Source organism: Xiphophorus maculatus, chromosome 22, assembly GCF_002775205.1.
Source record: "Xiphophorus maculatus strain JP 163 A chromosome 22, X_maculatus-5.0-male, whole genome shotgun sequence".
Lineage (NCBI taxonomy): Eukaryota > Metazoa > Chordata > Actinopteri > Cyprinodontiformes > Poeciliidae > Xiphophorus > Xiphophorus maculatus.
The window spans coordinates 21,281,486-21,425,664 of record NC_036464.1 but is presented as its reverse complement, the minus strand read 5'-3'; the positions used below and the strand labels follow the sequence as shown (position 1 = coordinate 21,425,664).

General features: G+C 39.3%; 3 protein-coding genes across 26 annotated transcripts; 2 read left to right on the top strand and 1 right to left on the bottom strand.

Moving 5' to 3' along the window:
• The first annotated feature begins 821 nt into the window (after positions 1-821).
• LOC102219759 (calcium/calmodulin-dependent protein kinase type II subunit gamma-like) lies at positions 822-58,269 on the top strand. Of its 16 annotated transcripts, none has more exons than XM_023328079.1 (21): positions 822-945; positions 1,939-2,033; positions 24,705-24,764; positions 27,479-27,533; positions 28,521-28,586; positions 30,781-30,853; positions 35,302-35,404; positions 36,612-36,695; positions 37,180-37,274; positions 39,630-39,752; positions 40,517-40,600; positions 40,699-40,741; positions 42,425-42,484; positions 45,521-45,561; positions 47,835-47,912; positions 49,652-49,696; positions 51,515-51,560; positions 54,814-54,889; positions 54,987-55,081; positions 55,327-55,578; positions 56,487-58,269. In XM_023328079.1, the coding sequence occupies exons 1-20, from the start codon at positions 881-883 to the stop codon at positions 55,557-55,559; spliced, it is 1,620 nt and encodes a 539-aa protein (XP_023183847.1). In that variant the 5' UTR covers positions 822-880; the 3' UTR covers positions 55,560-55,578; positions 56,487-58,269. The 16 variants fall into 16 exon arrangements, 14 of the variants coding, with proteins under 14 accessions (XP_023183847.1, XP_023183846.1, XP_005807905.1 ...); XM_023328078.1 differs by having other exon boundaries at positions 51,515-51,569; XM_005807848.2 differs by lacking the exon at positions 42,425-42,484.
• A 6,310-nt stretch (positions 58,270-64,579) lies between these two features.
• Positions 64,580-127,332, bottom strand: ccdc88a (coiled-coil domain containing 88A). Of its 9 annotated transcripts, XM_023327174.1 has the most exons (39): positions 126,624-127,331; positions 126,409-126,509; positions 114,964-115,072; positions 103,557-103,626; positions 96,022-96,080; positions 95,530-95,613; positions 95,274-95,414; positions 94,580-94,752; positions 91,131-91,212; positions 90,487-90,645; positions 89,827-89,973; positions 89,589-89,733; positions 88,318-88,496; positions 87,432-87,569; positions 86,473-86,656; positions 86,266-86,396; positions 85,448-85,741; positions 84,252-84,434; positions 83,897-84,175; positions 83,595-83,719; positions 83,209-83,347; positions 82,824-83,000; positions 82,551-82,712; positions 80,785-81,062; positions 80,532-80,675; positions 79,756-79,942; positions 79,514-79,659; positions 79,199-79,291; positions 78,838-79,040; positions 78,653-78,700; positions 74,591-74,668; positions 72,834-73,064; positions 72,148-72,201; positions 71,296-71,379; positions 70,212-70,298; positions 69,574-69,851; positions 68,305-68,764; positions 66,611-66,702; positions 64,580-65,567 (listed from the first exon to the last, which is right to left on the bottom strand). In XM_023327174.1, exons 1-38 carry the CDS (start codon positions 126,684-126,686, stop codon positions 66,647-66,649), a joined length of 5,751 nt encoding a protein of 1,916 aa, XP_023182942.1. In that variant the 5' UTR covers positions 126,687-127,331; the 3' UTR covers positions 64,580-65,567; positions 66,611-66,646. The 9 variants fall into 9 exon arrangements, 8 of the variants coding, with proteins under 8 accessions (XP_023182942.1, XP_023182943.1, XP_023182941.1 ...); XM_023327175.1 differs by having other exon boundaries at positions 64,580-66,702; positions 68,428-68,764; positions 126,624-127,332; XM_023327173.1 differs by having other exon boundaries at positions 64,580-66,702.
• A 6,887-nt stretch (positions 127,333-134,219) lies between these two features.
• Positions 134,220-143,978, top strand: pnpt1 (polyribonucleotide nucleotidyltransferase 1). The gene is made up of 28 exons (XM_005807853.3): positions 134,220-134,451; positions 134,584-134,644; positions 135,239-135,313; positions 135,476-135,581; positions 135,666-135,715; positions 135,822-135,885; positions 135,985-136,032; positions 136,160-136,273; positions 137,182-137,368; positions 137,462-137,513; positions 137,620-137,677; positions 137,756-137,852; positions 137,945-138,047; positions 138,430-138,500; positions 139,099-139,135; positions 139,239-139,305; positions 139,820-139,909; positions 140,006-140,059; positions 140,433-140,542; positions 140,644-140,715; positions 140,956-141,019; positions 141,106-141,189; positions 141,285-141,368; positions 141,874-141,980; positions 142,132-142,187; positions 143,042-143,120; positions 143,197-143,244; positions 143,324-143,978. The coding sequence occupies exons 1-28, from the start codon at positions 134,333-134,335 to the stop codon at positions 143,477-143,479; spliced, it is 2,313 nt and encodes a 770-aa protein (XP_005807910.3). The 5' UTR covers positions 134,220-134,332; the 3' UTR covers positions 143,480-143,978.
• Positions 143,979-144,179: the final 201 nt, after the last annotated feature.

Here is a 144,179-nt window from a genome sequence, read left to right as displayed (position 1 = left end):
CCTCTGCTATTGAGAAAGATTGCTTGCTCACCTCCAGCAAGTCCACACCTTGCTGGAGATGTGGACTTAAATTTTACCCAACCTAATGTTTTGGTAATCCACCAGTTCACCTCTATGAAGCTTACTGGAAATTACCTGCGCTGTAAACAACCATGCCCCACTGCAAAGCAAGAAGTGCCAAACCGAACGAGATTAATGCTAATGTTAATTCAATATTTGGAAGCGTGGCCAACACGGACTGAATGGCTTCGTTCACTTCCAATGCTGCCATTGCTAAAACTACAGGCGGACTACAATTCTAAAACAGGGCAGAACATCGGCACAGCTTCTCCTACTGTTCACTGATTGGCCCGATTGAAAATCAGTCGGAGAAATCCATTTCAATGGGAGAAAAGCCTGCATAGCACACTGAAGGGATTTGAATAAAGTGGGATTGTGAAGGAAGGCGAGGCTCTGGACAGGTGTTTGCTAATTGCTACTGCCGCTAGTCTGAAGGAGCTGAAGGCGCAGTGGAGGGTGCGTTTGCCTGCCGATTAAGGCACTGAATATGTAAGGACAATGTTGGGCATTTTTATTTTTTTGTTTGGATTAAATGACTTAACAAATAAATCATTCCTGTAAAAACGGCAAAGCTTTGTTAAAAAAATAACAACAAACAAAAAACGGTTGCTCTATTTCGGGAAATTATTTTAAATGAATAAAAACAACAACAACAAAAATTTCCTCTCCAGAGTGACACCTCTTGTTAACAGAAGATCTGTGTTACTACAGCTCCCACTGTGACTGCTCCCTCCCCTCTCCTCTCTTCCCCTCCCACTCCACGCTCCTCGCTCTGAGATCAAGCCTCTCTTCCCCTCTCCGAGCCTTCACTTCAGTCAACATGGCCACACTTGTAACCTCCACCAGGTTCACAGACGAGTATCAGCTGTACGAGGAACTCGGAAAGTAAGCGACCGACAACGCTGCCGCTGCTTTTTCTTGTTGCGTTCACTCTCTCTGTGCGTGTGCCTGCGTGTGTCTGCGTGTTTACACGTTTTCCTCCTCTGTGCTGCTGCCGCTGCCGCCGCCGCTGCTGCCATTGTGTGTGCGCTTTACTTCAAGTGTTGACAGGGGCTGGATTGGGTCTGTCAAAAAATGTAACAGGGGAAGGCTGCGGGCGATCTGCCGTGCAACAGTAAGCTGTCAGCGGGCTCTCGTAAGCGCTGCAGAGGCTTGTGTTTAATCCCGAGTGTGCGCTTTTTCTTTTTTTTTTTTTAAAGGCGCAAGGCGCCATTGTGGCTCTTTATTAAAAATGAGGAACACCTTGTGTGATTTATCTGCAGGTAGCACGCCTCGATACTTGGTTTGCATTTGCCCCGTTGTCTTGTGGCATCTCCGCTCAGCTCTGCTTATTCCCAAAGCAGCCTGCACAAGAGTCACAATTATTGTTATCATTATTGTTATTATTATTATTATTATTACATGTATATATATATTTTTGCTGCAGTAAGATTTTGGTGTTTGCAAATAGACATGCTTAGAAACATGAAAAGCGCCACTTTAGTTGCAGCGTATTGTGCAGGCAGGGGCTACAAAGCCACTTTGTAACATCTTATCTCTAATAGAGCTGCTCCACCTACCAGCACAGACAACAGCGCGACTTTAAAGGAGGCGTCCGTGCTAAAAAAAACAAACCAAAAAAAAAAATGTGGTCAGGTTGCATAGATAACTGTGACTTCTACCTTTCACTGCAGCCCCTCTAACATTTCCTTCAGCTTTTCCGGTTATGCACTAACAGACCTAAACCCAATAGGTACAGCAGACTGTGTTTAATATGAATGCCCTCCCTCTGTAGGTGAAAATTAAGCATGCCTGGCTTTTCAGTGTGTGTGTAAGTTCAGCAGTTGTTCATGTCTGAAGTGGTCCTCCTCACTGCTCTCTCAATCTCTCCGTCTCCAGGGGGGCCTTCTCCGTCGTCCGCCGCTGCGTCAAGAAGTCCACGGGACAGGAGTATGCTGCTAAAATCATCAACACCAAAAAGCTCTCCGCCAGAGGTTAGTAGAAGCAGTGTGAAGATTCTGCATGCTGACGAGGTTTGTTTCTTGGTGAGCAGCGAGCCGGGTGCAGACGTCCTCCACTTGAGAGAGGAGATTCCCTGACGGCCCTCTGAGGTGTGGCGCTTTAAGCCTTCACAGAAAAAAATCGGTGGATTTTGGGCTCTTGTCTGCAACCAGTTTTGGGGGGATTGTTGTGGTTGGTGTGCAGCAAGTGAGTGCTTGACCCCGAGCTTTAAATATCCTCAACTACCGTTTTTTGCAACTTGTGACTAGTTGTGCAATCTGCTGCTGATCAGAAATGTTTTAAGAATAAAGACTGACTTCCTGGTTTTACGCATGTTCCGTAAGTCTTCTGCCATCTCATTTAAAAAAAACAAACCACAATGACGTTGATAAAATATTAGTTCTTGACAGCAACAGATAAAACATCTAAAGTAAGTTTCAAGAGTCTCTTAACTATCTTTGTGGTTTGTCATACTGATTTTTGGTGATTTTTAGTTTAAGTCCTGTTGATCCCGACTGAATCCAAGTTTGTTTGTTTTTGTTTAGAGTATTAAGGCCAATTTGTTTTATCTTTTTTTTTTTTTTTAAACTGCAGCTTATCATACATTGTCTGACATAAATCCGTGGCTGGGAAAAATTGGAGCGTCTTCAGTTGTTGATCCACATTTATATGACACAAGTGGCTAAAACAGAATGGAAACTGGACCCATTTAGTTATGGGGGGGGGAGGAAAAAGTACAAATGTTTATTTCTTTTTAAAGAGTTATTCCAACTTCTGTGGGGGGGAATAAAGTGAGGTGCGTTCACTGGTGTAGGAAAAGTATACGAATTGGGTGCGCTGCTAGTGACAAAGGTAGAAAAGGCAAAGGCTTGTTGAGCTTTATCCCATCCTGTTTGTGCTCACAAGGCAGAATCAGCAGTTGCAGGAAGTCAGTGACGTCGGCCAATTTAGATTAAATATGGCCGCAGTGCATTGAGAAAGTTCCAGTAGTTCCACATCAAACCTGTCACAAGTAAATGCGTTATAAATCTCTATTCATGAGAATGTTCAGCGTCTGTTTAAGTGCGTCGAATTCAGAGAATGCTTTGTGGTCGGCATGCATTGCTATGTGGTTAAGGGACTACAGTTGCTAAAGCTAAAGTCCAAGAATACTTGAGACCCCACGTAAAAACAGCTATGACCTTCTACTTTCATAGTTCACACACCAAACATGTCCTAATGTAATTAATAAGCAGAGTGAAAAGTGTCTTAGCACTTACCAGAGAAACATTTACAGCCTTTCTTTTTTTCCACTCTTGGCGGTACAGCCAATCCGTGCCAAGGAAGATAAATGGTGCTGCTGGATTGGCCGATTTGAAAACAGCAGCCAATAGCGTGTCAGGTAGCTTTGCGTCTAGGTAGCACAGCTTGCAAAGCTGCAGCCTTCCCTTGCATCTAACCTGATTCCAAGTCCCAGCTGGCCAAATCTTAAATGTTTACTAGAACTGCACCAATAAACCAGCGAGAGATCAGAATCATCCAATTTCCCCTTGATCTGCTCCGACTGGTGATCGTAGGGTCAAATACTGATGTTTTAAAAAAAACTTACTAAATGCCTCAAGACTAGCAACACACACAAGTTGCATTAACCAGCTGCCTGTACTTTGATGCGATTTTTGATAGAGATGGGCCTCTCCAATATTAATATCTGTATCAATCCCAATACCGAAAAAAAAATAGATCGGGTATCGTTGACATTGTGCCCAATCTATAAGCGCAGATCTATTTAGTGTATTGCTTTACTTTGTTCTCATGCTTTATTATTTATTTTACATTATATTCAGATTTCCTAATTGTGCTTTCTGAACCATTTAAAAGGTTGGCTGCAGTTTAATTTTTGCACGTTTGACCAAAGAAGTCAGCGTGTTGTTTCAGTTTGAGTTAGTTTCTTTATTATTTATTTTTGCGTTGCGCTGACTGAGCAAATGAAAGCTGTGTTGTTTTTACATGTCTGACCAAGTTTGTGAAGCTAGTGGTGTGTCTAAATGTGCTGTACTGCTAGAGAGTTCTCAAATCCATTTTTAATTCAGTGATTTTTTGTCTGTTTAAAAAAAAAAAAGTCACGTTTTAAGTCCATTCATCACTGTTTGTCTGTGTCGGGTCGGTATCGCCCGATGCTAAACCTCGGATATCACTATCGATATCAGAAGTGAAAAAAGTGTATTGGTGCACCCCTAGTTGTTTTGCATATATATATATATATATAAAATCAGATCAAGATTGGAGACAAGCACTTCGATGGATCAATAGGGATAATCATTTACGTCCTCAGCTTGCTGATTAGAAAACTATTGAGTCTATCTGAGAACCTGCAGCACTTTGTTTTTCCTTCCTATAGTATTGAGGAAACCTCGCAGAAATACTGAAGATCAGTTTTGACTTGGAAAATCCTCTTCGGAGCATCTCTGAAAATTACCCTTCCGTTCTGTTCATTTTTGGATCATAGCCATAGGAATCCACGTTTTTACACGTCTTTGCAGGCATTAGAGCGCCCGGTGATGGGAATACATCCCTCCATACAGTCGTGTAGCTGCGCAGTTGGCCTCGGACTTGGTCGCGATGCTACTGTGTTACTTGTTACGTCAGGGAGTTTGATACACAACCCAGACTGTGTGTGTGTTTATGCCATGCGGTGTGCGTGCGTGCGTGTTTTTCCACCAGCAGCAGTGGCAGCGGAGAAACGCATATTCAAATACCACCTCCTGTGTTTTGGTATTTGCAGCAGATTTGTTGTCGCCGTCTGCCCGTTAAGCTGTGCGTGTGTCATAGAGTCTCATCTGCCATGTAGCCAAATCCAAGCATATTTAATCCGTCGGTTGTTTTGGTCACCATACGCATTTGTGTTTGCACATGTATCTCACTGCTCTTCCTCAAGTCTTGAAAGTTTGCATGTTCATGCTACATATTGTGTGTGTGTGTTTGTTTGCAGCCTGTCTGGCCCAGTAAACAACAGAGCAGCCCACCAAAGGCTTGACGGATGATGTGAGCTGCAGATTAGGGCCAGTTCTGAACTGATTGGGCTGCCGTGGTCTCCGGGGAGCCAGGCTCTCTCCACGCCCAGGCGATTTTCTTTTTCCCTTTTAAAGCGTTTTTCTCCCGTCCCTCTGCGCTCGTGTGTCTGTAAACAGATGATTGACTGGAGCAGGGATCTTTAAAAATCCCCTTTCACCATCCCATTTGATGGCGTCTGCATGCTGACGCTTGTCCGGAGCTTGCAACCCAGCAACGGCGGAGGTGAAACTCTTGGCTCAATTGGGTGTCTGGACAGAGAAACTCATATCTTTGTGGTTCAATGCGTCAGTTTTTGTTGTTTTTTTTTTTTGTGGTCACAGAGCTCATAAGAAAAACAAACAAAAAAACAAAACGTACTGACAGATGGCAACTTTTTACTCTTACACGCCGCATTTTTTGTTTCTCACATCACTTTGCTATTTAACCAAGCAAAGTGCCTATGTGAGTATAGTTAGTCATACTGTCCCTCAGTGCACAGGGCTCTTAATCAGAGCTGAAATGTGTTTTCTTCCAACATGCAGGTCAGCTTCATTCACACTGCAGTGATCTGAAAGTGACATAGAAACATTCATGCCTAAACATGCAACGGAAGGAAAACATGCTTTTCCTTCCGTTGTAGCAATTTCTGTTTCCATCCTAGAGTCCGTCCTGCCGATTCCGATCTTATTATATATTTTTCTTTCTGAAGTGTATAACACATAAAACTGACAAATGGGTTACAGGTTTTTTTTATGAACATATTATTTTAGAATCCAGCCGAAAATTTAATAATTGCTGAATAAAATAACACTTTAGTTGTGTGATAAAGCACTTGAAATCGGATAGTGACTTTGTAACCTATAAATGTGGCCATTTCTGAGTTGTGATGCATTCAATGAAAGCAAATCCGTGATTATTTTGGATCTATTGAGGATTTATTTATTTTTAACTTTTACATATTGTCCTAAATTATCTGATATAAGGGTGTTTGAAATTGACAAAAACAAATACGGTTATAGAGAGCTGAGCAATAAATCGATAGCAATATATGTTGTGAAGGAGGAGATTGCGCTCATGTCTTCTTCTGAGGTTTTTGTTTCCTTCAGTGGTTCTTGGTGCAGCGCCACCACAGGTGAAGGGCGTGTAACAGGTTTGTCAATGAGTTTGGGTTGCTTGAATCAATGCAGCGTTAAAGTGAGTGGCAGCAGCTGAAACCATCACAAATGTTGCAATTTTGGTCCCCAGTCAAACCGAGTTTACCGGACTATCAGGTGTGTGATTAGATGTGTCCCTGGTTCACATAAATCAAATGGCAGAGTTACTTCCTCAGTATGCAGTCGAGGTCTGCTAATGAACTGGCTATCTGACTCAGGTGTGTTGAAGCAGTGACGCATCTAAAAGTTGCAGGACATCGGCCCTCGAGGCCTTGATTGGAAAACAACAACTCTCCTGTGGGGAGGAAAATGTTCACCAACTTAGCTGAGTTAGCCAAACCCTGCACAGGGAAAATGCCTCAGCAGTGAGATGGACAAATGAGTCATTAAGACATGAATCGCTGCCTCTGCTCAAGATGAATCTAGTTTTAATCTTGTTGCATCCTGCCTCCTCGATTTAGTAAAGACACAAAGTGTTGAATGTTTGCATAAGACTTTACCTTGGAGAAGTTCATTTGATTTGGTGGGGGGGGGGGTTCTGTTTAGGTAAACCAGATTTGCAATGATGTTTTTTTACAGCTTGATCCAAATTTAGAGCAACTGGTCATCCATCATGCTAGCAACAGAAGCAGGAGGTTCACCATGTCGCCTGTAAATAAATACACGCGCTAGCTGCCCGTGAGCTCCTTGTCACTGTTTGCAAACACTGAACATACTCTATATTAGCTCTGATAGCTTGATGTCTGGGCAACTTCACGAGGCCGTCTGTGCCTAAGAGGGTTGTGTGCGTGGGCGGGATTAAGGCCTCATTCTCCGTGGCTCAGGGAGGGCCCGATGACGGCGAGGTCGCCGATTATGGCTGGGTCATGCAGCGTCACGAGCGTGTGCGCAGTTGCTGCAGCAAACAAAATTTGCTGCAGCGCGTTTCCGGTTGGATTTTGCGGTGCTGACTGGTGGGATTTAACAGTGTTTATTTCTGAAACGGGGCCCAGGCTAACCGTTGCTTCATTTGAATGCTTTCTGGATTTTGACTCCATTTAGCTGTACCCCTCACCCTGCCAAGTTGTAATAACGTTTTCACATTTAAACCTCACAGCAGGGGAACACACACACAGCTGCTCCGTGTTCGCGTCAAACACCTCTGTGTTTTTTAACCTGCAGGTCTGTGGAGGGGAAAGGTTAGCAAACCTTTCATTACAAGTTTATTTCTAATGCTTTTCTTGTTCTGTACGAAAGTCTTGCATCACTGTCAAATATTTTTTTTAGCCTATAATGACAAGTGATCTCAAATTTAAAGAAAATCTGCCTGGTTCTGAAGCCAGATAATCTAGCATTTCACAAAAAAATAGTATTTAGACATGTCTGTGTTTAGGTCGCAAACGCAAATCACACAAAAGCTTCCACAGCTACTCACTATGTAAAAAGTTTAACTGATTCTATGTTTCACACAGTGATGACTTTAGCGCCGTCTTCCAGCAGTATGATGATTATTCTCACCTGGAGGCAACAGTGGCACTGACAAAAATCCTAAAGTAGAGCTGGGATTAGAGCTGCTTGTTGATTTAGTGGCTGATGTCTTTTGTTGCTCTTATTAAAAATGGCTACAAATAAAAAGAATATTGTTTTCTCACCTTGTCTTTGTGATGACCCATGATTTTTGGTGGCAAAAGTGTAGAAACAAAGTAGATTAAGACGAAATGCCAGAGATCATTAGTGTGTACATGCCAGATTCATGGTTAAGATCTTAATCTTCATATCTTTTATAGAAATTGAGTATAAGCAGGAAGTACACATTCTTCTGGGTTGTGTTAAAAAAAATGCAGTTATATTGTCCTTACTTTGGTACTTTCAAGAATAAAACTATAAACTATAGAGGAAAAACTGTTAATGTCCATATCTATATGTGCTTATAACATATGCAGAAATTGAACAGTGAAACACTATTTTGCCGTAATTCAACGGAGACAAGGAATTAAAACAAATGTTACATTTATAGTTCAACTTGTGACAATCCACCAGTTTATTTGCAGATTCAAAGGAACAGCACACTGAGGCAACCCTGAGAGAACTGCAAGTTGTTCACAAGCTCCATTCTTCCTGAATCGATCCATCAATAACCGAGCTGCAGTTTGTCACACTACATATTACACAATAAATGTGTCACAGTTGCTCTCGTCAGCTGTGTGACCATGGGAAAACTCCTATTGTTCTGATGTATTGCACTGGTGAAGAAATTGTCACTTTTTTTTTTTTTTGTCTGTTTGTTGAGCTTCAGCTCTATATTTGATTTGGCCAAGTTTGTTTTCTTTCCACTCCTGAAACCGTGTCTGAGATTCAATAGACCTTTGGGCTAAAAAACAAAACAAAACTGGTTTCAAGAAAAACATCCAATAAGACTGGAGACGTGCTGCTACAGGTAGGAGCGTTGGAAGGTTGGCTTGATCATCACGTCAATGAAAACACTTAACGCCACTCGGCGAAGCCGGAACAGGTTCGTAGGGCTGGAAATTCATTATGGTGGATGATATGGTTCCCTCTGTCCCAGTATGTGTGGAAGAAATTCAATAAACCACAACATGTACTGCACATATGACTTTTTTTCACTTGTTAATCTAAACCTTTGGACCTGAGCTTTGTTATGATGAGTAAATAGGTCATGTGATGTCATCTGCTGCTTCCTCTTTTGTGGAGTAAACGTCTCATTGGAAACTCACAAAAAGGTGAATCCAGCCTTAACCAGAGATGGCGCTAAAGCAATCATAAACCACAACATGTTAGCAATTCAGCAGCCTCGCTACTTTGCCCTTTTTGACTTATGACACCTTCAGGCACAGAAATAAATGTAGGTCACCAGCACTTGCAGTGTAGAATGGATAGAAACCTAAGGAAATGGATGCAAATCTGCTCCGTATGTATTGCTGGCTGATCTTTGCTGTCAGACAGAGCTTTTATTTTATTGTAGGCAAGAAAACTCGAAATCTGCACCACATATTGTTCCAGGTTGCGACGTGGTTTTAGATGCAGCCTTCTGATGTGAAGATAAGAAACCGGGATAGGCTGGCGGCACTCATCCTACTGCTGAATTATTGAAATACACGCTGCTTTCCTCTTACTGCACATGGGCAAGAGTTTAAGATTGGTCCCTCACGTTGCTTTTTTCTCTTTCTTACTACTTTTTTTTTTTACTTCCATTCCTCAAGCAGTTTTCCTTCATGTCTCGTTTCATCCTCAGCCTTCTCTCCTTCTCTCTCCCTTTCTGTTTTGTCTCGTTCTCCTCCCTTTGTCTCGTAATCTCCTGCCCTCTCCTTCTTCTTCCCGAGCCGCAGCATCACAGGCCACACAGGCGAGCATGCCGTGTGTGTGTGCGCATTGTTTTTTTTTTAGTATTCAGCCTTTTGGTGCACTCTCTCTCGCTGTAGGCTCATTGGCGAGGGGGCAGATAAACGTGGCTGTGCCGCGCCGTCAATGTTTAATGGGACAACAGTGAATATTTAATGAGGGAGAGAATGGGAGAGTTGGATATGGAAATGGAAAGATGTAGGTCTGGAGACGGTCAGGGTGGTACAGCAGTCAGTGGTGGTTCTCGTCTTCCCACAGGGTGGAAACATTCCTCCTTCATCGGGGCGTTTGATAAAAACAAAATCGCTGGGCTTTGCAATACTCTCCTAAGGCGAAATGACCTCAAGAAAAAAAAGGCAACATAAATGGAATGTTAATTTTCTGTTTAGTTTTGTCACATTCCTGGAAATGATTGGGTGATGCAGATCTTAGGATCTTGCATGGAAAGGTTTTGGATGTCACTTCTTGTCATGTCCAAAATAGAAATTTTTAAATTTCAAAGTAGGACATTTTCTCAACATCGGCAGCACTAAGTGTCGATCATACACACACATAAATGAAAAATCACAAATTTCACCAGCTCTGCAATGTATTGTATCAGAGTTAATATCTGCATCTCTAATCGTGCAATTAATGAACATCTTGGTTGCGATATTTGTATCGCAAGTGCAAATGTATGCAAATTCTGCATGTCAGGAATATATCTGACCTGTTGGAAGGACTTTTACTGCCCTTGATGTCAATGCCTGATGTGGGTTTTTAGAAGCTCGTCACAATGGTAAGGACACTGCGACGAGGGAAGAGAGTCATAATTATAATCTACATCATTTTTTCAATATTCAGTATTGGTACACTTCCTGCATCCTGATTCTGAAGTTTACTCACACAAATTTACCAACGATTAAATTTGAGATTTTAAATCTTTAACATATAATACTGACAGCATAGGATAAATTGATGAAGGCTCGATATTTCCTATCTGAATCTGCAGGACAACCACTACCACAGCCTGATGCTGAAGTTAGCATGTAATTTGTAGCTTTTGAATGTGGACATTTAAAGGGTTATTTCACTTTTAACGCATCTTTACAGAATCTGAGTAATCTTTTAATCAAAAGCATATCTCTCTTAACGGGAAATGACTAAAATATATTTTAAAAACTGCTAAAATAGTCCACATGCACATAATGAAACCTTGTCTTAAACCTTTAAAATGTCATGATTGCTTTAGATGGTTGATTACACAAAAAAAATTCATTTTCACAAATATAACAAAGGACTCAATTACCTGACATTCTGACCACTGTACAAAACAGGGTCATTTATCAGGGATTATTTGTTTACCATGTATGACATCTTAAGTCTTTGAAACTAAGTATATTTCTCATTATGGAGATCACGAAAGTGATCAGATTTGAATGTAGAAAAGTCCTGACATCATTAGTAAACATCTCTATGTGATACAAATAATTATGAAGTGGTGGAAGATTTTAGAATGGTTTTCTGAGTACTGTCAGCCTGTTCCAAGAGATATCCCTATTGGTCAACCATGTCAACACAACAGGGCAACTCTAGAACTACTTCCTTCAAAATCAGAATCTTAAACTTGCTTCCATATCCAGGACATACAGTACAGACCAAAAGTTTGGACACACCTTCTAATTCAATGGGTTTTCTTTATTTTCATGACTATTTATAAGGCAGGAAATCCCACTTATTAACCTGACAGGGCAACACCTATGAAGTGAAAACCATTTCAGGTGACGACCTCTTGAAGCTCATCAAGAAAATGCAGAGTGTGTGCAAAGCAGTAATCACAGCAAAAGGTTGCTACTTTGAAGAAACTAGAATATAAGGGCTATTTTCAGTTGTTTTACACTTTTTTGTTTAGTGCATATTTCCACATGTGTTATTCATAGTTTTGATGCCATCAGTGTGAATCTACAATGTCAATAGTCATGAAACTAAAGGAAACTCATTGAATTAAAAAGTGTGTCCAAACTTTTGGTCTGTACTGTATAATAATTGCGTATAATGTCGTCAGACAGCCCTACATTTCTATCCACCAGCAGCTTTGATTAGACGCAACCATGAGTAGCAACACTCCATTTGACAATAGTTATGTTAAATGGAAGAATTTGAAATTCTGTTTGAATGTTTCAGTGCCAAAGGTGGTCACAGTCACTGTATATGCGTGTTTGGTGGTGTGTTCAAACTTTATAGGTGTGTCGGATACCATCCGTAGCATAATGCTGTTTCCCAAAGGAAGACATGTTTTCATAAAGATTATTTATTGCAATAGTCGCAAGAATGAAATGGCAATAAAAACAAGCTTTGCTCACAGGAGAGGCATCCAGCAATGATGTGACAGTCAGGGTTTGAGTCGCTCCGTGTTCGGCGGTTTAATCGCTTTATGCCGAGCGTGGGCTCACATTGAGACGCTTTGAATTTTGTATTTCTTCATTGTTTGTTTTTTTGATTTTACTGCCATGCCTCACAAAGGTTTACTTTTAGTTTTATATGGTCCTTTCCTCTGAGGTGGTGTGTCTGATGCATTCATTTAGTTAATAAGTATAATAATTATTAGCATTTTTACGACGGCGACAGCAATAAAAACAACAATACTAAAAGCGACAATAAAAACAATAGACTTTTAATGTGCTAAAATTTATTTGGTGGTCATATACATGCAGAAGCCAAAATAATTTGGTCTGTAAATGAAAGTGTTGAGGCTATAAATAAACATAAACAGCTATTTCCTAATTATGAGTAGTTTTCCCTGGGTTATTCTTCTGGTGCTTTTCTTTAACTATATATCAGGTTACATACTCTTCAAATTTGGTTATGTAAAGTAGAGTCAGCAGGTCTAGATTAAAATTCTTAGAATTACTGAGATCTGGAGCACATTTACAAATACATCAGGAGTGTGGACTAATAAGAGCTTGCAAAATATTTATTTAACTTGCCTTTTTTTTCTATTTTGACACATTACAAACACAAAATGTAATGTATTTTAGTGGGATTTTATGCAATAGATCCACACAACGGAGGGTATCCATTTCTCTAACAGCTGCTGGTGCTGTTATGCAACGCTGGTGGAGACATGCACAAGTAGAGACTGACTTTGTTTTTTTTTTTTTCTTCCATTTTTCTGTGCAAAGCAGTTCAAGCTCAGTCAGGTTAGGTGGAAAGCAGCTGTGAACAGCAGCATTCAAGTTTTGCCACAGATTCTCCATTGGATTTAGCTCTGCTCTCTGAATGGGTTTGTCTAATATAAACTTCGGCTTGTATGTTCAAGGTTGATGCCCTACGGGAAGGTAAACCTCCACCCCAATGTAATATGTTTTTGGACTGTGGGAGGAAGCCAGAGTACCCGGAGAGTACCCAGGGAGAAAAGGCTCTAGGCTGGGATTTGAACCCAGAACCTTCTGGCTGCAAGTTTTTTTGTTACACATTTATTTATATATATATATATATATATATATATATATATATATATATATATATATATATATATATATATATATATATATATATATATATATATATATCCATCCATCCATTTTCTAACACCCTTGTCCCTAGTGAGGTCAGGAGGTGCTGGTGCCTATCTCCAGCTAACGTTCCGGGCGAGAGGCGGGGTTCACCCTGGACAGGTCGCCAGTCTGTCACATATACAGTGTATATTTATATACTTGTGCCTTTTGTTGTTTGTTTTTCCCAGCTCCTAGCCAAGCAGTGCATTTTCATGGTAACTGCTAATTTACATTTCATGTAACAGAAAGCCAAAATTACATAACATGGTCATGATATTCCCAGTATGTCATCCTGCACGTACTGAAGGATTTAATGCAGTCAGATTAACCTCGTCTTTTCAGAATACCTCTCATAGTTGGTAATGTCAACATAAATGCTTTTCATCTCCAGCATCTTTCATTAGATTATCCAAAAGAAGACGATTGCTATTTGCAAACAGAGGGATCTGTTGGCTTATTATGTCAGATTCGCAGATTCTTGCCAAAATTGATAATAAAAAACAAAACAAAATGCTTTTTACTATAAAGCAAAATGTGCATTCCTACACAGTTGAAAAAAGTCTGGAAATTGATTTTAGTCCTTTCTTGATCTGAAGAGTTATGAATTATTTATATTTTTAGACTCTTCTACCTTTTTATTGTCTTATTTTCCATCCATCGATCCAAATGTCCATGGAGAAGACATTAGATGCATGCAGTGACATTAAGTGCTTGTTTGTTTCAGTCTTTTTGACTGAAAATAAAAAATGGATGCAGAGTTACGTTGAAAACCTCACGTGAAATCACCATCAAGGTTGGAGAAATCTCTGACAAGATGAAGTCAGATGTGGAGAAGCTTTTTTTATTATAATTTTTTATAAGAAAAAAAGATAAGATAAATCTTTATTGTCATTGTCACAAGGACAACGAAATTCAAAGAGTGCCATCAGTTGGTGCACATGCCCAAAAACAAAAAAATAACTGTCTCACAATTCACACACAACGCAAGAATCAACAAACAACTGGCAAAAAAAAAAAAGAGAAAAGACTAAATGAAAAATATAGTAAACTTTGTCCAGTTATAGTAACCTCCATCTTTGCCAAGTTTTTTTTTTTTCCTTTTTTCAGAAATTTGTTCAATATACGAGGGCTACTTTGAAAACCAGATTATCTTGTTGCTGTGGCATTTTTTTTCTAACAATACATTTAAAAGTCGGGGTAAAGTACAGACAAACCCATTAAAAAATGGAATTACAAGACCCAACCCACACAGAAACGCAACCCATCGATCTGTTTCAATATTTGCTCACCTTTTGTTGTCATTCGCAGTAACAGTTGGTGCTCTGCAGAGAGCAAAGCTGTTTTCCCAAGAGGAGGATGTTTAACCAGCAACACACACACACACACGCCCGCCCACAGATCATCGCCACTTCACACACATTGTGCTTTTCTGTTTACTGGTCTCTCTGTGATGTCTGTTTAATAAGAACAAATGACACCTTCCCTCGCCTCCACTTAGATCTGCTCTGCAGCTCCAACAGCTGATAATGAATATGCTCAGCGGAGTCGAGTGTGTGGCGGCCGCATTATTTGGTTGAAGTGTTCACTCCTGCAAACTGGCACAACCATCAGCTCGGTTGGTGCTTTTGTGTCCGCTTCCAGGGTTACAATCTGAACAGCCTGTCATATTAGGAGTCTCTCATTCAGGTCTCACTGCTTTTACGCACTTCTGTGCCAAAGGTTTTTATGAAAGCTGTTTTGAATGAAGAACAGGCTCCATCTGCTCACTGATAAATAACAGTTAAAACGATCTGAGGCAATTTTCCAAGGCAGCCAGATGTCTGGTGTTTGCAGTCGTGCAAACCCCAGCTGCAAGATTGTTGGGGATTAAAATGCATTTCATTTTTACAGCTTTTTTGGCTGCATTTGTTAAATTCTTACATTTATATTTAAGTTGGTATGTAGCAGCTTTTAACCTGTAGGCCATGTTTTGTCAGCTGCAAGTCATTTCGTCTCGGTTCAAGTTTGTAAAAGGAACGTCAAGGTTGAGTTTGTCCTAAGTTGAGTCTCAAGTCTTTAAGGAACAAGTCCAACTCAAGACTTTGAAAAATACTTTTAATAAAATACTTTTAAATACAAGTTTTTCTCGGTTTCTATCAAGATTCAAGTCTTTTATCCCAAGTACAATTCAAATCTCAACTCTTTAAGGTGAAAGTCTAAGTCAGGTTTCAAGTCTTTTGCCCCAAGTCAGAGTCTAGTCTCAATTTTTTTAACAGAAAATGTCAAGTAATGTATTTTTTCTATCAGTTCATATCATGTCTCACATATATTTGACCCTCAGTCCAAGTCAACTCTAACTCACAATCAAGGATCAAGTATTTTAGAAACAGCTGCACGCTAAATCTTTGTTGTTGTTTTTTTCTTTACATAAACTCAAATCTTAAAGCTGCAGTATACAGCCTTTTTATAAAAAAAAAACAGGGAAAGGTCTCAGTGTTGTCAATCAATCTCGTGTACAGACTGTGTTAGTGACAGAGAAACGACTCGCCATTACAGGAGAACTGTTTATCCACAGTCATGGGTGTCTATGCTAACTAGCCTAAGCATTCATGCCAGACTCCGCTGTGTAAAAAGTGTAGCGCAGCAGCAGAGAGTAAAGCAGTGCAAATAGTGAGCAGCACATACATGAGCCTGTTTGACAGCACTGAGACCCTCCTCCTGGCTCTGATTGGTTGTTACCGACTGAGAGACATGCATTTCTTCAGATGGCTGTAGTACCACCCTGTATTTTTTCACTGACATTTTTTAATTTTATTTCTTTGCAAATGCTCTCCAAGTTATAATTACCGTAGTCTGGAACAACATGGATGTTGAGTAGAATTTTACATCAGCACAATATGTTGCAGAATTATTAGAACTTAAAAAATATACAGATTTTTATAGATGAATCATGTATTCTCTTTCATGACATTGCAAGTTTTCACAACCTGATTAAGTTATTTTAGGAATTCAACCTAAAAAACTTCTTCTCGCGCCTCACTTCGCCCAAAACGCTGCCAAGCTTAGAAATGTATTTTACCTTCAGAGTACTGATGAATCTAATTTCCCTTTAATCTCTTGTTGTGCGCGGAATGGTGAGCATCTGCCGTCATGTGGACTCACCGGCACTTTCCTGGATGAGCCGATGTCTGTGTTTTCACTTCGACAACTCAGAGGGCTGTCAACATTTTACATGCAGCCGTTGCTCCTGCTCTCATCCACGATTTGAAACGAGCGGTGGAAGTAAGAACATTAGTTTGGGTTGATCGGACAAAAATGATGAGATGATGATGCAGCACTAATGCCAGAGATTTTCTCACTTTAAATTAGATGAAAAATGCAGGCTTAAAAAGGGATTCCGTCCCGACCCCTGATGTAACAAACACCCCTGTTTTTCTGAGATTTTTGCAGCTCTTTTGGTTTCTAAAGCATTTTTGTACACATTCCATTCCTGCTGATGCAAGTTGCTGGAAGAGACCATCATCATCAAGTCATGTCATGTCTTACGACGTATAGTTAGGAAACAATGTCATAGTTTTGTGAAGATTTGCATTAATGAAGTGTCGGGCGTGTTTTTGGGGATTTTTTTCTTTCTTTTTTTCAAAAAAGAAAGAAGCTGCTTTTATGAGCTTTTTTAAATGTTGTAATGTTATTCCCTCATAAGACATACCTAGAGTGTTTTTTTTCTTTTTTAATGCATGTTTGTTCCTTAAACATGTATTCATGGATGTCTAAACATTTGCTCTTTTACCCAACGCTCTGAATTACAGAACACCACTACCCCACCATTCCCCACTCAGCCCCTCCAGACTAGCGGCAGCAGCAATTAGAAAAGACATGGTGGAACTGCGAGCCTTGTGAGCTCATCATACAAACTACTTCTCCAAGAAACAGTTGTAAGCCGCATAATGAGAAGCATTTTTGTGACGAAGTGCTGAAGACGGAGATCGTCAAAGGAGGACCTATTCAAAGGCCCTATTTCAAAGCATTCATTTGCAAAGTTTAATTTATACAGCAGGTAACAGCTAACGGCGCTGTATACCTGGAAAATACTTACACGTTACTGTTTTTCTACTTGTTTGTTTTCTCTTAAATTATTTTCATTTTCTATTTTAAAGTAATTTTGAAATTACTTTACCACAGCAACTGATAAAACTAATATTCAATAAGACTGAAGTCCTTATCAGAAAACGACATTGGCATTGTTCAGATCTTCTTTGTTCTTTATCTGCTTGGATGAGTGGTTTTCGTTTCTTTGGTCAGTCTCAAGGGTCCAGTAGAGCAGAACTGAGGGCTGGCTCGCTAATTGGCTTGCTAGACGGATGATGTCACTGGTTAAGGGTGAAGAAAGCCAGGCCAGACATCGGAAAGCACCTAATACTTACTAAGGATTTATTGGCTAATATTTATATTTTCTTCGTAACAGACATTTTTCCCCCCCACATGCTCTAGCTTCCCTCCTGTGCTGCAGTGTTGTTGAACTCTGTGGCGATCATGACGGCGCTCTGACACAACAAAGCTCTCCAACGGCTATTAGTGAAGTCACTTGTCTTGGATCTAAGAAAATCTGCGTGAGAATGTGGCCTCTCCTTTCGCCAGTCTGTCACTTTCTGTGTTTGCTGATGCAGGCCGGCCCGGGTCACCGTGATCCCGGGCTGTAAGCTGGAGGAGGAGGAGGATTGGCATACTCTATTTATAGTCCCATCTGCTGACCTAAAGTCAGTGTCTTCTGCTCTTTCTTTTTTGCTTGTTTGGCTTTTGGCTCTCTGCCATTATTTACCTCATTATAAGTTCATCCTTGGTTTTATCCTGAGAATAGGAGGAAATCTCTCTGTCATTGCAACTGTGAGCAATATGATGTTCATACCCAGTCATCCTATGATGTCAGTTTTTTTTATATCCCTGACTGAGAAGAATTTGATGTATGGTCATCTACGTTTACCTAGTGCCTCACAACATTATCGTTACCTAAATATCACTGCATTTTGCAAAGATGTGGATTAAAATAAATGCTGGCTGACTATTTAAGCACCAGGCTCTATATTTGTGTGTACAGTATTTGATGACACTTGTTGTTTAATGTAGCATGAAGACGTTTTAGAAGGTAAAGAGGTGATAAGGTGGTCTAAAAACGACAACCAAGTTGTTTATGGCGCGATATACTAGATGTCTACCACAAGCTACTTTTTCAATAGAACCATATGATTGAGATGAAATAATTTTTTTTCCATTAGCCGGATAGAGTCCCAATCTGGGATCTGTGTTTGCAATGGACACAAAGCAAAAAGACATTAACGTGTACGAGCACAGGACAGGAAGGAGTTCCTCTGCGCTCCCCGAGTCGTTTTAGCTTTCTGCTCCATGTTCTGTCAGGTCTCCTGGCTTTGTTTCTCTCAACTGGAAAGATCATCAACTTTGGGTCACTATCTGGCTGAAAGACTCGAGAAGATTACGGTCAATAAAAACAGCACAACCCAATTTGATCTGGGCTTGGTTTATCCAATCGAGCACAACGTCTTTGTTCTGTCTATCGGCTGGTCAGTCCATCAGTGGCTCTCTGGCTCGCTCCAACACAGAAGACAAAGCGTTTTTAACGATTCCTGCTTAGCCTTACTACAAACTTGAAGGACATGTGTATTGAAATGCATTTTTAAATAAAGAAAATGTTATCAACATTTTGACATAACAACTTCTTCGCCTTTTGCATTGGGATCTTCTCAAGAGCGCCATCTATGGAGTTAAAATATAATTTAGTTCAATGTAACATCATGACAAAGGCCTTTTGCACAACCTAGGTCAACATGGTGAAATATTAATATCTGCGCATAAATTTGTCATTTCTTGTATCCATCTTTTTTTTTTTTTTACACAACACTCTACCCAAGTAATACACAGAAAGTTCAATATTACCACCACTGAAGGCAACATCAGACACTTCTTAGCTACTTTTGAAAAAACAAACAAACCAAAAAAAACCCATTGCTCTCACTGCTGGCAGAAAGAGGTAGGACGTTGTATAAATGTGTTGATGAATGTTTAAGAACACTGCAGAAATATGTGTAAAAATATAATAAAATTGTGTTTGGTCATTATTTCTTTATTATAACAATGCTTCTTAGTATTTAATCTGATATTATTGATATTGTGTACTTTGAATTAAGCAGTAGAGTTTGTGGATTTCTGACATTAAAACTGGACAAATCCACTCTTCCAATATCAAAAAGCTCATTCTGCTTGAGATCCTTGTTTGGGTTTCATTTATTGGATAGAATGATTGAGGTTTGAAGGAATAACAAACATTGGCAACGGAGGAATGTGTAATAAGCCTGGTGGCCCGCCAGGCTTATTACATGGTACTATGGTAAACCCTGGTTTAGATTTATTGTCATGATACCAATTAATGCTTAAAATCTACCAAAACAGTCCACAATGTCAAGATTAATTGTGCAATTTTCTCCACAGTTTTCTTTTAAAGGAATTATCAATAAATATTAAGAAATCTGAAAATATGTGATCAGTTCAGTGATGAACATCACACTGCTATATGTGACTGTTGTCCTGAAGAAGCGTATTATATATGGGAATGTTTTTTTAAGAGGAATATTTGTTTTGTTTTCATGCAGTTGGAGCCATACAGTCATCTAAAAAAATGAAGAAATAAATAGTTCTTAATGTCACTTTTATTGTTATTAAAATAATAGGACCGCTAAAACTTTAGACCCATGTCACCCATCACTGGTTGATCAGGATACGAGCGTGAGACCTCGACGAAGCTGCAAACTGACAATCTGAATGTTTACCAGCTGGTAGTGACGGACATGATGGGGATATATCAAAACCTTGTCCACTGATACTGGAAATGAATCCAGAGCCTGAATAGTTCCTTCTACAGCGGGTTTAGTGTTTGCTCTGGGAATTGCTCATGAATTTACCTCTGCCTCCCTGTAGGCAGAGGTAAATTCATGTACACGAGGGAGGGGCAGAGGTCATTTTTCAGAAAGGCGAGGCAGGCTCAGAGACGGCATCTATTCATCTACCTTGTTCTGTTTTCTGTGTGGAGCGTCTAGATGAGATAAGCGGCGGGCCGGGCGGGTAAATGAAGACCATCATTTACCACGCCTTTGATCATTACTAAGGCCTCCTGGGCTAAATGCTGTGGACCATTTACCCCTCTGTCCATGAAAAAAGAAGACTTGTATCTACATAGATATTGATGTTGGGTGTGAATGTGTTGGTTTGTGTTTTTAGGATTTTTCTTTAGAGGGTTCAGACTGTTTCTAGATCTAAACTTGGTCTGCACCCTTTGAATGTCACTTCTGTTAGAAATGTTCTAATAAATTTTCCTTCATTTAGCTTAGGTTGTCTGCTGCTTTTATGCTGAGCTGCAGGCTCGGGCATTTTTAGTTAACTCCTAAGTGATTCTTCTGGTTTCTAATTACTCTCTGTTGGTTATTTTGATCCACAAATAGCACTTATTTGGCTTCCGTCACAGGTTGCCTCCTTTTTTTCCTCCTCCTCTCTCTCTTTCTATAGAATTGGTTCCTTTAAAGACGGTTTGTGTTCTCTAACTAAAATATCTGTAGTGTTTCTGCACAGCCAGCTGCCAGGAATGTTTGCCATCACACGCAGAATAAAGCTGTCATCTTAGGCCGGTGATAAAGAATAGTCCTATTTTTACAGGCACATCTGATTTCTAAGAATACGAGCAACCAAAATAGTCCTTTATTGGTTCTGAGAAAAGGGTTGTGAAATGTCTGCAAAGAGCTTTGATTGCTCATCCTCTGAGCACACTGGTCTAATCAAAACTTGCTTCCATGTGTGAGGTCTGAACAAAGGCGTGCGTACGGTGGCAAATAGAGCAGGTTTACGTGTGCACGTCTCAGGAAGTTATGCAGCTTATCGGTCTAGCAGTTGCTTCTGGGGGTACTCTGTTGTTTCTCTTCCTGATTTTGTTTGGCTGAAACTTGCAGTTGGTTTTGGCATCCGAGTTCACAAGAAATGCATCAATGTGCTAAACACATTTAACGTCTGGTTTAGTTTTTATGTATTCAGTTACATGCGAAGTCTCAAACCTTTTGTTTTTTAACACGTGCCAACTCAGAGAATACGTTTTGGAAGCATCTCCATACTGACACGTTTTGAGTCAAAAACAGAATTTGGGATGCTTTTTTTTTTCTTTTTCTTTAGTTTGTTGCTTTGTCATAACCAGTTTATTGTTACATTTTAACTCAGAAGTCTTGAGTTCCAGGTGAGAAGTGAAAACCCAGACTGAAACATTCTCCAATGGCTGCTGGCTGGCTACATCCTGATTTTTTTTTTGTTTTGTTTTGCTTGTTTTTCATTTGCTTAGACGTGACTTTTAACCAAAGAAAATGTTCATTGGTTTTGATGAACTTGTATACTGGAACCAAAATCTGTAACTAAGTTTTATACTTGGAATTGTTTAGATTACTGTGGTAACTTTTAGAGCCTCCCATTAATTTAAGAGATTCATTTTCATCTAAGTTGTAGGAGATTTTTAGTTACTGTTTTGTCTATGTTTTTTGCTAGAAATAAACTACATATATTTTTCAACCAATCCAGTTCGAAGTGCTTTCAAGAAAGCGAGTTCCAAGAAGCGAATGTGTCTGGATCTATAGAAAATGAGTGCAAAAATAATTCCAGGTGGTTCCCATATTGTAGCTTTTACAATATGGGTTGGTCTTGGAAAGTCCTTTTCCAGGAAAATGTTGATATGTTGCAAAAGTCCAACTCTGAATGCCTTAAGAATTTTAAAGCTGGATTTTGAGTTGGAGATAATCAAATGCAATCTATGATCTAACCCTTTAGTTTTGTGAAGAATTAGAAGCTGCAAATCAAACGCCAACTTCAGGGTCATTAGGCAGCTTTGGTTCATGACAGTGTTAAGCCTGGACACAACCTTTCAACTGCACATGTAAAAGGACAGTAGAGCGTGTATGAGGTGCAACTGACAGTAGTTTTTATTGTTCAGTAAATTTATTTTAATCGCTCTTCGAATTGCTTGTGTGCCACCTGTTTGAATGACGCCCTGGAAGATGAGCCATATGGGTAACACACGTCGCTCCCAGATGTTTCACATAATTTAAGGCCAAATAATAATTCAAGGTGTGATATTTGGGGTGAAACGTTTATTTTTGTCATTTCTGTACTTTCAGGTGTTTACATGGCTGTGCATCTTCTCTGCCTCATGAGAGGAGAGAGTCCGACTCGTTCGTAGCCTTCAAACACTGTAACCAGTGTGCAGAAATCAGAAGTACATGAATAATTTGATTTTGATGCAGGATAACTCACGCTGGTGTGGGCATTTTTTAAATTATCATTTCTTTATTCAAATGCTGTCGAAATATTCCACAGATGTGTCAACATGATTTAAATGTGATCAAGCCAATAAATCACAGCGATACATTTAATTAGATGTTTAGAGCAGAAATGTACGGTGGCCGACAGGTGCAAATGCGCAGCAAAAGAGAAAACATGCAAACAAAAAAGAAGACACCCCCGAATGAAATGCAGCAAACAAAAAGAGAGACGCAAACACCCCCGAATGAAATGCAGCAAATAAAAAGAGAGACGCAAACACCCCCGAATGAAATGCAGCAAACAAAAAGAGAGACGCAAACACCCCCGAATGAAATGCAGCAAACAAAAAGTGTTGAAAACGGAAGTGCTCCAGACCACTAGGGGGAGTCAAAGAAAATAGTATTCATTTCTATGGGACCAGATGCAAGATTCTTCTTCTTCTTCTTCTTGGTATTTATTGGTGGTTGGCAACAAACTTACAGTAGCATTACCGCCACTTACCAGTATGGAGTGTGGTTCGAGATGGTCTATAAACTTTCACTTTCTACCTTTTCCCTCCATTAACTCCTGATTAAACATACCCCCACACATACACACCTGCTTATATTATCCAACTTGCTTATAACTTTATATACCCCTCTTTGATATTCTTTACACATTCACACCCAACTTGCTCTACTCATATCCTATGAAATAGCTTTGTTTTTTTAAGATACCGAATAATTATTTGAATATGTCTACTCCCGAAATCTCCTCAAAAATTTTATTAAATTAAACCTTTCTTTAATACCTACACACTCTCTCAGCATGCATCTTCTCTCTTCTTCATACTTACAACACTCTAAAATAACATGCTCTATTGTTTCAGACTTCTCACAATAATCACACTTTCCAGATGCAAGATTCAGAGAGATACCTTTACTTTCTTTCAAATTTCTTTCTCTGAATCTTGCATCTGGTCCCATAGAAATGAATACTATTTTCTCTGACTCCCCCTAGTGGTCTGGAGCACTTCCGTTTTCAACACTTTTTGTTTGCTGCATTTCATTCGGGGGTGTTTGCGTCTCTCTTTTTGTTTGCTGCATTTCATTCGGGGGTGTTTGCGTCTCTCTTTTTATTTGCTGCATTTCATTCGGGGGTGTTTGCGTCTCTCTTTTTATTTGCTGCATTTCATTCGGGGGTGTTTGCGTCTCTCTTTTTATTTGCTGCATTTCATTCGGGGGTGTTTGCGTCTCTCTTTTTGTTTGCTGCATTTCATTCGGGGGTGTCTTCTTTTTTGTTTGCATGTTTTCTCTTTTGCTGCGCATTTGCACCTGTCGGCCACCATAGAAATGTCTATTTCTTATTCTTTTTTCTTTTTTTTTTTAGATTTTATACATAATGGCCCAAAAGCTTTGTGTGGGATGGGTCGGGGGGATTAGGGTTGTTCAGGCATGTGAGTTCATGTGCCGTCTGCGTTGGAGAGCAGCAGCTGCTTCCTGACAAGACGGGCATGACGAACTTGACCTCTGACGGTCGGCCAGGCCATCCATCCACTGTCTGCTTTAAAACCAATCTGTCTGCGCACATGGACTTTCTCATGTCATTAGAGTCATTAAATGGATAGTGATTAGATTAGATCAGGGCCCACCGGACCCATTTCACTAAGTGCATAAAGCGTGCGCTCGTATCGTGTGTGTTTTGAGTGACCCCTATACGTTACGTGTCGCCGTCTGTTCGTGACAAAGCTGCCTCTTCTGCTTTTTTGTGCTGCGTTGGTCCTTTCATGCGAAGCCATCTGATTTGTTTGTGATGCTCAAATGACAAGTTTAATGGGAGATGTTACGAGTCGAGGACAGACGGGGAATAAGTGGAACTTCAGAGACGGTTCGCTCTTGATTTCTACATATTAAGAATGCTTTCAATTTAGCCTCTAACAAAACAAATAGAGGAACAAATGTTCACATATAAGCTAATTTGTTTATTTGCGAGCAATATGGGTGAAGAAATGAGTGAAAAGTGATACGAGAGAAGACTGTTTTCAATTTATTGTACAGTGAGTGTGAGATGCTGCTGTGTTTACTTTAACTTATTGCGTTGTGCTGTTTAAGGCTGACGCATTCAGAGACTTTCCGAGAAGTGATGTTTTTTCTTTGTTGGGATTCTGGCCATCTATAACCGGAGTGAAAAAAAAAGAACGAGTGTAACTTAATAGCTGCTGATCCTGGAACTGACTGGATCTAATTTTTTCTCTACTCTTATTTTCTGTTTTCCTTTTTGACCACAGATCATCAGAAACTGGAGCGAGAGGCCAGGATCTGTCGAATGCTCAAACATCCAAACATAGGTAGGTCCCTTCTGACGAGCTACAGATGTGCAGCATAACGATGCTGACTGACCAATTTTCCAGATTTAAGTCAAGTTTTTTGTAGACCAACAAATTCACAATCCTTGAAAGTTTTGGCTCAGCTCTTTCATCGTTTGAGTTTTTCTATTTGATTTGACCTTTTCTTTTGTCTCCTGTGTGTACAAGGCGAAAACAGAATTTAAAGTAATAATAAAGAACATCAGATAAAGAACTTAATTTTGCCTGTAAAAATCTGAAACCGTAGAGTCTGTGTGGGAGTTTTGGTCTGACATGTTTTACTGCAAAACTCTTCTGACAAAAATGTTTTAAGTTAAAATTGAGTACTTTGCAAAGATATTCATACTTTTTCAACTTTCTCCCATTTGGTTCTGCCTTTTACTTCAGTGTTAGGTCTTGAGATTCTTTTAGTAGGTCAAAATAAATCACTGTCTGGGGGAAAACAATCTAACAGTTTTGAAGAATTTTTACAAATAAATATCTAAAGTGTGGTGTGCCTTTTTTTTTTATTAGCTGCTTGCTGTTTTCCCTTCGTGGTTTGTGGCAAACTTCTTGAAGCTTTCTCTTTCTGATTATTTCTGCCTTTTTATTTTTGGATAAAATCAGATTTTATTTAGGGATCTTTAGGGAGTAAAGGTTGAATACATTTGTAGGCCACACTTTTTCAGATTTTTCCAACGATGTGCCACTTATTGTTTAAATAAAATCCTATAAAAAAAATGTTGTGATTGCAATGAAACAGAAGGCAAAAAAGGCAAGTGTGAGGTATATGAATACTGTTAATCTTTAAAACCCCCAAACTCTTTAACCTTTTTTTTTTTTGCCTTTTGTAGAGGACCAGCTGTAGAACGGCCGCGACTAGATCCGATCCAAATCAATGCAATAGTTCAGAACTGGACCGAGTAGGTCAAGACTGAGATTATTAGGCATCATCATTCATCATTAAAGTATTTCATTAATCTACCTCATGTCTTCACCCACCGCTAAAGACAAGCATAGTGGAACCCGTGAACAGATACAGCTCAGTTCTGTGTTGGTCCGACGTGGATGTGAAAACCCTCAGTTTCTCGTTTCGCCTGGAACCCCTGCGGTTGTCGTTTCACATCCCAAACAGTGCGCGGGACAACAGAGCAGAAACAAAAAGCATTGTTGAGTTCAGCTCTGGAGCTAACTGGGTGATAGTCAAACCAGCCGCTTCCCTGCTGGGTTTCTCTTTGGGATATTTGCATGCGACAGGCTGGCCAGCAGCCGCTTCCCGTTCAGACGACTCCAATAAGCTGCAGAGTTTCTAAACGGCGCTGACATCGTGTGCCTTGTGTCTAAACCTTAATCTCGCTAATCTCATTACTAGCACACTTTATATCTTCCAGTGTCCTTTACGTTGCACAGCTTCGAAAACGTAGAAAGCAGGGGTCACCTGCGGAAGCGCAAAGTGCCAGGATACTCTTGTCGTCAAACCCCGGGATATGCGCTACCTATTGCCTGGGAATCGCCTCAAAAGGTCATCAGACCTTTTTCCTCTGTTGCTGTGGGAAATGCAAACAAAAGGCAGGGGTCGTTTGGAGAGAGGAAGGAAATGAGCGTTTGTTTGACATGGCATGTAGTTCTTATCATACCATGTAGCGTCGTGCAAACAAGACTTGTTAGAGGCTGGGTTTCATTGGTCTCGCTTCATCAGCTTAGAGTACATTACATTTTTGAACCAGCACAGTGCATTGAATTAAAGGTTTTATGGACTGATAGTGAAATTTAGTTTTACTTGTAAAGCTATGACACTCTGGAAATCTCCCTTCTCACTCGTCTTGTTTCCCTAGAAATACTGAAATCTGAAACAGAACGGATGAGTTTCAGTCTGACTTGAGATTTAATGTCACTATCTTCACCTCTAAAACCAGCACAGTTCCACTGCTAAACATGTTGGGACTATTCCTAACACGATTTCAGCCCATCCCAGCTGGCCTTCCTTTAAGAACACGTTCAGTAAATCCTACATAACCACATTGTGCTTTTGGGATCCCACTAAACTCTGCCTTTGCGTTTTTATTCTTCTGGTGCCCTTCACCTGGGTTGCTTTATTTAATCTTTTTTACTAAAAGATTTCCCAGTTGGGTGTTTTTCCAGGGCCTGGCTTTTGACAACCGCCTTCGTCTCCTCAGTCTCTGATTGTGACAACCTTGCCATGGCAATAACAGCAACAGCCTGTTGTTGTTTCGATTGAGACTTGACTGAAGTCGTTCTCTGTCATTAAAGGCGCTTTATCCAGCTATAGACTGAACAGATTAATGCCAGAATGGGCATTGCTTATGAAGCGTGAAAGGTGGATCGTCAGTATTGTGGTGTGATTTTAAACTAGCTGCACCTAAACCGTTGGCGTCACTATTGAAACTTTTTATATAGTAGAAAAGACTCCAAAGGAGATACTCTAGTCCAGATACCCAAATGTAATTTAGAGCTTAATGTCAAATTTGTGGCAGTTTTTTTTTTTCTCAATAAATGTTATTAATGCCACACTGCTCCTTCTTATGTGCACAAGAAATCTCGTAGTCATAACCTCTGACCCGGCTGTCTGTCTGAAGCTTTCGGTTCATCGATGGCACATTGAGGTTTGCTTTATAGAAGCTAATTAGCGTTGGCGGTGCTTTCTGATCCAGCTAACTGGCTCTTATTTAAAGACTCTCTCTCTTTCTGCCTCTTAGTACGACTCCATGAGAGCATTGCAGAGGAAGGCTTCCATTACCTCGTCTTTGACCTGTAAGTAAACCTAACTAAAGATTAGGGTGATGGTAAAGAGGCTTTCCAGCTTCAAGATTCATCATCTAAATACTAGTAAAGCACTCAAAAAGCTGGTTAGAGATTGGGATAAAAGCTTCCTTTGCTGAAATGCTAATGAGAACTTTTCCATTCATTATCCAGAAGGATAGCAATCATTTTTGATTTTTTTTTAAAATAGCATGTAACAAATGTAATATGTTGAGAAACAAGCTGCTTGACTGGATGAGAATACTTTTAAATTTAAATCTGTTAGGGGTATGAATAATTTTGACCTTAACTACTGCATGCAATATCTTATATAACTCAGCCAGGTGTAACATTATTAATTTAAAGTGGAAGTAAATTTGAAGCGCTTTTTTCAAATTGAATAAAATAGGATCATCAGTATTGGATTTTAGATCATTTTTAAAGCAGAATTGTTTGGTTTTATATATATATATATATATACAGTATGTATATACATATATATATGTGTGTGTGTGTGTGTGTGTGTGTATATATATTTCTCATTTAAAAGATTTGTGCAATTGTATTTATTGCTGTACCTCTGGAAATTTGTTTTACAGGTTCCAGACTCTCCAAAAATCGGTCTTTCTGTTGCGTTTACTTGCAAAATTTTGCATAAAGAATAAGTGTGCTGCTCCTAATGTGGGCAGGCAGGTACGGATTCAGCTGCATTGATGTCGCACACGCTGCTCCGTCGAACAGACTGGGACGAATGAATTAAGCATTAGATTATATTTTAGAACACATAGAAACTTGAAAAAGCTGCCGGTAACGTGCTAAGTGGCTTCTTGAAGCACAAATCGAGCTTCACCAGACCCTCAGACGTGTCATCACAAGCGTACATCACCAGAAGACATCTTGCATGAGCCCCTTTAAAAGGCACTTTATTTAAACAGAGAAAACAAGAAGTTTGCTAGTATAAACATGTCGACTAACTTATTGTTGCATCCGTGTCTGCAGCGTAACCGGAGGGGAGCTGTTTGAGGACATCGTTGCGAGAGAGTACTACAGCGAGGCGGACGCCAGGTAAATCATGACGGTTTTCTCCAAGTCGCGGATCAGATACTCCATAATAATTTTTGTATTTATTTTATTGCTTGGAAGAAATTCATGTGATACCAGAAGAGGCATCGTGCTGACTGAAAATGTACCTCAGTGTAATGCAGAAGTGATGGATATATATATATATATGTATATACTGGATATATATATATATATATATATATATATATATATATATATATATATATATATAAACTGTTTGTGGCTCATTTGTCATGTCTTACTTGTTGATGTTTTTTAAGACACTGTTAAACGAATCTAAAGTTTGAAACTTTGAACTCCCCGCAGGTTTTAGTGGAGGCTTTTTTGTCAACGCAGAGAAGTTATGAAAGCACAAAATGTTGGTTAATGTAGTTTGTGCTTTGGGAGAAGAAACTGCTTACGGTTTCAACTGTGCTACTAATCTGCTGGTTGAGTTTTACTTCTGACCGAGTGACTCAGACCTTTTAAATTTAATTTGATGAATAAATCGTGACAAAGTTGTTCTCCTATTTTTAGGTTTTTATCGGATGTTACAGTAGGCTTTTGTGGTATTTAGCACTTTACCTCTAAATTCTTAACTAGATTTTAGGAATAATAACATAAACTTAAAATAACAATAATTTCAGTACAAAAATATGTGTAGACAATCAGTAATATGCAACATACAGTTATGTAGAGAAGTCCTTTTACAGGCCCCTCTGTGGTCATAATGTAGCTGGTAATCAAGATGGTCATCAAAAGGTTTGAGATTTGCTTTCATGTTTCAGTCATGATCATAACTCGTGGATATTGGTGAGGGTTGGAGTGGACATGAATTGAAAAATCAAGAATTTCACTGGCTGGTGCATTGTTCTAAGCTCTACTAGTTTATAAACTACAGACTACTCTAAACATGGGGAACCAATATGTAGTTATAGACTTTTTTCCCCCTTTTGCTCTTTCCTTTGGTTTGTTGTTTTGTTTGTATTTCTTTCTAATTCATGTAAAGCACTTTGAACTGCCTCGTTGCTGAACATGTGCTATATAAATAAAATGATCTTACCTTAAATTTGTTGTATATATCGTATTAAACTCTGAATAGATGTTTTTAAGTAGTTTTGGAAAGTTATCAAAGTGACTCCCTCCTCCGAGCATCTTAACCAAATGCTAATCATAAAAGTATCCAATTATTTGGTCGTTTCTGAATGAAAACATTCCCTTTAAGGTGAGATTTAGTTTTTTTTTTTTTTGGTAGGTTGAGTTTAACACGGTGCCATCCAGCACAACCAAATAAATGGTGGTGCTTGAACATAAACAGTTTTACTCTTTATTGCAGCTTATTACAAGATAGTTTTTTTTTTTTTATCCTAAAGATTCTTCCCTCCTCAGTTTAAGATTTTACTTTGAAATTCACACAGGACTGCAGGCCGTTATGTCTGAGGTAGGAACCATTTAGATCATACAACTATATTGACTCCAAATGCAAAGGTTAATAAATTAAACTCTAAGGGAGCAAAGCTGAAGTTATTCTCTGTAGAATAAGGCAAATGTTTGGTTTTGTGCTGGAAGCACAAAGAATCAGCTGCTTTAGCTCCAACAGCTTCTGAAATCAAGTCCACATCATCTTTTATGCTCTCGTCTCACCAGACGCCCCGTTACACAGTAACTTAAATTAACGTAACACAAATTGTTGCTCTTTATTTTGTTGGCTTTCAGACATTTAACTCCAGCTGAAACGAATGTCCTCTGCTCAGCCTTTCAGCACTCGATGATTTCTTCCTGCAGCCCATTAGAGTTCGCATATCTGCGTGAGAGCGCTTTCTGCTCGATATGGTTTACATGACTCGACTCATCACGGGCTATTAAGACAGAAGCCGGAGCTGAATTGATGCTCTCAGTTTGCTGAGTATGGATGTTTGTCACCAATTTGCTGCCCATGTGCCGGACTGTCTCCCCAGGGAGAGGCTGATTTGTTATTTTTCAAATCAGACCGTGCGTTATTATGAAAGCCCGAAAAGAAAGATTATTTTTATTTGTTCTTAGGATTTTCTATATACCCTTAAAATCTAGCCTGTATAGTCATTTTAAAGTTGCTTGGTGTGTGTGTGGGTTTTTTTTTTCTTTCTTCTTTTTCTTTAATATCGGTCGTCGTGGCGCCGCGGTTTGACCGGCGTGTCTTGCCTGCTGTCTCTTTCAGCCACTGCATCAATCAGATCCTGGAGAGCATCAGTCACATCCACCAGCACGATATCGTCCACAGAGACCTCAAGGTGAGCTACCAGACACTGATGAATATTAGAAGAGCTTTTATTGCATCCGGCAAAGTAAATGCCCCGCACACCCAGGGCGCGCGAGTGCGGTCGAAAGGTGCGCCGGGCGGACAGATGCATAACAGGTCTCGGCCTGCGCCGCACGGACATCACGCGGTGACGTCAAGAACAACTTCTGGGATGCGCGTCATCGCTCGCCTCAGCAGCTTTTTCTTCTCTGCTCTCCAACTCTCATGGCATCTCAGCATCTACATCCTTCTTCCTTTTTTTTCATCCCCCCCCCTCTACCCCACCTTCCCTCCTCTCCACCCTTTCTACTCTGTCCCCCTCCTCTCCTCCCTACTGCACTGCCGAGGAGTGACGAAAGCAGACCAGCTGCTATTAATAGCGTGTGTGTGTGTGTGTGATGACGGCCAGTTACTGGTTACCGCATGGAAAAACCTGCACACCTTTCAGAAGCAGATTCTTCTCCCTCTCCCCCACAGCGGCAGGGGTTTTAATTTGAAAACACGACGAGGTTGATTTAAAGCCCCCAGTTTTACCTGAGACTGAAAAACCCTGATACCTGCGCCCGCTCGTTGTTTCGTCAAACTTTAGTTCAGCCTCCAACTTTTAGCTTTAAATAATTCAGTTCTCTTTGAATAAGTAATTCAGCATGCTTCTGTTGCTCTTTTTGTGATGGTGTAAAAATGTGTCTTCTGAAAAGTGAGCTCAGCTAATGCAGATTTTTCTCTTTTTTTTTCTTTCTTTCTTTGTACGTTTGCTCATGAATACAAATATCACAAGATGGCAGAACAGAAATGATAAAAGGTGACTGTGGAGAAATGTTCTTAATACACACCTGCCTCTCCATGCATTTGTGCTGCGCCACTACTGCATTCAGTTCATTTTTAAAAGAAATTACAAGTACTTGCAAAACTAAACAAAAATAAAACAACCTAGTTCTTGTGCGGACTAAATGCCTTCATTTAGTCTAAATTAATTTTCAAGACTGTTTCTTTAAACGAGTAGGTTAAAGCACCACATAGAAAAAAAAAGTGTTTAATTTTATCATTCTTGACATATGCATGTGTGCTTGTGTCAACTTTGCCGTAGGCAGTTTGCAACAAGTGCATATGCAGATGTAAAACTGTAACTCTGAGGTAAAATTTCAACCACGAGTGCAAATGAACACCAACAGCTGTAAATATTAGCTGTATGGCTGTAAGAGGCGTAGCAATGCATGCAGCTCATGAGATGTGACGATATTTGACTGACTGAGAATATTTTTGCAATATTCTTGGTAAAATCTTTTCCTGTTTTATATTCACAAATAGACTAAATGTTGGACAAACTTTATACGGTTCTAGAAATCTGGTATCAGTGCTGAATAATCCAGTCTGTTAGCCTATTGCCTTTTTATGCTTGATATTTTTCAGGTGGTGTCAATGCCAAAAACAATTTTCTTACTTTTTGTGTTTTCACTAACAGACAAAAAGGTTTAATGGATGTTAAAATGCAGCATTTATCAAAAACAAACTTTTTAAAAGATGATTGCATTTATTGTAAAAGCTGTCCAAATCAACAACATGAATTGCCTTTTCATCTTGATCCGATTGAACTCTGAACTTGGCCACGCCAAAGTCTGTACTTTGATTATTTTTGTGCTTCAGATGTTATTCTGGATTCTTCTGGGACCTTTCGAATGACTCGTCAGCGAGCTCTTGGAGTAATTTTGCTTTTCCTAACTTGTAGATAAATTCACTGTGGTTTGCTGGAGTCCCAAACAGCTTTGTAAGCCTTTTCCGAAGTGATAGACGTCAGTGATTCGTTGTTCATCTAACCAACATCCTACTGATGTTTCCTTAGTCATGTAACCACATTCCTTTTCAGTAGACTCTGTGAAGAGTATTGGAAATTACTCCGGGGGGGGGGGAGCAGGGGCAGAAATACCAGTTAATGTTGTATCAAGGCAGCACATTTTCAGGTTTTTGTTGGAACAATTCTCAAAACATAAGAAAAGAGAAAAAAAAAACACGGTATTTTTCCAAGAACACAGAGGAAAGTAAGCAGCTTCTGCGTTTAGAATCAGAAAAACTGAACCGGTGCGAACAAATTGAGCCGTACTGAAACGTAACCTCCTGCGCACGTTTCATATTTTCTGCCTTCTTGCCATCTTGGGAGGGCCGCACACTTAGAGGAGAGGCGGCGGCGGTGTTGGGGAATTAGAGAGAAAAGAGTTGAATGCTGGTGGCAGGCGGGGTTGCCATGGTAACAGAGGGGGTGAGGTCACCCGGCTGCTGCTGCGCCGGTGTAGGGACTCATTATGCCACCTCCCATCTATCTATCTCTGCATGTCTGGTTCTGTTGCTTCAGAAAAGCTCTCTGGTTCCTCCGCTCCCCCCTTTTCTTTATTTCCTATTGTCGGATCAGGGCCTCGTGGGCTTGATGGGCGGGCGGTGGAGGAGGCTGTAGGAAAAATGAAGGATGTGCGGCTAGATGACGAGGGCTGACATGTGAAAAGAAGCAGACCGAGGAGAGTTGGTGCTGCTGTACAAGCGTAGCAGATACTATATAAAAAGATCAACTGGTTTGCACTTTGGTTGTGGAAGAAAACATCCATGCGTAGAAGGTGGTTACCAAAGTGCTATGTGCGGTTATGTTGGTAGAGTTTTAATATTAATTGTCAAGTAGTCTTCAGGTGAAAGGTCATGTGACAACAGAGACAGAGATGGAGATTGTGGTATGGCAGATACCACAATATCTGCCATAAATAATTGGGGTCGTACAGGGAAACTAACCTCCTAACATTCTTTATGTGTTTTCCAGGCACATAGAATCATTTTATAGCATAATCACGTAAAAACTGTTAACTTCAGTTGTTATAAAAATACAATATATATCAAATATGACTACAAAGAAAATTTATTTTGTAATTTAACGCCTTGAAATTGGGCCTCTGTCTTTTTAAAAACTCCACCGACAGGAAGTCAAAACAACATCAACTCCTCTATTAATTCTTTAGCAAAGTTTATTTTTGTTGTTTTGGTTTGTTGTTTTTTTTTTTTTTTTTTTTTTACCAGCGTTGCACTAAGAAGTAGTTCCTATGTGCAGTTCCATCAGATGGTTGCTAACTGCTGCTGGCTAGTCTGAAGGAGCTGAGCAGGGGATTTGGGGAGGAGGGCTGCTCTGTGAGGCAGCTTCAAGGAGGAGCTGCGTCTGGAAGGCGGTGCTAAGTCCAGCCAGGCGTTTTGCACAGCTGAACGGTTGCCATGGGAGATTATAGGATTTCTCAAACATGCATGAAAGAGTCAAGGCAACACTCCAGGCATGTTTTTGATGAGGGGAAAACATAAGATGTGTCAGTGGCCTCCACAGTCACCGCATCTTGACGAAAGGAACGGTGTTCTGAAAAACTGTGTATGTCGGTACCTGAGTTAGTGAAATAAAGACGTTGTCATGTTTTCGCAAAAAAATATTGCGAGAAAGCCAAGAGTCAGAAAACCTCAAATATCAAATTGAAACAATAACCGAGTTGTTAAAGATCACATGAAGCGCTGTTTGTTTGTAGGTCACAGAATTGTGTTTAGCAGAGTTGACTCTGGTGCTCCATTTTTTGGAGTCGTTTCACAAAATGGAGAAAAACTTAAAAAATTAAACACGAAGTCTGTTAGACCTGAGGGTTGGTCTGTGTCCGGAAAAAATATTCAAGTTTTGTAGGAGTGGAGAAAAAAGCTAGATGTTAGGAATTCTTGCACTGGGGATATTATTGGTAAATATTGCGATCACCGTATCAGTTGTGACACATGCTTATTTTCTTCTCTCTTTGTTCTCACCTGTCCTTCCACCACTCTGACATTTGGAATTTTATGATTATATCGTCATCATTGCAATGACGATGTAATCATAAAATATTGTGCAGCCCTTTATTAATGTACATCTAAAACTGTAAAAAGTGGTCATCTTCTCTCCTGTTTGTGTTTTTCTGACGTGATGTAAGACATTTTAACCTTTTCCAAAGCCCGGCTTTCGCTCGATGATGTGACAAAACAAGACACGGTCAAAGTGCTGGGGTAAATACCATGGCATGTAGATGAAAAGGTTCTTCCTCTCAGGCAGTCCTCAGTAACCAACTCAACCTCATCATGCTTCAGTACAGATGCAGATGTCATCGCACTCCTAAAGCTCTCTCAAGTGACGAGACATTTCTGGAAGGAGGATCCGTGCTTATTGCCACTAATTACACACATCTACTTGTTGCTCATCATTTAGCCAAGGTCTGTTTTGCGGTATTTAATGTTTTTTTTTTTTATAAGTAAGATAAATGGCTTTTCTTAAGTTTTACAGTTGAAGCGGTGTTCCTGTATTTGAGTTTCTGACATTTCAAAGTAAAACCAAGCGAGAGAGAGGAGCTTGCAGCTTCACTTTGCGTTCGGTCCTCTCAAATGATCCGCCTGCGTGTGTTGCAGCCAGAAAACCTTCTCCTCGCCAGTAAGATGAAGGGAGCAGCTGTGAAGCTCGCGGATTTCGGACTTGCCATCGAGGTGCAGGGGGACCAGCAGGCGTGGTTCGGTAAGAAACGGCCGCTTTCTGCTTCCTTCCGCAGCGTTGGCGCTCCACAGCAGCATTTCCTTCAGTGAGTTCGTCAGGGCACGGGAAGGGATCCAAGTTTTTTAAAAGTCCGTGTGCAGCTACACCTAATGCCACACTTGACGACCACAGCAACCTCGAAATGATTCAACTTCTTCTTGACAATCATGTTTAGTACTTAGCGGTTAATGTTGAGTGTACGGACCCCAAGAGTAGATGCGGGCGACTGCAGTTAATGGGGGTCCAGATAAAAGAAAGTGAAGCCTTTTTATGATACGATGTTCATCAAACCTGATTTATACGTGGACGCCAGCTTCTGGCAGCACTCCTGGTTACTTTTAGTCCAATTCCTGATGGGTACAGCCGTTCAGCTTTGGGTTTGTGTGCCCAGAGGTTTTCTTCATTGGAAATGTTGAAGGATTATTTCCTCCCACTTGCTGGCACTTGAATTTATTTGCCCACCTTCATCTGAAATCTGATGGCTGTCCTTGATGGTGTCCTCTGTTTGCAGCTATGATACACAGACACTTTCCTGTTAACGTTAAAGTTGTGGATTTTACTTTTAGCTGCTCTTCATGGAACATTTTATTTGTTTGTGTAAGTCAAGGATTTATTTTTTTTTCTGAACGTTTTTGAAATCTTTTTGAAAAACATACATTAAAATCGTACACACCGTGCGTTCATTTATTTGAGGGGCTCTGCTTTAAGCACACCTGTTGGAATCAGTGCAGGTTTTGTTTAGTTGAGTCAAATGTGTTTGAGACTACACCTGATTTTCAAATCTATTCTCCGGAAAACAATCATTTAGGTTGAAGAGTAACTTCAAGAACGTCGCCGTCTCTTACAATAGGATTTAGTTTTCAATTTGGCTGAAATCCACGTAGTATTAATAGTCAAACACCTAATTTATGGGCTTAAACAAAAAGTAAATTTGCAGTGGGGATAAGATTATTATAAACTCAACTGTGCATTGTCAATCCTCGCTGAAAATTTCTATCCAGGTTATAGTACAAAATTAAGATTAGATTACACAGCAGTTCCCACTTTTTGCATAGGAAAAATGTGAAATGTGCATTTTATCAAAAAGACGTTTGACCCCACCGGCATGCTGATTTCCCCCCAGCTTTATTAGCTTCTTTGTTAGCTTTCTTGGAAACGGTTTCCACAGAGATGGCTTTGTTTTTGACAGGTTTCGCTGGAACTCCAGGATATTTGTCGCCCGAGGTGTTGAGAAAGGACCCGTACGGCAAGCCGGTGGACATCTGGGCATGTGGTCAGAAAATTACTATTATTATTTTCAGATTACAAACACAACCCATTAATCTCAGACTGAATGCATAATTTTTTCTTCATCTGTGCTCATTTTTGACGGCATGTTCCCATGAATTTCATGTCGGTTTGTTTTATTTATTTATGCTCTGTCTTTTCCTTCCATCTGATGAAACTTAACAAGGAATCCTCCGCTTTTCAAGTGAAACTCATTCATTTCATCTTCCAGCTTTTAGGTTGTTGAATTTTTTAAATGTGAAAGTATTTTTTTTTAATTCTGTATAAATTCAAAGAGGAATCATTTATCATTTGATAGTCTTACATTTAACAGTCCATTGGACTTAGTCCAATGGTTTCAAAAACTGATAGCCACATGTTTTTTTTTCCATTTCCAACTTTTGATGTTTGCTGTTCAGGGTCATTAAGAAATACTATATTTCACTTGCTTTTTTAATATAAGTATACTTATTTTTTGTGACTTTTTCCAGGTGTGATCCTCTACATCTTGCTAGTGGGATACCCTCCATTTTGGGATGAGGACCAACACAAATTGTATCAACAGATCAAAGCTGGCGCCTATGATGTGAGTGTCTCCTTGTCATATTCTTGTATTGTTTTAACCTCTATCCCTCACCTTTTTTCTGCTGTGTACAATTGCAAGATTATTCACCTTTTTGCAGAACATTTGCTGTAATATTTGCAGTGAATTTGTGATTTAAGGTGCTGTAGTTTCTTTATTTAGCAGGTAACACTTACAGCCTGTCTGCTATCAAAATTAACTCCATAAATGTGTTATGAACTTTAGTATGTTATATTAAAAAGTAAAAAGAAAGGACCGGGAACTCTGGACAGCTGAAAAATCTGGAATTTGTACATGAAAACTGTAGAAATGCTGAGGATGGCGTGAAAAAAGTTGCTCATCACTTTTGGAGCTCCTGGTCAAAGACGGGTCAGAACCTGAGGCTGTTGAAGGCGGACCTCCACGTTTATAGCATTTTTCTGTCTCAAATGTGTAATTTGTAAGTTGTACTAATTTAAAATTAGCTGGTATGTTGATTTTCAGCGCCTCCACCATATTTACCTGGCGTTTCTGTTTGCAACACCTGTCTTAGCCGGGCTACCCTCTTTAGCGGTGCTCGTCGATGAGCAGCCTTAGGTATTGTTTAATCCTTCAGTGATTAATATTTTTGCCCATTTAACCATAACAAATGGAACTTTCAATATCTAGCAAGTTATTTTAGCAATTTACCGTCTATTAAAAGGGCGCCCCTCAGATTAATTTTACTCCCTGCTTCGAAGGGGGCGAGATTACCGTAATAACCCGATTTTTGGCTGGAAAGCGCAACGTCTCCCATTTCAGGAACCGTTGGACTTTTTCTGATAGCGCAACGTGTGGCGGAATTACGGTACGGCACATTTGGCTGGATCGTCGCCGCTCGGTTCGGTCTGCACTGTTTAACGATTACACATTTACGACATCAACAACCCCCTGAAATAAATGGGTGGAAAAGTATTTTTTTGAAAGTGTAGATTAGCTCATCGTTAATGGACGAAATTCAATGGATGCATTAAACCTGAAAAACGATGGGTGTACATTTTATCCCCAGAAGGGCGGCTGCTTTTCACAGCTGCTGCTCCGATGCACTCACGTCTTTAACGTGACACAAATCAATGCAACATCCCTGGTATGAATTCCTCTGCAAAGCGCTGTAGTGAAGACCTGAACACTAAAGCAATTTCTCAGTTGGTATAAAGTTGGTTCCAGGAGTTAGAAACAGCCCACCAGCTCCACTTTGGGTTCACAACGTTATCTTGAGTTGCACTATTTGCTCAGTAATGCCTAGTGAAAAATGTTGATCTAAAGCATTAATTTCACATCTGTGAACTCCGTCATGACTTCCTGGCGCTTCCTTCTTTGAAATTCAAATGTAAGCATCAAAAGTTGCGTCAACAAAAGCCCATGAAGTCTGTCTCTGTTAAACTTATGCGCTTGAAACCTGAAAACCGCCAAAACGTTTAACGTCATTTCATATTTGTGTCTTAATGATCCGAGTGGTGTCAAACAATCAAGCCCGCAGGACAAGACCAGTCTACTGAAAAGCTCGGATTTAAGTCTTTGGAGTGATGTGGAAATGTAAATTTAGGTTTTAATTACTCACTGCTTGTTACTGCAGGATTTCCAAGCTGTTGTAGGAGGAAGAAACGCTCCATCACAGAGCAATGAGCATATTTATTAGATCATATAATCCTCTGGGAGAGGAGAATTTGTTGCCTGTGTTAATTTTCAGAGTTTGAAGCAACCACATCTAATGATTGTGCATAAAAAGAGATAAAGTGGCTGAGGCAAGCGCCCAGTAATTTACACTCCTTGAATACCATTTCTGTCAACAAGATACTTTTAATTTATTTTTCTTTCTTTTTTTGCCAGTGACTAGCAGCTAAAATGAATGTTGTCTTTTGTGGTAATCATAAACATTTACTGGCAACTCTAATGTTAGGATGAGGTTGTTTTTCTTTTTTTTTTTACTTACATTTTTTTTATCTGTGTAATTTTTTAAAACTTTTATATTTCATTTTTGTATGTTTTTGTTTATTTTTACCACATTTTATGTATAGTATAAAACCTTTTCCAAAAGGCTGTTTATGAAAAATCGTTTCCAATAATTTCTCTTCCTCTCCGTTTGTGTCATCATTTCCAGATTTAAGACTATTATCAGGCTGTCATAATTCACTAATGCCAAAATGGTGATTTAAATTTTAAAAAATAAAAAATATCTAGGATTTCACTGTTTATTTCTTCATGGATTCTAAAGACCAAACTTTACAAGGTCACAAGTAAAAGCCTGATTTTAAAAGGATACATTAATGCACTTGCATCCATTTTTATTGACGATGGAGGTTTTATTTAACACTGCCTTCGTCCTCATTTTCCTTTCAGTTTCCGTCCCCAGAGTGGGACACGGTGACCCCCGAGGCCAAGAATCTGATCAATCAGATGTTGACCATTAACCCTGCCAAAAGAATCACTGCTGAACAGGCGCTCAAGCATCCCTGGGTCTGCGTAAGTCACACTCTTACATCAGAGAAAAAACCTCTGGGAGCTTTAGCTCTCTCTTTTTTTCCCCTTTATTTTATGAGTGATTAGGAAAAACAGGCAATTTATTTCTCTATAATAAGAAAGAAATCTGTTTGATGATTTTTTTTTTCAGCCACACCACAATACAGAGAGGAGATTGACAAAGACTTTAAATGGCAGGGGTCTTATCAGTGATGCATCTAAAACTTCTTTTATTTGCTTTACTGGATACCAGTGACTGATTCAATGCTCTTGATTGATTATAAAATACTGATTGGGGCCTGGAAAATTGTGAAGGATTGTATTGCAGATAAGGACTATTTTGAGTCATTCAGAGATTATAAATCTGAGCAAATAAAAATCACATGTGGAGCTCTTCAGGGTCCTATTCTCGTGCCACTAGCTCAGAACATCGCTTACATGTAACTCTGCGGACGGCACTCAACTTTATGTTTTTCACCTAATGCTTGTTACTAAAACAAGCATTTCCCAGTATCAGTGGGTGACCGTTTCCTCAGATGTGTTGGTGAAAAGCTAAAAATGGGAGCAAAAATCTCGAATGCCATTTGTGATGATTCATTTACGCAATGTAGCCACAATAGTTGTGCGTTTATTTGGCCAGATTATTTTCCTTTTCTTTTTTTTTTTTTATTTCCATGAAGTCACAGGAGTTGCCGTTTGTCTGTATTTAAGGGATGTTTTTCATGAAGGTGAATGAGTCTGTAATAACGCGTCTTTTCTACGCGCAGCAACGCTCCACTGTTGCCTCCATGATGCATCGTCAAGAAACTGTTGAATGTCTGCGCAAGTTCAACGCCAGGAGAAAACTGAAGGTGAGTGTTGAGACGATTCGAGGTCCTCAGATGTTAAAAAAAAACACCCACAAGGTATGACGTTTTATTTTTGATTTTTCTGATTGTCTTAAATACAGGGAGCTATTCTCACAACAATGCTGGTATCCAGGAACTTTTCAGGTGAGCTCGGCAAATTCATTTTAAAGCTGTGCCCACATTAAAACAGCCGCAAAAACCTCGTATTGATTGTACACGGCAAATAGACGTCAGTGTTGCTCTGCTTCCGCTGTCTTCCTCCTCTTGACGGCACAGTTTCCGCTTCACACTTTGGGACGGTAGGCTTAGGTTTCGTCACGGTAAGCAGTTCGATCACTGAGAGCTCAGGTTGCTTGTGTTTGCGGGCCGAATGATGGCCTGGCAGGCCGACGCGCTAATGCTACCGACTGTGTTTACATGCTTTCACGCGAGCAACGCGGCTCCAGCGGATTACTGTCGGCCACGAGACGAGACGGAAGACAACAGACTCGATGCGTTTCCGCATCACTTAAAGTTTTTTTTTTTTTCCCCCACATAAGGGAATAATCAGATTATGCAATTAAACTCTGTGAGTGTTTTGTTCCATTTGCTGCTTCACTTCCAATTAAAGAAAGTGGAGTAGTGCAGTGAAACTTGGAAAATGTTGAAATTCAATAATCGCTCTGTGCGATGAAATGCATTATGGTAGAAAGTTAAGCGGTGCTCAGAAGTTTACATAGAGAAACTGCCCATACACCCCTGATCAAGAGTTTGCCTCATACACACATGGGAGGGATGTGACCAGTAACGTGATTGGTTTACTTTCTAGCTTCCAGCCAGACGCTTGCATGTTTTATTATCAAAGAATCAGCGGGACAATGTAGTTAAAATTGATCTAAAAAATAAAAAAGGTAATAACTGCAATTTATTGGCATTGATAATTCCTGTGATATCTGTTTCCCCAACTCTTACATTTGACATGTAAAAAAAACCTCACTTGTAACTTGGGGGATAAAAAGCAGTGGGACTTTTAAGATGCACAATAAGTAGAGACTTAACGAAAGTAAGAAAGAAAGAAACCTGAACGTCTGGCAGACGGCACATGCACACCTAAAAATGTCTGAATCAACGTTGCTTGGAGTGATGAACTTTGTTGAACTCAGGAGTCCAAAATAAGGCGTTCCACCATGACAGACTGGGCCTGAAAAATCTTAACCCACCCGTGTCCAAGCCCGGTTTGACCCAAAATGGTCAACTTTAATTATACGCCTGAGCTCGACAAAATGTGTTATTTTAATTAAGATTTTACCGCTTTTGTTTTTAGACCACCATTTAAGTAAGCGTTGTAACCTCTCCTGTTTTTAGCTTTCGTTTAACGTCTTCCAGCTCCGACTTGCCGCTTGTTGCAACCGCAGCGTGAATCAAGGGCAAATATTGTAGGATTCTTAAAATGTGCCGCAGCAGCCCTGGCCATCAAGCAAGTCAGTTTTTCCCCCGACCTGAACTTTGGGTCACGCTATCTCTGTCTCCTTAACTCAGCGTTAGGAACATTTTAAATAATAACTGGAGGCTTTTTGCCTTGGACGCCAGGTTTTACCACGCGACGGAGTGACGTACGTGGAAGGTTTCAAGCTGACATTGATGGAATCAGAGTCGTCAGGGTTGTTTCTGTAAACAGCTCCACTAAACAACTAATCATGAGCGAAAGAAAACTTTTTTTAATTTAAATGTATCATTCACATTCTCTGAAAAAAATGTGGCGAAAATGAGACGTTTTGCCAGGGTTGTGTAAACTTTTGAGCACAACGGTGACTGGAGGAATCCCCCCCCCCCCTCTCTGTCCAATAGTGGGACGGCAGCACACCAGCCCTGCTGCCACCACCAGCACGGCAGCAATGGCTCAGGAAGGTACGTCTGCTGGAAGCGGGTGTGCAATCCGTATTCGGACTGCCGGCATGTGGCTGCTTGACGCCCCCCCCCCCCCCGTGCCCCTTGCCTCTGCCTGCTGCCTGCACGCTGCTGCACCGTGGTCATCAAAGCACAGAGGCGTCTCACACACACTCAGAACACGAGCTCATAAATGGAAAAGCGCAGGTTGAAGTTTGACCCTTGACCTTTCGGGTCTCCTGCTGCTGCTGTTCTTGACGCTCTAATGAATGCGCCTCCTTTCCTGGTCAGGATGTTTTCATTTCCTGCGCAGAATGCGGCGGTGGTTTACCTGCAGCCCCCCCTCTCCTCTCCCTCTCCCTCTCCTTCCCGCCCTCAGCATGACCCTCTGACCTCCTTCCAGCTGCCGCCTATCGAAGCTGCAGCTCTGCATTAACACAACGGATTGCTGCTGCTCTCTTTCACCCTAAAGCCTTTTATATTTTAAACATAAATACAAATATGAGCGGTTTTGACTCGTTTGAGAACCGACGCCTGCCTGCTTGCTGCCACCTTCCCGCAGCATGGCTCTGGCAGCCAAGCATGTTTCCCAACTTGAAGACTTTCAGTTTGGCATCCTGCATGGAAAACTGGATGAACAGAATGCAAAGTGTTTTTCCTGTCGGCTGTTTTTCTTTCGTCGTCTCTGCTCTTCTGCCTGCTTTCCTGTTTGCGTTTGATGGACTGAGCTACAACGGAGCCTCGCGGCGTCTGTGTGCTTCGAGCAAAGCGCTTCTGTCGTCATCAGAAGAAAAAAAAAAAAAAGCAGGCGGGAGAGTTGTGTAAAACAGCACAAACAATGCATAAGTGTGCAGTAGAAGAGAATTAATACATGGTTTTTAGATAATTTTTATTTTTAAATGAAAAAATCTGAAAAGTGTGGCGTGCTTTTTGTGTTCAGCCCCCTTTGTGGAACCACGATACAGTCACAGAGACACAGAAATTCTTACCCTGTACCTTTGCAAAATAACTCAATAAAGTAAAATAAAAGCTAATTTCATCATAGATTCTCAATTAAATTTCTGTTTGGACTTTGACTGGGACAGTTTAATATGCTTTCTATGGTAGCTCTTCCTGTGTTTTTAAGGTTGATCCATATTGTTTCCAGTTTTTTGCAGCTTCTAACAGGTTTTCTGCCAGGATTCTTATCGAAATTCCCAAACCTTGCAAATAAAAGCACCACCGTACCATGATACTGCCACCACCAAGCTTAACCACGGTGGCAGTGGGCTCAGGTTGAGGTGCAGTGTTAAATTTCCACCATGTTTTATTTATTTATTTATTTTCAGAGGTAGTACAGCACTTTTAGTTTGTTGTGTAACAGTTCCTTTTTAACACTTCTCCTAAAAGATTTGTGGAGAGAACGTAACAGATTCCCCAACCGGAGCGTCGAATCTCTGACTCCATCCGGCGTTATCAGGGGCCTCTTGGCTGCTTCTCTGCATAACGCTGTTCCTGCCTAGCCTGTCACTTCAGGTCGACAGCTGAAGTTTTTTTTTTCTTTTTTCTTTTTGCAGATGACGATTCGTACAGTGTTCAGTGAGAAACCCATAACCTGCTGGGGTATTAATAACCAGACCTGACACGAAATCACCCACAGGTGCAGTCTTTTTTTTTTTTTTTTGCCCATAAGCCGAATATATGCACTCCACACTTTTCTGATAATAGGAGGCATCCCCCCATTAGCTCTGATGAATCATATATAAAAGATGAGATCAATCACTGTTTTTGAATCCAGGCCAGATTCGTGTCGAAACTAAAGGCGCTCCGGAGGTTTCGTCCCTCCGCAGCGTTTTGGTGTGAAGACTTTGAAGTGGATGCTACTGCATGCTGCGCTGCATGAGCCAACCACTCGAGTGAAAAGGAGGCTTTTGACTTGAAGCGAAAGCCTGACTCTTGTTTTGAGTTCAGATCTTAAGATGCAGATATTACTGTTTTTTTTTGTTGTTTTTCTTCTCTGCTCTCCGTACTTGTTTGCAAACGGAAGGTAAGGGTGCTCCCCCCCCTCCCCGGGACGGGACTAACACAAATATGGTTTTATGTTTCACTTTTATTTAAGAGCCCTGCATTTTTGCATGTTTAATTTGCATGTCGGGACCATTGGAAATTGACGTAAAGAAACATGAGCACCTCTGGTTGAGTTTGAAACCATTTTTAAAATTTTTTTTGCTTCTTTCAAGGACATGGCAAATTGAACCAGAAATGGGTTTATTTAGGGGTTTTCTTTCCAAATGTACATGTTTCTTTGAGTCTATGATGGATTGAAAGATGACGCCTAGAGGTAGAATAAATGTGGCATGAAAACAAAGGCTCAACAAATAGACCTCTAATGATCACTGCTGTATTTTCAGGGTTTCTGCTGAGCAACAAAGAAAGCATTTTCAAAATATTTTAATCTGGTGTAAATCATGGCCACTAATAATTGGAAACAGTTGGAATTTATAAACCGTGAGTTATAATTACAAAAAAAATTTTTTTAAATAAAATGAAATCTTTAATTAGGAAATGTTGTTGCTGTAACACAATTTCATTACATACATTTTAAGATGCGGAATCGACAAATGCAAATTTACTAAATGAGTTAAAAACCTTGTGAAATCATGTCACAGCTTTACTGATTAACTTTTCATTTTCACATAAGAGTTAAAAAGAAGGGGGAAAAAAGGCAGATTGATTAAAAAATGGGCTGAAAGTACATTTAGTGAGGCTGTTGCTGCCTCCTGTAAGAAAACATAAAAATGTATATTTAAAGATTCTCAAAGTGATTTAATTTCTTAATTGAGGCACAGGAACCTTTTCGTTCTCGTTTTTTTTTGCTTCGTTGTCGTCTACCTGTCGTGATCCTCCTTCAAAGCGTCTTTAGTTAGGCTGACTGTCCCCTGCGGCGCAGCTGTTGTGCCGTTTGTTGCAGTTATCCTTCCCGCGGCGTTCTTGCTGATGCAAAGGTGAACCTGACGTGAACTTTTCTTGTCTTGCTGTCTCACACTGTCCTCGTCTCCTTGTCTCACTTTCTTTCAGCGTGCAAAACCTTACTAAACAAAAAGTCGGACGGCGTGAAGGTAAGTTTTCTGAGCGATTTACTCCTCTGATTTAAATCTGTATTTATCAGAAATGCGTTTTTATATTGTGTATTTTTAGGGCTTGGTTCTTTGTGTAGAGTTAGTTGCTCAGGGTTTTGTTTTTGTTGTGTTTAGGTGTAGAATTGAACCAGAATTTACAAAATCTCTCGTGTCGACTGAGAGTGAGAGTCAGTGCATGCGGTGAAGCGCCATGATCAACAGGGCCGGAATAAAACTCCCGTTTCACGCAGCGATTTAAACATTAGACACCCACCTCTCCCCTTCTGGACCCTCCCTACATCTACAGCTGTCTGCTCTCTAATATTAGCTCCCTGTATTTTTTTTTTCTTTTAGCTGATTATCTTTTGTTTGTTTTTTTTCCTCTACAGCTTTAGTATTTCTTTCTCACGTTTTCTCCTCTGTAAGCTTGTGCAGCTGTTTTGTTTTTCCTCTCTTCCCGGGATCAACCTGGCAGCTTCACTTTTTGTAACTGCTTCTGATACGTTCCTTGTTTCCCGATGACTTCTTGTTTTTTTTTTTTTTTCCCCTCCTCCTCCTTTCCATTGCCGTCTGTCAGAAAAGGAAGTCCAGCTCAAGTGTTTGTTTGATGGTGAGATCGCCTCTGTTGTTTTTTTTTGTTGGGCCTTTTTTTTCTTTCTCTCTCTTCTTTTCGAATTTACTTCTGTCTGGTTGTCCTGCTTACTTTTTTTTATTTATTTCCTTTTGGGGAAAGATGTTTCCGGTGTCTTTTTTTTCCTTTCTTCTTCTTTTTCTTTTCTTTTCCTGTTGGATTTCCTACATCCAGCATCTGTACGTCTCCCCCTTCCTCCCTCTCTTCCACCATACTGGCCCCATGATGCCGTTTAAGCTGCAGACAAACGGCACATGCCCAGATTGCTCCTGTGATTCTCCTGCTGACCCCTAAAACTTAAATCCAAAAGCATCACAGATGTGAAACTTTTTTTTCCCCTGCTGCAAATGTTCTACACCTTTACAGCCACGTCCCCCTTTGTCCCAGTATTTACATTTTGATTGTATCATTATTGCGTTTTGTCTGAGAATTCATCTTTTTTTTAATTTATTTTTTGTCCTGTGAAAACAGCTGTCTTTACTGCGCAAAATAGTTGGAAAATATTATACTCTTTTAGATTTAATTGAGCTTTTCAGGGCTTGTTCAGTGCATCTCTCCAGTAAATGATAACTTTCAGTGCTTTTAACATACTGAAACACTCTAAATACAATAATTCAAAACTTGACAAGCAGAATGTGTTGTAATTTCCTAATTTTCAGATGATTTATTATAGCAAACCTATTCTAAGTAAAATTTGGGGGTCATGGTACTTAAAATGACATGGTGCTTAATGTCATTTTAAACATTCAAGATATTTAAAATAACAACGAAAAGCATACCTAAAGAATGTCTTGAATTGCATTCAGAGGCCACAAAATGATCCAAAAGGGCCACAAATGGCCCGTGTGCCACACTTTGGACATCCCTGGTTTAAAATAATCTGAATGAGTCTTAGGAGGAAGTGTTGGAAAAAAGCATGGATGGTCCCTTTGTGAATGTTAGGAGCACCGCCTATTACAATTTGTTCTTTTAGCCTAGTAATAATTAATGTTGCATTTCCTTTTCATAAATGAAAGCCATTAGATCATGTGTGTTTTATTTTCCTTTTTGCATTTTGGTAAAAAAAATAAGTGAAACCATGATATTTTTCAGTCAGGGTCATCTTTCGTACCGAGCTTCTCTGCGATTAAAGGGCCTTCACCAAGGCCTTTCACTGCATGCACAGACCTGTTCTGGTTTATTATTAGCACCTTTATTTCAGGTTGTAGAGATGAACTCAACTTGTTTGAGTATTTATCTCTTTCTTTTTTTTCTGTCATCCATCTAGCAGACGCTAAACTCTTTTTTTTTTTTTTTCTTCTGTTGGCAAAATAAAAATGTCTCAGTTTTAAAATATTTGTGCTAAGTTACTATTCTGGACTTTTTGCTCAACCTTTTAGTAGTACTTTTCATTGTTTACAAATGACTGTTCAGTATAAGCTGTTGATAATCAAAATAAGTCAGCTGTAGATTCATAGCAGTGAGCAGCAGAGAAATGTACGGAGCATCTCTTAACGCCCCTCCTGTAACACATGCAGGATTAATGTATCGAGTGTGTAGCTTAGCCGCGTTGTAGCTCTGTTCCTGTTTTCCTCCTGTGGCTCCTGTTTAAGGCCGAACGCCTTTGGCTGGAGTCATTCTGTGTTGTGTTTCTCTGACCCAGTCACAGGGGAACAGTAAAAACAGTGTAGTAAGCAGCAGCAGCACCAAAGACAGCAGCATGTCATCCTCCGTGCCAATGGTACCACATCTGTTTACGTTCACTTGCGTTGCTTTCTGTGAACTCATTTCATATTTTCCTTCTTTTTTAGCGTTTAGTTGCTCTGTGTCGCCCCCTGTGTTGAGTGAAGCCTACTCTGTCTGTGTCCTCTCTGCCTCTCTTCCCTCTTCCTAAAAAAAAAAAAAAAAACTTGTGGTGTTGGTGGAGAATTGGACAGCTTCAACACTTGAACAGCCGCTCTGTGACTCTGAGTGTCTATCCTGCTCATGTTTTACCCAAACCTCTTGCAGTCACACACATGCACATTTACACGCCTACAGACAAGTTACTTTAATTTTAAGGTTACAACAGATACTTTAAGTTTTCTCCAGCTCACCTGGGTGACTGTATTGTATGCCCAACCTGTGTGTTGTTACCAGTTTTGGCAAAATGTTTTTTTTTGTTGTTGTTTTTTTTTGCATGAAAACAAATTCTTAAGGAGGATTTCTGGGTACAACAGGAGCTTGATAGGCCGAGTGATGGATTAACTGCAGGAGGATGCAGCCCCTGTGTTTTATAGATGAGATTTTAACAACAAAATAAAATTCGGTATCATTGATACCGAAAATGATCACTTTGAATCTTTCTTCACTGACTACTTCGTTAAAGAACATGACTTCGTATGATGAGTGCACTCATTAAAAGAGCCGATCCAAAGTCAGGATTAAAAACATTATTTTAATAAAATTTTAAGCAGTTTGAATACAATTCTAGTCAGCAGCGTTACATGTGTAGTAAACCTCTAGAGGGTTACTTCTTTTTACAACATTACTCGCTCTACAGGTGTCCTTTCCCCATTTTTTTGTCCAAGCCTACGTTTCTTTAATCCCACGTTAGTGAAGGGGCTGCATGTTCCCAGGTTGAGTCCGGAGCTAAATTGAACCACACATGTGCCACCACTCTAGAATATTGTGTGTTGTGTGTTTCTTGACTCTCGGGGCGCTTGAACGTCTTTGTGCCAAATGTTTCTGTGACAGAGGACTGAGGAGGAGGAGTCGTCACACAAACAACGTGGGCATCGAACGGACGTGCAGATTTCTGATGCATCCTCACAGTTCAAGCAGGCTCACTTTTCAGACCAATAACTTTAGGAGGGCTGGTGCAAGATGCTGAATTTTTATTATTTCACACTTTGCTGCCAGGAGGAAAAAGCAGACATTTCAGTTAAGTTGAATGATGAACAAGGAGCTCGGTAAAGTGGTGATTCTTGTCAATGAGCTTGAAGCTCTGCTGAGTGGCGATCTAGCCCTGCTCTGGAGGATAACCCTTCAAAATAAAACGACTTGTAAAGGAAGGGAGATTTATCCGCATGTAGTTGGTGCTTTACCTGCTTCTTCTGATCGTGAGCTTTCCAGTCGAAATTTTACCTTTGATATCGACAGAAGCGCACACGGTCCTAACAACTTTCAGGTTATGAGTATGCCTTATGAAATCTGCACTGCATGCATGTCTTAGAGAATCCTTCTCCTCAGTCATGACCTCGTTGGTGAATGCGTGTAGTTTTTGTTCATTTCTGTGCGTTGTGGAGACTCTATTGGCCACAATGCAGGGGAAACAAACTCTGCGCCTCGACAATCTACTGTAAACGGTCTCTGTGCTTTAGCTCTTGTGCCCTGCTGTGTTTGTACTTGGGATTGTTTTGTATGTCTGTGTTTTCGTGGAAAATGCTGGCATCGTCCATCCCCTCCCTGCATGGTAAAGTGTCTCCTGCCTCCCCCCAGGAAGCCCAGACAACTGTTGTACACAACCCAGCAGACGGCACCAAGGTAAGCCGCTCCTTCTCCAACCTAAAGCCACCAGCCTATACCACTAATCAGAGTACGCATTGACAAAGAAAACATCTCAAACGCCAAAACATGCAGATTTAATTATGGTTTTGTAAAGCAAAATATATTTCTGCCTCTTTTAGATTAACTTAAATTGTTTCACGCTTTATTAAATTAATAATACGTTGTTAAAGATCTTTTTTTTTTTTTTTACAATCCAGTCTGCTTCGTTAAAGTTGCAGTTTTCCTTTAGAAAGAAGTTGTGTAGGGTAGGTATTGATAGTTCATATCATACATGTATAAGATGGAGCTTAAATTTTAGAGCAGAGCCTATCGAGAGTAAATTTCTAAACTTTTCCCAGAGTCTAATATTTGCGCACCTCATTAATTATACTAGACATTTGGTTACATGTGGGCCCTGATTGTTTTGCCCCTCGCTGTTATACTTTTTCTAGTTTTTAGGACTTTGGTATCTGACTTTTTCAAATATGAGAACAACAAACTATTGAGATTAACTTAGAAAGTATTTTTAAGGAGACCCATCTCCTTGACTTTTGATGTTTGTTTCACTCTACAATTTGAATTTCTAACTCATTTGAACTGCTCTGTAAATGATCTACGCAAAGAGCAAAGAGAATTTAAGATTTGACTTGGATCATGGAAACTGTCCTGTGCTTGGTAGCAGTTAGCTTGGCTGCACTACTTAAATTTTAAGTGAATTTTGGATCTTTAGATTATATCAAGTGTTCATAAATGCCCCCCACAAGTTGGTATCTGACTTTTTTAGACCTTGGACATGCTCTCTTCAATTAGCCCTGCTCTTAGTAGCTGTTAGTTTGACTTTGACGGTTAACTTTATGCCACCAGTTGAATTTCTAATTTATTTTTCACACTGAGATTGCAGTAAATTTCCAAATGCCCATAAATATTCCACACAAGAATTCAAAATTTGTCTTTAATAGATGTTATAAATTCTTTTTTTTAGTGAGCCCTCTGCTTAGTAACTGCTAGCTTATCTTTACCTAAACCTTGTTAGCTCGACTTAACCTTTCAAATTTCAAACCTTTCAAACTCTTCGTCCCGAGATTATTCTGAAAATCCAGCTATTCACAAGTCTTCCATGCAACAGAATAGGAGTTTTTATTTTCCCACTAACCAGAAACATAGTTAGGCGAATATGAGAGTCCAAATAAATGCATTTGAGATTCATCAACCGAGTAAAATAGAAAAAATATAAGGATCCTTGTAGACGCTACTTGACGAACCTTTAAAGAAAATACAAATGTCAGATTTACATAACATAAAGCATTCTGTAAAAGTCATCTTTTAACAACATCAGACTTTACTAAAACAGAAACAGTCTTCTTCTCAGATTAGTTCACAAGCTCGCAAAGTCTTACTCTTAACATGATATTCTTTTTACTGACTCTATTCTCACGTTGTCACCCGACATGCTTCTTCTTGAAGAGCGGTGACACGGCCAGCATGCGGCCAGACATTAATTGCAATTTAAATGAATGATTAAAAATGAATCTGTCACACTGCTGCCTTGGTGTGCGCGGGCGGCTCTGTGCATGTCCCCTCGGCTGCCGTCTCGGCTGGTTTGTGCTCCTGGGAGGGAGACATCCACCCCTCCATCTGTCCGTCAGGTTGACTGTGTCCTCACAGGCACTGTGTCCAGAGCTGTCAATCATGTCCCGGTCATAAAACTCAACATCAAAGAAAAAACTTGCTTTTTTGTTCTCTCCCTCCTTTCTCCCACTCTCCTCTTGTCTTTTCTCCGTGTGTCTTTTTGTGTGAACCCTTTGTGTTCGACAGGGCTCCACAGAGAGCTGTAATAACGCCGAAGAGGAGGAGATGAAAGGTAGGAAAGGTACTTGTCCAACTTCCACGTTCTCCGCATGCCTCTTTCAGCTCACTTTATGGCATTTTCAGATCAGAGAGATGGAGAAAACAAAATGACAATTTGTTTCCTTCCTTTGTATTGAGGTAATGCATGACTGCAGGGTTGGTGTCTTAAGGCATCTGTCAACTCTTATTCCACCACAAAGAGCTTGGGTGAGGGCTGGGAGTCTGGAGGATTTTGTAGTGTGATGAGCATCACGGGAAAGATAAGTGTTGCATGTAAATGGTTTGCTTTTCTCTAAAAAAAAAATAAAGTGGGGAGGGGGAAGACCTCGTTACCAAACCACACAACGCTTCTACTCTTTATTTTATTTATTTTTGTGATAATTGCATGTTGTTATGTCAGACACTGAACAATGCCAATGAAAGTTGAAAGTTCTTATTAGTAAATGTTATAGATGGGTCCAAGTTTTTCATATTGCGGTTACTTTAAGTGTTGGCACGTGGCTTGAGAGTTTGCTATAAATTAATGCCACATGAAGAGTGTTTGTGACGTAAGCAGAATCAATGGAAAAATGTATTGAACGCAAATTCCTGAGCCTTGTCACCGAGTCTTCTTCAGGTGCGTTGAAGGATGATAAATATGTTCTCCCATATTTTATCTATTTTTAAGGAACCTCTTCTCCGTGAAAACATGCTCCAAAGTGAATCAGGTTCCATAGAAACGCACAAATACATCTTAAATGGTCCAAATTACCGGCAGAGTTTCACATCGTTGCATCCTTAAAGCTTAACTGCTTTCCAAAAATTGGTCTGATGTCTTCTTGCGAGAGCTAAACTTGACATACATCATATAATGTTAGATATGATATGGATAACTACTTAATTACAAAGGCTGGCTGGTTCATAAATGATAGTAAAAAATGTAGAATGCATCTCAAACTTTTTCTTCTTCTTTTTTTTTTTTACATTCTGTCACCTTTCAAAGACAAACTGTAACGTGATTTACTGGTACATTTTGTGACAGACCAAGACACAATAGTGCTTAATTGTGAATGGGAGCTAAATGATACATAGATGTTGAACAGAAAATAATTGGGAAATTGTGGTGTGTGTTTGTATTGAGCCTTATTTGAAACTAAAACTCTTATATGCACATCTTCACAAAATTTCCAGTTGTTGATTCTCTACATTTCCAGACGATTGTTTTTTAAAATCTCGTCCTTAAAATGTCTCCACAACATTATCAAGAATCTTCACAATGTTCAGTAATGCTCTCCAGCGAACCTCTGAGGCCTTCACAGTTACTACTGTGTTTATAAGGAGTTTAAATTGCACATAGTTGGACTCTATTTACCAATTCTGAAGGGCAAGTGATGGGCTGGGCTGGAGTTTGCTTTGGGGTATCGATGTAAAGGGGACTGAATAGAAACACAGCACACTTTTCCTTGATTTTCTTTAAAGAAATAGACAATTTTACTGACAATTTACAATTCTACACTACTTTGTATGTCTGTTACACAAAATTTTAGTAAATACATTAAAGTTTGTGATTGTGACAAAATGTGAAAAGGTTCAAAGGAGGTGAATGCATTTGTAAAGCAGCTCAGTATTATTTAGTATTATGTAATTTCCATTTCTTTACATTTGAAAAACAAATCCTGATCCTTGCGGCTCACTACCCGTCCTGTTTGAAATAAATGGGTCATTACCAGAATCTACAGATGTGCAGAAGGTAATTCAGAGGCAGGGAAACATCTTCATTGAAGGCCACTGTGAGTTAGCGGAGCCAAATGGGAATATCCCACCGCAATCATCGCCGTTTGTGTTTTGTAATGTGTTAATGTTGTGTTTTCATTTTGTTCCTGGTCCAGATGAGGCGGGTTTAGCGTTGCTGACGTTGTCAGCTTGCATGGTGCGTTGTGCTTGAAGTGTTGGTGGGATTTCGCAGTTTCCTTCTCATTGTGTCGTTTCAAATGACCAACTCGGATATTTATGTCCTGCGGGCTTGCTTATTGTCTTCAGCCTGGCTGTCGGCGGACATCTGTGTGTGTTTTGTGTGTTTGTCTTGACAAACAACAGTGGCTGCTGGTACAGAGACTTCAGGGACAGGGCAGAGCAGCAGACTGTGTCTCCTCACTGTCCACCTGTAAGTCAGCAGGTTATTTTCTGTTCCAGTCTTCCTTCAACAACCAACGTCGATTTTTCATCATTTACCCCGAATTCCCTTCTAAATGGTTCACCGTTTAAAAAGGAAGTGAAGGAGTCCTCCTTCCTTCTTCTTTTTATCTCAACAGAACTTGTTTCTGCTCCCTATCCTGTATTGCCATCTGCTGGCATGCTGATATATAACTGCAGTTCTTTGCTTCTCAATTTTCTTTTTAAATCCCTGTAAATATTGACTGTGTGCAATAAAGCTCAGAGGCCATCCATATAATTGGACCAAATGCACTTGATATGCGGTTGGTTCCCTGTAGGAAGCTGGAAGCGGGCCCAAGCCAGTGTCCAATCAGTCAGACTTCAAGCTGCAGGCGAGCAAGTGACAGGATGACCGTTAGACAGCAGGCTGGAAATGGTTTGTTAGAGATTTATCTCTATTTTGCCTATGCCTGATGGAAGACTTTATGGATAAACGTACATGCGGATATTAAGGTTTTTTTGCACCAAAAGGTTTTTTTTAGTTCGCTTTGCTCGTTTACTCCTTTGTAACAGCTCAGGGTGTTCGTGTGTCCTTAAAAAGTCTTAAATTCATTTATATAATATTAAGGTCTTAAATTTTATGTTTTAATTTAATGATAGTTTTCAAATTTTGTCTTGATAGGACGTTTTCATATATTGAATGTTTTTTTGTCCCCCCCCCCCCCCGTAATTTTTCTGTCAAACAAAAGTTGAAGTTGCACTCTAGACATTTTCTGAGTCGGTTGAGGCTACTGCTAACTAGCTGCTAGCATACCTTTCTTTTCTAGCCAGCTAGATATTTTTGAGTCCATCATGGGTAAGTGCAAATTTATAACCAGATGGCTGGATGAAGTTTATCCATTTCTGTAGAGATATAGATATTACATTTCTCAACAGGGTAACCATGTTTGGGTATTTTACGACCTCATTTACTCAGTTCCTGGTAGCTGAGTGTGCCTTCCCAAACTGAAGTGGTGTGTTTTGAAGTGGTTTTTAAAGTCGAGGTGGAGCGTGTGGTTTAACCTCCAGATGATTCTTGACTTTCTGTAACATTTCCTGGTTGTGTGCCCCTCCTCCTCCTGTTTCTGCTTCAGCTCGGAAACAAGAGATAATAAAGATGACAGAGCAGCTAATCGAAGCCATCAACAATGGGGATTTTGACGCTTACACGTACGTTTTTCTTGATTTGTCATTGCCTGGGCAACATGTGGAATAGATTTAGTTTTGGTTGGCTCTGTAGGTCAGTAATTGATTTGTCTTCCTGCAGGAGAATCTGTGATCCTGGACTGACTTCTTTTGAGCCAGAAGCTCTTGGAAACCTGGTGGAGGGCATGGACTTTCACAAATTCTACTTTGAGAATCGTAAGTTCCTCAAACTCTTTACCATTTAGTCGCTATCCTTGGTATATATACAAAATCCTATGTGAGGGGGAAAAAGCATGCATTTTTTTTCCTTTGGTTGGTTCATGTCCCGTAAATATGAGTCGATTTTAACATGTTACTTTCATCTTCCAATTATTTCAACAAGCCAACGCGCACCTTTTCCAAAACTCCCCGTTTTTCCAAAGACCACCTTCAGCAGGATTGCTCCTTTTGTGTTGTTGCAGTTCTGAGTAAAAACAGCAAACCGGTCCACACCACCATCCTCAACCCCCACGTGCATCTGATCGGCGAGGACGCCGCCTGCATCGCCTACATCCGCCTGACGCAGTACATGGACAGCCAGGGGCGGCCTCGATCCTGCCAATCGGAAGAGACCCGCGTGTGGCATCGGCGCGACGCCAAGTGGCTCAACGTTCACTTCCACTGTTCAGGAGCACCGGCTGCACCGCTGCAGTGAACGGACAACCCAGGCCCAGGTGAGGCAGCAGCGGCACAGAGCGGCTCAACACCTGGTTTATTTCGAGTTTGAATATAATGAGCAGGGAACCTAGAATCACTAAGCCTCTGCAGGTATGTTGAGGCCTCCTGTCACATTGCCCTTTGCTATTGTGCCAGCACACTAATTACCTGTGAATCCTGGTAAAGTTTCATTTATTCACTCTGAATTTTAGCTAGCACTGATGGTCATTTATTTATTTATTTATTTTTTTCAATTAATCAAATTTTTTGTTTTTGAGAGCTTAATTTTTGGAAAATCTGAATTCTTTTTTTAAAGATGCACTCCTGGGGTTTTCGGAGTTCAGAGCGATGTCAGCACGCAGGGCGGCCATCTTGTTTGAGAAGCACGATTCACCAGCTTTTGCTTATTTAGACTTTGAAGTCAACTCTACAACAGAGTTGGCTTCTGGCTAGGCTATGAGTTTTATTTCCTAATTATGAAAAAAAAAAGTTATAATATTACCAGAACATTATGAGAATTAAATAGTAATTTTTAGGAGAACTCCAACATGAAAAATAAAGAATAAAATGTGGAATGTTGAGCATCTTGTTGAAGATATATTTTATCGGTTTTACAGATAAGGAAATACTTCATTGCTTAACACATCATCAAATTATTACCAGTAGCAGTACCAAAAAAAACCCCCCAAAAATATTAAGATCAGAAATTAGATCTGGTATAAAAAAAAAAGAGAAATTTTATGTTCAAGCCGTGTGACAGAAAACTTCCACAAAATCTGCCACATCTACTCAAAAATACATCCACACACATTCGCAAAATGTTTGCCTTTCACTCCATTCTACTTTTCACTATGTAGTTTGACAAGCGTGCTGTGAGCTAGCTGCGCAGAGACTAAAATTTTTTCATTTACTTTTTCCTCTCTAGGTTTGCCTGAACTCAAAAGCTACTTTTCTCTCCGAGGTCGGAGTGGAGCCTGGATCCTGGCTGGGACGAGGCTCCACGGGATTCTCAAAAGTGGGGAAAATATTACAATCTTTGAAAAGGAAAAAAAAGCAGCAACAACAACAACAAAAAAACACACATTAAAAAAAAAGTTTCAAAAGCTTGAATGACCAACACCAATCCAGTCCATCCCCTTGCTAGATGATGATGACGATGAGGGGCTCAGCTGTTGGGGGCCCTGCCTTGCAGACGGTGCATGCTACTGATGGTTACACAGGGGTGATGCTGCCCTGGTCCTTGTTCTCCCACGGCCTTTTTCTCCCCTCCCCCTGTCTCGGATTTGAGTGTTAGAAATATAAATATTCATCACCACTTCGACAGATTTCCTGGGGCAGCGGGAATATTTGGAATGATATGATCACTTTGGGCCGAAGCAGAGCAGCTAAGTGCTTAATGCAAGTATTGTTTGTGTTTGAGTTAACTGGTATATGGATGTGCTGGTAAGGTTCAATAGGAGCCGGCAGTGTTTTAACTCCTTGTGTTACCGAAGGGACTGTTTAGGTTTGTTTGGGTTTTTTTTTTAAATATATGCTGAGAGCTTTGTGTTACTTCCTAGTTGAGGGTTCATTATTTTAAAGCATTCTGGGTTGACTTTTTTTTTTAAGAAACATGGGTTTTATTTAATAGAACTGTCTATAAAGAGATATTTATATTGAGGAATCTAGGGGAAATTATTTGCTTTGTGGATGTAGGAAGGGAACTTATGCGGGTGATTTTTTTTTATTTCATTTTATTTTAAATTCAAGCTGTAAATACAAAGATATCGTCACACAACATGCATGCACACACGCTCACAGTCCTCCCCCCCCTGCTCTTTTAAGGTCAAGCTTTTCAGATGCGCCGTCCGAGGGCCGGCTCCTCCTGAAGTTGCAGGAGGACTCCCCCCCCAATCTGTTTGGTTGTCAATGATTCAATCCAAACACAAGGTGGCGGCGTTGGCAAGAATCTGAACCTTGCCTTAAAATGTCCAAATCTGAACGTCAAGTAGGCGTCGTGGACGCTCTCTTGGTTTCATGTTTGTGTGTTTTTAAAGGTCAAGCATGATTTCTCCAACTAGCCATTGGCCTGTACTGTTTTTCTTTTTGTTTGTTTGCACACTTAAAGACTCGATGCTGTTGCTCTTCCGAAGGAGTGAGCCTTTCTGCAACTCCAGGTTACGCTTGCCAAAAAAAAATAAAAAATCTGACCGCCTCACTCTACCTCTGCCCTCTCTTCTCCCATCGTTGACCTTCACCAAGCAGTCCAGTTGTCGTAACGCCGCGTGACGGAGACGAACCCGTCTCTTGTTTTTTTTGTTTGTTTTTTTGGTCGTGTTCTAAACTGTGTGTCGTCGGTCTTGGCTCGCTGTACTTCGGTGTGAAGTCCTGCTAATGTAAAACAGGTTGCAGCAGAGGGATTTGATGGGAAGAGGGCTACAACCAGGACCTTCACTGACACTAATCAGTGGGATCTGGAACTTTATTTTTTTTACTCTTATTTTTTTTTTAAATCAGTCTCTGTTCTAAATGTTGTGGTCATAAATGTTTCAATGTTTGCATTTCAATGTTTCTAGGTTGAAAATAAAAGGAGCGGGTGACTTTTTTTAAACGATTCGGAAAAGTTGTTATATGAACTGTTGTCTCCAGTCTGAATCACAGCATGACAGAAGCACACGAGATCAAAGATTCCCTCTTTCGGGGGAAATAAAAAAAGGACAACAACGCACGTGTGTGTGTGTGTGTGTGTCTGTGTTTGTTCCACGGTGTCGTCCGAACTCTGTGTTACTCTGTACCAGCAAATGAGCAAGGCTTGTTGAGTGTCTGTCCTGCGCCAGGCTGCTCCATGGTAACTCACGCTATAAATCGGCTGACGCTTCTGACCACGACGTCGTGTGTGTGTGTGTGTGGTCGGGCAAACTTTTAAGAAAAGAAAACCATCTGTGAGCCTCATCTTGTTGTACAAACTGCCTGTGGTTCTGTTCGATCGGCGTGTCTGAGACGCCATGAAAACTTGTGTCCACTCCTCCACCACGCTTTGTAAATCTGAATCTGTGATGTTCTTATGCTTCTGAGTAACTAGTTTGTGCTGTGGGCACCGGCCTGGTTGTGTGTTGATGCCACCAATCTAAAAATGTATTTTTTTTTTATTTTGATAATCGTATGTGGGTGAATTCCCATGCACCAATGGGAAGATTGAAATGAGGGGGTGGGAGGTAATAATAAAAAAACTAGAAAATTTCGGAAGAAATTTAGCCGGGGCCTGCCAAGGCGCGCCCGTCGGGCATGGGCCCGGCGTCGTCGCGCCACAAATCGGCGTCGACGCCAAAGGACGCCGCGACGTGATCAGTGGCACGCGGAGAACCGCAAGAACGTTAAGCGAGGCGGACGTGCACCGTTCGGTACAATTTAAAATGTTGTCAAGGCTTTTATTTTGGAAGTTTTGTTAACCTTCATTTCAAAGGGCCAAACTAATCCCATGCGTAATAGTCCTTGGGTTAAAATAGTTATATAATGCTCAAAACACAAGTAGCTGATGTAAAAATATTCAAGGCTTTTATTTTGAAATTTTCAGTATGCTTCATTTCAAAGGGCCAAACTAATACCACGTGTAACAGTGCTTTGGATGAAAAAGTCAAATAAAGCCAAAAAGAGCAATTACGTCATGTAAAATTATTCAAGGCTTTTATTTTGAAATTTTCAGAATGCTTCATTTCAAAGGGCCAAACTAATACCACGTGTAACAGTGCTTTGGATGAAAAAGTCAAATAAAGCCAAAAAGAGCAATTACCTGATGTAAAAATATTCAAGGCTTTTATTTTGAAATTATTATTATGCTCCATTTTAAAGTTCCAAACTAATCCCATGTGTAACAGTGCTTTGGATGAAAAAGTCATATAAAGCCAAAAACAGCAATTACCTGATGTAAAAATATTCAAGGCTTTTATTTTGAAATTATTATTATTCTCCATTTTAAAGTTCCAAAGTAATCCCATGTGTAACAGTGCTTTGGATGAAAACGTCAAATAAAGCCAAAAACAGCAATTACCTGATGTAAAAATATTCAAGGCTTTTATTTTGAAATTATTATTATGCTCCATTTTAAAGTTCCGAACTAATCCCATGTGTAACATTGCTTTGGATGAAAAAGTCATATACGGCCAAAAAGAGCAATTACTTCATGTAAAATATTCAAGGCTTTTATTTTGAAATTTTCAGTATGCTTCATTTTAAAGTTCTGAACTAATACCACGTGTAAGAGTGCTTTGGATGAAAAAGTCAAATAAAGCCAAAAAGAGCAATTACGTCATGTAAAAATATTCAAGGCTTTTATTTTGAAATTTGCAGGATGCTTCATTTCAAAGGGCCAAACTAATCCCATGCGTAATAGTCCTTCGGTTAAAATAGTTATATAATGCTCAAAACACAAGTAGCTGATGTAAAAATATTCAAGGCTTTTATTTTGAAATTTTTGTTAAGCTTCATTTTAAAGGGCCAAACTAATACCATGTGTAACAGTGCTTTGGATGAAAAAGTCAAATAAAGCCAAAAAAGAGCAATTACGTCATGTAAAAATATTCAGGGCTTTTATTGTGAAATTTTCAATATGCTTAATTTTAAAGTGTAAAACTAATCCCATGTGTAACAGTTACTGAGTTAAATCAGTTATATACAGCCCAAAGCAGCAAGTAGTTGTAAAGGCCAGTTCTCAGTCCTGATCTGTTTCAACTGAGGATAGATAGAACTACAACGATGCGTATTCGTAGTCCTAACCAGCAGCCAATAGCCTCTTGAGTTCCGTTGCTATGGCAAATAATGGTCTCAGCAGGTGTGAGCTCTGAGCTGTGAGCTCTCAAACACACAAGTGTGTTTGAGCAAACACACTTTACTGAAAAAAAGCATTGGAAACAAATCCTTCTTGTTCGGGAACCGTAATACATATTCGAAAAGCGTTTTAAGCGTATGACAGTTCAATGTGTCTTCTGCGATAGTCCCGAGATTCATATCTGTACCTCACTCAGAGCATTTACAGTGATGAGAGAAAGAAATGTTGTGCCCAGATATGAACCGAGGTCGGCTGTCACTCTAATATGAGCAAAAATGAGAAACTTTGGGTCGCTTAGAGGCAAATTGTGGACAAACCATAACTGGTATCGACGAGCTGTCTTCACTTTCGAAGAGATCACAGACGTATCTACAAAATGAAATTTGAATGGCATTTCTAGGTGAATTTGTGACGACACAGCAAATCCTCAAAAATAGGGTATTTCTAGGATTTTTCCCATTGAGTTATAATGGGGTTTTTTTCGTAGTTTTTTGCGAATTATGTCGCCACGTTAAGCCCAAATCCCACCACAAGTAATAGCTCCAATGGCGTGAATTTTCTGCACGTTTTGATACCTCATTTGTAGGTGTGCACCCAGCGGTACGAGCCGCATTAACGGTTACGGAAGAATAAAGAATATTAAAGAGACGCTTCTCTCCGACAATAGTAATAGGTTCCTGCCATTGCTTTGCATGGCAGGCCCCAAAAAGGTTCAAGCACATTTAAGAGGCTAGTTTTAGAGTTAAGGGGTGTACTATGAAGCAATAACCAATGCATTTGAAAACTGAGCGTAATGAAACTTAAAGGTCATCACATTCACATGTACAGGTTTTGGATTAAAGTTGTGTTTTAACCAGCTAATAAGTAAAAGTCAAATTTAAATATTAGACCATGTTGAATATGTATACAATTTGTGATGGTAAATTACAAGTGTCACAGTCAGGGCAGAGCTTACGACAAATGTTAGTTATTTTAGCTGATATTTTAATCCTTTAGAATCAAATATTCTAAGCGGTTAAGTAAAACTAATTTAGTAAATTATAGCTGTGCTGAGGAACTTCAGATGAGATTGTTCATTAACAGCTGTAGATTCATATATATCCATCAAACAAAGCTGAGCGGTGGTGGTACATGCTGTAGTTTCATCTTTAATTGCTGATGTGATTATTATTATTATTTTCAATAAAAGGCAGAAATAGCCTTTAAAATTTACTCTGGTCAGACTTGTAGCTCACAATGATTAAATTGATTTTAATAAATTAAGAAACTTGTCAAAACAAATAAAAACGCTGCTGAGTGATGGCTTTACCCCAAATTCAATGACGCTGTGGTAATTTTATTTTTTCGTAGATGTTTTACTTGTGATCATTTAAATGCACCTGTCAGATTCTGATTTTGCCAACTGTCGCTGGTAAGCATGCAAGAGGAATATTTGGACATGGTCGCTATTGACTTATTTAGTAAAGTAATCGTGTACATCTTGAAATAAGTGCAGATCAGCTGATGGTTTGCAGTGACGGGGAACACGTGCGAAAGTAAAAGACACAAAAAATATTTTCTTATCCAGTAAAACTTTATGCTCACAAACGTCAGTCAACTTGCTGGTCAGACTGTTGACTCCCTTCTTGAAGTATACTTTGTTAGCTGTGCCATGAACTATTTTGTCCCCCCTTCCCTTTTTTTGCATTTAAAAATAAAAATAGACTAAAATATGTTTAACCATTTCTGAGCAATGAGGCTACTTGCTCTAAAATATTTGCCTTTCACTGTCCATTTGCTGATTGCACAGTTAAAACAGCACAAGAAAGAGTGTTGACACTAATGCAGAGTTCTAAGAAGCTTAGAAGTTCTTCTGGTTTTAAAAAGATCATGGCAAACATGAATTTAACAAAAATTGACAGAGTTGTGGATGCACTTATTGTCGACAGGGATGGATGGTTCTGGTTTTTGCCTTTTGTGTTTCACTGAATTTTCAGTTTTATGACTTTTTTTTTTTCAGGTATGTTCAGATTTTCTGTCAAAAATATGAATGCCTCACAGTCAGTGCTTAAACCTGAAACTGAACATCTCAGCATTAAGAAACATTTGTTAGTCTTTTCCTGTCAGCTGAAACAGTCTGGCTGTATGAAACCTGCTTCGTAGTACATCGCTTGAACCAGTCTAAGGTGAGAGACCCATTTGTCAAAGTATTTAGAACAACCTTAGTCTTTTACACCAACTTTACATTGTTGAAATTACTAACATCAAATCCCCAGTAGTTCAAAAGTCTTAGGAAAACTTTCTTTCCTTTTGCGGCACATGTAAGATTACTACTACAAACTAAATTAGCAAGTTTATCCCTTAATCTTTCACAGATTATTTACTGTGATTTTGTCTTTAAAAAAGGGCATTTACCCTTTGAGTTTTCCTCTACTGATTTCATGTAAGTGGGGGAGGGAAAATAAGACAAAGTATCTAAAAGCACAAAAATCAAATGGAAAGCTTGATTTTTACTGTACCCTTGTAAGTTTGCCTGCCTAACTCCAGAAACCAACTGGATATGGCAAGATGGTGAAAGTGCACCTGACAATTCCAGGGCTTTAATATATAAACTGTCAGACCTTTACAAGGTTCACCAGTATGTAACTCTAACATGCACAAATCCATCCACTGTAGCCAAACATGAAGGGTATGAGAAAGAAAGCGACGCACACCCGAGAATTTTAAAGGTCTTACTTTCCATTTTTAAGACGTCAAAATTCAAACTGGTTCAAATACTTTGGCAAATGCTGAACATGCGTTTTTCAAAACTAAAGTGAAATGTGGGAATACATGCTACAAACATCTTGGAGGGGTAGAGTAAAAAGAAAAAAAAGCTGAACACTATATATGCAGTTTTACAAATGGAACAAATATGCATGTACGTCTACTTTCTGGTAATTTTTCACTCTTGACTTGATAAAGAAATGGAAATTTATTTGCATCCGCCAGGTTATGAAATGGTTGTCTGAGCTATATATATATATAAATGTGTTATTCCACATAAAAAATGCATTAAAGATTAGCTGAAGCCTTAGCTTGATTGTGCTCCTTTTAAAGTTAATATATTGCATTGTGACTTTACAAACATAAGGGGCTACATGTGTCTAAATTCAAATGGATGCTGGATATTTTTTTTGCATGACTAAACAAATAAAATCCTACAACAACAAAAAAACAGTTTCTCATTGTTTTGACTTGAGAAATAAAGTAACCAAAAGATAACATTCCTGTATTGTCGGTCTTCCCAGCATGCAGATCTGATCTGGGGGAATTATACCTACACTGATGTACGGATCTAGAATCCTACAAATTATCTGACCTGGACCTTTTAAGAATTCAGGTTTCATTGTTCACCAAACAAAACATTTTTTTTTAAATCTATAAACATGATCTGAGTCTAAGGCTCTTTTTTTTTTTCCATTTTCCCATCCTGGTTATCCAGAGAGGTTGATCAAACCCTGGTCCTCCAGAAAGGATATCGATGGTGTCTTAATGTTTCCACACAGCTGAATCAGATAATTAGGTCATTACCAAGACTATGTAGAAGCTCAGACATTTGATTCAAGCATTGGACCAGGGGCGCATGCTCAGGTTTTAGAATACCTACCCTCAAGGACTAGCAAGGCCATTTGCCATTCACTGCTCCATCTGTTTTTTTCTCCCATTGAGCTAGAATTCTCCGGCTGAAACTCAACTGGGCCAGTCGGCGAACAGAAGACGATGTGAATGATTATTCTAATGTCCATTTTTATAACTGCAAACCGCCTGTAGTTTTAGCAGTGGCAGAGGAGGAATAAAGACGTTGAGTCCTTGTTGGCCACTCGTTCAAACACTGAATTAACATTAACAGCCACTTTGTTCGGGTCATCACTTCTCTCTTTGCAGTAGGGGATGGTTGTTTAAATTCCTGATAGGCTTCATAGCAACGAATTGGCCAAACTTTATCGATTAGGTAAAATGTAAAACTTCAGAGTCCACGCCACCTTAATTTTCTCAATTAAGTCAAGGGTCCAGAGCCTCTGTGCGCAGCAAAGCAAGGGACAACGGGCTGGGGTTTTTACCAGGCTACTCGAGGACTGGAATTGGACTCCATTTAAGACGTCCGTCTGCTGAACTCGGGAGATAATTAGACTCAGGTGCATTCCTAAATAATTCCTAAAGACCACCGTGCTGAAACAAGGAGACGTACACAGTAGTCTTCAAGATTTTTAATTACACCAAATGGAGACATGTAAAAGTGGAAAAGGAGAAAACATCAGGTCTCATTGTCACCATAATGTTCAACACAACAGAAACGTGGACGTGTTCTGCAGGCAGCAGGTGGGTCACCTACTCCAGTCAGACGCAAAGAGCCTTTCCAGAAGTTTACACTCAACGCTGTTTAGTCTTAGTGATAGCTGTACATCAGAGCAGGAGAGGAACTATTAATGACTATCATGTGGTTAACTGTATGACAGAGGAGGATTTTAGTGGAGATAAACAGTGTGTCGGGTCATAAACATAGTCTCCTAGGCAACCTGGAGACTAGGCAATCTCCATCTCTCCCTTTCAAACCAAACCACCAAAACTTTCATGGTTTTATGTCCCACTGCATCTGGCTTCTAAACCTTTGGACCCCATCCTCTTCCTTGGTTAGATAAAGAAAGTGGAATGATTGATTGCTCCATGCAGATTGTGATTCTTCAGTGTAAAACAGAAGCTGGAACAGTTTTTTTATTTTTTTGCTGACATGCTTCATGTTTTTAAAGAGTGTCCTCCTGTTTAAAGTATGTAGTTGTGGCTTCAGGCAGAAGACGATCCATCTGGTGTTAAAGATACGAAGAAGATCTGGGAAAAGGAATCCTCAAGTCTGAGTTGAGATTGCCTTTTTGGCTGTTGTGTGAACATTGGCACTTAAATCATTTCACAGAGACTAACTAGTGCGCATCAAAGATCTGCCACATTGGAGAAAAGGGGGGTGGGGGGAAACGTCATTGTGATATTTTGCAGCATTTCACTGTTGCTTCCTTGATTCAAGGAAAAGAAAAACAGAGAAGGAAGCCACTTTTCTCCACTAAAGTGTCCTGGATCTCCTAAAAAAAAAAAGCTGAATCTGGGACATACAATCTTTTCTCACTGTAGATGGCTGCAGAAGATTAGCTCTACAAAGCTTCAGACACACAACTCCAAGGCCACCTTTCTCTGAGTCGCACGCAAGCAAAGAGAAGTGCAAACAATTGGAAAAGAAAGACAAGTTACAAGAAAACTGGCAAGAAAACAGAGCAAAAGTACAGTTAGAGAAAAAAAGTTTCACTGTACCAGTAAACATAACAGAGCCCCGTAGTGGACAAGGTGAATTTTTCTTTTTGGCGTTCCCATGCAATAATTTTTGCGTTACCTCACTATAATGTTTTTAGTAATCAGTTCATGCAGCATCTTGAATACTGAAAGTCTTCTCCTGCAATTTAATGTTTTTCCATGTAGGAATTCTATGGTCATCTCTCCTTTGTGAGTTATCTGACATGTTTATATCTTTGTCTTTTGGATGAACACAGGTCAAACATGGGCTTTCCATTCCTACTGTAAAACATCAACATGACAGAAACTTTCTGTAAGAGAAAAGAAAGAAGAAAAGAAATGCATTCAAACTATTTGAATTTGTTATTGCCGTGACTATATAAAATAGACTAGGGTGCACTTGCAAATTTATTACAAGGGGACGCAATACTTTTGTGAGTTAACGCAAAAAAAAAAAAGAAGAAAATTCACCCCATGCTCCCCTAGGGGGCTCTGTTAAACATGAATTCAACAAGGAGGGGAAGAGAAGCAGCAGCTAGCCCAGGTCTACATGCAAACAGGGAAGGAGCAAAGCCATGCAGCAGCCTGATAAAGAGCCAGAAGTCACATCATTTATACACCAACACAAGACACAGCATGATGGAGGGAGACTGTGTTGTTTCCAAGAGCTTCACTTGGTGAGTAAAGACAACAGGCAGCGTAGTGAAAAATGGACCATATGCCAAAGTAGGCTGGGTCCAATGAAAACCCCTGAGCAAGGCGTCTGGCACCGCAGGAACAGTGAGGGGAGGAAGAGCGGAAGGTGGGAGGGCGCTTTCAGGGAAGCGGGGGGCGGAGGGGGGGGCAAGTGCACAGCATGATGGGAGACATCTGTTACACAACCACGTTGTAGGCGTTCCCATGGAGACAAAACTGACCCAACCATTTTTCATCCAGCGCTCACTCACCACGCGCTCGCAGCATGGTAGCGGACGGGCGAGGGCTCAGCAGCTTTGCTGCGGCTCCCCGCTCCTGCTTTTAGATTTTCTGCCCTCCACATCTGTAGGATAAAGGCAATGTTTATGTCACATCTGCAAAAACAAGCCACTTTTCATCAACTTCATCATATGCATATATAGTGTCCGTTCAGATAAATATATTTAAGAGTAAAATAGCAACTACAAAAGCAGAAATAAATAAAACTCTAAATGCAAACGGTTTTAATCAGTTTGGCACGATGAGCAATGCTTGTCTTGCGATTATAAATTACTAACTTTGTACAAAAACGTGGCCAAGTCTAGAGCACTAATATGATCCTTTCTGGAATGTGGTGCATTAAGAGCAATAAAAGGAAAAAGAAAAATCAAAAATGAAATGATGCATGCTTCGTTGACAAAATAATCAAAAACTCGTTAACCTCCATTACCCATCTTGTATTTTAACAGCTGCCATAATCAGTCGAAATCTGAAAGGTGATTTTCACCAAGGTAATACTACGATCCACTCCCTTCACTGTCAACTTTCACTTGTCCCTTTAATGACACCCAGAGATCATATTGAGAAAGAAGATGCATCATTTTGTCACCAGCCCCAGAGATTAGTTGGAGCCCACCACACCACCAACCCAGTAAAGCCTCCAGTTCAGATATAAGTACACATGAAATTGAAAAAAAAAACAAAAAAAAAACATTAAATGCACAAAAACAGTGCACACGTCAACAAAAAGAAATTAAATTTAAAATCCATTATGATTCCCAACATCAAAATTGCTGTTTCAACTCAGGCTGATAGAACAAAGCCATGCAGTTTAGTGAACAACGCAAACCGTGGAAAACACTCTGATAGTAAATCATACCACAAGGTGGGAGGCGAGTCTATCATGTGACAAAGCTGCTTCAGTGTCACAGGGACAGTTACTTGTGACAGCAAAAGGTTCTGCTGGCTTTAACGGATCTTTGAGAAATGAACAGGCCTTGTGTGACACCCACCTAAAAATAAAACTAAAGAGCAAAACCATTTTCACCACTTTGATGAGAAAACACGATAACGGGTTTTTGGATGGAGGAGAGTTCAGAGTCCCAACCAAATAATAATAGTAAAAAAAAAAAAAAAAGGTAAAGCATTCAGCACCGTGACAAACAGAAAATGACCTTAATGCACCAAATAATTAGAATTAAAAAAAATAGTGCTTTGACATGCAGGAAAGGAAGATTAGTTCATCCAATGATTTCATTCTCCAGCTCTAGAAGAAGTTTTGATCGTCTGGTGAGAAACCTTCGGGTGACTCACACACAGCCGTACTCGTACCACAGAGACTGGCTCTCCTCTGGGCTCAGAGTCTGCCCTGACTCAGTAACACTACTTGGATCAATACCATCATCGTACGCCGTCAGGCGGGCTGACTGGCTGTGTGGGCTCTGGTTCGGCCCAGGGCGAGGCTGGGCCGGGGGGCCGCTGATGTTGCTGACTAGGGTGGGGTTCAGGGACAGGAAGGGGAGATTTTCTGCTGACTCGCTAAAGATGGAGTCCATGAACACTGACTCTGCGGTGAAGGAGGGGCCGAGGAAAGACTCGAGGCTGTCGAGGTCGGGGTCCTCTGAGCTGTGGCAGGGTAGGCTGACTGATTTGGGCATGGGGGAGGCGATGTTGGGGTGGTACTCACTGGGTGTCGGCTGCGAGCATACTCCAGCCTTTGGGGAGGGGGTGTGAGGAGAGGCGTCAACAGACACGGGCTGCCGGTGGTCTTTGGACAGTAGGTCATGGATGCTGGTGCGCCTTGTGGTACCTTCGGCTGTCGAGATGACGCTGCTGGCCCGGGGCAGTGTGGAGGAGGAGGAGGCGGAGTCCAGGCGCTCGGAGACGGACGTGGCTTTCCCCTGGGAGGAGAGGCTGGAGCGGAGAGGGGCGGAGCCTTTGACGCGCGTGCTCTCGGCTTTCCGCAGGCTCGGCCGGCCGGGCTGTCCCGAGGACCTCAGAGCCCGGTCAGCGCTGGTCGGCGCCGCTCTCCCACTGCTGGAGCGCAAAATGCCCCGCGCCTTGGTGGAGGCGCGATCTTTCTGAGCGTGCTCAGAAGAAGTGGAGAGGCGAGGGGAATCCACCGTGAGGTTCTCCTGACTGCCAGACTACAGAGGATGGAAAAATAAAGTAATCAAGACCAAGTCGTTCAAAACCTCTGAAAGTCTTTTGTTTTGAAGTGCTTTGAAGCGATTATTCATGATGAATTGTATTAACTCATGATTAACTGATTAATCGATTATTGAAATAACCGTCAACTAATTTAGTAAATTGATGAATTGTTTACTGGAGTATACACCATTTGATGGGAGAAAAAAAACATATTCAGAGGATTAATTAAATCAAAATTGAACAAATAAAATGTAGACATTTAGCATGTATAATAAAAAAAACATCTTAGACTGTAAATGTGCTTAGCCACATCTCCTCAAATTACGAGCATTCATCTTTTAAATACTCTTCAGAATAAGAGTTGTACTCTTTTCTCAGAACTATGTCAGCCCAACAATGAAATCGATGCAAACTGTCAACACCAGTCAACACCTGAGTTAGTAATTTGAACTTTATAAAGTTTATTGTATTCAGAATAAAAGCCCTAATATTTTATAGGCTGGATTATTGCAAAAGTGGGTTCCAGCATCACTCTGTTGACCTTTGAAAATGACACTCAGACACATGGTGCTTTTTCATGCGTTAGTTAATACAAAAATAGTTTCCCAATAGGCTTTAAAGCCCAAAGCTGATTTAAGTAGGTCCAAAACTAGAAACGTAAACAGCATTATTTTGGATCATAAACCTAAAAACAAACGAGGTTCTATGGCTTCAGCTTTTGAATTCATTCTGCAGCATTCTCCTATAACGTGATGCGATTGGGGAAAAAAAAAAAGTGCAACATAATCACATTCCGAGCCCTCACCTCTGCAGGATCAATACCCTCATCTAGGAACTGCTGCAGGGACAGAACCTCGCTGGGGGAGCCCATCTTCCTGATTTGTGCCTGAGCGGAGACGGTGGCGGTGCCGGACGGCTCCAGGGACCTGCGCAGCTGCAGGGGGCTCTGGTGGGAGGAGCGCAAGGAGGCGGGCTGCTGGACGGGGCTGCTGCCGCTACTGGACCACACCTCCTGGTCCAGGCTCAAGCTGAACTCCCCGCTGCTCTCACTCTGAGGCCTGCTAAGACTGCCATTCAGCGTGCCTGTGGGAGGGGATTGAGTTGAGAAAGAGGGCAGAGATTATGCCTTGATCCCAATGAGGTTTTCAGAAACAAACAGCTTCAATATTAACACATTTTTCCTTTAAAAAAACATTAGCTTTTTAAAAACGGTTTCCAACCCGTAGAGGAAAACTACAACCTTTAAATTAGGAAAGGTCAGCATCATCCGATCACATTTCATATTGTTCGAAATAAACAAAGACTAGGGATGCACATAACTGTGCCTCCTAGCAATTAATTGCCAGTCAGTCAATGAGATCAATTACTGTATCATTAACTTGCATCCCTACTGAAGACGTTAGTGGAGAGGACTAGAGCTGAAGGGAAGATGGAAGAGCGTACCTTTGCCCTCCAGAGGAGAGGTGAGGTGTGAGTTATTGTTACTATTGCTACTTGTCCTGTTGCTATGGAGGCTGGAGGGTCTGGAGGCTGGGTAGAGGAGGAGAGGGAAGGTGAACACACATTCACAGTTAGGATTTACAGAGGCTTACATGTATCCACCAACGTGCACTGACACAGGGGGTAACACGTGGGAGCACGTCAACAGTCCGACAGAGCGTCACCTGCTGGGGCGGCAGATGGCTCGTGCCAGGCTGAGGGACAGGAAGAGTGGCTCAGTGCCAGACTACAGCACCAATATGTCCATCTAAGAAGACAAAGAGACCACTGACGGAGACAGAAGGAACACCTAAATGTAAAGACCACTCCACTGGAGATGAAAGGGGGATGTTAACGATGTCAGTGAGAGCTTGTTAGTCAAAACAAGAAGCAGATGAAAAAGAATTAAAAGGAACACGAGTTGAGAACATTTTTATCTTGTGCTCTCCTGTTCCCAGGGCGGCTAGTTTGAAAAGGAAAGCCAGTGCAGGTGAAATCATCTCAGACTGTAGCTGCGCTTCCATTACAAATGTGCGCAAAAACTTTGTAGATATTCCGCCAATGTCAAATAAAGACAATTTTTCAATTGGAGCATTCCCATTAAATACAAAAACACAATTGAGATCACACATGAATACGTTTGTTCACGCGATAGGTCATTAAAAAAACAAGACTTATCGCGCCAACATCCTACCGCTCCCCTTCATTGTCGTCTTCTTTTCAGCCAGTAGTAACATCTGGTTGTTCAGTTTTGGTGAATACACTAATGTTAATACAGCCAAACAGTCGCCTGATGCTAGCGTAAAACCCTTTTTATCAAAAAATGTAAGGTTTTTTTCGACATTGGTCTGTTTCCATTAAGCAAATTTAATTTCGTAATTTCAATTTGCGCAATTATATGGTCAATGGAAACGCAGCTCAAGTTTCATGATACAAGTGACACCAAATTAGAGGCAAATTCAACACTTATAATCAACACAGGTGTTATTTGTAGAAAACCTTCACTGTGGCCCAAAGTGATAGTCTCTGCACAGTAAACGGCACTTACTACAGATGCTACAGGGCACTCTGCACATAGCCTTCAGCTCAACAGGACGACACAAAGCAAGAGCACCGCTAGACTCCTGCCGGCCTAATAAAACACACGCACACACACACATAATGCAACACATCCACACGGTGGAATCTGAAATGTTTAATGGACATCAAACTTGTTAATATATAATAATGCTTGGAAACAAAACAGAGGTAGCCAAAAGTATTGCTCCATAAATCAATAGATACCTCAGACATGAACCTGATGCATTAGAACTAATGCGTGGAGGATGAGTAAGACCGGATGTCCATTTCCTTAATGCCATTATAAGAATGCAGTGGGAAATGGGTCTCAAAAGATTGCATTTTATTTTGTAAATGCATTATGGGAACTCATCTTAAAGTAATCGGCAGTGCAACAGTATAATGCAAAACAAATTTAGGAACATGGCAAAGTTAAGTTCAAAGTAGATATTTTGTCAACACAAAAAGAAAAAAAATTGATTTTGAGTAAAATACACTGAAAAACGAAACGGGACAACTACTAATAACCACATGTTTTAGCTAGTTTAAATCCGAGTGATGTGCAACAACATATTTGAGCAGCAAAGGCTTGAGTAATCTCTGCCTGGCTGCTGGACAACATCCAAAAGCCTGAATTACACAGTTTTACTTTACCCTGACCCGGAGCTCTCAACTAAAATTAAATCACAAGATCAGGCTTAATAAAAGCAACATCAGGGAGTTTAGCAGAGGACATGACTTTCTTTTTTTTCTGAATCTGCTCAGTTTTCTGACAGCCACTAGCCACACTTGTTATTGACCCATCTGATTGGCCATTATCCAGTTTTCATGTGGATATTACCTTGACTCTTAGGGTCATCTAAGGAACCAGCAACATCCTCACATGAGGCATTGTCTGTGGAGACAAAGTTAAACATTTTGACATTCAGTGAATGTTTAAAAAAAGAAGGCAGAGGAAGAACGAAAGGCTGTAGGAACCTATTTGAAATGAATTAACTTGCTGTGTCATGTCAAGAGAGTGAGACGTAAAGCAGATAACAGGAAAACTAAATGGAAAATAGCAAAGTTGCTCTACTTTTGGGAGCTTGTAAGCTTCCGTTACTAAACATGCTGCACTACATTCTAGTAAATAAATGTGGACTGCTGTTTTAGTAAGCTGGACTCACTGACAGCTAATACAAGATACTAAGGGTTGCTTGAAATGGTAGCACCCAAAGATTTATTTTCTTTAAATAGTAAATTCATTCATTACAACAACTAGCCTCTTACATCAGGCAGCGTGATGCCATTTATGTTCCCAATAGAAATAATTAATGATCGCTCACCATAGAAAAGCTACAAAAATAATCTGAACACTGGTTTTATAACTTTTACATTATAGTTCTTAAAGAGAAACTGAAATGTGCCAAATCCATATTTTTACGGTAAAAACTTAAAGTCTACAAATTGGATATCAGAAACAATATTCTTAATGTTGCATCAATAAAAATAAATTAGAAAAACTTTTATTTTATTTTGGTTTCTCACCTTTGACCTGAAGCTGGAGTTTAGCCCGCCTCGCAGACGGCAGTGTTAGTGCAGCGCAGTCGATGGCGTTGGTGGACAGGGCCAGCTCCTTCATGCGCTGTCCGCTGCGCCTGCTGCTGCCCGTCATGCTGCCGTCTCCTCCTTCAGGTCCGTCCAGATTCTCCGTGCTGCCCGCCCACTGTGACCCGGAAACACCGGCCACTGCCATCGTCTGCAGCAAGTCGTTCATGGCTGAGTGGACGGACGAAAAGAGGATGTCACAAAAAGTAACTCGCAGTAACAGCCATTTTCTTTGATATAAAATGATTTAGAAAATCAGTTTGTGTTTATATCTATTTAAAAAAATACCCGATTTCCCCCAAATATGGTCCTAAATAACTCAAGACATATTATCCAATTATAAATGGGTATTGAAATATGTCACCAATTGTCGGTGTTAAATTGTTGTCTTTTAGTTTTTATTTAGAATATTTAACCTCAAGTTTTTCCCCTAGAGATTAGAACTGCGTCCTTAAATATTGGTTTTGAGACATTTCCCCCCCACAACGGCTTTTAATGTAGCTTAATATTTTCAGAGCAACACTTAGATTTGTAAATCCAGCCAAAAATCCTGCCATTTTCTGAGACCCATTTCTTACACTTGGAAGCAGGTTTATTCATATCAAACAGCATTATGACCTTATAGCACAAAAACAATTCTTCAAGAGGCACATGCCGGTGTGTACAGCCATTTTACAATCAACCAAAGTGCATAAAGAGGGGCAGCAGCACAAATCAATCATTTTAACTGTTTATCTTGTAGACGTCTTTGTGCACTTTGCTTTATTGAGCCATGTTATGAGATGGCAGAAAGGCATGAAGACATGCAGAGCTGTTCGGAGCTGCAAGCAGCACTCGGCAGATCCGAGTCGGGCGAGTCCATGTCAGCAGAATAAGATCTGAAATGCAGCACGCTGACAGAATGAGAGAGTGAGACGCAGAGTGAGACAGAGAGAGAGAACAAAGGGCTCCATTTCAAGTCCTCCATGGTGAGTGCGAGTGTTGGTCGAGCAGTCGGTGATTCATGCCGCAAAGATTGGAGGAAGACACAGCACAGGCACATGAAAGGCAAACCCACAGTCTTCCCCCACTATCTCACCTGAACAGGCAATCCCTCCACACAAACGCACACAACGCAAACACCCACAGCCTTTCATTCAGGAGGCGCAAAATGAAAATACAGAGCACAACAAAGCTGCCCGACAAGTGTGACCAAACTGAAGGCTTTTGTCTCAAAATGCAGAATGTGTCAGAAGAAACACATCTACATAAGGAGAAAACCCAGAATGTTTGAGGTCGTTTAGTTGTTTTCTATTTAAGAAGCTAAGACATTTATCTGCAAACGGTGAGAACAAAGTGAAACAAAGGGCTTAAAATACTTTACAGGAGAAAGTGGAGGCATTCAGCAGAGAAAGTGATGAGAACTTGGGTTACAAGGAAAGAGTTGGGGACAATAGATCACTGATGTAATCAGGTGTAATAAGGGGGATTACCCAGCCTGAATAATGAAGGTTTAGCTTACCAAGTCTTATGCAGACATCTAAAACATACAATAGAACCAGACAAGCTATGGCATACATCTATAATATTAAACAGAAGTGCCATAGTGTCACTGCCCCGCTCTCATCACCTTGACATCAGTGACCACGCCCTCTGTTTCTCCTAAAGTGCTAAGAGATACTGGAAAGGCTAAGGTGGCGGCTAAACGGAGGTCTTACACATCGAGCGTCGGTAGATGGCCTTGTCTTTGTCTTTGTCCTTGGATCTGTTCCTCATGAAAGGCAACCTCTTTATAGCTGTCCAAGCACAGCCAGAGGCAGGCAGACAGTCAGACAGACAGACAGGGAAGGGACGGCGACAGAACAAACCCAGTGAGGTGGAGGAGAGGAAAATAAAGAAAATAGGAGGGCAAAACAGATGGATGTTGTTAACGTTGGCACAACCGGAGCCAGGGGAAGACATGAACAGAGAACTTAGCCTCAGCTAGGCAACATCAGGCATAACATCTAAAGCTGGATCAACCGGAACCAAAATCAGATTGTCCACTACACTGATATACATCACTGGGCTGGACGTCACATGACAAAGTGTGCAACACATGAGAGCCATTGCACTGTCTGAAAGAGGGACACAATATTTGTTATTAATTGTCAACACTACCACAACTATATAATAAAGTCTAATGGCATCACATTTTGAGGATCAGGAAAAGGTTTTAATTTAAAGTGGGAAATGGGTCAGTTCTGCTAGCTTGACTGACCACACTAACGCATATGTGCTCTGCAGTTCGGAGCATTTTGGTTCAGTTAACACTAAGATAAGGTGACCCACACACCTAGTCTGACAGATCTTCTGTAGAGCAGATGATTAAAAAGCTAATTAACCACAGCTAGTGTTCAGACAATCACTTATCAATGATCGCAAAATAAACATGAAGCCTGAAAAGCTGTAATAGACTGAATGTTCTGTTCTTTGTGTAGGAAATGTTTGTGTGTTTTTTGGTATCCACTCCTGACACCCTTGAACTTAATCTCTGCTCTGTGGGCTAGTGGAGCTGTTGTCAGTTGATTTCCAAGGCAACGAGTCTGCGTGTGGGGGCGTGTGTGTGTGTGGGGAGCAAAGTCGACTCGGAGAGCGAGAGAAAAGAATACGAGTGGCTTTTGGTTGTTTTTCGGCTTTATTTTACCTTTCAATAAACAACAAAATCTGGACCAATTGTCTCGGCGTGGTGGTATTAATAACCAGTCATCAAATAGGATGAAATATTTCACAAAGTATAGAAGCCAGAGTTTGCTAAATTATAACAAACTATGGTTCCTACTGTGGCAATTATGCAAAATGTAATTATCCAATATAAAAGAGAAATTTGCTTAGTCCTTTTTTGCAGCTTGACAGAACTGACAGAAATCAAAATGTGTATAAATTTATATCTATGGCGAATTCATATTGTACATATTAAAACTTCAGCAATTTCCTCAACTTTAATTTAAGCCGTATTAGAAATTGGATAAGAAATAAAGATGCTACAACCATTTTTGTGACACATTTGTGCTCATCCTGCATTGAAACACTGTGGTTTTGTGGACATGACTATGAATTGTAATGGCGCCTGCAGATGTGGAGCTGGTTCAGTTAACACTAAGATAAGGTTAGCATTAGCGGCTAATAAGTGCTGTCCAATCCAGTGATGTATATTGATGATCCAGTATCAGGTTTTTCAGTCTAAGCTAAAAAGCTGTCCCATACTAAAGTATGGGCAATGTAAAGAATATAAAAAAAATCTAAAACTGGAAAAGTTTTGTTCGGAAAATAAACATTAACAGATCACATCAAGTCTTTTTCTTTGTATTTTAAATTCACAGTAGTTTAGAGGGCAGGCTTGTATAAATCTTACAAACAATAAAACAAAAATATAAACATGGTATTCAAATACACATTCACACAAGTCGCAGCATTCTCACATTGACGATCCAAACCTCTAAACACTACTACCTTACAAACTCTCTGCAAGACATTGCGATTTTTCAACATGACTGTCGACACAGAACCACATCTAGACGAGACGAAGGAAATGATGAGTATTAAAGGGTGCAATAAAGAGAGCTTCCAGAATTTCTAGAGTGTTCCCAAAAATCCCAGACATAGAAGAAAACAGCTTGGACATTTTCCAAAACGACCAGGCCTCCTAGCAAGCTGTGCTCTTAACCGGACCGGGTTCAAAACATTACATACATACAGGTAAAACTCAATAGATTACCATATATTCACTATCAACCTAATTTGTTTCAGCAATTCAAATCAAAATGTTAAAACTCATTTGTTACGTATGAAGTGGCATAATTCAAGTGTTGATTTCTGTTGATTTTGATATTTACAGTTAATAAAAAGAAGTAGCAACTTTTTTTCTCTTTAGCTCAGGTTAGGGTGTTTCTGGCATTCTCTGTAGTTCAGAAGAAGCTTAGCAGAAAAAATGAGACTGCTGAAATCTTAAATATGATAATGTGCTTAGTCACACAATATATTCAAGGTTGCAGATATCACTGTTGATACCCCGTTTTCTTTTAACAGCAGGTTTTCCTTCCACTCAACTTCCAATTACATACAAAACTCTGCGGCTGAACTGTCAAGTAAGTCGTCTTCTCTTTGATTGTGTTGGCCACATCATAACTTTTCCATATCAAAAATCCTTTTGTTTTTAGCGATATTTAAACTTACTATTGTGAAACAGAATTTGGGGTTTTCTTTATTCGTCAAAATCAGCTGAAATTAAAACAATTCGGTGGACATAAGGAGTTTCATTTTTGAACTGAATCACTGAAATTCATTTTCCCAGTATCTAGTTTATTTTACATGCAACTTTACTCTTAACTACTAAACTTAAACAGAAATCTTCAAGGTCATAGATCTACTCCTGTGTCAACAGACAAGAAGACCCCAACCCTTTTCTAAGCTGTGGTAACCTCTTGTAGAGACTAAGTGAGAGAAACCATGTCTTGCACCCTTTAATAGTTTTAATGCTATGATAGAGCGTGATCCTCTCCCTCTTTACAGGTGAACTGCACGTATCAGAAGGTTAACATACTAGCAGCTTAACTCTTGCTTGGATTTTTAGAGATGTTGAAAGAAGTAGACCAAGGTTGTATTATGGTGCAACTGGCTTCCAGCGTTTGAAGCACATGAGGTACACTTAATTCTGCTTAAAATGGTGGCAACCTGAACAACTCTACCAGAATGAACAGTCGAGCAACAAAGATACGTTCAAAGATAAGTGAAATTAAGGAAAACCAGATTTTAGTCACAATGTATAAATTTAATGCAGAGTTTTACATCACAATAGTTGTACTTAAGTATTTTATTAGAGTAACTACTATGACTTTACACTATTGTGAGTTTGAGTGTAATGCTCAATTTCCTTCAAATTATTGGGCTTTTTTGTTTGTCCAAAGTTCACTTAGTCACAGTAGTAAAAACAGATATACCAACACCTATTGTAGTTAGTTGAACATCAGTAATTAGATACCTCAGAATAAAACGTTGGCACTATTAAATCAATGCGGAATATCTCTGAAAGATAAATGATTTACGATTTAGCTTTAATTCAAACATTCATAAAGTAGGTTCCTAAAGATTTAAGACTATGCTTGAATGTTTTTTTCTTCCTGCAACTGTGAAAAATGTTACAGGTTTTATACCAAACTTTGAACACAGTGCCTTTTACTTAAATACTTTCTCTTGATAGAGACTTAAATTTTTTTTTTTCTGTGGGAAAAAGATCCAGACATATTTGCCTAAAAACCTTTAAGCCAAAGGAAAAAAAGAAGTCTGCCTCCTAATCTTTATTAACATTATTGCTATTTTCAGCGTACTAGCTGTAGCTTACAGCTTGTTTGAGAATAAATGATATGAATTCTGCTAAAGGAGAAAAACAATTTGTTGATAAGTGTGCAGCCAGCTGCAAAATCATCGTCCTATGAGGTGGAATACAAACTGATTAAGAAATATTAGACATAGTTGCAAAATAGATTTCATGACATCTCCCTTCATTTAATTTTGGTTACCATCAAAATAAGATTCAACAAATCCAGTGCACCTCATGTTGCTCCAAACATGAACGGCATCTGATTTCTTTAGGTCAGAAGTGTCAGAGTCAACCTTGTCCTGCTGCACAGCTCAACTGTAACCTCTATGAGTGACACAGACAATGGACTCACAAGGACATGCCCCGAGAGACATGACAGTCGAGTCATTAGCCCCGCCCACCCTCCCTATCCACGGCATACCATTGGACGAACCCTGACTTTGGGCATGGGAATGCTGCCCTCTCCTTCCTTCGCAGAGAAATAAAGAAGCAAAGGAGCGGTTAGGGAATAAAAGACTCAGCGATACTGTACAAACCCACTTGAAACCCGTGCGTTCCTGTCCGTACATTATTAATCAAGAAAGTGTGCGTTTCTTTTGCACTCACTCATGCTCCTCTTTTGTGTGAGCGCGTCATCCAGCGAGTTGGACCCAGAGCCGATGGAGGAGCTGTCCTGGCTGTCTGGAACAAAAGTGAAAACGCTTTCCCCCAGCTCCGAACGAGAGGGGGTCAGCGTGAGAGAACGCATCCTCTCCCGGCTCCTTGGCTTGATCAGCTTCTTCATCTTCAGAGTGATCCAGTTGCCACGCCTTTGACGAGAGGTCACAGAGGTGAAATAAAGACAGCAACAGGAAACCATAAGTATGTGGTAGATCATAAGTTACGACACAACATAACATTTTCTTTACAGAATAAATATTTTTTTATACATCAGGACTCATGTGACCACATGACGTTGCTTTTTTACCTGCGTGGAGGCGAAGGATCAAAGAATTTATACTGGTCCATTATTTTCTCCTCGAGTTTTTCCTTCTGTCTCCTCAACTCGTTTAGCTTGTCTCTAAAGATCGTACAAAGAACAAAAAAAAACTGTGAACTTACAAAGCAAACATCTTACAAGATTACAGGATTACTACCATTCTAGCCACTATTTACAAAATAAGTGATTTCTTATTTAGGGGTGAGATGGAAATGTGAAAAATTCAAGGGGCACGGATGCCTTAGCAAGGCATTGTATCCAACAAACACTCCAAAGACTAAACAAATGTATCTTTTGTTTTACATGTATTGTCTTTGCTCTACATGGAACAGGTCCTTGCTCTCCATCGTCTGCTCCAGAAGTGTGCGGTTCTGCAGCATCAGGGTCTGGATCTGGTCCAACAGGTGACGGTTCTCCTCCTCCAAGTTGCCTTTCAGCTGGCTCAACAACTAATTCACACGAAAAGGGAAGACTGGCTTAAAACGAAATCGTTAAAGAGATTTATCCAAAAACATTCAATAAAAATACACTTGAAGTCTCATTACCTCACACTGGTTGGTGAGTTTAGTGGAGGTGATGTCCAGCTGCTGGTATTGCTCCTTGAGTTTGGAGAACTCGGCTTCTAGCTTGGTCTGCTCCAGCTTTGCACTGTTCAGCTGGGTCTTTATGTTCTTATGGTCCACCTGCAGACTCTCGTTGTCCTTCATCAGCAGGCGATAGACTGTGTTCAGCCTGGAAAGACAGCACAGACTCTTTGGTGGAAATATGTATGTCAGTCACTCTGAAAACATTCATGTTCCCACTCATTTTCTATTTCAAAATGTCAAACCTTTCCAGACTAAACAGTCCAGAATCCTCCAAATATTTCATGCATTTTGAGCTATTATATTTCACAATCATGAATCAACAGCAAAGAATTTGAATTCTGATTTCTGTGCGGGTTGATTTGGTTGAAGGCCTTTGCCTTCAATGCATTTACAAGTACAGATTTAAATACATGAATATACTACGTATAAATTTATAGTTTTTTTGCCCCATTTTCAGCAGTTAGACCAGGAATATCAACCTGAACCAGGAATGAAACAGTTGACCTTTAAATTTTAGACTACCTGCATCTGTAAGTAAAATTAGAAAACAAATTCATCAATTAGATGGACCAACAATCTGATGTGGAAAACAAAAATAAACCGTTCACATACAGATGATCGAAAAAGATAAATTTTGTAGCAGTTTTCAATTTCACCTTTAACTGAAAAAAAAAAGACTTAAAACTGAAACATTTTTCATATGCCAGTTTATTTTATAGCATTAAAAGCCTGACCTGTCGTTTTCCTCTTTGAGCAGTTTGCACTGGTCAGCTGTGGCTTGGTGGCTCTGATTCTCCTGTGCCATCTTGTCCTGTTGCTCCTTCAGGTTTTTCTCCAACTCCTCCAGCTCACCCTTTCTCTGCAGGAGCTGCTTGTACCTGAATAGAAGGAAAGAAAAATACAACTTAGAGACGACAATCTTTTTAAAAGTTCCTCAAAAAAATGACAGAATTGATTGAATATTGCTATAGTTTGACAGTAGCTCACCTGTCCTCCAAGTCTCTGTGCTGTTGCTCCAGGCTCTTGTGGGAGGTCTTCAGGCCGCCGTGTTTCCCAATCAGAGCTTCGTACTCGGCCGCCTGCCGCTCGTGGAGCGCCGCCAGCTTCTCGTGATCCCGGAGCAGCAGCTCGTAGGTCGCCCTCAGCTCCTCCTTCTCTCTCAGCGCTCCCTCCCGTTCTCCCTCCACGCTGCTCTGCTGGCTCTGCAGCTGGGCATTCTGGGCCATGAGGGCCGCGCTTTGAGAGCTCAGGGTGGAGTTCTCCACCTACAGGACAGAGGTGGAGGAGCAGCACCATCACTTGAAACATATGATTTGTGGTATACTTCAAATGTAGATGAAATATTCAGAGCCCAGATCTCTGCAAACCAAACATCAAAACCTAAGGAAGAATTTATTGGAGTTTTAGCCTGCAGGGGGCACCGCGTCTGTATGGGATAACCTCCAGCTTGGGAGAGGAAATAAAAAAACGGAAGCACGTTTCTTTATCAGTTTATGAGTTCCCTTTGTTGGCCACAGTGGTTTACCAGCCCAACATCCTTCTACAGTAATCACCGAAGACAATATTTACACTGACAAGCAGACTGGGTTCAGGTAAAACAGCAGCAGCAGTACAACTACACAGTACCTGCCAACATGGAGCGTGCCGTTATATATACAACTCGCAGCAACCTACTTGAACATTTTCCAGATGCAGTAAGCAGCTACAGTGTGTCCCTGCCACACATAAGAGGAGTTTGAAAAGCTGCCAAACAGTGAGAGCAAACGTAAATCCACAGCAGGGAGCAAAGCTGATTGGCTGGACAACTGCACAACCCCAGAAGACGGGACGAGATATCTGTTATTTTTGACATACGGTCCTGAACAGGCACCACAGCACTACTATAATGTAACCAGTATTATAGTACTGGTTACATTAATGATAACCAAGTTATTCTGAAACAAGTGAAATGTTCACAAAAACATTTTAAACTAAAGTCCCATTCACAACATTAATTGATTTGCATTTTGCTACAAAGTATTTCAACTGTGTAGCATACTAGATTGTGTTCAACTGGATTTTCCTTTAAAAAACTGATGTAATTCAAATGATCTTCAATGGAAGGCAAAATAAATGTTGACAATTTAGACTTCTAATAACCATAAAGACAGAGCTTTTGTTGCTAGTGTTCCTCTTTAATTCCTGATATTAACAGAAAACACTTGGGATGTTATTTTTGCTATAAATATCTATGCAACGGTCTGAAACAGCAGTGTGTGGGTCTGAATCATCCACACATACACCACTGACACAGAGCTCACCAAGCTCCTGCCATTGTCAGGATTCTGGCAGCGTTGACACCCAAACATGTTTCCACTTAGTTACACCAGGAGGTTTTGTTTTCATATCCAATTGGTCACAATCGCATTATCACATGGAAAAACTGAATTCATCACAGAAAGAGATCCATTGAAATTGAGTCATTATATACTGTACATGCCTGCCCTCAGAGGATGAAGGGTGTTGATAGTGAAAAGGTTGCAAAACTATTAGAGGACTTTGAACTTCATGAGTTCAAATCATTGTAATGCACAAGTAGAAATAAAACATAAAAGTGTTTATTAAGCTGCTCTTATAAGGGAAAAGAGCCAGTATATGACTTAAATGCAAATACTTTTAAAAATTCTGTTCCTCAAAATACATAAGGAATATAGACTAACCACTATTTAATGTTGGGTTATTTCTGGTTTTCCCTGTTTGTATGATGGGTTTACCTGCAGTTTGGCATTTTGCGTCTGCAGAGTGGTGTTGTTCTCCTGTAAGGAGGCGGTCTGCCTCTGCACCGCTACAATCTGCGCCTGCAGGTTGGAGCTCTGAGTTTCCAGTTGTTTGAGTTGGCTTCTCAGAGCCACCTTCTCAGCCTGCAGCGTAGCATTCTGAGGGGAAAAGCACGCAAATATCATAATGAATAATACAGAAATTTGGAACCGAAATGGGGGAGAAAAAGAAAAACACACCTGAGAAATCTAAGATTCATTTAAACTTACGTTTCTCTCCACTTCAATTAGTCTGTCTTTGACTTTCAGCAGCTCCCTGGTGGCTTCATGGCTCTCCTTTTCCCATTTATTGACAGTCTGGGAGTTTTCCACTCCTTTTGGGGGAGAGCTGTGCACCATCCTTTCCTCCTCCTCTCTCTGGCGAAGCGCCTCATAGTTTTTCTTTACCTGAGGTGAATCAAGTAAATCATCCAGCTAAATACCTAAATAGTGTTAATAGCTGCTGCAGGAGAACATTTTAAGATGTTTTGAACTTTAAATTTCAAGGTTTTGTTTTTGTAGTACACTTATTTTGCACTTTAGCTTCAAGTCTGCAAAGAACAACTATTATTTATATTATATTTATTATAGAAGCAAGGATTTCAATTTTGCTTACCGTTTTTAGCTCCTGCCGAAGTTGCTGGTTGAGGTTGGAGGATTCCTGTAATCGCGCCTCTAAAGCAGCGATTTTCTCCTCTTTGATCTCCAAAGATGATTTCAGAGTTGACTCCAGTTTGGTTTCAAGCAGCTTAAACCTTGGAAGAAATAAAGGTTTAAGTAGTTACGCGTTAAATGCATAAATGTATTACGACAATGTGGAGGAAAAAAAAGGTCAATTATCGCCTCATTAAGGACGGGATGATTCTGGCTTGGAAAAAATAGAGAAAAACATCCGTTCCAGTAAAATGGGTCATTATTCTGATTGATATAAAGCAGTTTAATTTTGAACCAGCCTTCAAAGATTTTAGAAGGCTCCATCACAGATCAGCAATCATTGTTCACCTGTCATCAGAGCTCTCATCGTGCAGGAGTCTCTCTTTGTTCAGTCCAATTTTCTCCAATTCATGAGTAAGTTTCTCAAGGTCATTATTCATCTGCTGCGTCCGCAGTTTCTCACTCACAAGCTCCTACACGCACACAAAGTAATACATGTTGAGCATCTTCTAATATAACCCCACATTCACTTAACATTTATATAAAAACAACATTAAATGACTTTGAAGTAGAGTAGATCAGTAAAGCTTTAATTTTATCTGCTGAATCTTAACACATGCATAAAATTTTTAAAAAAAAACTCTGCTTACCTCTCTTAGTGTCATCAGCGTCTTCTTATCTATACTGCCCTGTTTGACCAGCTCCTTGTTCTCTTTCTCCAGGTCCTTGACTCTCGTACATGAGTCCCTGAAGAAGATCATCTCCTTGCCCATGGTGCGGTTCTCCTTCTCCAAGGCGGCGATCCGTTGGTTGTCGTCATCCAGCTTGGAGTCGCGGATCTCGGCCTGCTGCCTCAGCCGCTTGTTCTCCTTCTCCAGAAGCTTCTTATCTTTCTCCAGCTGGGAGCTTTCCAGTTCCAGAGTTTTGTTCTGTAAGTGAGACAGGATGCAATAAAGTAAAGATGGATGCTAACTGCGGAACATTAGCGTAGCGACTACGGCCTACCTCCTGCTCCAGCTGCTCCAGCCGTTTACTCGAGATCTTCAGTTCCTCCAGGTTACGCTGAAGGGTTTGATTCTCAGTCTCCACCTCTTGCAATTCTGCCTCCAGCTGCTGGATCTTCTTACTGCTGTTCTCCAAAGCCTTCTGAAGCCGCTGGTTCTCTGTGTCCAGACCTTGGTAGCTCACCTGGGAAACAAATGTGTAGAAAAACTTGAACATTGCAATCATTTTTGAACTGTTGTGTTGAAGAAAGCAATTTGCTGAAAGAACATATTCAGAGCAGTGAGTAAGCAAAACTGTACTAAAATACAGTTTTGCTTATGTAAGTTTGTCTTACATGCAAACTTACATACAGTTTGCATGTAAGACAATATAAAAATAGAAATGTTGTAAATATGTTCTACCCAAAACTCAATGCCATAGTTTTAGCTTCACCAGATTGAAATTCTGTAAACAAAAACAAAATCTTTTATCACCTTTTGCTATCCAGATATTTATTAGTTGTTCAAAAAAATAATCAACAGGTCAGCCCTACACTATGTTGGTGTTGAGTCGAGCAGAAAGCGCTGAGCTTTTCACATTTTGATGTTAGAAGTTTTTTTAGACGGAGATGCAGTGCTTGCTACAAAGGAACAGGCATTATGCTATTATAGCATTTTAGGCAATAAATTATTTTGCTATTTAAAAATGAAATTTAATTGTTTATTAGCATTTTTTAAAAATATTTATAACATATAAAAAAGGCTTTAAAAAAATCTGCATAATGTGCCAGTTTTTTAAGATCCGATTAATCGTCAATAGTTAAATTGATTTATTTATAAATTTATTATGAAGAATATGATCTCCCAGACCAACACCAGGCAATCAATGAGATAATTGTGTTGATAGACTTAGCTTATTTTCTAAACCAAGAAAACCAGCTGACATGATCTTTAAATTACAAACAGCAGAAAAGTGAAAGAGTTCCTACACACCAGTGTCTAGGAACTGTGCTTCAAACAGCCGGAGGAAACTTCCACCACCTTTTTCTCTGACATTTTACTAGAAATACCTTAAACATTCAGAAAAGTTTAAGAGAAAATGTTCAATGTTTTAAACCATAAACTTTGGTTTATCTTGATGCCTCAAACCAGGCATTTCCTGATCCTAAACACGGTTTTATCACAGTCCAGGAGCACCTCCTGGATGTGTGTTCATACCTCTAATCTTTCTGTCTTCTTAAACGAGGCTTTAAGCAGTTCCAAGCTGCGCTTCAGCTGGGTCCTCTCGCTCTCCAGCTCCCTGTTCTCAGCTTCCAGCTGAGCAGCCTTTGCCCCCGCTGACCGGAGCGTCTCGGTTGAGCGCCGGAGCTCCAGGTTCTCCTGTTCCAGCTGGCCGTTCTCTTTTTCCAGCGCCTCTAACTGGAAAGCCATATTTTTGAGACCGTCCAGTTTTTTCTTTAGACGGCGGCCCTCCGTCTCCAACTCAGAGTTCTCCTTCTCCAAAGAAGAAACCTGTAAGAAAGAGGTGTGAGATGCAAGTCTAAAACAAATGCATTATTTCTAATCTAGTGGGATGACATTTTTTATGTCTTTATTCCAAAAAAAATGTAACAAATTCACAGGGTTTCAGTTCACATTTTATGTCCCATTTGAAAACTGTAGATGACTGCATATATTTCTGAAATGACTGCATATATTTCTGTTTAGATCAGACTTTAAAAACACAAAAGCTGCACAAACCGAAACAAATAGAAAAAAAGATAATCTGCAAGTGACATCATCAGATACAGCTATGAAATAAACGTTCCATACTTTTTTCTTTTTCTATACCTGAACAATTATTAAGCCAAATTCCATTTTTTGTCTGGACTGACTTTGAGAATCTACATTCATTGCGTTGAGATTGAACAAATCAAATTATTAGTAAAGTACAAAAATATTCCACAACTCACGTGAAAATGTATGAATTAAAAAAAATAATTTAAAACATAAGCAAACCAAGGTAATGTAGCAATATGTGGGAAGATGGACCAGACCTTCTCACAGGTAATTCCAAGAGTGGCAACTTTCTTCTGCAGGCTTTCATTTTCTCTTTCCAGCTTCTGCAACCGAATCTCCAACTCTTCTGCTCTCTCACCTTTCTCCTTCATCAATTCAAGCTCCTTTCCTGCATAAAAAAAAAATCACTTTTCAAAACACTCAAAGCTCTTGTTAAAATGAAGCAAACAGTACTGAATACTCACGTAGCTGCTTCCTTTCAAATTCCAGCTTATTCAGTTTGCCCGTGGTCTCGCAGATCGACTCGTGAAGAACTCTGTTCTCCTTCTCCACGTCTTTCACGCGGGCCTCGGCTCCAACTTGGCAGCGTTGACGCAGCGAGGAAATGGTTTGGCTCAGGTGCTTGTTCTCCTGCTCTAGACCCTTCATCTGGAGAGAACGGAAAGGAGCTTCGATTTAATTGTGATTTATGTTCTTAGTGGGATGTGAACAGAACAAGGCACCGATTTCCCAGCAGAATAACCACTACAAATACAAAAAGCTAGGATAAATCTGCTGTTTGTCTGACCGGTGTGCGTACTGGAATAGCACAGCATTAGTTACATCTCATTATGTTTGCAACAAAGCCGACAGAGGCAGATAATCTGCGAGTGCGGTGTTCTGTGTGCTTTCCCCTCTGAAGCTCATCAAAGCTGGATTTAACAAATCAGAAGGTTAAACTAATCAAAGGTGTCAGATTTGGGTCTGACAACTGCAAAGTCCTGGCTACACATAGCGAGTGACTGCTTCTAAGCTGCAGACTGCAAGAAATCGGTATTGAATGAAGCATTCAGCTTGTTGATCCAAATGCAAATGGCTGAAAATGAACTGTTTTCAGAAACAATCAGTGAAATGTATTTATTCGGCATGTTTTTGTGGGATATCTTGGAACAGTGAGCGAAAATTTTATAGGAAAAAAAAAGTGTTTATATCAAATCTATTTGGTGTTCTTTTTTCCTAATGTGTTAAATGACAGTCCAGTAGAGTCAACTGTTAACTTTCTGAATTAAGGTGAATACTACATGAGATTAGAGCTAAATAGCCTTGAAGTCACTCTTTAATCAGCTACATGTGTCACAGTTTTAACGGATAACAACAATCTGACTATTCCAAACAATTACAAAATGGCTTATGAATAGCACTGAGTGTGTGCTGGCGTTCCCACCTGTCTCTCTGAGTTTTCCCTGAGTGTCTCCAGAGTCTTCTCCAACAAAGCCTTTTCCTTCATCAGGTCCGTACTCAGTGACTCGGCACTACGGAGCGACTCCCTGTCCACCATTAGTTCATTCTCCAGTCGCTCCAACTGCAATAAATAAGAGCCTTTTACCTGTATTGTATATATAATAATACAAAAGTAATTTCAAATAACTTTAATCTGTTGAAACAAATGTTGATTTTTTGGTACTTCAAAATGTTTTTAGCTGACACTAAACCTTAAGCACAGAAAAAGTATTCATATGTCGTTTTTAACCATAAAATGATTGCGATACAAATAGAACTGTTTAAAATAATACCCTATTCGGTATGAATTAAATTCATATTGAAACAACACTGAAATATGCTTATTTGTGAGCTATAAGTCTCCCAACAGCTGCTTTCAAATTTAAACGCATCTTGGATTAAGTTTTTTAAGTCACTTAGAAATTCCACAAGGTGGATTTTCTCTTTGAGGAAGATGAACTAGGTGGTATGCTTTTGTTCAGAGGGCACACAGAGAATCTTATGTTTCTGAAAATAGCTGCGAAACGTCTTTTAGCACAGGGCGTTCCAAAGTTAAAGGCAAAGAGAAAAGGCAGTTAAACTGTGTGTGGATTTACAGCTTTGCTTTCATCCTCCTATCTGCCCCTCTTTATCCTAGCCCAGTTTTGCTTTTTCTGTGTCACTGTGGTCTAAAGGTCTACAGCCAAAAGGAAGCATTTACATTATGGAGGGAGTGCTGGTGTAGCATGCTGGTTTTGCTGTGGAAGAAGAAAGAATTAAAGATGTTCTAGAGATAAAAACATCACAAATCCCAAAGAGTCTTTTTTAGTAACAGGGAAATTAAGGCTTACTTTCTGGTTAAGTTTCTGGTTTTCTTGGTTGGCTTTGGTCAGTTTAGCTGTGTTGTCCTGACTGGCTGTTCCTTTGAGATCCTCCACCTTCTTCAGCAGAGCTTGATTTTCTTTCTCCAGCTTTAACAGGCGACTGGAGGTCAGTTCATTCACCTCCTCGCCCAAAGACTTCTGCGGAGCTAAAATAAAGACAGAACAGATCACTGTTGTGGCAAAATACAAGATGCATCATGTCTATTGCCTTATTACCACTAAATATCAATAACTCAGATTAAATCTTAGAGGCTGTAATTCCACAAAAGCATGCTTTGACAAACATCCACCTTTCACAGAGTCTTTATCCAGATCCTGGGCTTGCTAAACCTATTAACAGCTCTTATTATCCAACCCCACAGCTTATCTTTCAGGAGTCACTGAATATTAATTACAGCACAGGTCTTAACCAAGTGGAAAGAAAACCCTGTGGAGGCTGGCACATACAGACAGAGCTTGGAGGGACGATGCCAGGATTAAGGGCCAAAGACCAAGGTCTGGTCCATCATCTGTCTGTAGCTTCCAATAGAGTGAACTCTCAAGTGTCTGTTAGCAGCTTAACTTTTTAAGTGAATGACTTATTCTGTATTTTCTCATTCTTTATATGTTCTATGTTACTAGGGTTAAAACGATTAATTGAATTAATTGTGATTAATCAATTATTGAATTAATCGTCAACTGATTCAATAACTGATTAATCATTAACTAGCATAGAGACTCTAAAAAAAGTAACTTATCAAAAGACCACACAGATATGGTAAAAATCATCTAATATATATAAATCATCTAACATATAAACCTTTGAACCAGATGAAAATAAAATTTGAGTTTTGGGTACAACATGCGTACAGGTAAATTCTGTAAAAAAAAAAAAAAAAAAAGAAAAATAATTTTGATCAGTTAATTAGAAATAAAACAGATCAGCCCTACACTGTCAAAGTCAAGCAGAAAAAGCTGATGTAAAATGTATACATTTATTTTAAATGCTTATTTCCATATCTTAATGTACCTCTAATATTGTATAAAAAGGCTTAAGTGGTTAAATAAATTTTTTAAAAAAAATCAGCAGAATGTGACATTTTCTTATCCAATTAATCAATTAATCGTTGGAATATTCGGTTAATTGTTGGAACAGTTGATTAAACATCTGAAAAATCAATTAATTAACAATCTGGTAAATAGTAGGGTTGTCCCTAATGATTATTTTAGTAACAGATATCGTTGCCTTTTTTTCTCACCATCAGTCAGCTCTGGCGTCTTTGATAATTGCTCCAGTTCCCAGCCCAGGTGCAGCGACTCGTCCATGCTCTGTTTCTGGGCCATCTCCAACACGAGATTCTCCTCCAACAGCTCCTCCATTCGCTTCCGGTCAAGGTCCCGCTCCTGGAGATCAGATTAAGTTCAACAAATATTGTTGTTATGCATGTTCCTACTGCAATTTCTGTCCCAGATTACACCCAGAAAACACGAATATACCATCTCCAGATCATGCATCTTGGACTTGAGCTGGAGGTTCTCTTTCTCCAGAAGGTGTAGTTTGTCGGACCGCGTCCTGGTGGAATCCAGCTGCTCCTCCAACATCGTCTTTGTTTCTAGCAAAATCTGGTTGTCCTCCTTTAGCTCCTATAAAAACATTAACAAAGAAGGTAAGTCTGACACAGAGGAAAATGCTGAATCCATGCTGAATCCAGCATGCCCATCTTTTAGGGCCAATGTATATTTGCAATATAAATTAAGAACGAAAAGCTGTTATTTGTATACAAATGAACTGCATGGTCAAACAGTATGAACTCAATTACTCTCAATACTTTCAAGATGATTTTGAAAAATTAATAGAAAAGTTGACAAGAAACTTGAGGCTAATATTTGCACAGAAATCAGATTGGATGAGTAGATGGAAAGACGGATCGACAGACAAAGATGGATGGCACAGGGGATTCACCATTTCATGAATATGGAACTGACTGGTAGATGGACAGATTGATGGTTAGGCAGACTGACAAGACGGTTGACGTGAATAAATTGATATAAGGACGGACGAATATAACACAGGCTGAAAGATGCTGAACATGTACATTTTGTTTTACTGCCCCTCAAAGTTAAAATGGTCTTTATTCCATTTTTGGAGCCGTTTACCTCGACTCTGGCCTTGTAGAAGTCAATGTCATGAAGTCTCTCCTTGTACCGGCAGAGCTCGCTCTCCAGTTTGTCGACACGTATGGCTTTTTCTCGGAGTGCGTCCAGCTCATCGCGGTAGGCCCGAGCCGAGCGAGCGTCGGACAGCAGCTGGTAGCTCTGCAGGAGTACACAAATTTGTTTATGGAGCATACACAAAAGTAGAAAAGTTCAATGAAGTGCTTAAATCACACAGACAGAAAAAACAGAAAACCACAAACAGAAAACCAAACATACTGAAACAATGGCTTTAATGTGTTTATATTGTATAATCCGTTGAGTATTTGAGAACAAAAAACACTAATGAGCAGAATAGCTTCTGCACATCATCAGTTATTACAAAAAGCATATATACTCGCATTTCTTCACAATGCCCCAAGCTGGGTTTTTTTGGTAAACAATTACATCAAAAGCCAGGAGAATCTGCAGCCAAACTAAAAATAGTTTGAGCACCCTCTAATGTGCCAAGTCACTTGCTAGCTGATTACACCCTGGCATCAATTTAGAAACCGAGTGCTAAGGAAGAGAAAACCAGGTGGAGGGGAAGTGAGGTCATTCGAATATTTGTAAACCACGCGACATAGAGCTGTGACTGGTAACTTTACCTCCTGCTGGATTCTCTTCAGCTCCACCTCCATGTTCTCCAGCTCCTGCCTGGTGTCCAGAAGCTGCTCGCTTTTTTCCTCCCTGCAAAGGAGAACCAGCATAAACAAAAGCAGAGTACAGATATAGCAAATGACAAATACAACAAAAACATGATATGGCGTGTGTTTTCCGGGGTTTTTTTCTCAAAGGAGATACTTATAAAGACATCAGTCCAGTTAGGAAATTCCTTTTGTGCTTATTCTCAGTCAGTACTTTAAAGTTGTATTCTATAACAATAGCCTTTGAGTAGTTGCATAGAGAAGTAACAGTAAACAAAATCTGCACAAACATTTTTGTGATGTGTAAGGAAATGGGGATGATTTGTCACAACAGAAGTGGTGCTATGATTAATCATTTGTTTTTAACTCACAACCACACGTGTCTGATTCATGGCATACAAATTATAAAAGCACAAAAAAGGAGAGAAAAAACATAATCCAATATTTCATAAGAGCAGAGATAAAAGCAGATAAAATCCTGGTTTGGTAGGCTGGTTTAAAGCCGTGGCTTGCCATGTTTTCAGTGACTTAATTCAGAAAAACAAAAAGTTTTTTGTTTTTTTCAAAAAAAAATTTTGAAAACAGAATTTTATCAATATGTTCAACCAATTCAAAAAAGTGGCTAGTGTAGAACTGGGTGGAGACTTGGTGTGATTTAGTCCATTAATAAAAATCAATGTACAAGAATAATCCCATGCTAAAGAACATAAAAAGCTGTTTAATTAGACTTTGACAATATTAAAAAAAAAACATACTTTGGAGTTGTCTTGATATATACATAACACAACGTGCAACTGAACGCATCACCTGTAGGGAAACGTCTTCTTGACACACCACCATGTGTGGTCGTTCGTAGGGGCTATAAATGCTAACATGGTATTTATGGGTTGTTAAATAACACAGGCAGTGTGGAAATGCACTGTGTCTGATTTTTCTCGGTATCAGTGATGTTTAAGTTGGGTTAAGGTCACTTCAGTTGAGTCATTTAATGTAGGGCTAGCTACATTACTTTCCTTTTGAACAACACTGAGGTAAACCTTTGCTTCCATCTGCCTCCTTTTCTCTGTCGTCAGTGTGGCTGAAAGAGAAACTTTAATGTCCCTCCAAAAAATCAGACTAATAGATGGGAATCCTTACCTCTTGCCTTCATGCTGCTTTCTAAAATTGGTTAGTTTTATTTGCACAGATTTAAAATATATTTATACAAGTACATAGAAAGAATATTAAAAAACAGTAATATCCCACTACACATCAAGTACTGTGCAACATTGGCAAGTCCTATGTTGATGGACAATCACCACTGACAAACCAGCCTAAAGTGTGTGCTTGCAGGAGTGAGAGATTTTGTTCTCTGTTGTCTCGTTTCTCAAAAACAAAAACCCCACAGAAACGCAGAACTAGCTCAAGCACCTGAACCTCCTGTGACTACAATCATGCTGAACACACAGCAAATATTCCCCTGAGGCAACAACCCTTCATCCTCCTTTACTCAGAGGAAGAAACAAGTCAGACCTGACAAGTAAATGGAGTTCACAAGGTGAATTCTGTATTTTTAATTCTTCAAAAACCGCAGTGTATTTTTTTTTTACCTCAACACTAGTAGGCTACATGTCTGAACAGAAGTGAAATAAGGCGCTGAGTGTGAGTTTTAGTATTTCTCACGTTGTAAAAGCCCAGAAGTAGTGCTGTTTTTGAGTTGGGTATAGACTTTAGGTTAGGTTTAGGATCAGGGAAAGGCTACAGAACAAAAACAATAAAAATAATAATACTGTAGTAATAATAGAATAATAATAATGGAAGATGATGCAAAATCCCTGGGAAGATACAAAGACGCAATATGTGTGTGTGTGTGTGTGTGGGAGGGGGGGGGGGGTGAGTTCTCCAGGCTCAGCTCATGGGAGAGAATGTGTCAGACCGCGTTGGGAGAAAACGACTGCATTCCTGAGATGCTGCTCAGTCTGTGCATGTGTTTGCATGAAACTGGTCCGCTGAACATCTGATGGCCCATTTGATTACAGCTCTCTGGAGTCTCCTAGCGCATCTCAATAAGGAAAGGAATCCTATTCTCTCTCTCTCATTGTTTTCTCTCCACTCATTCACCTTCTGTTTCCTCCGACAGTTATCTGGGAAGTTAAACAATCGTGGCACAGGAAGTCACCCCCTTCGATTTTTTTTTTTTTAAACCTATTAACGCGCTGATTCTCTGCAGTTTTGCCTCATTTTCACACAATCTGTTTCTTGAAAATTACAAGCACCTGTCAACTGCTGCATGCAAGATTAGCTCGGCCATCACATTACAGATTCAGCTGGAACAGTTTCCTCCGCTTTTTGAAAACAAGCTACATCTGTGCAGGATAAGGCTTTCGCATTTAAAGCTACATCATCAACTTCAGCTGTGAGATTTTGACCATTTGGCAGATTAAAAACACATTGCAACTGCCTGGAACTGACAGAGGTCGATAAACGTATTTATTATAGTGAATAAAATCTAATTTAGCTACATAAAATGTTTATGACAATCACTTCTTCTTGGCTCAAGAGACGAAAGAGCAGTCATGTGACCAGATTCCATAAATTGACAGTATTTTTTTTTCTTTGTGCACTTCAGGTTACAACAACTTTCCATTACAGATGCCACAGCTTTAAAATAATAATAATTTAAAAAAAAGAACAATGAACCAAAACATTAATTAATCTTGATGGTTGCAGTTTTGTATTTGAACTTAAAGCAACTGAAAAAAATAGTATTGTTCACCCCCTTCCTTTGACCAAACACAGACTGACCTACGCATATCTGAACTACAATGGCCTTAATTTAGCCTTTCATTCTGCCCACACACACACGCCCACACACCCCAACACACAGCCTTGCTTGGAAAAAGGAAACAAAATACACAGTCTTGCTAAATACAGAGAGATAATGATGATGATTTCTCTAAGACTTGAGGCCTGTTTCAAATTATGGACAAAAAAACCCATTTGAATTCATAAGAAGAAAAAGAGACAGAAAATATCATGCAGTTTTGCAAAGTTGTTTTGTTTTGGGTTTGCATATGTATATGTGAAAAAGATGGAACGTTTTTCCATAATGACTGCAGCAGCAGCACAAGCTTAAAAATGATTGAGAAATGTGTTGAGAGCAAAAACTAAGAAAAACCTGTTTGTGCAACACTGTGCCACCGTTGCTTCAAAATTACCTCCATTTTATTGCCAAAAAATGATTTAGGCAAACAAAAAAAAGTCCCTTTTGGCAAAAAATGACTATATATATATTATTAAGTAGCCTCATAATATCTAAATAAAAATCACATTCAGCTCTGGAACCTATTTGTCTCCACTACCAAAAGTCTATGTACACGCCCCATTTAAATAATTGTTGATGAAGCTGATAGGAGGACAACGGCACTCACAGTTCCTGTCGAAGGCGTCTGATTTTGGCCTTGGCATCGGCCAGCTCCACCGAGAGGTGCTGTCGACTCTCGGTCCTCCTCATGCTGGGAGAGTCACCAGGAGACTGGGTGGCGATGGGAGCCAGGGGACAGAGCTGCACACAGTCTCTCTCCTGGGTGAGCTCCACGATCGTCTGAATGCAGGAATGACGGAAAGAAAAAGTGGACAGGTGAAGCTGTGCTACACTCCAATTCAAGAAAGAAAGGAAACACAACAGACTTAAGGATGAGTTTTAATATTTGGAAAGTCACTGGCAGACGTAGTTAGAAAAGTTACACAGAGGCCCCACACCAAGCCTATTTTAATCTACTACCCTCAACAGGAAATGGGATTTTAATTGAAAGCAGCTGGACGATTCTATGATAATCTGGAGGCTATTAGAACCCCTCACATGCACACACACACAAAATCTGCTATCAGCAATAGGAATCTGAACCCCATGGCTTGGAAAGTCATTTAATGCTGCGAGTAGTCACATCACACACACCAAATGATAGTTAACAGTCTCAGCCCTTCCTTCCTGAGGCTGCTCTTTTGTGGCAACAACAAAAAAGGAAAAGTTTCCACATGACCGTGCTAGAAAAAGCTTCAGTCGCGTATCTTCTTGTAAAAACATGGAACAAGATAAATGGGCTTAATAAATCACACCATTACCTCCAGCTGTGTGTCCCTTTCATCCACCAGACGTTTGAGGTGGAAAGCCAGATTTCTCGACAGGCTGTCCAAATCCTCAAGGGGCATTTCTCCACTCTCCAACCACTGCAGGTCCACCACATTCTCCTGGTTATGGGTCACCTGAAACCAGGACAAACGTGATTAATCCGACTTTATTGTACTGACATGCAAGTAAGTAGTCACTATGCCACCCAAATATTACTACAGCTTGTTGTTGGTCAAAGAGAGAAAACACCTCTTGAATGTGAGATGCTATTGCGGCTTTGGTGTCAAAATCCAGAGTCTGGATACGTTCGATGTATTCTTCTTTCTTCTCACACTGTAAATAGAGAAGTAAAATGTCAGGAGTTTGTCCGATTTCCAGCAGAAAGAGCAGAAACGGGGTTTATATTAAGGCGTTTCATAAGTTGGAAAGTGGAGTGTTTGAAGAGAACAAAGTCACACCAAAATCTAAGGTAAAAAAAAAATTATAGTAATGATGTAAAACAAGTCACAAACAATGATAAGTTAGCTCTACAGGGTGAGGATCCAAAGTTCATTCAGGGACAATTTTAGCTGCAGCTGAAGTGTTGAAACATCAAGAACAACTAAAAAGCTGGTGAAAGGTCAACAGTCTGGTAAGAAATTCACCAACTCCACATGTCTGAGTTGGTTTGTAAATGACGAGGAAGTTAAATGAAAGGTTAGAAATATTGACAGCCTTCAAGCAGTCTAAGTGTGCTCTTACCTGAACAGCACATCCTAAAAGCAGCAGCAACATTTTCCTCATCTCCTCCAGGCCTTGTTCTGGAAAAAAAATAAATAAATATTGGGACAAAGGTAAAACAAATAATAATAATAATAATAATAATAAAAAAGGGTGAAATATTTCCACATATAAAACTACATGTAATAAATCAGAAATTTCCATTCAGATTAACAGATACAATGTTTTGTAAAAGTACTCCTCACCTCTGGTCACGTTAGAACCTCAAACTTCAATATATTTCTCTGTAATTTTATTTAGTTGACGAAACAAGAGTACTGTCGAATTTTGAAGTCCAAGAAAAAAGAAATATCCGCTTTTAGGAATAACCTGAAAAGTGTGGCATGCAGACCAGTGCAACCATTTACCTTCAGAAATCACCTACTAGTGACTACAATGCTTTTTTTCCAGTCAGGGCTCAATGAGCATCCTCAGGTGACTTATCCAATATGACCGCCACACATAATAGAATGCTGTGAAAGTTGCGATTATAAACTATTTATCAGCTATTCTTTTTGTAAAATATCTATCTGAATGCATCAAATGAAGTGAAATCCATCCCCAGCTTGCATTGCTAACATTTAGCAGCAAATACAAACTTATACATATTTCCTCTACATGGAAAGAAATACCAAATATACGCTGCAAAACCAAGTGTTTTCCCACAAGAAACCCCAACAATTTCTTAGTTCCAGTTACGGATCAATTTTAAGGCTTATTCTTCCTAAACAGATGCATGCTCACTCATGTGAAAAACATGCAACATACTTCAGTTAAAATCTAGATTTAGAAGATCCTAGTTGGACCTCTGCCTATAAAGACAGAATCAAGCTCCCCATCTTTCCCACATCGAATTCCAATTAGCTAAATTCCAGGCTTGTTACAATTTCCCCCTCTATAAATCCTGCCCTCCAGATACAGAGCCACAAGGTTTTCCACAGAGTAGCTGGCTGGCCGGATAAACTCCCAGCTCTCCTCCACATGTCGGGACATATTGTCAAAAACCGCTGTAACCTACAAACAGCTGTCTGCCTACTCAACAGGCCTGAGCTCATCTGGGGATTTGGAGCTGCACAACAGCAAAGCAGGTGGTGTGTGTGTGTGTGTACCAATTTAATGTACAGGATTTCTGCAAGTTTCTCCAACTGAAATGTAGCATTTTAAGATGTTTTAAGACCACTATGGATGGAATTTATAACCTATATCTCATATTCAACAAAAATCTATGAACTTCATCCAGCTAACTAGCAAGGAATTTGCTCTTAGTCATGATAGACAAAAAAAAAACTAGCTAGACAGCTAGCGAGCTAGCAAGAGTACTAGCAGCTAGCTACCAGCAGACTCAACCATAAAGTCACAGAATGTGATATAGATGTGAGTTTGACTCAAACTTTTGCCTGACAGAAAAATCCAGAGAAAAAAAGATACATAAAATCTACTAGATTAAATAACAAAATTTAAAACCTGTGATTAACATAATAAAGACTAACCTTTTAAAAAAAATTTTTTAAGACATTTAAGGTCTTAATTAATACATGGATTAAAAACTTTAAGGATGTGGACACCCTGGTATAGAATAATAGTTTGAGTCAATGCTTGTGTGCTCTGTTATGTTGCCCATTTCAGACACTTCCTGGTACACAAACTATCCATGATTGATTCCTGGCCAATCAATCAAGCTTGATTGGCTTATGGCTCCCCATAAGCCAATCAAGCTCGGCCTTACAGGGACTAAAGCTCAATGGGGCGGATCCTGCTTTTTTTAGAGCTATGAATGGTTGGAGTAATTGTTGGGGTATGCATGAAAGCAGTTAATAAAATAAATGGAAGTGAATACAATATCCTAATATGGGTAGGTAGAAACACAAACTTGTGTGCATGAGAGTGATTTAGTGGTATGCAATAAGTAATTAGCAATTTATGTGTCTGTAAAAACCACCACAAGCTTCCTCTGTTTGAATTGCTGTGCAGGGGCGTGCATGTGTGTGTGTTATGTGATAAGCCAAGTCATGATGTGACGAATGGAGCACTGAGTGCCAATGCTGTTCCGGCTCTAATGACAATAAATCCAGCTTAGTGACAGCAAGTTCTCTGTGCAGGGTGGCCTGCTTGCTTCTGGGTTTATTAGGCCACTCATCAGCACTGGGCCAGACAAAAATAAGAAAGAGGAATACAAGGTCTATATTGAATTTGTAGTTCTTAAAATTAAGATTACTAGCCACTGGGGAGAAAAGAAGGTAATCCAGGACAGTAGAATAATTTTGACGCTCTCAGCCGTTTCTTCATGATCTGTCCATCTAATTTACAGAATACACTAAACAATTACCTCTGAATCAATAATTCCACCCAAAGCAGTGGCCTTATTGACAACATAGCGGCATGCACTCAAGAGGGATAGCATAAAATTAAATTTTTACATAAAAAAGGTCAATATATATACCAATTACAAATACTACTGAAATAAAACAAAAATGATTCCAAGAAATCTGTCTCTGAATAAAACAGTCACAACATGAGGAAATGGTTGGTAATCCAATCTCACGGCATATAGTCCATCTGCCTTTCACTTCCACTGAAATAAAGAAGTGGGAATGTCTGTAAAAGAATAGCTTAATTCTGCCCATCAAGAAATGCATTGTTTGGCTTCTCTGTAATTCTGAGGAAAGCTTTCTAGCTTGGGTCAAACACAACAGCTTCATGATGGGAGAACCTGAGCTGAAAGGTTATTAATATTTGTACATTTTAAGGGTCAAATGAGGACACCAACATAATCTAGTTAGGACAGTGGATGTGGATATGACATAGTAAGTGAAGGCATGGAAATTTCTCACTCGAGCTTTATTTTTGCAGTCTTGGTCAAAACAACAAATTTATTTCTAATGTAGACTAAAATAATTAATGAAAAATTGACACGTAGACAAATGCTAACTTTACTGCAAGAAGCTTTGTGAACCTAGGGGAACAGTTATATCCTCAACATGAGTTGAAGTTTTTTAATTTAGTGCCTTGTGATTAAACGTTTTTGAGATTTTATGCTTTATGAACAACAACAAACTCTGAGATGAGAAATATTTTGCTGATTTTTTACAGATAAATTTCTTTTCTGCAGCAAGTTTAGGGACATTTTTATTTCACCTGCTCATGTTTTAATCAACGCATGCTAATGTAAACAAAATGCATTTCGTCTAGAGGAGCACAACTTTCTTCTAAACTGTCTTATAAGACAATAAATCTGACAGAAATCGGTTGACAATTATTGTCTGTTGTCGTTTACTGTAATAAAACTGAATCAAGAGACAAAAATTCACCAGACAACACAGCCGCTAGCCAGAGCACTTGATTCTTCAGAGTAATTTCTCATCTATGTCTCTTTTCACTTATCGTTTGTAAAAGGATGGAGCGTTTGTGCCTCCAGGCATGCTCCCAGCAACTTTATCTGCACAACATGGATATGAGGTGCATCAACCAGAGCTGACATTGGAAGAACAGGGTTGCTGCTTGACAACAGGAAACATGACAAGATACTGATCTGTTTGTTCACACTATTCTATGTGAGGCAGGTTTGTGTTAAAGTTTTGGCATATTCCAAACAAATACCAGAAAAGAAAAACTGAACTTGTGTTTAGTTGGATAGTAATAAAAAAAACAAACAGATTTGGTCATTTGATAATTAATTCAATCTATACATGGAGCGTTTTTTCCATCCGGTTAAAAATACAATTAAGAAGACCTGATTTTGCCATATTTATCTTTGTCCAAATTCTTCAAAGTTGTCTTCCTTTGACTTTTTTCTGATTAGATGCATTTGTTTTGTGCTGTAAAAAACATAGCTGAAGAAAGAACTTTAAGTAATGCTTATTTAAAAACAGCTAAATAATTGTTACCATGTGAAAAGTTGGCACTTTTCTATTTAGCCAAATCAAAGGAATCTGGGATTAGCTCAAAATCTGGAGTAGTTACGCAACTCAAACTTGAACTCAACAGATATTGATGACAAACACAAAGTGTATATCATCTATTAGTTGAAACTAGTTAGTTTCAAAATATTTTAAGTAAATGTGTAAAGCCAATTACACACCAGTACCTCATTTATGGCATGAAATATATTATGTCCCATATGAAATAGAATTTGGGCAGATTTGGGTCTAGAAGAGCAGCAACAAGTAAAACTTCCCAAACCTATAGAGCTTAAAAATCCTCTATTAGAAACCATAAAAACCTATTGTAGTCAGTGAAGGGATTTAGACCAGCAAATCTACTGGAGCTACTCAGGAGAGATAAGGAACCCCACTGGATAAATAATTTATAGGGTTTGAAAGGAGGAACAGGAGAGAGAAGCAGGCAAAAGGTGAGATAAAAGCAAACAGAGACAGGAGGAGGAAAAGCATCACAAGCTTAAAAAAAAGACAAAGATAAATAAAGTGAGAGACAGAGCAGCAGCAGGGAGGCAAGGCTGAAAATAGAAGAAATCTCCCTCTAGCAGCACAAGCTGAAGGCTTAAAGGAGGCGCCGTTGTCTCACTTCACACCTCATCTGGTCTGCATCCCTCTTCCGCTGCTGCTCATACATTCATTTCATCCATGTATTCTCTGCAGCACACATCCACCCACCCACCCGTCCTTCCTTCCCATAACATTGTTACACATGAGCTGTTCCTTCAGTGTCGCCACCTGGACTAAGTCTTCGTTTTCACCTCCTGTCCTTCCGCCCCGTTTTGATCCTCTTGGCAGGAAATCAGAGGTCAAAAGGACAGTGCCTAACCCTTCACTCTACAATGCCATTGTTAATCAGTTTGTGAGGATGTTGGAAGGAAGGATGAGAGGAAAAAAAAGTGTTTGTGGGCACGTGCAGTTTATTGCTACAGCACCGTTTCTTCAGCCATGACAGATAGTCATTGGGAAAATGCTGACCTCTTCACTAGTGATGACAATTATTTCCAGGCTAATATTCATTTCATCCCAGAGAAAGAGAAAAAAAACAGCGATGAATCTTAGTTTTGGATTATTTTAGGGTATATGTGCAATGGAAGATGAGATACAATGATCAAAGTCAATGGTTGCCATAGACAGCAATGCAAATGTCCTCAAATTCCATTTATTGGAGAGACTTGTCTTGTCTTTTCTGTGTTAGAGACATAGGAGAATGATTAAGACCTCAATATATTAAGTTATCACCTTAACAGTTTTCTTTCTTTTATCAAATGATTTCAGCAAACCTAGAATTATTGATTTCTAATGGGTTTTTTGAAAGAAAACAAGAGAAAGATGCCAGCTACAGACCACCCATATACAATAACAACAACCCTTTAAATGCTTATTAAAAGTATTCAAGATGTCAGGTTTTTTAAAAGAAAACATTTTAAAACAAATTTAAACAATTAAGTTTCATAATTTACAGTAAATGACAGTAATCTCACATGTACAGGTTCTGTACTCACACTGACTAAACAGTACTTGCAAGCAAAGGAGTGTGTGTGTCTCACCATGCGTGTTTATGCAAGGCAGCCGAGGCTAGCTCAGACTCAGAGCCTTGGGGGGTGGGAGGGTGTAATACAGTGCATTTCCACTGTTCACTGTGGTAAGGACACCCTTCCCCCAATCGGCAACCAAACGCACGCCTGCATGTGCTCACACACATTCAGCACTGTCCCCCAGCCCCCTCAAACAGGAGCATAATAAAAGCCACATGGCCAATGACTTTCAGCTGGCAGCCACCGAACCCTCGCTTCTCGTTCGGTCCTGGTCTGACCGATTATCTGACAAGATAAAGGTAAAGGAGAGGCAAGTCTTTAAGGAATCTAATACTTCCTGTCTGCCCCCGTCTACCGCACTAGAGGCTTCATGCAGAGCACTGGCCTGGCTTTCACTACTCAGTGGCTGTAGAGAAGCTTTAAAATATATCATCTTCTGAACTAATGTTTCTTTTTGAAAAAGTGTACAAATTAGAGAAGAGACAATTGGGACTCTCCCGAACAATACCAGTTTCTGAGGCTCTATAGTGGTTTGTTTATGGTGTGAACATGGTTCGACATCACAACTGGGTATACAATGTTAGCATGAGCCAAATGCCCTTCCGTCACTCAGAAATGTGGGATGCGGAGAGTAGATAACCTTCAGTATCTTGCCAAAAATAACCGGTAGGCTCACATGGATGAACAATGAGGTACGTTGCCTCATTGAATTTTAGACAAATGACATTTGTCAGTTCCTACTACTGACTCAACACTGAAGCAATAAAATTGTTCAAAAAGCAATTTTCCCTTTAAAAAGCAGGAAGAAGAGATAGAGTTTGATTAGTCATGTAATTTTCAAAATGTCTTAAAATCCATTTGATACACTGCCTGGACATTTATTTGAAATGGTATCCAGAAATGTAACAACTGTAAAAGAAGTCAAAAAAACATGACGCAGATGATTAGCGTGAGTGCATTACCTGCAGCTTCCATTGTTGAATTATTTACTTTTGTCGCTGGTGGGAGTGAGTGAAAATTGAGGAGGCGAATAAAGACTGTTGAAAACCCCAAAATACCAATGACTGTTGTGGTGAAAGTGTGACGAAGGAAGCCGAGGGAGGACAAGGGTTAAGAAGCCATTTTATTTGCTTAAAGAGGCATAGACATCTCTCATCAAAGTCTGAGTTGAGCATGGAACAACTCACTGTTTTGAAGGGCTGATGATGAACTGATGAACACAAAGTCAATGAACCGTTTTGTTGACGATTGTACTGGCTGACAAACACATTTTAATCACAGCGTTCTCCTTTTATCTAACAAACCTTTTAACACTCGGTTTATGATCAGTTTCAACAGCCATCTGCGTTTACTTTTGGTCTCCTCAAAGGTTTCATATTGAGATATCAGGTAGCAGACAGGCTGAGTAGGTCAAACTGCTTTAACATGTTTTCATGACACTGAGCACTTGATACTGCATCACTGCTGCCTAACGCCACTCAGACGGATCACATAGCGTGACTAAGTTAGAGGGTCAAAGGCGTACTACAAGCTGATTGGATGAATTTAGCATTTCAGGTCAAAGAGCTCCACAGATTTGGCTTGCTGTGGCACCCCTGCAGTAAGTACATAGTAACCAACAAAGGTAACCTGAAGCCAAGCAATTAAACTTCAGTTTAAAGAAAAATTTGCTCCCTCCCCCCTCCCCACACTTTCTTTTTAGTCCTATTATTTACCATATAAAGTCCTATTGTTACACTTCTGAATTGTCCGCTCATCAAGAAACATATGGAGACAGAGATAGTAGTAACTGTAAAATTAAATCCTCTGTCAAAGAAGAAAACATCAGAGTACCAGATTATTGAAAGCAAGTCTGTGGCTTTATTTTAAGGAATCGACAAAGTTTATGCAAAAGTGTCATGTCTTCACTTTGCACTGCTACTACACTCACTATCTGCACTGCTCAACCAGAGAACTGGCTTGGAGTACTCAAATAAAACCTGTATGGTTTTATTCAGACAGTTTACCTGTGAAATCCTGTCATTGTACTGTCAAAAACTTTACTCACCAGAGAGTGGGTTCCGGCCCAGAACCAGAACGTTTGGCAAAGGCATCATCACCAACTGCTGGAGACTCTCCTGTGGCAAAAAAAAGAGTTAAACTAAATTTAGATCAAGATTGTGAGACAAACATTATAAATTTAAAAGTTAAACTTTACAAAATTTTTTATAAAAATATATGTAATGCTGCTTTGTTTTTGTTTTTTTTAGACCTTTATTGATTTTGTTTATTATCTGCTGCTGCTAAAAGGTCATCCAAATGAAGACATAAACCAGATAAGTAAATTGTTACTTAGGAGGAGTTCTGAATGATCTAGGGAACATGGATTATGATTGTGATGCTCCTAACACAATCTGAAAATTTTGCACACCATCATCTATGTAGTGACAAAAAGTGTGTTTGTGAAAATTGGAAATGCGGCTGAAAAATATGCATTCCAAACGTTCCTCTAATATTCTGCTAGAAGGCTGATTGATAAGATGAGATTGTGAAACCTTTATTTACATGTCCATGTAAACTATATTTACATATAAATCAGCATTCTGCATTGCCAGAGGTCATACACACAGTTTTCTAACAAACTCAATATAAAAAGATTTTGAGGGTGGAGTGGTGGCGCAGGGGCAAAGCACAACCCACCTATTGAGGCCATAATCCTATTGGCAGTGGTCACAGGTTCGATTCCTGGCAACATTTGTCTTCCACCTCTCTCATTACCCTGTTTCCTGTCGAACTACTTTCAAATAAAGGCCAGGAGAGCCAACAAAACCGTTAAAAAAAATTATAAAAGCCACTAAACTAACTAAAAAACTAAAACAAGCGCTGTATTCAAACCTGCCTTCTTTAAAGTTAAAGTCAGTCAACTACCTTGAACATTTCATTGTTTACTATTTACCTACAAGCAAATGTGACATCAATTGAAATCACATCAGCAGCTTTTAATGTCGAGTATTTATCTCGGCATTTTACATCAACCAAATACTGTGATGATGAAAAGATGTAGCTGTGATTAAAACAATGATCCTGGCAATAATAACTCAAATTTGAAAGCTCTACTCTCAAACCACCATCAGGTGTGAAAACTCAGGCAGATTGACTCCACAAGCTTCTGACAGGATAACAAAACAGGCAGTCACAGTTTATGTCTCACAGAGAGACATTTGGTGTGTCTGACAGCCAACTGACCATGAAGTCATGACAGCAGCTGGACACACACACACACACACACACACACACACAAATCAACAAACAAAGATTTGAATCAAAAGTGAAAAAGTTTGAGGCAAAAGTCATTCATTCCTAACTGTGTAATATTGTACCCAACACCAAAATAAAAAAAACTATCTGTCATGAGAAGTAACACGCAATCTCCAAACAGCTGTCGTAACACACCTGCCCCCTTCTCTGGCAGTGTGTATTTGCAAAGTATGATATGAAGACAGCTGTGCTTTCAGTCACTGACCAAATACATAAGACTTCAGCTGGTCACAACATGCCACAGTAAATGTACATCTGTCACCAAGTCAGAAATCCTTTTTGAACACACCTGCTAGATAATCCTGAAACAAAGAGCAGACGCCTAGCATCTTAGCATACCGTGATTCAACACTTATCTTAAACCCTTTTCTTCCTCTTTATTTAAGACAGCCTACCAATTGACATGGTGCACACTTTGCAGAATCTACGCTTACAATTTTAATGCGTTAATATACAGTCAATAAGCCAAAACTATGAACCTTACTTTCCAATAGCAATTCAGTTCAGCTCAATTTGAAATAATTGATGCTTTTCTGCTAAGAATAACACCTATGGCACATTTTTATTTTAAATATTTGAGGTCATTTTGTAATATTCTATGTGGCACGGTCAAGACCACTCATACAGCCCATGCCAACATCCAATTCTACTGCTCTTATTTCGCTTCTTAATCAGCTGCACTTGTTTGAGTGATCTGCAGGCTGATTAGATTGGTGTGTTGAAAAAGAGCTCAGGTACTTTTACTTTCACCTTTAAATGTTTTCTAAATATGATTTCGCAAGCCTCAGTAGAGGTGGAACACTGATTTGATGTCTACTTAGTATCTGAAAAATATTCAGTGCCGACACCTCAAAGTTCTGCCATTAAAGATTTTCGCTTCACACCTAAAGTGTAAAATGTGCAAAGAATTATAATTCAGCCTTACGGAGAAGTTAATTTTAACACTACTGGGCCCTGACTTTTTAAGGATCTAGGAATGGATAGAAAACAATAAGATCAAGTGAAAGTCAACTCCTCTTTGGCATTACTTCTTAAAAATGATACAAACCAAACGGTCTGGACTTTAATGATGGTGATAATATGCTGTGAGGATTAGTCGCAATAAAAAAGCCAAAGCAGAGACGCCCAATATAGATCTTGGCTTATCTAGCAATAGCTTATATTTCATACATAAAACATGACAGAAATGGGAATAACAACAACACACTGAGCATGGTGTAGCAATATGTGGAATACTGTGAGGCAGGCATGTGAGGAAACACTAAGGCTTTTAAATAGAAAGCGTACTGCTCTACTGAGGCCGTCACTGCAGAGATGTCTTTGGCTCGGTCAATATTTCAGTCTCTCCAATGTTCTATCTAGTTAATCCTGTCAATGCCCCACTGGGGGGCGGGGGGTGTGGAACAGTCAGTGTTTTGTGTTGGAGAGAAGCATGTGAAAATGTAGATAAAGATGAAATATGGAAAAATTGTGAGGTACTAAACCCATCAGTGTCACTCCAGTACTGCAGGACCGCTGTTACCATCTCTTTCCACATCCATCCGTCCGTCGAACCCCATCCCCCCGTACCCTGACACAACGTTGCTGTATTATTGATTCCTGCATCATTCAAGGCTTTTCAACACTGGATCCTCTTCCATCCCACAGAGATGTTTGCACAGACTGATTAAATGTAGTCCTGGTTAAAGGGCTGATTCACAACTCCGTGTGTGCATGGGAACAAGCCAGCTTGGGGAAATTTATCGTCTCAAGAAATTCTGTTCGTCTACAGAAAGTGAGGAAAAATAGCTGTGGATGATACGAATCCAGCATCTTGATCAGTCCATCTCTGTAGGTATATTTTGTATAATAACGAAAACCTCGTTGATTATCCTCCATCCCATATTGATAAGGCATTTCTTTCCATCTACAACAAAAACAACGGAGGCAAACTACACCTGAATTATTAAGAGATTCTCATTTTGAAGTTCTCGTCATATTCACAAAGATTCAAACAGCATAAGGGCCATGCTGTGCTTAACGTTAAATTCAGTAGACATGGCAATGTGTATACAATTGTTATTTATTATTTTAAATGCAGATGGGTGGAAAGGTTACAAAGTGGTTGTGTTTCTATTGGCCCGGTTTGGCCTCCATAACAAACTCCACCACCTTTCCATCCCTCCACCCAGGCACAACTTCCACTAGCGGCAACGCTTTAACAGGGGACTAATTGTACAACTACTCCATGTGTGAGTGTGTGTGTGTGTGCGCCTCAACCCTGAAAGCTTGAATCACACCCATTCTGCAGACATTGAGAGTTACCATAGAAACGAGGAGATGGGTTTATTCTCCCCATGCTAGAGAGCCTCTTGCACATGATACAGTAAATGTACACACACAAACACACGCCCACACACCCCAGCAAGCTCTCATGACCACTGCAGACTGCAAAAAGACTGCAGCAGTTAGGAGATCAAAAAGGTTATTTCCCCACCAGCAAAGGGAAGAAACATCCTTCTGCTTTTTCTCGTGTAAACATGCATATTCAAACGCAGATAAGTCATCGAACACAAGATCTCACTGCATCCCCGTGAAGTGAATCAATGCAAAGAAAGCTTTTTCCCCAGATCAACAAGACTATAAAAAGGGTTTAGGAAGCAAGCCATTATCACTTCAGGCCTTTACAGGAAATCCAACTAGCGCTTCCAAGAAGAGGTGGGTAAGCTGGTAAAGCAATACGAACACACCAGCTGCTGAAAACCGACTAAATTAATTTAAGTAAATAATTGCACTACCCTTAACACCGTTTTACAGCATCAAGTGACAAAGACAAAAAAACTCAAATCAACAAATGTTCTACTTCAATGGCAAATTAAAATTTCTCATAAGATCATTCGATAAGATAAAGGTTTCTCACTTTCAAATTTAAAGCCAATTCATATTACCACAAAAAAGTAAAAAGAAGGGCAGCCTGGGAGAAACCAACAGGCAGATGGGCACCTGATCTTTTACACGAGAAGGTGGAGGAAGCTGGTCATTAATATCTAGTTTCTTTTGTATTTTTATGTTATCTATTAGCTAGAAAATGTGTTTTACAACACAGCCCTGAGGCACAATGAGTGGAGTGGTTATGGCAGGTGGGCTGGGGAAGCCTGACCTCTCCAAATTCAACCCATCACCCAAGAGCTCTGCTTCACACTGGCTGGAAAAGTTCACACAATCACCATCCATTTAAGTCAAGGCTGCTAGTATTCTCTAGGTAGATGTTTTATAATTTCCATGACACATTTTAATAAACCTATGAAGCCAACAATAAAAAAAAAAAATTATTTGCCTTTAATACTCAGTTTCAAGTCACATAGTTCTGCATTTGGCTAGCACCCTGATTGGCATGAACACAAACAGTGACTGTAACTTTAAACTATGCCAAACAGATGGTTACATTTCACACAGATGTTCTCAAATTGACAACCAAAGAGACAAAAAGAGATAATTGGTCAATTTTAACTATGTTCAAAAGAGCTGGCAGCTAATCTTTAGTCTTGCTTTGTTGCCCACGCTACAGCATGATTTCATTTCTGTATGTTTTAGTTACACACTCACTCCAGAGAAGGCAGTGGTAGTCAGACGTAAGCAGTCGACTGAATGCAAACATTCATTTGGCTGAGTATAAATCATCAATGAAATCAACATAAAGAGATTTAGTTTATATTCCAGGCATTCATTATTTGTTCAGCAAAACAAGAACCCAGCTTGACGTTTCCCCTTATTACTTTGAAATGGTTCCATTTTAGTATATGGGAACCAGCGCCACATCATTACTGCCACTAATTCCGCTTCAAAGCAAACACAAGGTAACTGCATGCAGACATATTCAGTTCCAAGTGAAGGCTGGGATTACGTGACGATATACGTGGGCCGTTATTTGTGCCAAAGTTAAACTAAACATGCAGTCGGACAAATATTCCGTTATTCTACAGACGATCCCAGGAATCACTGAATGTACTTCTCTTAACCATCTCTTTTAAAAAACACCTGATTTAGAAATGCATGTTATTAGGAATGTCAATCAGGATTCATTTCGTATGGGAAGTTGAATTTAATAAAGGATTCAGAAATACCTTGATCAGGATCTCGATTCAATCAATGAAGTGTTCTGATAAGAAATAAAACATAAAAGACAAGGTAGTCCGAAGAACTTCCTCCTTAGCTAAGTCAAGCTTGTGGATAATTTAGAAGTTCTGCCAAGTCCCATCTACTGCTAAAGTAACAGAAATTAGAGGAGACCACTTGTCATCCACTTCTCACTAAATCAGACTGAAAAATCATTCAATATCAAAAAATATTCAGCTCAAGTCATATCAAATACATTTTCCAAGAATGTATGCTGCTTCTCATCATATAAACCAAGCTGTAGAGATTAAGCTCATGCAGACTTACTAATTGTTTTAATATTAAGTAAATATGTAAATGGTCACTTCAGCAGGTCTGACTACTGAAATGCATTGCTACACTATAAGCCTTAAAAGTTGATTAAATGAATGTGCTTTTATATCCAATTGTGATCTTTGCTGCTTTGCTGAAATTCAGGACCAAAGCAAATAGATATACAAATAAACTTTCAGGATAGATTCATATAGCTACTGTATAGCTACAGTATATAGTATATAAAAAACCCTAGCCAGTCAGCTGACAACAAAAAAAAACTCAGACTAGCATGTGACTTTGCATGACGACATGCAGTTAGCCTGCAGCTGTCAGCTTGTGCCCTAATAAACTGGTTTGTTTAACCACCGATGCTGGAAAGAGCAGCAAAACATGGAATCAAAAGAGGAACTGACAGGCTTTAGCAGCACATGCGGCGCACTGTGGCATGTGAAATACGGCAATAAAATGCATTTTTAATAAAAAGTTAGACTAGCGTAATGTTAGCAATTTAATAGAGGTCTATAAGCATTTGAAACACTGAAACTGAAGTTTAACCAAAGTTTATCAGCTATGTTGCAATCTCGCCAACATAGTAAACCAGTACGAAACATCAAGCAGTTTTCATAAGCCACCATGCGATATTCAGACTGATCCTTGCAGAGATTCAGGGCCAGACGTAGTTTGCATGAATAGGGTTCTCTGTTACCCTTTTAATAGTTGAAACACAGCTCACAGCAGTTTTGCCACACGTCAAACTGAAGAGATGGGGAAGAGGACAGACATGCTTTTGGTTCAAACATAACATCTACAGCTTTAAAGATGGGACCACAGACAAATGTTACCGTCTAAGAGATAAATGTATGCAAGTTTTAACATTTCACAGATCACAAACTGTACAGCTATACACAGTACAAAAAGTTAAGGTGACATGCATCAGTCTGAATAGATAATTTTGACAGTGAGTGAGAACAGATTGCCTTTGAACGCAACTTTAAAAACTCCACAGTAAACCCTTAGAGGAAAAGAAAAAAGAAGTTAATGCTCAAAGATTTGAGTTCATCTGGCTTAGGCTCTGTGCTACATTCTGCCAGAGAATGCCAAACCAAGGTCACTAAATTAAAAAGAGGCCCAGCATATATTTGGACAAACCACTGAGGTTACGAACCCTTCAGTGGACTAAGCCGTGCAAAAATCAAAGGAAAAATGACCAAGCAACCGTAAAAGTTAATACACTGCTCCAAAATAGTGCTGAAATTTAAGAAAATGTGTCCCATCTTTCAGAAAATGGGACTTGAGCATTTTAACTTCTGTTAAAAAAAGAAAAAGGAAGAAAAAAAATAGCGCACAATTTATACAGGGGAGGCAGGTCACAGCTCCCCCAGTCTTGATGTGTTTACCAGATTCTGAAATCAAAGAGTAGAGCCTGTCTAGACGTAGACGACCTCCTACACAATATATCTAAACTGGGAGGGGAAAAAAAAAAAAATATTTACACCAAAATGACACATGATGTGGAAACGCACTCAGCTCAGTCCAAGAGAGCTCATTTTATGAAATGTAAGCCGTCATTATTGAATTTCTTGTCAACCTTCACTCATCCTCTCATACACTCTCAATACAAGCTGCTAAAATGACACACAGTACAGAGAAGAGAAGAAGAAGAAAGAGTGGGGGGAGGTGAAGGACAAAGAACAGACCCAGGAAATGTCCTCAACTGTCTGCCTAAAAGAGTCCAACAAACTCAATGAATTAGGTTTCCTCCCAACACCTGAAGATCCTTTAGGGAGTTAGCAAAGGCTCAGATTTAACGAGACAGTTTTTTACATCAGTGCGATTTGTTTTGGTGGTATTTACAAAGTGCTGCTGACTTGCCTAAATCTTAAAAGTGAATTACTTTCCATTATCTCCCACATTTTAATTAGAATTAATGACTAAAAAGGGACTGTGCAATTGATTAGCTCTTTCTTTTAGTGCTGAGTAGAGTTTTGAACAAGTAAATACATTAGAACAAGCACAGAATGAGTCTGGCTTTAGAGATATTCCTACGAAAAGAGTAGAATGAGTTTAATCGAAGAGGAAGTCGCAACAAACTTCAAGTTTAAGACGATAGAGATGAAAACAAGAAAAATGTGTCACCATCTGCACAGCATGTGTTGTACCACCATCCACAACAGGAGAGCATCATAACTCTGCCTGGATCTTTGGGGTTTCAGTCCGTATTTGACAGAGAACATAAACAATAACAAATGTAAATAGAAATGGATCTATGTCCTGAGATTTTAAAAATGTATGGCTTTCAAACCGCTTCTCCACTGGCTCCTTCATTTACAAACATAATCTTACTTAGGCAAATTATGCCGTTTGAAAATATGTTTGGTTATATAAATTAGGGATGCAAAGATCCACTTTTTTCACTTTCGATACTGACACAGATGTTTGAGGTTTAGCATCAGCCGATACTGATCTGACACAGAAAAGAAGTCTGTCAAAACATCTCTTTATAAAAAAAATGTAGAATTAGACTGAATAGATCTGCCCTTATAGCTCAGGCACATAGTCACTGATACCGGATCTAGAATATTTTTCAATATTCAAACCAATACATTTAATAATATATATTAATTTTAAGTGTCGACATCTACAACAGACGATTAGCAGCTCAACACAGTTGTAATATACAGTCTTTCCAGCTCTCTGTGATATTAATACTGCAAACATTGATAATGAAGCAGCCCTACTTTTTTAGTACGCAAGAGGCAGAATGGCAAAATAGGGTTGTTGTTTTTTTTTGCTCAACTCTATGTATTGAAATAATAAAATGCTGATTGGATCCATTTTGTGTGCTCTCCACCTGGAATTTGTTTCGCTGCTGGATTTATTGTAATTTCAAAATAATAAGCAGGACACAGATGCATATAATCAATTGGAATATTATTGGGAAGGTCATTTAATCCAGTAAATCAAGTCAATAAGTGAAAAGGCTTGATGTTTTAAACTCGTTTCTGTTGATGACAATTTTCCACTTGCAGCTAATGAACACATCACATTTAATTTTATATTACATCAAACCAATAAAATCTATAATTGAGAACCCATATTCTAGTTTACTGAATATGGCTGTAAATAGAAAAGAATAGCAGCAAAAGAAAAAGAAAAAAGGTTTCAACCAAATTTTTGCCTTCTACCTCCACTTTGGCATTAAACATGAATTACATTCAATCAAGGAACTTTTAGGGAACAATAAAGTCTTTGGAATGCCATCATGGGGGGGATGAACACATAGTGAGGGATTTAAACCCCATAGGTGGTCTCTGTGAGGCAGGGGCCTACAGACCCAAGTGGCAGAACAATAATGTGACCCAGAGGTCAACAGGGCGACGCAGACACAAATAGGCAGGATTAATCAAACGTCAAACATGAACAAGAGTTTCATTGTTGGTTCATAATGTCCCCCTAAATCTAAAACCATGCAAACTTGACAGCCGAATTGTTCAGAAAACAGCACCAGTTCAGCAATAACATGTTTAGACATTTCTCTGCCGCCATTTATCAAACACAGGAACCAATACTAATTATTTAATTGGGCAGAATTAGCATGCTAATTGTTAATTTTCCCCCCAGACAGTAAATGACAAAATTCTTATATCAGCTCCTGAACTCAAAAACTTATTTGTAGCTCTAGAACAGTTTAATTTTAACAATACAGTCAATTTACTATAAGAAAAGAAAAATCCCCAAGTCTTTTCAGAATATACAGAAACTTCATAATAGGGCAAAGTGACTTAAAATTAAAACACAAATTTAAAAATTCAACAAAACTAACATTTTATTACTCCTTCAAATGCTACTATCATATAATTGCACTGGACTTGGCTCGTAGTTTACAGAGTCACAACGTTGACTCTTATTAATGCCTTCAACCTTTCCTCCTCCCATCCTCCACAGACTTTGAAGGTCACAACTTAACCCAAGTAGCCACTTATAACAGCTAATTCTGCTAGTAATTTGAAGCAGCATAGTGGAGCTTTTAATATCATCGGCAAAACAGTAGAGTGACTGTTTCAGTAAGACAATCCAGGAGTAATTAGCAGGATGTTCGCAATCAGTGAACGAAAAACTAACCAGTGATTATTTTTTGACAACTTGTGCTGAACTAAAAACAGAGATTTGAGGCAGAAATTTTCAAAATTGAGTGGTAATATATTCATTTGCTTAAGTTCTGTTGGACCAGTGTCCTAAAAGTTTCAGGACACCGGCCCTCCAGGACTAGACTTTGACATCACTGCCTTAATTTACCACACTGATGCGACTGCCTGTTGGGTCACAATCCACCGAGATGCCAAGCTATTCCAGCAAAAATGATGACTCATGTTAAATACATATTGCAACATTTTGCTTTGATGGCTGCTTTTACATAGAAGTTATAGCAAATTACTGACTGGAATTGCGCTTTCTGGTCAAGACAGTACAGAAACAGGACAAACCACAAACCAAGCCAACAAGATTGCATCCGCCATTCCAGCTGACAACTGGCACCACCATTACCAAGCTGAAGAAGACTTTGGACTTCGTAGGAACCTGCATCGCCTCACTGATACCATCTCTACATGTACCGGCAAAGCCAATTCCACCTTGAAAGAAAAACAAAAAACCTTTTTCCTAAGCACTCTCATTTCGAGTTTAAGCATAGATTTACATTTCAATATAGAATCTGAAAGATATTGCTACAAACACAAATTTCTTCTGACCTGAATTTAGATGTGCATCTAAATTCTTAGAGCGTTGACCCATTTCCATAATCTCAAGACAAGTCTGAGTATGTATTGAAATACGCTTTTTTTAAGTGATATAGAAGAAAAAACAACTTCAGTGTAGAAGGGGTATAAAACATTCATTTTTTTCCAGAAGAGAATTTTTTTTTCTCTTCTTTCATGTCAACTCGAGGACCAAACAGCAAAACCAGAATAAAAAGATTTGTTTCAAAAGTAGCAGCACATATCTACAGCGCTGTACTTGAAATCAGTTCACAAAAGTTTTATTCTTATTTCAGACAACCATCTTAAAATTTACTCTTCTGTAGTTTATTTTAGCAGAGAGGGAAACTGCAATTATGTTCTTTCGGATCAAGTGAAGATTAATCACGGCGTTAACAAAAACCAACATGTTTTGAAGCTTGCTGAGCTGATGCAAGCCTATGAAGTGGAGAAAGGCTGATGACAAGATAAAACCTGCTTAGAGGAAACTCAGAGCACATCTCTTGCTTCCACTTCTGAGTTTGTCTTGTGAAAGTTTAGCTGTGTTCAAACAAAGTTCAGATTAGTGTGTCAACTCGTTGAGAGGGATGATACTTACACTGATGCTAAGATTTTAAATTAATGCAAGAGAGTCAAAATAAGCAGCAGGCATGTTACTGCATCAATGCGTTTTTCATTTCGGATGTCAGTTTAAATTTATGGAGCCATCCGAGTTCTGGATAATCTGGATACCACATCACACGCATTCACATCTGCAAATATCTTTCTGTTTATACAGCCAAGTAATTATGGGTATGTTCTTGTGTGGATCTATAAAACTATGTGTAGGTCAACCAAAAGCTTGGATGGGAAATTTATTTGATTTGTGGGCTAAATGGTTGAAAACTATGAACCAAAACCACATAAAATATGACATGTACAGAGAGATACAAAAACATATTAACCTAAGCAAGAAAACTGAACTTTTGATTAAGTAAAAGAAAAGCGTCTTACCTGATAGTAGGCTTTAATCTGCCTGATGAGAATAGAAAGGTTCTGAATGCGCAGTGTAGGGTCATTGTTTACTTTCTTGTTGGTCCTCTGCACTGTCGCTTTTGGATTTCTACATAGAAGACAAGAAAATTAAATGTTATTGAGTAGTTATTGATTTTATATATTTATTTTTTCAAATATGGCACAACATGATGAGAAAACTCAAAAATATGATTATGTGCAATGAACCACACACACAAAATTTTAAAAAAAAAAGTAAACTGTTTCAGATCTAGAGAAGAAATGTTTGTGAAATAAAGTTTAGTAACATTACGTGATTAGTCAGGCATAAAAGAGTCACCTGACAAATTTCTTCAGTTTAAGAAAACATATTCTTTCTGTTTCAGACAGTCAGCTATCTGCCTAACAACAACTTTGCAATCACTTTTGCTAATCACTTAACAGGTAATTTCGAGATGTTAAGCTTGTGTGAATCTTTTATAGCCAAAACTGCACCAAGATAGAAGGAATGATGAGCTCAAAGCTGAAGTTTAAGAACTTTAAAACATTCCACCACTTTGTAAAATCAATGAATATCTTTTCATTACAAAGAGATATTAAAAGTGTCCATTATTCTAGTTAGAAATCTTCTGTTGACCATGATGCTGACCGCAGCAACAGTGCGGTTTGAGAAACAGCTCTCTATAACTTATGAGATTTGTCGACTCAAAATTTGGAGAATCTTAACACCGACAACAATGTAAAGTTCTTTTTTTTTCACGTTAGTTTTCTTTTTAATTTGAACTTCAAATCGACAACACATGTCCACATGACGACCTAACTTTGATTCAAATGCTTGACGTATCCTCTTTAAGCAGAAGGAGGAGGTGGGGGTCAGATAGTTTTTGAATGGATGGTAGCTTGCAGTGCAGCAGCAAAAGTGAAGTCATGCATGTACTTGCATCATATTGCATTTAGACATCTGATCTGTTGTACCATCTTATGTGTAATAATTTACTGTTGGAATAAAGAAATTAAAAAATGTAACTTTCTCAAAACTCGGAGTAGAAATGTATAATCAGTTTTTACTCAATTATCTGTCTGTGGCTCATAATAGATAGAAAAACTTGTTTTATAGGTAGAAATATTTAAAGGTCTAAAATTAACTGTTGCTTTCCAGAAAACTATAAAGAAACACGGTTCCTTTATATCAAGGCTATATACCCAACCTTTGATTAGTAGGTAGTGGAACATTCATCAACATATTTGTGGTGTTTGCTTTATAACCAGGAGTCTAAAAATATAATAAGGCTCAAAAATTTAAGATGCCAACCAAGGCATGAATGTAAGTTTTACATTTAAAAAAAAGCAAACAAAGAAAAACATTTTACCTCATCCAACAGGCTAATTTTTGTATGTGTCAATTAGCCTTAAGCCAGCCTCCACCCTAATACACACAGACAAACATTTATGCTAATTGCAGAACACAGGGTTCTTTTAATTCTGGTCTAAATGAACCACCATGTGACTGCCCCATCTCCCCCCCCCCCCCCCCCTTCACACACACAGCCCCTTTCGAAGCCCATTGTGGGGGGTCTGTTTAACTCAGTAATTAAAATCACAGAGGAGGCTATAATCCTATCAGGGCGAGCAGGGTAATGTGGTGTGCGAGAGAAAAATGGCATTCCTTCATTGTCGTTGCAGTCAGCTGACAACATGGCGGCCACAGAAACACGACCAAAACATCACTTTGCGGATGCAGTCCCTAACCAGTGTAGGGCGGCCTGACACACTCTTTGATTAGTAGGCAAATAAATACGGAGACTTAAAGCAGTAACGGCTGTCAAAAATACACTTATTGCCCCCACCCGCCCTTCTTAATCCGGCTGATACAGTAAACCTAACACTTTAAATACACAAAAAGATTAGGGATGACCAGCCAAAGCCAGTTCAATTGCCAGGAAGGTAGACAACTCTTGGGTCAGACGGCCGGTCAGTAAGCCGACCCTTTGGTGCTGTCCGTCGTCGCCGCAACCTCAGACCCCGGGGCCGCTGGGCCCCCTCCTCCCATGTCCCGCCTTTGATTGGCTGAGTGGGTTATGGAGTAGTGTTAACCTATATATGACAGGCTGAATTAGGCTCAGCTTGGGCAGCCACGCACATACACACAGACACAGAAAGTGGCCTAAATGTGCACACACACTCACACAAAGAAAGAGAATGAAGGCCACATTTTGCCACGTGTTGGAACTAGGGATTATAAACTGTACTGTCCAAGCACTGCGGGGCAGTGTGGGCTTGGCCCCTGAAGTGTGCCAGGCAACACGAACAGAGAACCACTTAATCCCAGTGCAAGTTAATAGTTCAGTTTGTGAAAATGAGAAAAGAAAATATAACCTGGCACACACTAAAATGTCTAATCAGGATTTCGACAAGGATCTCAAATCTAATAATGTATATCCAAATTATTTTTGATACTGAAGTCTGAGAGTTGACAACAGAAACTGAACAAATTAGAGTGAGAACACAATTAAGCTTTATAGTTTTAGTTTAATGAGAGAAAGTTACTACCTCAGCATAAAGTCTCCCTAGTTCAATAAACTACACTCCCTTGCGCTTGATGAGATAGAGCTATTTGCACATACAAATCCATCAATCACACAGTTATGCTTCTAGATACGGTGGAGATGACTCGCTAATGTTCCAACCAACCATCAGAATGCTTCAAATAACTTTGAACCTTGCATGGTGCCAAACAACTGGGTCTGGTCTCAGTATTTTTAGAAACTGCTAATCTACTGGGATTTTTTTGTGCAATCTCGGGATTACAAAGAATTATGTGCAAACTGGTTGCTTAATGCCATCTCTGAATGTAAAACTTAAAGGAAGATGGACAGTAAAAGACGGACCCAGATGGCACTTCTGTCAGTCAAGAACAGGAAACTGAGGCTGCCATTCAGATAGATGCCTGGTTTGATTAGCTTAAATCTCATCTGCAATATTCAAATAATAGGGTAAAAAACTGCCATAAACAACATTCAGTCATCCGTTTTGACCTCTATCCATGGTTGAGGTTGGTGGTATAATTGCGTGAGGGATATTTTCTAGGCACACTTTCACACTTATTATCAACTAAACCTCAAACACACCACAACCTACCTGGGCTTTGCTACCGACCTTTACAATCACAGTGTACTCATTTTCTAAAGGTTACTTCCAGCAGGATAATCCACCATGTTGCCAAGCTCCACTAATCTCAAACCCATTTCTTGAAGACGACAGTGTTGTCAATACATCTCAAACCAATAGAGCGCCTTTGGGATGTGGTGGAATCTGAGGTTAGCGTCACAACTGTGATGTCAACAAACCTGCAGCAACCGCCTGATGCTGTCACGTCAATATGAACCAGAATCTCTCAGGTATGAAGGTTTTAAAGGCTGGTCCAACTCAGTACTCAAAAGGTTTACTCGCTCATTTAATGCAAACTGTCGTATTTCCTATATTGTCTCTCTATCCACAATAGTGGCTTCTTAAGGAAAGCCCCTCCTTCATTTGGTTAGCAATAAATCTCATTTGTTGAACATGCTTACTAACACAACTAAAACTGTCTGCATCAAAAAGCCTTTGCGCACCATAAAACAAAACAGATTACTGAATTCCCGACCATTTATTTACTGTAGGTATGTTACCCATTGCCCAATTTTCTTGTTTTTGCTCCACATGAAGTCAATTCTATCCCATCTTTGTCTTCAAGCTTCCATATGGCTTCTTCACTTTCTTTTCTTCCCCTCTCCACTGTATTAGTAGGAACTGGTACCATTGTGATAACAATAAAAGGGATGATAATAACTATTCATTACATATTTTCTAGGTGACTATAATTGTGTGTCACAGCAATTATAGCCCTACAAACACAAGTACTACTCTTGAAAAACATTGCCATTTGTAATGCGCTTCTTTACGACACCGGTCACATGAAGTCAATCATTAAATTGTACAGTGAGTGTATTTTCAAATTTATTGATGCTGTATTGAACAAACAGTAGAGAAAATAGCAAAACTATGAACCCCGACAATGAGGACAGTTTTGGTGGGTTGTAAACATTAATTGGAATTCATTGCGACAACAATAAATCAATATCCTCATAAGAAATTCATCACAATAAATGATAGACGATATGATAAATGCCCACCCCTAGTTGGGCTCATTTGTTATTCAGTCAGTATCTCATATGATCAAAATTACTTAAATTGTAATCCTGTGAATTTATTTGTACCGAGTATGAAATCCTTTTATAAATCCATTTATAATATGTGTTAAATAAGTTACTCCAAGTTCCTCTATGGAACAGAAATGTTGTACCTGGTTAATAATTATCACAACCCTGCTGCTAATGCTCAATGTTAAGCTGCAATTAATGGAACTCAATAATCCTGCTGATGTTTTATAGTAAACGTCTTTAAGAGGAATATGGGGGGATTATATGTCCCCTAAGCCATTGGGAGGCTAGGAACAGATGGACAAAGTGTCGACTCTGCATCAACTGCAAAAAAGCAGCACTAGCAAATTAATGCAGATAACATAAGTAGACAAAAAGGAAATATGAAAGTTAAATAATTAACCCAAATGGATTTCTAGTTGCAAGAACGTCTGAAAGATATTGCATTGCAGTACATCAGAAAGTAAGAGGATAATTCAGATTTGGAACTATAGGTTAAGCACTTCCTTGGTTATAAGGCTAACAGTGATTCGCTTTACCACCCCTGTGTGTCAAGCTTTCTTCCCTTAAGGTCACAGCTGCAGTTTCCTAACAAGCATGATGCACATCCTCCCGCTTTATAGACACAAAGGCACTGGCATGACTCAAAGATGACTGCGAGTGATTGACCGAGAGTGATACAAGATGAACATCAAACTCCACGTTCTGACAAAAACGCCTAGACTCCCACTGTGCAGACAGTAGCAGTAAAAGAGGAGACAGCCCAGCAGCAGATAAGCCTGGATCTCTTTTGTCAGACCAGGAATCTGAACTATGTATGCTACAATCTGGCTCATACAGGAAACAGAAGAAAGCAGAGGAGTGAGATGATTGAGAACGGCAAACAAGAACAGGAAAAGTTGTCCTTTCCTGTTGTCCTTAGCTTTCAGACTGAAGTGCAGTTAAAAAAATAATGAACCAATGACTCTGTTGGTTCATTAAATACAATGTAGTGTATGAAGTATTTCAGCATCTTCTTTTACTTTCTAGCCTATCAAGAAAAAAGCAATTGCAGACAGGAATGACTTTCCAAGAGGGAGTTATAACTAATCTTCTGCTATAAACCATAAAATTAAATTAACTCTGCCACATTGATATGTGCCACAGTTGGAATATATATTCAGTACATATTTCCTATGTGGTTTTCCTGTGCTAATTGTACTTGTATCAACTCGTTTCTGTTTAACATGCTAACTAACTAAATGAGGGATAGAATTTTGAGGTGCTTCCCATGTATTAAGTAGCGCTTTATAATAATATAAGTCCAACTTTTTCCTGATTTCTACCCTTCATAAACAAGGGTAGAAATCCTTTTTGTGCACATCCTCATCATGTGCACAAAATTCTGCAATGTCAACAAATTTTTTCTATTTCAACATGGTTCCTGTTGTCCTTAGCTTTCAGACTGAAGTGCAGTTAAAAAAATAATGAACCAATGACTGAAGTCATTAGTTTTAGGATTACAGAAGCTTTAAAGTATTACAAAGCAAAGTATACAAAATGAATAATAAAAAGTCAAGAAGATCATGAACAAAAGAGCAGCCTTCAAAAATCTGGGATTTAAATCCCTACTGCCAACACTTCTTATCTCAAACGCCTTTCAACAAATCACATCACACTCATGTGATGACAGTCACAAGGACTAAGCAGCATGTAAAATAGGGTTGTAACAAGGTCTAGAGCCATGAGATCATCAACTCCACTGTAAAGTGAATTCTGTGTTACAAACTGTTTTCCTTCGAGTTGCTTTACGAATGCAAACTGCCATAAAGAGCCCCAGATATGCACCCTCACCCAGAATATGTTTTCAGCTCTTATTTTCAAATAAGAAAGGAAGCAAAATGCGACAAACTGTTAGTAATCAAAGTAAGAATACCACTGATCAATGGCACAGAAGTTAACAAATGATTCCTGTTTTTCTTTAAGAAATTTCGACAAAATATTTCCATATCCAATTACGTTAAATGTAAAAGACTTACAATAATCAAGCATGAACGGGATAAATCCACACTTTACAGATATTCTTTAAAAAAGACATTTCTAACCTGTATTCCACTTCTACAAATACAAACATCAGAAGAAAACAAGAACAAACATCAAATGTGGACTCAAACACTATGGTCATTACAGACCTTACATGACATTTTATGATTCATGAAACTTTTGGTGTGCTGAAAAAACTAAACAAAACAGGTGTTACATCTTTTCCTTGTGAGCATGGACTAACCCAAGTGCAGATCTGTGTTTGTTTTACTGATACTTCGATGCATCTTGGTGTCGATGGTAATGATTCCGCATCAATGCATAATCAATGAAAAATAAGAATAACTGTATTGTTTTACAGTTAAACCAAATGAAAAGAAGCACAGTTAATTTGGAAATATAAAGATCATGTATGATGTTACTGTCAATAATCTTAAAGAAAAGTGTTGACCCATTGACAAAGAATTGCATCCACAAAACATGAACATGACAAGTTTCACTTTTAGGGTTTACAGTCAGGAACTCTGACCAAAAACTTTAAAGTAGTCTGATGTGGAACTACACCTTGTGCACAAGTAGAACAAAGGAACTGCTATGCATTTGAAATTATTGCCTCAACTTTACAATCAATGGCTATAAGAGCAAAGAGAAGGTCACTGAGAGGAGCAACTTACTCATACCTCATCTGGAACACATTGCTGAATATAATGCACATCAGAGTGGAGTCAGAGAGGCTGATGTGCATTGAGATACAGCTAATGCTTGGCTGAAGAATTATGATTGAACTGTGAAGTCAACCAATAGTAACCGGTCTACTGAAGCATGGCTAGGGACAATCAGTAGTGCCTGAGCCTGCATGGGTTAACTCACAAGAAGATTTGGACAGGTTTTATACAGATATCTAGACTAAGAGATACAAAGAAGTTAAATAAAAACTAAACTCGGTTTTTGTGGTATTCTTGTATACAGTAAAACAGTACTGTTCGATGAACTTTGAATATAGTGTGAAGCTGGTTAGAGGAAAATCTCTATTGCATCGATTTTCTTTACAACAATTCCAATTGTTTCCCCAACAGTCTGAAGAAGATGGAATAAACAGTTCACTGGAGGGGCCAGCCAGCCAGCACTGCTCCACAGAACTGCCAAGAAAACAGATTTCAGACATGCAGCGTCTCTGACAATTATTAACTGGCACCTTCTCCGCTGAGCGTGGAAGCCAATTGGTATGACAGCAGAACGGAGACAATGTAATTGGCTGGATGATGTCAGTCACACGAGGGCACAGGGGGAGGGGTCCCTGTGCCATCTGGGTGTCCGTCAGCAAACCGTTAGATAATCCCGGGTTCCGTCTACGCTCTCCCGTGCTCTCCTGATGACAACTGCTGCTAGCCGATTTGCCCCGTTTTCGGATCGGTGACACATTCACACAACACTGCAGCTCATACTGGAACAACTGACTCCATCAGCAAAATATTAACTTTAAAATTATTTTCTTAAAAAAAAAAGCCAAAAAGGAATTCAAGAGGAATACTTGTACAATTTTTCTGTGTTTTGTAAATACATTACTGCATGTTAGGGGTGGGTGACATGGAATTGGAATTCAGTCACAATACTTTGTGGTATTATTGTGATATTGATGTATTATTGATAAAATTTAGGGTATAGGAGTTTAGCATAATATGATTAAACCAAATTAATCCATCCCCATCTTCAGGCCTTCCAATATGATGAAAAAATAGGCATCCCAAAATTAGCTAACAATGACAGAACCAGGGCAGCGACACATAGATAAACTACTACAGTTACAACGTTTCTGTCAGCAAACTTGGAACAAAAAGGAAAAGTTGAAACGTCTCTGCAGAAGCTGAAAACAGTATTTTCTGTTACCTGAGCTCCTTGTTGTTCAGACACATTTCTCCTAAATCGAGGAAGCAGACAAAGAGAGTGCAGTTTCACCAACACAACTTCTAACCAGTACTGAAGGCCTTTGTGTGGGAGGGCGGCTGGGCCAGACAACTACCAACAGCTGCCTCAGTCCATAACCAAATGCAGAGGGAATGAAAAAACTGAAAAAGTATCCACAAATCCACACACTCTCCCACGCAAACAGAAGCCTTACAGAAATTATTGCACACAAACACACAGTGCTGCCTCTGTCTGGCTATCCCTGGTATTCTGTAAGGCAATCCCCAAATCAGTTACAGTACATTTCATTTCAGTGCTGTCCTTTCCAAGATCACTAAACCATCAACAGAATTTTTTTCATTTCCACAGCATACTTTGATAGACAGAAATTCTACCTAGGTCTCATTTTTTAACCTTGAAAGCTTGGGCTTTCAAGGTGCTGTCATGAGGTGCCGTCATACAATTAGCATTTCAAACACTATGTTTCCTTTTGCCAGGATGCATCATTGTGTCAAAGGTGGTTATCCTTTAGATTTTGGCAGAATTTCCTCCATGTCTGTTCCTCATCCAACCCTTCCCCCCAAAATCCTTCCGCTTGCCAATTTCTGTCGGTCCCACAAGGGAAAAAATGATCTGAAAATACCACGGACTTGTTCTGTTTTTGCACAGGCTATGTGTAAACAAGAAAAGGCTGGACCTAAAAACAGCCTTCCTAAACATTTTCTCCTTTGAAACAACTCAGCCAGTCAAGGCAGCCTGAAAGAGGAGGAGGAAAACAAGTACTAGAGAGTGAGACAGAAGAGGCTGCTTTAACTTGATTCATCTTAGCTGACTGATCGCTGGAGCAGCAGGAGGTCAGGGACTTAGGAAGGAGGCGACGGCAGGAGAAATAGGTTGTCATCAAATGACAGGAAACAGCCAGCAGGGTTAATCTAGTTTTTGTGCAAAAAAGGGATCCTACATATATTTCATGCTAACGGTTTATACTTTTCCAAACTAAGGGTGTTCAAACCAATTGAAAAACCTCTTCCTACTTAACAAAATGTAAACAAATATGAAGCGGTGTCAGATTTTAGCAGGACTTCACTTTTGTCGTTGGTAAAAGACCACGAGACATTTCGCCTACTAGCCCTAGAGACACGGGTTTGTTTTGGTAATATTTACCCAAAATAACCAGCTTCCTGCTTTTGGAGTGGTCTCTGGTCAGCTTGCATTAACATGTAAATTCAAACCACGCCAGAGTTCACTTCAAACGAATTAAGACCCAGGTTTTTAGGTGGACCAGAGTTCGCTTTTTTAGTCCGCATGAGTCTAATTGAGCATTCACACCTCCCCAAAAGAACCAGACTTTCTAGGCAAACCAGAGTTGAATTACGGCGGACCAAACATGTTTTCTGTGCTTTTTATCCTTTTTTTTCTGGAAATGCACAACGGATGAATGGATTAAGAAAAAAACTTCCTGAATACAATTGTTTTTGTATTTAAAATCATCTGTACACTTCTTCCAATGTCAAAAAAGCTCTTGATAATTGCACTAAATACCTGTATTCAAATATCTTATATCAAATATCAAGGCTAAAATACTGCCTTTGTTTTTTTTCTCTTCACATTATATATATTTATGTTTCTTTATATGTTATTTTACTTTTATAACAAACACTTGCGATCCTCTTTATGTACTGTAACTATTGCCAAACTGGCGAGACTTTGACTCAAACTGATGGGAGGCGACACAAGTTGTGCCACATTTAATCCCCTCCTGCAAAGTGACGATCCCTTCGACTGGAAGAAGCCATGGCTGAATACTCCCTAAGACTGGCAAGCGGGATAAAACGCTGACAGTGTAAAGCCTGGTATTAGTGGAAAAAAATCTAAAAAAAAAAAAAAATGAATATGGAAAATCCTAATAGCAGGAAGTAGCTGCCTGAAGCCAGACAAAGGAGTGGAAATCCGTCTCCTTTCATGCCCTATGCATAATTCAGTGAGTGGAAAGAGACAAATTCGACATGTAATGCTCCCCTCAACACCAAGAAACGGAGCAAACAGTCTAATTTTGCTTTAATTGGATAAAAAACAAACATGTGCTTTTGGGTCTTCCTCCATGACCAGCTTGCATTTTTTTCCCTAAATCCAGATTCTCTGCAGATACTAAGTGGTTCTCATGCTTAGGGCTTCTATTTGCAGACTAATCTGTAACACAGCAGGGTGCCACCTCAAGAAGCCAGGGTATCTTCCAATCTGCTGCAAATGACCGAGTAGTATGAAGGAAAAAGAAAAAAAAAAAAGCATTTGAAAGTGGAGCAGCATGCTGCAGCCATGCACCACAGATTAGAGATGCAACAATCAGTTGGACAGAGATTGGAATAAGCTCATTTTTCCTGCATCGGCTCTGATCAGATTGGCAGTCTCCCATTCATTAAACCCAATCAATCTTGCAATTTTTGTTCCATCAACGCACCGACCAATAGGATGTACGACAACCCATTCTCACTGCATCCAAAGCAGAGCTGCATTAGGAACTAACCTACATTCAGCATCTAGCAAATGACTTTAGAGTGGAGTAAAAATCCTGGCATTTGAAAGTTGTGAAGCAGTGTGTCCACAAAACAGGGCAGAAATGCACCGACCAATCAGACACAGCGCTTTCCCCCTGACAGGTGATTTACAAATTTGTTTTCCCCCTAATATGCAAATTAAATCAAATCTCACTATTCTTTAAGAAATTTATCAACCTAAAACATCTTTTATAATTCACTACAAATGGTTATTACTATGAATAAATTGGGATAATCATACAATTTCTTCATTTTCTGTCAGATTCCAAACTAACATCTCCATCAAAGGACCTACAGCACAATTTTCATATGAACTACATCCTTCAGGGGACAAAATTGAAAATTGGAATCAGCAGTTTAAATTGACCCACAAAAAAAAAACAACAACAAATGGGTGCAGAAAGCCTCAAAACGAGCCTTGCATGAACATTTTTGACTGTGCATTGCACCCAAAACAGTGTCCCTTTGTGAGTAGCCTACATTCAATTCAAAAACTCGACAGAAGCTGCAGTTGTTTTAATCTGTTGAAAGGGATGACCCTTAAAAAAAAGAAGAAAAAAGGCCTGAGGGTTAGTGTCGTTTTAACCCCTCACCACAATGTAAATGATCGCAGAAAAAGGCCACTATACACACACACAACACACACACAACACCCCGACTGTAAATCTAGTTTCGCATGCCCTCATTTGGCTAATTCTGTCCCTCGATGTAGGCCAAAGCAGAGGGACAGATGGGAATGTCTCCCTTCCTGTCAAATCACTTACATCTCAAACATGATCTCGTTCAGGTAAATCCCATCCACCAACTCGATGTATTCCGACAATTTACTGCCATCGGTCACTGTCGAGTGCCCAACACTCTTTACCTGTAAAAAAAAAAAAATAAATAAATAAAATGCAAATTAACATAAATAAAAAACAAAACAGTGTGATAATTTTGAGAGTGCATCTGAATATTGAATTGAGGGGGTCCTCCTTACCCAGCAGACCAGAGGCGTGAGCAGGAACTGCTCCAGCAGTGGGGTGAAAACCTCGTTTTCCATATTCTTTTGGTGCCCTTTATTTCAGCTGATATGTGGAGGGAAATATGAGAGAAATCTGCGTTTATTTACACTCCGCTCATGTTGCTTATTCGACCTTTATCTGGGGGGTAAAACAAAGCCAAGAAAAGGGGGTTTCTTTAATAAGGAGGGGGAGAAAAAAAACCCCGTTAATCCTCAATCTTCTTGACACGACCCAGCTGTGTCAGATGCCAATGAAGGGGCTTGGCTTCCTCCCAGAAAAAAAAAAAAAAAAAAGAGACATGGAATCACATTTTTCAAAATTAAAACTTTCAAACCGCGAAGGTATTCTGTGATGTAAGGTCAGCCGGGTTCAGCTAGCTCGACAACAAAAAAAAAAAGCGGTCAAATGCGGCGAACCTGTGCCAGGTAAGCTGTGGACCGTTAGTGGCAGCAGATTTCAGCACACGGGCAATCTAATATTCATCCGAGGCGGTTAATTAAAGGGTACATATCCTGCAGCGAGGCAAAATATACATGTAAAAATCCAGATGTTTAAGGTCCTCCTTTTCGGGTAGTCGGTTCTCTTCTCGTATTTGTCAATAAAATGACTTCCAGACTCGGGCTGCAGTCTGACTCCTTTCAAACGCCGAACACTAACTGAGCTGAAGAGTTGAGAGGATGACTGGAGGACACGAAGAACCGCCTCCCTGGTCGCCAAGCATCTCCCTCCGCCCTCCCTGCTCAAAAGAAAACTAGGGCATGGATCAAAGCATCCTCTCTGTTCAAATTTCCTCTGAGTCATTGCAAGGAATACTTCTTAGTCAACACTTTATCATGCAAGTCATTTTTATTTATTAGGCTCTAGCAGAATGTGTGGAAAGGAAGCAAACCAGCTGTTTTTTTCTAAATCAAAAGCTATGTTTATAATCTCTCCACTGGCATAATTTAGATCTCAATGAATATGCGTTTGCTTATTGCAGTTCTATTTAAGCATGCATAGAGGTCATCCTTATTACCCCCTTTGTCTGCAGCGACCTCGTGCAGTGTGTGAGAAAAGTGCAATGATGCTACTGACACCTGGTGGGTAAACACCGAACTCATACAGTCGTGGACACATGTGTTGCATCCTTGTATGTAGAATAAATGTATATTTTTATTTTAGTAGCATAATCTTACACTGAAAATTTAGGAACTTCTAAATTGTGGAAAACCCTGAGCTTCAGAGTTTTGGTGCCCTGTGTCCACCAAAGAAAACATCATTGTATGTGAGCCGATGCATTGTAGGTTTAATGTCCTCCCCCCAGCCAAAGTTATGAAGTTACTGTATTTGTTGTTCCCCCCAAAATATACAACAACTTCATAGTTTTCAAACACTTGAGAAGTGTTTATGTTCATAAAAATCCCAAGCATATTAAGAGAACTCACATGATATGAGAGGTTTGTTTGTTTGTTTTTTTACATATAAAAACCTTTTCATATGAAACTCTCATATAATTCCTTTCTGCTGCCAGCCTTGGCCCGGTCTCTCCTGAAAAAGAGATTTTGTAATCTCAATGACACATACCTGGTTAAATCGAGGTTACATACATTCACACATTTTTCAGTCACCCTTCAAAACAGCAAATGTTGAAATTCAGCGTACTTATAGGAGACCTCTGATGGTTTGGGGTTTAGTTGGCTAATACCTTAGGCCAGTTCTGGGAATAATTTATGATGCAACCCATGTTTTTCTTACATCAAATGACTACAGGGATCACAGTTAAGCAGTACTTTGAACAAAAAGTAAATGTTTACTACTTTATAAGAATAACCTTCAAATGAAACTTCTAAGGATGGAGCACATTTCATCTCCTATATCTTGTGCTTATTTAACTCTATGGTGAAATTGCACTGTATGTGGGGGAGAGGGGGGTTTCATATTCATAGTTATTTAGCTTAAGACTATCAGTCAAAAATAATCATAATGAATAAAAGAATCAAGTCATGACTAAATTAAGTGGATTTAATTTGGACCTCATACAAGGCTAAACTGTCAGAGACTTCTTGGGATTTGAGACATCTACTTGATGAACGGCTCTGGTTGTGTGAAAAAGGAGCAGAGGTCATGCGGCAAAACTGCCAATTAAAAGGCAATCGCTGATATGGGAATTTGGGAAACAGAGTTTCCCAACTGTGTAGTTTGAATTAAGGTATAAAAGCTCAGCGAAAACTGTCACTTAAAGCAGCCTTTCCGAAGAAATAGTTCTCACTCGCATTCAGAATAGCAGGCAGTGTTGTCCGTGCTTGTGCCTGAGCATGTGCAGTCAGTTGAAATGGTAAACATGCATTGAAAACTAGATATATCCTAATTTCCGATGTTGGATGAAACAATAAAAATAGTAAAGACTTCTTTAACAATGACTTCCTAAATTATTTATACCTCTTTAACTTTTACTTTACGATTTGAAAGTATGTCCCTAAAAGCTGCACACATTTAGACAATTTTCATTTTTGACATCACTTTTCAAACTCATTCACACATTCTCAGTGGCTGATGATTCAGACCTGGACTTTGACAAAATCCTTCTAACACAAGAATACTCATGAACTTAAACCATGCCCATGCTGTTAGTTTAGGGTGGTTTAGTCCTGCTGGTAAGGTAAACGTGAACCTCCACATTTCATATATGACCTTTGACAAATTGCAAGCAGGATTTTGTATGATTTTCATTCAACAACATCTTTCCTCTTGCCATTCTTCCATAAAGGTCAGATTTGTGCAGTGAATGACAAATAGTTGTGGTGTTGTCATATTCTTCTAATTGAGCTGTGGATTTCTGCTAGTTTTTCTCTCTAAATCACCCTAGGGTAAGAGTGTGTGTGTGTGTAGGGGTGAGGGAGTGTGTGTGTGTGTGTGTGTGTGTGTATTCTTCTTTTGCAAGAGGATTAGATTCTATTTACTAACTTGGTGACTTCTGAAGCCAATTGGTCACACACCATTCTATTTGGGAGTTTCAACGTACAGAGCCTAAATTCAAGAACACACCACACTTTTCTGATTTTTATTTGATGTAGATTTTCCAAAATCCTGCATTGCCGTCTTTAAAACTCCCAGTAAAGTCCTGTTTGGATTGGTGTATTACATAAAATCCCAACGAAGTAACCTTAAAACGTAGTTAAAACGTGACAAATTGTGGAAAACTTAAAAGGTTGCAAACACTTTTGCATAAGATATTATAATTTTCCTTGTGTGAAACAAAATCTTTTGAATGTCTGCAAATGAAGTATTTTTTTATTTCACCATATTAAAGTATATATTTAAGTACATTTATTCCCCTCTGCTAGGGCGCCCACACACATATCTTACTAACCCCCATCTCCTTAGCAGACAATTAAATTGTGACGCACCTAATGAAAACCTTTCATCCCTGGTGTCGCTGCAGCTTACCCACACAGCAGCCAGAACACAGTCATTTTCTGCTCTGTCACTGCCGAGGTGCACGGCTTTAAGCTCAGGGGGTTTGTTTGTTATTGTGCGTTAGCGTTTATGTGGGTCTCTGTGGAATTCATCATCATTAACTCTGTACCGAACGGGGCCTTTGTTCCATCCTCGTCAACATCTGTTGCTCACGATGCTTTCCAGGACTTTCCCGAAGCAGCTTCAGCTTTCATCTGATGAATCAGGGAGTTTATAGACCCACCGCCACATTCCTCCCTTGCAGCATGATAGAAGCAGCGCTCACTGCAAGCCCACCGATCTGATTTTGATTTTCCTTCTGCGGCAAATTGAAATGCTCTCACTCTCTTAAAAGTTAGTCTTGTCAATTAAATCCATTATTTCTGGAGCAATGTTGCTTACTGACTAAGAACCCAGATGACCTCAAACCCCTCTCACTGCTGAGATTCTCTTGAGTTGTTTTACAAGAATTTACAAGTCACCACAAGCATTTTTATTTGGAGCTGGTTCTGCACAGCGGCTCTGGCTAATGTCGAGTGGAATTTTCATTTTTCCTGCAGTGACATTTAACCCACAATAATCTTCCCTGCGTACTGTGAGTTCTTGTTTTAGAGTTAAGTAAGGAAGTTCAAAATGTGGCCTGTTGAAACATTATAATTTTATGAGTTTTGAAATATGACTTACTGAAAACATTTTTGCTATGTGAAAAGCTAAGCAAGCACTTACAGCGCCAAAATGTAATGAATAAAACGAAGTAAAAAAAAATTATCTGCCAATAATTAATTGAAGGATATATTAGATACAACATTGAAAATGAAATTATTTAATAAAGAAATCAAATTCAGTTCAAATCATATTATGTAAAAAATTATTTTTTCACCTTTACTTTACAATACAGTACATCATGAATAATTCAAATTACTCAGACTCATCAAGTAAATTCTAACAAGTCCACTTCATACTTAAATAGAAATTGTTTAAAAGACAACATCGTGTAAGTGAATGTAAATTTGAATGTTTCTTAAGGTTGGAAGGTCAACCTGAGGACATTTGTAGACTATTTTTACTGAAATATTAGGAGTATGGCTGTAAAATAATGAACATTTAGGATTGTACTTGAAAATAAAAATCTAAATGTATGACTACACGGTTAGGGAGTCCTGTAAAACAAAAAAACAAAAAACAACCCTGCAGCCGCCACACATATACATTACCCATGGATCCCATTGAGAAAACACAGTTACTAAATTATTTATATGTGTCACTTCAGTGTTTGCTCATAAGGCGACTCTGACATCCACTCTGTCTATATACTGTCATGGGAAATCAACTCTCAGAGGATCCATTCAAAATCAAGATGGATGCTCCCAGTCAGGTCAAGACCGCATAGCAATAGATGGCCATGCACATGAAATATGTTACATTCTGCTAGGACGCTGAGAAATAATGCCACAGCATGAAAATGACTGAAAAGTAATTTATTCCCACCCAAAAATGTATCATTTTATTTCATTTCCTATGTTTTTTAATTGGTTACCAAACTATCAACTATAATCTCTGGATTTAAATCACATTTGAGAGTCATGAGATCAAAAGCTTATGCAATGTTACTGTATCAAATATTATTTTATATTTGGGATTGATATGTGAAAAAATTTAATGTGTGTTGTTACATTTAAATGTTTCAGATTATAAAATAAATCTCAATACCAGAGAAAGAATAAATAAAAAAAGGCAATTTTCAAATGATGATTTTAACTATCAGAGGAAAATAAAACCAATTAACTGTTTGCTGCAAAAACTGTTATCGGGTATTTGCAATAATTGCCTATGAGTCTTATACATTGTTGTGAAGGAGTTTTGTAGTTTGTATACATGTTTTATTTCAGCTAAATTGGTCATGGCTCACTACCAAAATCAGATTGATGCCCAGACTTTGACTAGGCCACCCTAAAATCTTAACTTAGCTTTTTTTCTCTCCCCCAAATCATTCAGATGACTTGCTACTGCTCCACAGACAATAGTCCAGTTCTGAGTGGCTAGATTTTCTGCTTTGAGGCTTTCTGTTAAAGAGAAGAATTCATGGTTCCATTTGCTCTGGTAAGTCATCTGGGCCCTGAAGCAGCAAAACGGCCGCAGATCATGACACTACCACCACCAATATTTTTTTCTGAATTACTGCGTTACTGACATCGCTGATTACAAGTCTGCACATATCCATTTGTTCACCAAATTCTTATAGGAGAGATAATCTCCATGTGCATGTGCAGCTCATTCAACGTTGCAGCCTGAAAACAACAACAAATTCATGCAAACATCCTGAGTGTTGAAGGGGTGAAAACATGCAGACGCTTAAGTTTGCACAGGTCGATGGGCACCTCCACAACCCCCAACCATATATCTGTCATATTTTATTGCCTATTTGTGTCTTTAAGTAAGAGTATTTAGTTTGGTCTCAGCTTCCCACAAAAACATGTAATACTTTTGTGAGGGAAAAGACAGATTTTGATTAATCTGCATACTGAACATTTGATGGGTTCTGTTTCATCAGTTCTGCATGATTGAAATGTGATATCAGTGCCTCCCTAAGCCATAAAAACACACAGCAGAATGATGTGTTCCTACGGTTACTGGTTCTAGTAATTATGGGAACGTGAGCCTGTGTCATGCACTTGTAGGCACTTGAGGGAACCCTCCTATTTTCTCCAGCAATTAGCTGGTGTGTGCATCTGTCTGTGTTTGTGTGTGCATGTTGTCGTGCCTGTAGGTGATCCAGCATGCACAAGAGATGCTGTTAATGCTCATTTGTTGCCATAACAACTGTGAGTGCCCCCCGCTGTAAGCAAGACGGCTCAGTGACTGACTGGAGGCTGTTTGTTGGTAGTTATCTTCTGGAATGGCTGCAACTAGTTCACTAAAAATGACTAATAAACTGAAAGAAATGACTTTTCAGTAGCAGTGCAATGGTTAAAAAAAAAGAAGTTAAAATAACTCTTATAGGTGTTTGATGAAAATTGTTTTTTGGCAATCTGGAACAAAAATAAAAATGTTTTGAATCTTTTTATTAATTTAAAATGTAGGAGAGTAGTCCTTGATGGTATAAACAAGATGTGAACACAAGATTGACATTGAAAATATAAATAAATAAATAAATAAATAAATAAATAAATAAATGTGTGCTGGTGAGCGATGAAAAGAAAGACGTTATTGACATTGAGGCATTGTTATTGTCACCAGCCTGACACCTAGCGGTTAGAAGTTCATCTTGCACCTGTTTGAATTTGCAAGAAACTAGACTGAAAACGAAAGTTTCTTGCAATTAGTTTCTGTTGATTTAAACTGGTTCAAGCTTATTTCGTTCCATTTCACTTAATCTCATTTTAATTATTTAAGGGTTGTTAAACGCAAAAATAACACTAGAAAAAATTGCATTTCCTGCAAAAATTCAGTGTGAATGCTGTAAGCAGATTTGTTGGTGACAATTGCAGAAGCATTTGAGGTCATCTGCAGAAGACTTGCATGAATGTAGGAGATGGACACAGTCAGCAGAAGAAAGCAAAAGCCTACATATAAAATAACTGCTGAAGAGGAGTGAAAATGTTCAGTCAATGCAGACATCCCACCCAAAAACCAGAAAGCTGTGAACACTGTTAGGAAATTGTTAGATCATAGCATATCATAAGGTAAAATTAGGTAAAAAGTTAAAGCTAGCTGAAAATAATGATAAGTGTAGAGGATGTGAGGGAAAGAAAATTTAGAGTATTGATGAATTGTGAAATATATGAGCCTGAAATAGAGAGATTGAGGAAAACAGTAAGATGGACAGGACATGAATGGAATATTTATATTAGTAGCCAAAGGAAACATAGAGGATATTTACACATTAAGTAAAGCATTATTTATTTATCTTCATAATACAAACTTAAAAAATAGGATTTAATGGATGTGAGTTAATGTTATCATTGCTTCTACACACGCATATGCAGTAGGTGGCGGTATGCACCTTAAAGTTATTTGCAATCCTCCATAATAGAAAACGAAGAAGAAGAGGTACGACACGAAACGGAACTGTTGTAATGCGACTACATTTGATGTTACACACATCTATTCTACCGAGCCAATCAGAAGCGGCGATGTCGTTACGTAGTTCCATACATGTGACTGACTGTCATGGCAGCTCCTACCTGTAAACTGTAACTCCTCCTGGCTTCCTTCAGAACCAGCTCTCGCGCTTCGGGATTCTGTAAATATGAGGTATCTAGTTGGACTCGGACGCTCGTTCGCGCGCCTCCATGTCCGTTCATGTCACCAGAGCATTTATAGCAGGAACTCCAACCCACGGAGAGTGGGAGTAGACCTTGGAGAGAAGTGAGTTGACTTTCAGTCTTTCTTTTCTTTCTCATTAGCTGGGACCGAGCTCAGCACGAGTTCTGTTCTCGATTGTGATGAACGAACTGAAGCTGTTGTTTAGTGTCTCTTTATGTTCTTGGTCTTTTGCAGGAAACTTGAAATCTCTTCAGGGAGTTTGGCCAGATTTGCTGATGGGTCTGCTGTAGTACAGGTAGAAAAGAAATGCCAAAATTTACTTTATTTTAATGCATTCATATATATATATATATATATATATATATATATATATATATATATATATATACTGCAGAGTAAACAAATTTTTACACGATTTCTGCCACCTCAAGGGAAGCTTTTCAGTTCCTGGCAAAGATGTTTATTTTTAGTTACTTAAAATAACTAAATCTGATTTGCAGAAGCGTCATATCTCTCTGGGTTATTTTAAAACTATTTAATGTGTCATTTGATAATTGCTAAAAAAAAAAAAACAATGTGCCACCATGTATCAGTTTTCCTGCAAAATGAGATTGTTATTGTGAAGAGGTGCCTTATCGTAGTATTTTTGTGCTTTAGTTTACTATAGTTTGTTATTTAAGTTAATCTAAAAAGTTTAGAAGCTTTAAAGAAAAAAAAACTTTTTATTTAGACTATTATTGTCAATATTATTTCTGCAGATACTATTTAAACCCATGTGCAACAGCACTTGTATAACTAGATCATTTTTCAAACGAGTTATGTTTAAAGTATTTTAAAGAAGCCTGTCTAACTTTGAGAAGGGTGACAGTTTTTCATCCTCACTCTGCAGCTGGGAGACACCTCAGTGATGGTGACCGCCGTCAGCAAAACCAAACCGTCGCTGTCTCAGTTCATGCCACTTGTTGTAAGTTCCCGTCCACTGCAGAGAAATTCCCAACCCTGTGTTGTTGTTGTTGTTGTTTTAATGAATGCGTTTAGCTAGTCATGGTCATTCAGAGGAGTTTTACATAAGGTGGATTTGAGTTTTGGATTTATCTTGGTTAGTGATTGTTATTTCCTTTGACAGGTGGACTACAGGCAGAAAGCAGCTGCTGCGGGTCGAATCCCCACCAACTATTTGAGACGAGAGCTGGGCACTACAGACAATGAAATCCTCACCAGCAGACTCATCGGTGAGCTGGATGTGCCCTCCTTTCATCACGTTTAGATACTTGTGTTCTGTTCCTGCTATTAACCAACTCCACTTTGTTGCTTAGATCGCTCGATAAGGCCACTTTTCCCTCCTGGCTACTTTTATGACACTCAGGTAACTTCAGTTTGAACCTGTTTTATTAATTATTCATTTAAAGCTTTGCACTGATTTCCTTTAGATCAGAAATAACAGTATTCTTTGTTGTTTATCTCTCCTAAAGGTTCTTTGTAACCTGCTTGCAGTTGATGGTGTCAATGATCCAGATGTTCTAGCAATTAATGCAGGTAACCAAAAAAAGAAACAAATCCTGGAAACTCATTATTTCCAAAACAAAACAAAACAAAAAAAACACCTTTCTAAAACTCTGCTTTGTTTCACTAAAGCTTCGGCTGCTCTGGCTCTGTCGGACATCCCTTGGCATGGACCCATAGGTGACAAACCACACAGCAGTTTCTGTCCCGCTCAGATGCTTTAGTTCAACTCCCTCGACATTTCCGGCTGTTACATTACAGTCCTGATGAAGGCCTGCTCTGACTGGGACTGCTTGTGGGTCTGCAGGTGCTGTGAGAGTCGGCATGGTTGATGGAGAGCTGCTGGTCAACCCCACCAGGGCAGAGATGGCGTCCAGCAGTCTGAACCTTATTGTGGCCGGAGCCCCCAGCAGTCAAGTGGGTGAGTTTAAAAAGCCTATCCTAGTGTTCGACAAGATAAAATGAATTAGAAACCGGGGGGAAAAAAAGATCAAACCTCTGGAATATGTAGGTGCATCATGAGTTGATCACAGATGTCAGACTAAAATGGAATCAGATTTAATTATTTGAGGATCTTGTTGCTTTTATAAAGCTAAACTATTTAGCTTATTAAGTTAAATAGTTAGATATTTAGCTTATTTTTAATAATTTGCTGCAGCCTTTGAAGTGAAAACTTTTTAAATGTCCTCCAGGTTAAAAGTGAAAATGTTTAAATTGAGAGAAAGAATAAGACTAGAGCTCATGACGTGCAGCCTGAAAAAAATAGTATGGAATTTAATTAATAAGTCTTTACGTCTGGAATAAGTATAGAAAAAAAACATATAATGTGGTGAAAAAAATCTATTTACAGCTTTTTTTTCCTTTTCTATTACCAAAATATAGGATATTTAAAGCAGTATCTGCCATAAATTTATCCATCATCTCTTCTTGTCCTTTAGTCCATTTATAAATCAATTTATTATCCCTTCCTTTAAGCTCACATTGAAATTTAAAATTTATGCAGAAGAAGGGCATAAACAATGTTTGTCTGGAATAGAACGGATCGTTTTAGCATGAGGAATGTGCAGAATTTCTGTTATGAAATATCGACAATAAAAAAAGTCAACACTCAAACTCAGTAAGCATATCTTTTATCTCAGTAATATAACTATTGGCATATTTTAGGAGTGCATCAATTTCATGTTTCTGGCCAATTACCAATTTTTAAAAAGCAGAAAATAGTTTGTGTTACTTTTTGGAAATTACGGCAGAACTTGCCTGAAATTCCCGCAGCTACTTCTCTTTGCCTACCAATACTCGGCTTTTGATCCAGATGTCTGTTTCCGTCAGTGATGATCGAGGCGTCGGCCGAGAACGTGCTGCAGCAGGACTTCTGCCATGCAATGAAGGTGGGAGTCAAACACACTCAGCAGATCATACTGGCCATCCAGCAGCTGGTGCGGGAGCAGAAGATCACCAAGCGAACGCCGGTGAAGATGTTCTCTGTTCCCACGGAGATGGTGGAACACGTGCGGCAGTAAGATCTAAGATCTAAAGTGAAACAGTCGGTCTGTTTGGAAGCAAAGTGTCTCCGCCAGTGTGAGTCATGATCTGTTTTTCCTTATTCTAGATTATCTGCTGAGAGGATCTATGCTGTTTTTACAGATTATACACATGATAAGGTAGAGCCTGCTATCCCATCCATTTATTATCATCACTGAAATAGCTCAGGCTGCATATGATGATGAAATTTATTATCTTCTCATAATGTCTTTCCTCTCATGTCAGATTTCAAGAGATGAAGCGATCAATAAAGTTCGACTAGAAACCGAGGAAAACATAAAAGGTGGCCAACATTTCATCTTCTTACTAATCTTAATTTCTAACTTCATCATCTTATGTGGTGATTAATGTTTATGTTTAGAAAAATTTCCGCAGGCTGAGCCGTTTGAAGTCATCGAATCGTTCAACGCCGTGAGCAAAGAGGTCTTCCGAAATTTAGTGCTTAATGAATACAAGAGGTTGGTGTTACCTGTATTACTGTAATTTTACATCTCAATGATGCTTTGGGATCTTTATTTATAATGAAAGCTGCTTTTTATTCATGTCAAAGATGCGATGGGAGGGAACTGACGGCTTTAAGGAAGATTTCCTGCGAAATCGACCTCTTCAAGCCACTCCATGGCTCCGCTCTGTTTCAGAGAGGACAAACTCAGGTGTGTAAAAAAAAATAAAAAAACAACATAAAAACAAACAAAAAATAAAATGTGTTTTTACTGTGAATTTTCCTTAACAAATTCACTTAATTTGTTCTGAAAAAATCCTGTGTAGCACTGCTGCAATAAATGACAAACTTATTTTTAAGTGCTTCTTTTTTTTTTTTTTTTACCTATTTTTATGAGACTTTGAAAACAAATGTGTCCACATGTCCAAAAAGTTTGGTTCCATTTTGCAGTGACATACTGTATCTTTTGTTTTAAAATGGCAAAGATGCAACACATCAAATGACAAAGTGTTTTTTGCATGAAAAAGAACAGTTATATAATTTTTTAAATAATAAAAAAAATCTTAATAGACTATTTTTTGTACTTCCTGCAGGTGCTTTCCAGTGTTACATTTGACTCCCTGGAGTCGAGCGTCAAGACGGATATCATCACTACGGCTCTGAGGTGAGACGTTCACCTGCCTGCTGTTCATTTGGTTATTTGTCTAGAAATGAGTACTTCTGTTTAAAAAAAAAGAAGCTGAAGTCAGGCATACTTGGGATGAAATTGTGGTTGTTGAAAATGAGTTGAATGTGTAAATTATGACTACAGACAAAATGTAACAGTTTCTGAAAAGGAAAAAAATAATGTTCAAACTTAGAAATTTCACTATTAAGGTGCTTTAGTATTGCATTTTGTGAAATCTAATGAGAACCTAATTCTCGTTAGATTTTACACAACCTCCAAATAGTCTTAAGCCTTTTTTTTTAATGGAGTCAGACTTTTCTGGTTTATGTAAATGGCCTGTTTAGCATTTTTACACTATATTATGTACATGTGATGTAAAGTACAGTATGTCTATTCTTGGGGGCAATGCAGTTAAAGTTTATATTCATAAAGAAATTGTATAATTTGAATTCAGACAATAAGCAAAGTCCTTTAGACTACAGTTTGCTTTTGATCCGTCTACAAAGTTAGCTGTAAAAATGATCTCCTGTGTGAATAATCAAGCAGGTTAAAATGAAACTGTAATAAATCTTTCTTTTCTGGTTTTGTTCTTCAGTGGCATCAAAGACAAAAACTTCATGCTTCATTATGAAGTGAGTAAAATACTCATTTATTTGTTCATTGGGAGAAATATAGGATCTCTTTTTTCTTTTCTGATCCTCCAACTAATTTTAAAATCCAATTTGTCTGATTCAGTTCCCTCCGTACGCAACGAATGAGACCGGGAAGATGGGAGGACTCAACAGGAGAGAACTCGGACACGGTTCGTTTGCATTGGCTGCTGGTCTTTTTTGTTTCTTTTCTCCATCAGCGTCCTTAACGTTTGTGGTTTTGGTCGTTTTGTTCCTGATTTCTTTGGGCCTGAATTTGAGCAGTCTGCAGTGGGATGCTTCATACTGACCATAAACACTTTTCATAACTGCCTTGATGACCAACAAATTTAATGTTCTTATCCAAAATATAGTCATAGTTTACTGGAAGGAAGTACACTCTTATGACTCCAGAAACGGAAACCATTTAAAGGTATTTTAGTTTGATTAAAGGAGCAATTTGTCCAAACTTAATTATATTTTCTAAAGGTCCACTGGCCTTTTTACTTGTATTTATCTCTATAATTCCTAATAAACATATAAATACAAACTGAAGTAAGTAAATGTTTTTACAGACACAAAATGGCTGTAGGAAAGAAAAAACTGGCAACACGTTGATATGTATTGGCCACAGACTGCGCCCCAGTACTTTATTGCCATTAAATTTCTTGCTTTGTGTGTTTGCAGGCGCTCTTGCTGAGAAGGCTCTGAGGCCCGTCATTCCTAAAGATTTCCCTTTCACCATCAGGGTCACAGCTGAAGTGCTGGAGTCAAACGGTTAGTGCTGTGATGCATTCTGGAAACTGTAATACAGTTTAAAAGAGGTCCTAAAAAGCAAATAACTCCAATTTTCTGGTTTTGATCTCCTTTCAGGATCGTCTTCAATGGCTTCGGCATGTGGAGGCAGCCTGGCTCTCATGGATTCAGGTTCAAGAAGCGGCGAAGCTCTCCACTCTGTTTAGTAGCAAATTTCATTTAGAGTTTAATCATAAATATCTTAACAAAAAAAATACTCGCCAATGTTGCATCATACATTTCATGTCAGTGTTATGCATCACTCAGTTCACAGATCACTCATCTGAATTACAATGATGCCTTTTGAAAAAAAACTTCAATTAATAAATATGTCTTTGCTTTTGCCGGAGTGAGGATAACGATCATTTTCATCTGAATTTATGCAGTCAATACTAAAATATATAGAACTAATTGATGTTCTGGTTACTTTTTGCAGTGATTGTTTGTGCATATAACTAAAACTAAGAGGTTCTTTACTAATTTATGTCCATATTTATGTTACCAGGTGTTCCCATCTCCTCTGCGGTGGCAGGTGTCGCCATCGGTCTCATCTCCAAGGCGAACCCGGAGAAACCAACCGAGATAGAAGACTACAGATTGCTGACAGATATTCTGGTACAATTTTCTGCTTAATTTAGCTTTTAAACAAGATCTTCCAATGTAATAATTTAAAAAAAAAAAAAGTGAATGTTTGCCACTTATGCTTTCCTGAACAGGGAATAGAGGACTATCTGGGAGACATGGACTTCAAGCTGGCAGGAACAAACAAAGGCATCACTGCTTTACAGGTGCTGCATTTTAAACCTGCCCAGCTCTGTCTGAAAATACATAAATGCATCTCGTTTTTCAGACAAATATTTGTTATGTTGGAGTTTCAATGTAAATCTAAATAATCCCTTATTTAAGATTGGAAAAAGCTTTAAATGAATACATGCAATTAAAGTGAATTGACATTATGCAACATGGCAGCTGCTAACAATAAATGTCTCAATGGTGATTTAAGTTAATTTCTTTTCTTTTCCTTCAAGGCTGATGTGAAGATTCCAGGTTTACCTCTAAAGGTGGTCATGGAGGCGATTCAGCAGGCTACAGGTATACAAGTCCCTATAGAAAGTCAAGATTACTTTACTAAAATGTAAATGTACCACCATTTTTGATTGAATGTTCTTCTGTTTCAGTGGCAAAGAGGGAAATATTGGGCATTATGAACAAATGTATAGCAAAACCCAGAGAGAACAGGAAGGAGAACGGACCTGTTGTTGGTAGGTTAGAAAAATCAGGCAGTTTGAAACCTGTTAAAATAAGTTTGTTGGTATGTTAGACTTATGTTTCGTTGTTTTGTTTTTTTTTGTCTCAGAAAATGTCCAGGTGCCTGTGTCTAGGAGAGGTCGCTTTGTTGGTCCGGGAGGATATAACCTTCGCAGAATTCAGGCTCAGACAGGTACTGTTCAAGTAATGAGGTCGTGTCCGGAAGATGTAGGAATGCAGAGCCTCAAAAACGTTTTTCCACTTTAGTTTTGTTAGAATAGCAGATTATAGTGTATTTTACTGGGTTTTCATGTAGCAGAGCAGCAGATTGTAGAGCATGATTGAAGTAGAAATAAAATGAAACATGTTTTGTTTTTTTATAATTTGAAAAATGCTGTCAGAAAATGTGAATGTGTGACATGCATTTGTATTCATTTACTCTGATACCGCTAAATGAAAAATTAGGCTTGGTGAAAACATTGATAGAGCTGAATAAAAGGTAATATCAGAAGAATAGCTGAGGCTCATCCTCCACATTTGGATCCAATCCAAATAAAACACACAGAGGTTTGTGGTTGTAAAGTGTCCCAATAAGGAAAAGTTCAGGGGAAAATAAACTTTTGAAAAGTACATGGAATTACTACAGACTTTTAGCAGAATATAAATAGTATACATTTCCTCCCCCGGCCCCAATCAAGGCGTTACAATAAGCCAGATGGACGAGGAGACTTTTTCTGTGTTCGCCCCGACACCTGGAGCGATGAACGAAGCCCAAGACTTCATCAAAGACATCTGCAAAGACGATGTGAGTCCTCACCTGCTTTTACAACAGATTCTCTGGCTGGATCTGTCACCTTCCTGAACTTGGCCACTCTGTCTTGAACATTTCTAGAGTTATGGCTTTCTATTGATTTATGAAGCATCTTAATGTTGGCATTTGTGTCTTTGTTTGGCAGCAAGAACAGCAGCTGGAGTTTGGAGCTATCTACACTGCCACAATCTCAGAAATAAGGTGTGGAAACACTGCAATACCGTAATAATAGATGTTAGCAGCTTTGCTAAGGCAGCACTGGTAGAAATATGTTAAAAGTTTTAATTTCTCAATATAAACTCATTGACATAATTGTCAACTACTTCAATTTTACAGACTCAAAAGGCCAATTGCTGAAAAAAACAACATATTCAAAGCCATAATTAAGCCAAAACTGTACAAAATATAAACACATTTGCATTTGAAATTAAAACACCTTTGTCTGTAAATATGTTTTACCCTAAACTTTTCAAGTGGCACAGTTTTAGCTTCACTTTGTTCAAATTCAATAAAGTAATAAAGGTGATAAAATATTTGTATTGTTTAAAGAAAGAACTGAATCATTAGTTGTTTTTTTTTCATCTTTCAATGTATTCCTAATATTTTATGTATAAAAAAGCTTAAGCGGTTAAATGAAACATCTGTAGAATGTGCCAGTTTGTTTTTCCGATTAATTGTCAGAAATTTTCCTTCCAGGAAGAGTTGTGGCCAAAATCATATTAAACTCTGTGTAATTGGGAATAAGGTGTTAGTGATATGAAGGGAGACGAGTGAATGCTTTTGGGAATATACAATTCCAGTTGTTTTACACTTAAATTATTGCCTTGAGTGCAGACGTTGGCAAGTTTACCTGAGTGGCTGTTACATTGTATCAATAAAATTCAGCACCACCATCTTGAAAGCCATGTTCTCTTGTATTTCCCATTTTGTGAGGCACCCTGTTGTTACTGGAGTGGCAGGAATCAGAGATGTTTGAAGACAAAGTTAACTTTTACGGTGCACTGCAACTCCTGAATTATTATATAGGGACTAATGGCTTTTCCTTTCTTCTGAAGGGACGTTGGTGTTATGGTGAAACTTTATCCTAACATGACTCCAGTCCTGCTGCACAATTCCCAGTTGGATCACAAACGAGTCAGTACATTTGCGTCTATTTAAGTTTAATCAAGGTTTGAGTACAGATTGTAATTTAATGAATCCCTTGTTTTAGATTAAACATCCCAGTGCTTTAGGCTTAGAGGTGGGACAGGAGATACAGGTAGGTGTTTATAAAACTGGTTGTTTCTTGATTTCATTCTCTACTGTAATGTAATGTTTAATTTGTGTTGTGATGACAGGTAAAGTACTTTGGTCGAGATCCAACAGACGGAAGAATGAGGCTGTCCCGGAAGGTGCTTCACTCCCCTGCTGCAACCGTTGTCAAGACACTGAGTGAGAAGCAGAGCATCTCCATGGGCGCCAGCAGCATCCACAGGGACATCAGCGATTCATGATCGGGTGCCACAGCAGGCTTTGCCTGACAAAAAGGGATTCACTCTGTGGCGATGTCTTTAGGGCAAAGACTTGACGGAGAAGGCTGCCAGAGGGAGATGTTTTTGTGAACTGAAAAAGCAGACGTGAAGATGACAGAGATGCTGTTAGACGAAACAAGTAACCTGGTGGCAATCTGCCTTAGGAGCACAAAGTGAGAGAGAAAGTAGCTGTCGTCTTGGTACTGATCCTTTTTTATGTCGTCTCAGTGCATGAAACGGTTTGGAGATCTGTTCACCACATCCCAGATCAACTCCGCTTTTATTACTCACACCTGAGTTACAGTACTGGCTCTTTTTGATCTGCAGCTCCATATTTAATATCTACGCGTTTATAATGTGCACTGACAGACTGCCGGGATCAAAATATGGACACAATAATGCGGAAGACATAGCCAAGACATTTGTCTTCTGTTATGTTTGTAGTTTGTAAGTGATCTGTAAATAAAAGAATTTCAGGTTCTTTTATAGTATATTTGTTGTGATTTCTTGTTTATTTTTATTAGTATTTTATTGCGTTTAATAAAATAGTAGCTTCACAAAAAGTGAGACAAATATTCAAACACAAATTGTGTTAATACAGAAAATGGTGCTAAGAAATACATTGTAATAAAAGTTTGTTACATTACAATAAAATAAACTGAAATTAGCATAGAGCACAAAA

Coding starts and splice junctions, on each gene's coding strand:
- LOC102219759 (XM_023328078.1), top strand. CDS start 881: ATGGCCACACTTGTAACCTCCACCAGGTTCACAGACGAGTATCAGCTG. Junction 946..1,938: donor CTGTACGAGGAACTCGGAAA/GTAAGCGACCGA, acceptor CTCCGTCTCCAG/GGGGGCCTTCTCCGTCGTCC. Junction 55,082..55,326: donor CAAATTCTACTTTGAGAATC/GTAAGTTCCTCA, acceptor GTGTTGTTGCAG/TTCTGAGTAAAAACAGCAAA.
- ccdc88a (XM_023327169.1), bottom strand. CDS start 126,686: ATGGAAAACGAGGTTTTCACCCCACTGCTGGAGCAGTTCCTGCTCACG. Junction 81,063..82,550: donor CGCAAAATGCCAAACTGCAG/GTAAACCCATCA, acceptor TCTGTCCTGTAG/GTGGAGAACTCCACCCTGAG. Junction 79,943..80,531: donor CTCAAAGAGGAAAACGACAG/GTCAGGCTTTTA, acceptor CTGTCTTTCCAG/GCTGAACACAGTCTATCGCC.
- pnpt1 (XM_005807853.3), top strand. CDS start 134,333: ATGAGGTATCTAGTTGGACTCGGACGCTCGTTCGCGCGCCTCCATGTC. Junction 135,582..135,665: donor CCTCACCAGCAGACTCATCG/GTGAGCTGGATG, acceptor TTTGTTGCTTAG/ATCGCTCGATAAGGCCACTT. Junction 135,886..135,984: donor TGTTCTAGCAATTAATGCAG/GTAACCAAAAAA, acceptor GTTTCACTAAAG/CTTCGGCTGCTCTGGCTCTG.